Here is a 144,179-nt window from a genome sequence, read left to right as displayed (position 1 = left end):
GGAGGCTCATAAATTTTAGCTATTGGAGTCCACTTGTGACTTTTTTTTCTGGAGAAGATAAAAACGATGAGGCTAATTTCATTGTACTATGTGGTATATCCACCACCAACAAAGCCTTGTATGATGTCATGGTGAAGCATTATGATGAGGCAATAAGGTGTGCATAACAGTTAATGGTTTTTCAACAACATACTTCAAGAGGTTGAGCACAACACCATTGGTGGTGGATGACTATCAATATGATAGTGGACTTCCAAGGATATCCAGACATGGTCTTTCCCCCTGGAATGGACTTTGATAATAGAGGTAAAATATTTTTTGTTTTTGTATTTTATAATTTTTTGGATTTTTGGAATATGTGATTTTTTTGGGATGGGTACAAACTTACTAATATGTGGTAAATGTGATATGCATATGTAGCAACAATACACCTAGTAGGCTATTCTCCACTAAGGAGGAATGTTACACTAGCTAAAGCCTAAGGGGGACATTCAAGAGTAGAAGAGGACAAGGACGACGAGTTGTGGGAATTCACTTGCAATGTCAAGGGGTTAACACTAGGGGTTCCTTCAAGGAGTATTGCAAATACACCTCGACACATCTAGAGGCACATTGTTGGAGTCACTTCAGCTCGTCATTGGAGCCGCCTCTGGTGCATTCTGAATGTATTGTTATGTTATCATGAGTACCACTGAGTTGGGATAGTGGTGTACCTAGGGTTGTGTGTTTTTTATGGTAGTTCATATGTATGGTGGGATAGGCAGGGCCTCTGATGCCCAGACTTTGAATCATGTACCCAAAATTTTGGATGATATAATAAAAATAATGGATTCTATGTCTTTATGTTTATAATGATGTGTACTTTACAATGTGAATGACTTTATTCATGTGTATGGTTAAAGTATAGATGTGACAAATTACAAAATAACACATAATTAGCTAATGAATTAGCTAATGTATTTTTCTCTCAGGAAATATGAACATAAGAAATGTAATTTAACAAATATTATAAGAGATATACCTTCAAAAAATAATGTAGAATAGTAGAGTTCCTTGCAAAATAGAGAAGATTGAGATGAGACACTACAAGCTCAGAGTCAAGGTGAACAACTAAGTGGTGTATTCTAAGGAAATTAGCCTTGGTTAAGAACTCAAGGACAACACCATGTTCAATGGCATTGTTGGTAATGGGATTAAGATAGATATCCCTTGAACTCACAAGCTTGTAATTGGGAAAAAAATATGATCCAAGCCACGAAAGTCACATTTAGTGTGTAATTGCTTGCACCATATGCAAAACCTCTATAGGGAAGCAAGGTTGTTGACATTTGTTCATAAAATAATAGAAAAACAAATGACACATAAAAACCATGTAAAAAAATGAGACATGTAAATAAACCTAGCACACACACCCATCTATATACAATATGTATAGGCGCAACCTAGTCGAATAGGTCACCACAAAGTGTGTGCCCATGGTCAGGAATAGGCCAAGGGTTTCTATATGTGAAGTAATGGAGGGTAAGGGGACCATATGTACACCAATGTGGGGCCATGCCAAAGGAAGTAAAACTGCCCAATCTCGAAAGGTTGACCATGCTAGGGAAATTTTAACATAATCGTGCTCTCAAAATTAACTTGAGGACATAAGGGAGGATAAAGGGGGTACAAAACACTCCTCAATAAGTAGTAAGGAGTTGTAAATTCATTGGTAAGTTTAGTAAGAGAAGCCTAAGAATTGACTCGGTCTAGGGGTGGTACTTCCAAGGAGTTCTAAGGATGTTCTCCCTAACTTGTTCCAAGATTTATGTTTGTAATCTATAGTTGTTTTGAATCAAGGAGACTAGAGGGAGGAAAAGGAAAAATCTCCCTGGGATGATCAATAGTTCAATCCCTAAAGTACAAGATGGTTTGCCAAGTGGGGGACTTTGTCAAAGGAGTCACGTGGAATAGGTAGAGTGACAACCCATGTGGGAAAAGGTTCTAGGTCATATTTCATATTAGGATGGAGTTTTTGACCATTATTAGGAGGTATTGATGGGACTACTAGAGAGACAATATTTTCCACAATAGGTGGTGGAGGATGCTGACTAGCTTGATCAAATTGCGTAAGATCATGTGACACCTCTAAAGGATTAGGAGGTCTATGGGGTCCATAGATGTCAGAAGAGATCATATGCATAGGATATTTAGAAGAGTAGGAAGGAATTTCAGGTGGTGTAATTGAGGAAATACCCCAATAACAGATCATATTTTAAACAAGAACACTCGAATACTTTGATATTGACTAAGGTTATTCTCTACAAGTGGGACTAAGTTCCGTACACTAGAAATTTTGGTCAATGACATGCCATAACCACTTTGGTCAATGGAAACAATATTTCCTTCATGAGGAAATAAGAGGACATAAAATAAAAACGAGACAACTATAGTCATGGGATAGAACCAACTATGGCCAAGGAGTAGGTTATAATATAAAGTAGAGTTGATGAGATCAACATCGACATAAATTTTTTTACCTCCTATCCTAATGGAAAAGTTGCAAAGAACCCCCTTGGGTACAAAGTTATGTCCATAGAATGCTTGTAAAGTGGTATTAGACATAGTGAGCATTGGAGATCTAAGAGCCTTATAGAAAGATGTTGACATGATGTAAGTGGGAGAGCCTTCGTCCACCACGATGTGATGAATATTCCTGTGAAATTCACACAAAGTAATCTAGATGGCAATCTAGTGGGAAAGTCCAATGGAAGCCTTGTGAAAATTAAGTGAAATAAGGTTCAAGTATGAAGAGTCCACTCCGTTGATCATAGGCAACAAGGCTTTGCATTTTTGAGCGTAGCTTTGCAAACCCTCTAAGGTAGACATGGCACATGGAGCTTGGGCTAGATCTTCAACAATATTGTAGTGTTGGGTAGCTGAGATAGATGCATTGTTTGTTATCTTATGAATGACACCCTAAAGTGGGTGATAAATAGGTTCCATAGACTTATTTAATGTAATAGGTCGAGGGGAAGAAGATGGAGTGGTCAAGTCCTTAGAGGAACAACTAGACTTAGGCTACGATTTAATTCACATAGTCACATTGACATTCTCTTGACACATAAGGATGGAAGATTTTTTCCTAGGATTGAAATAGGCCCCCAATTTTCCCCCTTGCAAAGGTGGAGGAGGTTATGCAACCATTTGTTGTTACAATTGTGCAAGGAATGGATGAGTTAAAAAAACAAGTTATTGGGTTACTGATGGTGGGGGAAGATGCCTATGAACTTGTTGATGCCTTGAAAATCACTGCATCAACATTGAGGAAAACCATTGGGTCCGGACCTTAAAGGCAACTCCTTTTCTGTTTGGTGTGGTGGCTCCGACTGGATATAATGGGACCAGTTTCCCAATGATTTGTAAATATGATGGATAAGTGATTGATTTTCTATTATATAATGATAATGATGGATGATTTATTCTAAAATTCAAAATTATAAACAACTAATCTATCCCGGGAGATTTCCACTTTAGTGCAACTTTTGATAATTATTATTTACAAGTAGGCATATAGATGACTCCACTTATAAATAAAAACATTCATTCATATGATAATTACTTTGTTCAAGTAGTTGAACAAAGTAATAACTAAAAAATTATTAGACTATTCTTCATATACCATTGACATAAATATGATTGAAGAAGTAATATCCCTTAAACATTTAATAGTGATAAGTAAAATGATTGCTATTAAAACACATACATATATCAAATGATAGAAAAAATCAATAAAAACCGATTCATATAAAAGAATGGAGCAAAGACATAGATAATAGTACCATATGTAATTTGAATCCCTTCTGATATCAATCACATTCAAATCCCATCTTCCAACGTAGAAATACTCTCACAAAAAGCAATAGTGCATATCTCATCAAAGTATTCTTCATTAAAATTCAGAATATAGGTCTAGTATTCATAAAAAATATATATCAGAAGCACAATAGTGCAACTCCCGATCCATGTTTTTATACAAAAATTGAGGACCCTTTCCAAAACAATGAAAGGGTCTATAAATACATTCTGAACTAACTAACTATGAAATAAAAATGCTGTGAGTTGGTATAACCAAATCATGACAATATCCTTGAAATAGACATGCTTGCAATCGGTAAGGACGATTCACTGTTTTGGCTGGCTATCCTTTGGCTTGAGCTGGCATATAGCGAGCATTGGTTGCAATTCTGGAGGGTGACTCATACGTGAATGTAGTTGGGCTGAATACATAGCATTATTAATTTCAGGAATCATGTAAACCAATTTCATCGGTTAAACATTTCATTGTTGCCTTTTGACTATGTGGTTTAACCAGTAAGAACCAAAAGGTGTCCCAAGTTAAACTTTGGATGCCCACAATCAATCTCTCCTTCTTTTCCAATTCTTGTTTACATGTCTACTCCAATGCTTTCGCTGATGGCAATTTCCCTAGAGTTCATTCTGAAATCAAATTAGACAGATAAAGAGTATCATTAATTAATTCAATCAAATTACCAGTCGTCGATCTACATCTTGAGGTTGCCTTCCTTGCTTTCATCAATTGAGATTGCCATTCTAGGAACAGAATTTCCTTATGTGATTCCAAAATTTGTGGCAGATTTGCAGCTTGTCCTTCCTTTGTTTCTTGCCAAGATAGAAACTTTGTTAATGTTTCATCGGCCTACTCCAATTTCTGCTTTGCATCGACTAATTTATCAATCATTGATGAAGAAATTTCACAGAGGGGCTGAGAAAGAGAAATATTATGACATAGCAAATTCAATTGATTAATTAATGCCTTATTGATCTGGAGAGCTTCTGATTTAAACTTTGCTACTTGAGGAAAACCTTTGAACCTTTCTGTTTGTTGTGACTGTTGAGCGATTTGTTCATCTTCTGTTTCTCTCATCTATTGATTCATTGTCTTTAGTTTGGCCAATGCTAGGGATAATTCCTTTTGTTTCTGAACTGCACTTTGATCTATACTCTACTTTTCCTTGAGAAATTGCTCGTTTAGCTGGTTGTTTAATTGCTGTTGTGTTGCTAGTTGATGTTCTAACTGTTCTATCCTTTGCTATCTTTCAGATACCTCTGCCTCCAGTGAAACAATTGTCTGACCTTTTTCTTTGAGTAAATTGTTGACTTCCGATGCGTTATCCATAGTAGCTTCCGAATATGCCCCAGCATATTGAGAGAGTTTTGTAAGGTCTTCAGAAGGATTGACTTCCTCTCTCCATACCACATTAGTTATCTCCATTTGTGCAGGTAAAAGAGAAGATTGATCAAGCTTTCTCTTTTTCCTTTGTCTTTTTACTACAGCCCCATGCTTAGGGTTGTAGAAGACATCCAGAGGTGGTATTTCTTCTACATGTAGAATGACTTCATTGGATGGATTTTCTGGAATTATCTCTATATCTTTTTGAGTGATGGGTGGGCCGCTGGTTCCCTCAGTCAAAACCGTATTAGTTGTTTTCTTTTGACCAGTTGTCACTTCAGGTGTGCTAAATCCCTATAAGCTCTTAGTATTACTTACGATTGAATCAAATTGTTGCCATTCTTTAAGTAGCTTGGGATCACTCTGAGTATCTGTTTCCAAGAGTTGACTATCTTTTCCCTGTTCCTGCTCTTGTTCTGGCACCTTTTGTTTTTTGGAGACCTTTTCCATATTGGAAGTCTTACTAGTAACTATTTGTTCAGCCTGACTAGATGGCTGGACTGTAGGAGTTGTGGCTAAGAGGTCTAAAGACAGAGTTTGCAACCTCTGTTCTCTAAGCCTATTAAACATTTCTAGCCCTTCATCTTGATATTTGATTCTAGCCAATGCTTTAATTTGGAATAATGATTCAGTTGAGGCAAATAGATCATCGAAGTCATCATCTTCGTGATAAAATTTATCAAGTTTGGCTTGGCCAAAAACATTATAGGCAACCTTTCTGGGATCATACTGCCTGTTATGAATTGTGGAAAGCTTCAGCATTTGCATTTTTTCTATCTCCTTCTCTACATGCTTGTAATCATGAAGAGTGAAAATGATGCACCGTAAAGGGAATATAGGCCATACCTGTTTCTTGGAATCTCTAAGGGTTTTAGATGTCCCATCTACTATTATTTGATAAGCCAACTCCTGAGCTAACAGTATCAGGCACATATAGGGGAAGGACATGGGGTTTATTAAGGCTACCAAAAAGCCTTACATAAGTAAAATTTTCCTCCCCAAACCAACTACATACTGCTGTCAAATCTGTGTCTACTTCTGGGGATATCCTGGGAGTAGGCTTATTAAAAATAGAGTAATAAAAAGGCAAAATAAAACCATTGTAGATTTTATATAGATGATTTTTGTAATTGGCCTTCCATAACTGCTCATGATAGATATGGATTGGTTTAGGGTCTGTGGGGGTTCGTCTCCACCCGAGCAACGGAAATTTAGAGTTGAAACAAATAGTATCCATAATGAATACACTGTAATAAAATGGGGGAATGGTCCTAGTAGTTTGATATACATTTGCTCTGTACTCTAGAATTGTTGTGGCTAGTTTATCAGACAAAATATGTGCTCAATCGATCACGTAGCCATTGATTGCAGCCTCCATTAGAGGGACCATTTCTATAGTGAATTTAGCAGAATCATGTATTCCCTACATTCTACACATCATAGCTCCAACATAATAATAAGGAGAAGCCAATGAGTTGACAGAGTACTTACCCGATGACTCATGCTTGTGCTTTTCAGGGAAATGTCTCCACTACTTTATCGGGGCTGACTCTGATTCATTTTCCTTTGAAAACGCTCCTAGGAATGCTTTGTTGTACCACTTCTCATGCTCAGGTAAGTGATACATTTTCCATAGATCATTAGGCTGAAACGAGCCGCATATGCTGCCATCAGATGCGCAAAAGGTTCTGTTTGTAACTGGAATTTTCTCTACCACCCATCTCACCACATCAGTATATGGCAGGACTTTAGCTAGCACTGCTATCCTATGAAGAAAGGAGCATGCCAATTATTTAAGAGTTCCTTTAGACTTAATAGCTGAATCAGTGGTAGCCTCTTCTGATAATTCTTCAGGCTCTTCTACTTCAATTAGATTATAGATACTCTCCCAGCTAGTGTTTCCCAGTCCGAGACACGTCGTATCTGATATTAATCATTTTTTGTTTGCTCCTGGATCTTTCACTAGAGGAGCATATGTTGTAGACTTCTTTGATTTCTTCCCCATTTTCTTTAGATTTCTGGCTTCGGAGGAATTCTGCACCAGCAATTGAAAACCGTGATACAGAGAAATGCTTCTACATGTCAATATGATAATAAAAAGAGTTATATTGATTGGCAAGTGATAATGAAATATAGTTAAATATTACCACGAATAAAATATAAATAAAATATCTACCGTTAAATGCTTCATTGAATAGCCATTTAACCTGTCAATCGTGGTAAATAAGATCTTAAATGCCCATTATGTCACTCATATGTTGAGTGATTAATTCAAGCGTGCCTTAGATTTGTTTGATCAACAATCCGCGATAAATCACAAATTAGCGATCGCGAATGTTAAGGGAAAGGCTTATACACTTGCTTTAAATATATCTGATTACCGAAAGGTGATACAATGCATGTGAACCATTTTAAATGTATTTTCGAGATCCACGCATAATTAATATATCGCAGTCGGGACTTGGCTCGGGATTTATTGTTTTTTCAATGTGATTCTGCCAATTGTCGATTGCGATTTGCTTTATCGCATCAGGGGTTTTGAGCATGCCTTTATTCATGTGTTCACTTATTGTTGACATTTCTGATTTGCCAATTACGATATGACTTATCACATCGGAGGAATTAAGGGGCTCCATTTTATTATGCTTAGCATTTGGCTTCTCCGATTTCCCGATTGCGATTGCCTTTTCAGATCGGAGAGGATGGATGAGGTTTTTTGTGGCTTTGCGTATGTTTCCTTTGTTATTGCGATATGTGATCTCCAATCGTTTTATCACAATAATGAAAAGTTTTATAATATTTTTAAAGTCACACTTTTATTTTTTTTCAAAAGGCTTTTAAAATGATTCATTTACCTTAAGCCTTTTAATAAGGGTTTTTCTTTATGATGGGTTAATACCAATTTTATTTATGAACACACAAATCTTATCTAAGTTGATTTAAAGGGACCCATTTCTTATTTAAATTTTATGTAAAGATTTTTTAAGAAATGGGGGGTTGTTGTACAGCACAACAATTGGCGATTCACTGGGAGAAACAGTTATCTCTGAGAAAGTAATATAATACTTTAACTTTCTTAATCTGAAAACCTTAATTGATAGAGAAAATCTAATATAACTAGATAATCATAAATTTTGAACATAATGATAACTATTTTTGCTATTTCTTTCTCTTCTTAAAATTAAATACATTCTAAGCTTTAAATAAACCTTAATTGGTTGATAATGATAAAACAAAAGACTTATTCAACTTAGCTTTTATAATGACTCCTTTGTCATAGGTAGAGCCTCTACTGCCAGCAAACGTCTATAGTCTTAGCAGGGTTACCTTTTAACCATTTGATCATTCATTGTTCCATCCATTTTAGAGTATAATTAAAAAGAATGAATCCAAAAGATATGTTTCGACATTTTTTTGTATTGCATTTGCTTTTTTCCTTATTTTGTAAGATAAAAAGCCATTGTCCTGGTTTGGTGGCCAGCTGCCGACAATGCCATTCACTGGTTGTAATTTAACTGAACAAGTTGGCTTGTGATGAGACTCCTTGCCTTATAATTATAAGCCATTACCCTGTTTTGGTATGCAGTGTTGGTAATGTCAGTTGAACTATTCTGGTATGATCATGGTAAGCAAGCTTGTAATAAGACCCCTTATCTTTTATATCAAATATATTTTAGAATTACACTTTGAGTAATTATAAACATTGATGGATGGGATAAACAATTTTCTCCTTAAGAGATTATGGATGACAGGGTGAGAGTTGAAGATGCTAAGATTGAATCAGTCTCTGTTTTGTATTGATAGCCGTTTTTAGGTTTCTAAAACTTTTTACAATGATTTACAGTATTTCTAAGTTTTGAGAAGATTTCAAAAAAATAAAATGGTGTTTTCAGAATCCAATTATACCTAATTTTTTAGAATTTTCATTTTCCTTAAAAGCTTCCATCTATCAAAAGTAAATATTAAAACTATTTTCTTTTGGGTAACTTATTCAATATAGTAAAGACCAATGGAAGGCTTTTCACAACTTTATTTCCTAGGATTTTAAACAAACTAATTTATTCACACAAATCCTGTTGAAAAATTGAATATTTACAAAGGGAGAAGGGGTTACCTCCTCAATTGAAGAATTTTTTAAAAATAAGGCCGTTAACAATAAGAGAATCTCTCTTTCCTGATACATCTTGCAATATGAAGATAGAAGGGCCTATTTTCTCACTGATTTGGAATGGTCCAAGCCATATTTTCTGAAGCTTAGTGTGTTTTCCTTTATCTTCATGGGCTTTGTCCCACTTCAAAACTAGGTCACCAAATTTTAAATGTTTTGAGCCCATTGAAGTTGTATGAAAAGATGACTTAATAATCTGCTGATGTTTAGCATGTGTAATTCGGGCTTTCTCCCTTTCTCCTTCTAGTTTGAGGATCTGATCATGTCTCAATTGAATAGAAGATGAGGGAATTTCGTCAATAAACTACACTAAGGCTAGTGATGGACGTACTAAATTCGTTGGTATGACAGCGTCCTTTCCGTACACTAGATTAAATGGAGAAGTGCCTACTGAGGCCTTCTTTGTTATTCAGTCAGCCCATAGTGCAAATATCAAAGACTTATGCCAGCTTTTATGATTCTGCTCGATAGTTCTCTTAATGATTTTGATAAGATTTTTATTAGTAGATTCTGCTAAACCATTACCTTGAGGGTAGTAGTTTACAGAATATTTCAATTTAAATCCCCTTTTGATAGCAAACTAAAATAGAGAATTTTTAGAGAAGTAAGATACATTATCAAAAATAAGAGCATTTAGGACACCAAAGCTGGTAATGATGAACTGATCTATGAATTCAATGATGGCCTCAGAGTTTTCTGTCCTCAAAGGAATTGCTTTGACCCACTTAGTCAAGTAATTAGTGGTTGTGAGGATATACCTATGTTGTTTGGATGAATGTGGCATGATTTCTCGAATGATATCCAATCCCCATTGTTCAAAGGGTTGTTCAATGTTGACTGGCTGCAAAGGGAAAGTTGGCTTCCTTTGTATTCCACTAGTATTTTGACAACTTTGGCATTTCCTTACATATTCACGAGTATCTTTGAACAAGGTGGGCCACTAATACCCAACATGAATGATTTTGTGGGCTGTTGTATCAACTCCAAAATGTCCTCCTGCTGGTCCATCGTGTAGCTCCTACAAGACCTTTTACGCTTCAGGTTTTTCTAAGCATCTTAACAGAATTGAATCATAATTCTGTCTAAACAATACATCATCTACAATTATGAAGTTTTTTTCTTTCAGTATTATGGCACGTTTGTTTTTATAGGAAAGGTTAGAAGGAGCATATCCATTTTTTCAAATAGAAAATCAGATCTGCATATTGGCATTCAGGATTTGTGGTACTTATCTGATTGATTTCTTCAATATTTTCTATACCCTTAGGTTCCTGAATATTACCAGCTCTTGCCAACAACCTGAAAAATCCTTGGTCTTTGATAATCTTTGTTGGTTTAATTTCCAAGTCATATTCTTGTAATTTTGTGACCCAATTTGCTCTCTTTTCTCGTAATTCCCTTTGAACTAGTAACTGTCTTACTGCTAAAAAATGAAATATAACTTTTGTGTGAGCTTTTAAGAGGAAGGGTCTGTAGTGTTTAATGGCTTTGTATACAGCAAAGGCTTGTTTTTCAACATCCGAGTAATTAAGTTCAACACCTTGAAGGTTTGAACTATAAAATGAGATTGGGGCTTCCAAGTTTTGATAGTTAATTGTGTCAGTACTGCTGTGTAAGATGAATCAGATGCAAGAGTATAACATGAAATGATTTGAAAAATTAGGAGTGCTTAAAGCATGGGCATTTATGATTGATTGTTTTATGGAATCAAATGCCTCTTTTTCTATACGCCCCCATTTAAACACTGAATTTTTCTTAATCATGGTTTGTAATGGTAAAACAATCTATGAAATATTTGGTACAAATCTTTTTACAAAGTTAATTTGACCTAAAAATGATTGCATGGATTTTTTATTATGAGGGAATGGAATATCAAAATTCTCTTTGATTATATTTGGATCAATATAAATACCATCCTTTGAAACAATGAAGCCCAAGAATTTACCTTGGTCAAGAGTGAAAAAGCATTTCTTAGGATTGAGTGAAATGCCATACCTTTTGCAGCATTCAAAGATTTGTTTTAAATCATGCAAATGACTTGATCTTTTCTTAGAGAACATAGTAATATCATCTAAATAGACGACTACTGATTTATTGATTAGTCCTTTGAATGATATGTCCATCGCTCTTTGGAACGTAGCTCCAGCATTGATGAACCCGAAAGGCATTTTTTGGTAGGCATAAGTTCCCCACTTAGTTCTGAAAGTAGTTTTAAGTCTGTCATTAGGGTGTACCAAAATTTGGTTATACCCTGAAAAACCATCTAAGAAGGACATCAATTCAGAACCTGATACTGAATGGAGAGTTTGCTCCATTGTTGGTAGAGGGAAGTTATCCTTTTGACTTGCTTTATTAAGATTTCTAAAATCAATACAAATTCTGATGTCACCATTTTTCTTCCTTGCTGGGACCATATTGGACACCCAATTTGAATGTCTAATAGGAAAAATTATCTTAGCTTTCAAGAGTTTGTTCAGTTCAACTTTTATTTGACTCTCTAAGTTAGGATGGATCTTCCTTAATTTCTGTTGTACTCGTTTTTGTTTAGAAAGCATTGGAATCGTATGTTGTATGATAGATGTATCATATGTTTTCAAATCATCATATTTCCAAGCGAAGATATTTTTATATTTATGCAATAATCTAATGAATGCAATTCTTTCTTCTGAAGAAAGTCCTAATCCCAAATTGATGTTCTGTGGATTTTCCTCACTACCATGGTTTATCAATTCAAATCTCAAAGTAGAACTTTGGAGCTTTAAATTAGTAACCTATTTAAACCTGTCTTTGATGTCATAAAGATCTTAAAGCTTGACCACTGGTTTAGGTATTGATTTTTCTTCAAGTTTTTCCTTCATTTGAAGGTCATGCTCACTTTCATCAATAATTTTCTCATCATAGGACTTATCAGAAGTTAAGAAATTTAAAATGTCATCATCATGATTGAACACTTACCAGTTAGTGACATTGTCAGGAACTGCTGGTCTAAAAATTAACTCTACTGAAAATCTATCGTAACTGTAATCTTCATATGGAAGGAGCTTAGAGGCAACATTAGCTAGTAAATTTGCTGCTGCATTCTGGGATCTAGGGATCGGAGAAATATTGAATGCTAAAAATTGAGATATTAGGTCTTGTACGAAGGACTGATAGTGTTTAAGGTGACTAGAAAGACAATGAATAGTATTTCTGACTTGTCTTATAACAATTTCCGAATCACCGAACACTTTCAGATATTGAACATTAAGAACAATTGCTTTATAAAGTCCTTGAATCAAGGCTTCATATTCAGCTGTATTATTTGTACATTCAAATTCTAATATGCATGATAGCATGGTCTTTTCTCCCTCGGGACTAACTAAAATACACCCTGTTCCTACACCTTCACTAGATTTAGACCCATCAAAATATAATGACCAAAACAAAGATTTATCTACAGTTTTATTTACAGTTTCCTCAGCAATTTTAACGCATCTTGATGTATATGTTTGAGAAAAAATTTCAATTTGAGATGTGAAATTATTAACTAAGAAGGGTGATGGTTGAGCAATAAAATTGCCAAAGAATGATTCAGATGAGTAATTCCCTAAAATGTTGTTATTGAATGCTATTGGTTGATTTTCTTGTTCGAACTCAGTAACAGTATGAGTCATATGTTTTTCTCGATCGATCTTTATTTAATTTGTCTTTCCTTTATAAGGTAGCCACATATGAGACCAATCGATGGAAATATAACCATGAAGTTTCTCAGACCAGTCTCTACTCAAAATCAAACCATAAAATTAGGTATATCAGTGATTAAAATATCAATCACTAAACCACTCATGGATCAGTTGATAACTTAATAGTCACTAAGTTGATTTCTCCTAAAACCTAGACCTTAACTCTATCCAACTGGACAATATGAATTACATACTTTTGGGGTTCTATGTTCAGTTTGGAACAAACTGAAGCTAGCATTATATTCGAGGAAGCCCCCGATTCAATCAAACAGTTGTGTAGATTTCTATTATAGATCTCGTAGGTTAAGAGAAAAGGAGGAGTATGGGAATTCGATCTATCTCTGATTAAGACAACATCAATAGCTTCTACTCTACCAGGGGGTGATTTACCTATTTCATTGGCAGCTTTGGACAATACAGCATTAGGAAGAGGAGAAGATGGTACTGCAACTAACTCCTTAAGCATCAACTTTTTTTGGTTTTTGAGTTTACTAAGTTCAAACATAGTAATATTTGCCTTTGTTTTCTTCATGTCTTCCATAATGTTGTAGTCCATAGAGTCTGTAACCACTAACGTTTTAGCCGTTATAGGTGGATTTGAAGCTGATGGCTGATTTTGAGAAGGTGGGGCTAGTGATTTCTTTGTGGGAGTTTTCTCTTTTATAGTAGTAATCGTGTTCCTTTTCTTTTGATTTACTTGAATAGGTTCAGAAGTACCTTTACTCCTGGTAGTAACCGGGAAAGCTTCTTGTTCATTCTCTATATCGGAATTAGGTAAAATGAAGTCCCACATCCCATGAAATTCCGCAGTTAGCTCTTCTTCAGTTTCTTCAGATGATAAGACTGTCTCCTCTTCTTCACCTTCTTCCAGGTCTGAGTCCGCATTGGATATAGCATTGATGGCTTTGATTCAGGTTTCTTAAAGTTTCTAAATGGCCTTTTTGTTGAAGTTTCAGCTACCTGTTTTTTTATTTCTATCATTTCGTTTGACATGGTTTTGAGAACGTTTTGAAGACCCTCCATATCGTATGGATCTTTAGCCATTTTCTTCCTTGAATCATCTTTGAAAGAGACCTTTTTAGATTTTTTGTCCTCAAGATCAGATTTCTTTTCCAAAGCAGTGATACATTTTTCCATAGCAATTGCCTCTTTCATATTTTCTACTAGAGTAGGTTTTCCAGCTCTATCTACAAAGATAGCTATGTTTGAAGGTAAAGTTGTTATATACCATTCACTTCTAACTTGTTCACTAGGCTTAGAGGTAGTTGGGATCTTATTTAAGAGTTTATTAAACCTATTATTGAGTTCTTTTATAGGTTCTTTGGACTCTGTCCTAAGCTTTGAAAGATCATTGATTAATGTTGCTATAGATCTATCATCGCCGTATTTAGTCAAGAACTGTTCTTGAAAAATATTCTAACTAGTAATGGATCCTGATGGTAAAGAAAAGTACCAAGACCCATCTGATCCTTATAGGGTACAAGGGAAAAGCCTAATGACCACATCTTCCTCTGTAACTCCATTTATATTAACTAACAACATTAAGTTGTTAATGTGTTCATCTGCTAGTATGCCTGCATCTGGACTAAATTTTGGCAACCATTTTTCAGGGTGTGCTGGCAATGGATGCAAAGGTGCAGGCATAGTGACTGCACCAGGACTGCTCCATGGGTTTTGTGCCATTGCAAAAATAGTAGTAGATGATAGTGCCAATGAAGATCCAGATGGTTGGGAAGGAGTAAATATTGAGGTTCCAAAAAGTTGCGAAGATGATGTTGAAGTTCCAATTCCCTTTTGAACAACAATTTGTAATGGAGGAGTGGATGGTTGACTTTACAATGGAGATGATGAAATGGAGGATGATGATGAGATAGTATCACTATCAGATCTTTTAGTTGTTTTCCTTACCCTCTTCATTTTAGGTAAAGGTAACTCAGAAGGTTCAATATCAAGCATTTCACTCTGAAGTTTGGTGAGGGGGTGAGAAGGAATGAATTGCGAAGTCACACTACCTTGATATATCTCAGATTTCTGTGGTGATATTGAGAAGCCTTGAAGTTTATGGATGAGACATTGTACTTCAAGAGATTCGGGACTTAATTTATCTGGGATATTTTGGGTTTGAGCAGTGGTAGTTGTCTCCTCTTCTTCTCGCTTGAAACCTGGAGTTCCAACATGCAAAGGAGAAGTCAGAGGTGAGGTGGAGGGAGATTTACTCTTAAAATGGGTTATAGGTTTGTATTTTCTCGCCATTCACAGTTCAGGTCCTCCTTCTAGCGCCAAAAATGTTGATTCCTCAAAAATCGCTACATCAACATCGGGGAAAACCACCCGGTCCGGACCTTAAAGGCAGCTCCTTTTTCGTTTGGTGTGCTGGCTCTGACCGGATATAATAGGACCAATTTCCCAATGATTTGTAAATAGGATGGATAAGTGATTGATTTTTTATTATCTAATGATAATGATGGATGATTTATTCTAAAATGCAAAATTATAAACAACTAATCTATCCTGGGAAATTTCCACTTTAGTGCAACTTTTGATAATTCTTATTTACAAGTAGGCATATAGATGACTCCACTTATAAATAAAAACATTCATTCATATGATAATTACTTTGTTCAAGTAGTTGAACAAAGTAATAATTAAAACATTATTACACTATTCTTCATATACCATTGACATAAATATGATTGAAGAAGTAACATCCCTTAAACATTCAATAGTGGTAAGTAAAAGGACTACTGTTAAAACACATACATATATCAAATGATAGAAAAAATGAATACACGCTGATTCATATAAAAGAATGGAGCAAAGACATAGATAATAGTACCATATGTAATTTGAATCCCTTCCGATATCAATCGCATTCAAATCCGGTCTTCCAACTTAGAAATACTTTCACAAAAAGAAATAGTGCATATTTCATCAAAGTATTCTTCATTAAAATTCATAATATAGGTCTAGTCTTCATAAAAATATATATATCGGAAGCACAATAGTGCAACTCCCGATCCAAGTTTTTATACAAAAATTGAGGACCCTTTCCAAAACAATGAAACGGTCTATAAATAATTTCTAAACTAACTAACTATGAAATAAAAATGTTGTGAGCTGGTATAACCAAATCATGAAAATATCTTTGAAATAGAGATGCTTGCAATAGGTAAGAACGATTCACTATTTCGGCTAACTATCCTTTGGCTTGAGCTGGCATATACCGAGCATTGGTTGCAATTCTGGGGGGTGACTCATACGTGAATGTAGTTGGGCTGAATACGTAGCATCATTAATTTCAGGAATCATGTAACCAATTGCATCGCTTAAACATTTCATTGTTTCCTTTTGACTATGTGGTTTAACTGAGAAGAACCAAAAGGTGTCCCAAGTTAAACTTTAGATGCTCGTGATCAATCTCTCCTTCTTTTCCAATTCCTGTTTACATGTCTGCTCCAATGCTTTGGCTGATGGAAATTTCCCTAGAGTGCATTCTAAAATCAAATTAGATAGATAAATAGTATCATTAATTAATTCAATCAAATTACCAGTCGTCGATCTACATCTTGAAGTTGCCCTCTTTGCTTTCATCAATTTAGATTACCATTCTAGGAACATAATTTCCTTATGTGATTCCAGAATTTGTGGCAGATTTGCAGCTTATCCTTCGTTTGTTTCTTGCCAAGATAGAAACTTTGTTAATGCTTCATCAACTTACTCCAATTTCTGCCTTGCATCGACTAATTTATCAATCATTTATGAAAAAATTTCACAGAGGGGCTGAGCAAGAGAAATATTATGACATAGAAAATTCAATTGATTAATCAATGCCTTATTGATCTGGAGAGCTTCTGATTTAAACTCTGCTACTTGAGGAAAACCTTTGAACCTTTCTATTTGTTGTGACAATTGAGCGATTTGTTCATCTTTTGTTTTGCTCATCTGTTCATTCATTGTCTTCAGCTTGGCCAATGCTAGGGATAATTCTTTTTGTTTTTGAACTACACTTTGATCTATCCTCTGCTTTTCCTTCAGCAACTGCTCATTTAGCTGGTTGTTTAATTGTTGTTGTGCTGCTAATTGTTGTTCTAACAGTTCTATCCTTTGTTGTCTTTCGGATACCTTTGCCTCCAGCGAAACAATTGTGTGATCTTTTTCTTTGAGTAAATTGTTGACTTCTGATGCTTTATCCATAGTAGCTGTCGAATATGCCCCGGCATATTGAGAAATTTTTGTAAGGTCTTCGGAAGGATTGACTTCCTCTCTCCATACCACATTAGTTATCTCCATCTGTGCAGGTAAAAGAGAATATTGATCAAGCTTTCTCTTTTTCCTTTGTCTTTTTACTACAGCCCTATGCTTAGGGTTGTAGAAGACATCCAAAGGTGGTATTTATTCTACATGTAGAATGATTTCATCACATAGATTTTCTAGAATTATCTCTATATCGTTTTGAGTGATGGGTGGGCCATTTGTTCCCTCAGTCGAAACCATATTAGTTGTTGTCTTGTGACCAGTTGTCACTTCAGGTGTGCTAAATCCCTGTAAGCTCTCAATATTCCTTATGATTGAATAAAATTGTTGCCATTCTTGTGGAGAACATGAGGGTGACCTTTGGATTCCCGTGAAAACTATTAGGTGGAGGAATGGCATGTCCTAGACTCCTTTGGGTGATCATATGGAGGAAATATGGCCTTTATATTCCTGTAGTAGCAATCTATTGGAGACTTTGTTCATAATGGACTCTTCTATTGTTTGATTAGTGGAGAAACATTGTGTTCTCGATTCCCACAAGGTATTATAGTTAGAACATTGTGTGTTATGGATCCCTAAATTGTTTAGTTGGTGGAGACACTATGTGCTATAGAATTATGGTTTCGAGGTGTATACACTATATGTTCTTGATTTCCATGTGATTTTTTTAACTAGACCAGTGTGAATATCCCCTGAGCATTTAACTCAGTCTTTGAATTTGGCTCTTGGGTATTCATCTGCAAGAAATATTGTAGTGTAAGTATCATATGTTTGGGTGAATATTTGAAGTTCCTCACTCTGTTTCCATCATTCAAGCTATATAGATAAGTGTAGTTACTTATACTTATGTGCATCATAAATAAAGAACAATTGTTTTATGTTTGCGACAATGAATGTATAAGCATTGTCATTAGATGAGTAGGTTACTCTTTGTCTTTTACAATGAGATTCTTATGTGAATGTGCTCATGGTTTTGAAGGGATTATAGATCCTATGAATGCTTATATGTTCCTAAACTAGAAATTTATTTACATGATCTTGTATGAATACTAGATATGTTCAGTTAACTATTATAATGTGTGGATTTCATCATTTCGTATTCCCATGTGTGTGTGACTAATTATGATTGTTTATTGTTTTTATGCTGGAATGTATGGTTTATTAGTAGCTCTCATCGTAATGTGGAATACCCACTTTTGGGTGGAAAGTTCTATTGTTATCGCATTTGAGTCGCATAGTAGCATAGCCATGATTTTCCTTGTTTATGTACTAGTTTGTGGACACATTGATAGTTGCAATGATGTATTATGGTCAGGATTGATACTTGGAATGTTATCATGGAATGAGGGTTTCGTTCCTATGAATGTTAAAGTTTTGAGTAGCACTAGGGTTCAACAAAAGCTATGGAAAGGTTACTAAAATCCTCAAAATCCCAAGTGTCAAAAAGTATCATACTTTTATCTATTCAGGACCATTCTTTAATAGGAATTGAATTTGAGCTAGATATTCTTTTTAGGTTTTTGGATGGATCCGAGAGTCTACACATCTAGACCATTTTCACATGTGCAATTTTTTGAGTGAATCATATTTGAATTAATCTGGATGACTTGTAAGGAAGCAAGGGAAATGGTTAAATCTAGGATGGGACCCATTTTGAAGGCTTGGCACCAAACTTGCCCATAGACTTAATTTCATGTGAATTCTGAAGTGGGGCCATCTGATAAATTTTTGGCACAATGTCAGATGTCACATAAGAGATGGATGTATACAAGAATCTGGGACATCTAGGGATAAGGATGAGGTGTGAATACATAGAGCCTAAAATGTGTGCTAGTTCTCGATATGGTCAAGGAGAAGTTGTGCTCCATATGTATCCATAAATCTCAAGGGCTCAAGAGGTTTTCCAGGTAAAAATGAATTCCTTGCATTGCACTAGAAGTTAAATTTTTGTGGGACGAACATGTTAAGATGAAGTGGAGAGTGCCCCGAGTGAATGACTATAGTTACGTGAACACCTGTAGGTATTGTGGGTGATGTGGCAGGGTAACATGGGCCACAAGTGGTTTCCATGTGGTAAAGACTTACTGGTGTGGAAAGAGTCAATTGGTTAATATTTAAAACGGTTTAACTTTCAATCTCGAATTTAGATTGAGGTAAAATTTATGTCACCAAAAAATTATTTATGACTTGAATGTGATGGTGTTATCAAAAGTTGATTTCACAAACTTTGGTGAAGAAGTAATTTTGTAAAGCGATTTCCATAGTGAGACCATGGAAGTCAAGTTAGTTAAAAGTAACACCTCCCATCATCCTGGGAAGTCCAAGGCAGTGGGATGGATCATTACAAGGTGGTCTCCATGAACCCAAGTTTAGAACTATGGATGAATGGGCATAAGGGTTGGAAATTTGTTACAATGTGACCCTAGGGAACGATTTCAATATTAAACACTTATGAGGACAAAACTAATTCCCATCACAATGTAGTATGAAAGGATGGTTTTTTTCCATGTACAAATGTGTGCAAGTTGTAGCATTTTTATTAAGAATTGTTTGCTCTATGCATTGTGAACTGATAATAATGAAATATTCTAATATGTAGTTAGTTTCATAACTAGAATACTAACTTGAGGCTTGGAGTTTCAGATAGCCTCGTAAACATGCTTATTGTAGATAATCCAAGGTGATGGGTAACTGTGTCATTTGCATTTTTCTTCATAAAACTTGTGTGTGCATAACAACACATAAGAAGGAACCAAGGAATAGCAAGAGAGTAAATTGACGAGTAACATAATGTGTAGTATAACAATGATGTGTCTCAACATGGTGATGAAGGAGAGTCAATGGGAAAGAGGAGGGAAACACTCCCCTGATTGGATGGATACCCATAGAAGTTTGAAGGTTTAGATAAGAAGTTACAAGGATGACAATGAGAAGGTTATTAGAGATCAGGAAAAAGAAGGAAAAACTAAATGAAGTTATATTCTAGAGCCTATTAGTTTTACAAAGACAAAAGAAGCATGATATAATCTCCAACTACCTAGGGAAGCACAAATATAGGCAGAGTACATTACGACTTCGGAAGCATGAATTGAGTATTTATGGTGAGAAGGAAATAGATCTAAGAAAAAACATAGGAAGGTATGTCAAGATATAGTGAGAAGTGGAACTCCATTAAGTACTCTGGAAGGAAGAACGTGTAGTCATGTGCAATTGTATAGTATTGTAACTCAGATGCACTATAAGAAAAAAAGAAACAGAATGATTAAATTCCAAAATAATTTAAGAAGGAAAAACCTCCTATAATTGATGGAGAGATGAAGAAGGATGATGAAGCAGAATGATGGTTACAAGGAATGAAGACTTAATTTAGAGTACATGATTACTTTAAGAATACGAAGACAAAAATAGCCATTTTCAGCTTCAATGGTGAAGCTGATATATTGTGGGAAGACCTAAGGAATTTCAAGAACATTAAACAAAATTCAATGTTCTGGGGGAGATTTGATAGATATTTATGAGATAAGTACCTATATAGAAGGTACTATGAAACAAGGTCGAGGAGTTTTATGAGCACAAATTAGGGAAATTTACAAATAATTAATATACCAACATATTCTTCGATATTATCAGGTATGTGCCCCATACCAAGGATGAGAAGGTAAATATTCAGTGGTATCTTAGTGCTTTTCCACAAGAATTTGGGGAAAGAATAGAATTTGATGAGGTAAAAATCCTAGATGACACCATTCATAAAATGAGGTACTACTATGAATCGTCTAGGCATCATACTAGGTTCTGAACTAATTAGAAAGAAAATGGTAAACCAAAATTTACACTAGAATACTAGAGAGCAACAATACATCTTCTAGGTCGAAGGAATTTAATGTTTTCCAGTCCTATTAAGGGAGAGTGTCTGTAGAAATATTCTAATGCTGATATATATTAGTTCTCTAAGACTGCAAAACAGGAGTTTGAGGGATTCAAAGAAGAACCTATAAAGTGTTGGAATTGTAGAGAAAACCACAGATAGGAAGATTTTCCACCACAACATCAGAGTGGTTCAAGGTTGTACAACTTGCAAGAAGTAGATACGGAAAAGGATTTCCCTTAGTCATGCCACAAAACGATGCCACATGGGATAGTAGGTTGATCGATCATTAAGCTTCAGTGATTGATATGGAACATATGGTTAGTAATCAAATTACTCCAATTTTTACTTACCTAATTTGTAATTTTAGTTGCATTAGCCCAAAGGTCTCATAGAAGTGTGAACTGCAGAAGAAAGCTTGTGAATTGTCTTGGTTAGTTCAACAAGAGATGGGAATGAAGATATGATTTGAAGACATGGTGAGATCATGTATAGTAATAATAAATGGTATGCCTACATTAGTGTCTTTAAATCTGTTACCTTTAGCTTCTTATGATGTGTTTGTCGGCATAGTTTTGCTGGTGGGCCATAATACTAAGATTGATTTCTATAATAAATTGATATGGTGTCTCAACGATGAAGGAAATATAGTAACATTGGAGGGAGTAAATAATCCCATCACTCTTCAAAAAATATTAGTGTTGCAAATGAAGCGATGTAGTTGGAAATGGGTGTGAGTTGTATGTTGTGTAAGTAACTAGCAAGCCAAAGATTAGCAGAGATATGCCAGAAGAATACCCAATTTTGAAATAGTTTAGGGATGTATTTCCTTAGGAGATTCTAGGATTACCACAAAGGAGGGAAGTTGATTTCTCAATTGAGTTATTGCCACGATCGATAGAATTGTCAAAATATTTGTATGGCATGATCACACCTATTTTAAGTGGGGGAAATGTATGCATGGTTTCCAGTAGTAAGGACATCAAGAATTCACATAGCAAAGAAAATAAGTAAATTAGAAGATAAGAGACACAAGTAGTGGATAACCAACAAAAGCACACTTTATATTATATCTCTTAAAATTTAATCATAACTGATACATTGATGTATTAACATATATTTATATACCATATTGAGATAGCTACACCAGTTTAAATATCGACCATAATTAACTTAATCCAACTTAGTAATCAACCTAGTAAGCTTGTCGACTGACTCACATTTTCTTGTTCTGACTCTACTAGATTAGTTGACAAAGTCAACTAGCCCCCCCAACATCTCCACTTCCCTAAAATCCTCTGTCATCCCAAAAAAGGGGATATTTGGAGTGATACAAAAAACATATAGAATTTGGTAGAGAAAAATCATTACGACTTATACAATTCATTCGCTAGCTCTTCGAGAGCTGAAAAATTACAAAATTTTGACACAAAATAGATTACAATGAAAATAAAAATGAATTAATGCAAACATTTGGTTGTTCTTCAATAGTTCTTTTGGAGGCTTGGTTAAAACTGCATGAATTATTTCTATCGATTGATGTGCTTCTTGATCCACTTCCACTTCATGAGATTGTTTCTCTGATGTTGCAAGACATATTGAAACATTGGGTTCAAAGAATTTATGGGTGGGTCATTATTATAGGCCATTTTCTTAGCTCCGATCCATGAAACTCCTAATTAGATCAACCAACATCCTATTCCCCCTTGTCACCATCTTGCACGAATCCCTAAGAATTTTCCCTTTATCCCCCATAATTTTAACCCTAAACTACATCACCTGAGCCAGTTTTAGGACCAATGCTCTTTGTATGCCTACTGTGGAGTGATCACCTACATGTTTCTCCATTATGGCCTATATTAGTCACTAGCAAGTTTCTCCCCATTTCACCTGTGTTGGTTCTATAAATTTAGGAGAATGGTCAAGATTGTAAAATCTTCCCCTTCTAAGAGTGTCGGGAAGTTGTTTTAACTACTTACTTTTGATAAAACATTTAGATCCTATCCTACCTTAATTTAGAGCTTTCACCACTTATCCTTTGATCATATCCCTACATCAAAGGTGGATTTCAAACCCTATATTGGTAATTGGATAAGATCTCCCAACATATCCTACTTCTCTATATATTCCTAGCCTTCTATGTGGCTATGGGTCGGCTTTCGTAGAGTGATTCTTCCTTTATGTTGTTGTAGTGGGTGGTTATTATATCATGCATTTAGGATGATTAGAGGCACATATTGTGACAAGGAAATGAAAAGTCAACAACTTGGAGGAGCTCTTCTACAAGACCAATTACTACTTATGGTTGTAATCTCCTTCCATTTATATTAATGAAAATAATTCATTTTTTTCCTATATGTGATGTTTTTATTTCATATATTTCAATACCATGTTGATCTATTGAATGAAGTATTTAGATGATACTGCATAGATCTCGTAGTTTCTTGGCTTGTGTTATCTGACAGTGCAGGTTCTAATTTTGGCATTCAGAGATAGAATTGGAGCTTCCAAGCTAAAGGAGGAGTGAAGAGTGTGAAGGATTCTAGGTAGGCCTCACTCTATCATATATTTACTTTAAGGAAAAGCATTGGGTTCTTTGACTTTCTATTATTCTAGGTTAGCCATTGACCTAGGGAAGATATTTTTGTCCGCAATCGTAAATCTCATATAACAAATTGGAAAATCCACTGGGGAACGAAGTATTCCCTTGCTTGTTTCCTTGTCAATTATTTTTTATTACCTCATTGACCTTTGTTTTATCATTCAACCAAGAAACTATGGAGTAAGTGATTCCGTTGAGAATTTTTTGAAATTTTTGTGCGAGAATTCTCTTTCCCAGGCCCAATGCTCCCCCAATGCCTCTGACAGAGCATCACACCTCACTCAGGCCCATTCTATACCAGCGTTATAATGCACTTGTACCTATTCTACACCAATGTTGGTCTCTGCCTTTGGAAAAAAATTTCCTTGGCTCTTGAGCCTCTCTTTGGTCAACCCGCATGCAGCTGACCTTCCCTGAATCTTGAGTGTCTTATGGTCTCTCTAAAGCCTCAATTTTTCTTTCATTTGTGTCTTTTGCCCTCTATAGGAATTGATTTTGATTTTTCTTTGTTCTTATGATTTGATCACTTGAGAACTAATTTCATTTCATTGTTGATCTCTTAGATGAATTTTTGTTTTAGTCCTCATTTTGAAAAGTGTAATTGAATTACTAATTCAACATTTACATCTTATTTTTCTTCATTTCGAAAATTAAGTGCGGTCAAAAGAAAAATTTTGCATTTCCATTTAGGGTTTTGTATGTGTATTAGCATAGGACCAGTTACATCGGAAGGGAAATTGCATCTTGACTACTGCATATTTTTTGTTGCATCTTGATTGTTCCTTCCATCTCATATCTAGATTTTCATTAAAAGAGAAACTATTTCTATTTTCTCATGCTAGATTTGCATTTTAGGGTATTCAGGTGATATTCGTGGTGAGCCCAAAAACTAAAACATAATCAAGGATAAAGAGTAAATTTTATTGAATCAACCTAAGGAGAAATTTTAACGTTAACGCAAACATCTAGAGGTTTGGGCTGGAGACATATTCCAACATCTTTAAATGTAGGAGTTGTCATTCTTTTCTAGTGTTTCATCCTAGGGGTGAAATCGTGTTCCACATATGTGAGTGTATAGGATCATACTCCATGTACCTTCAGGTATATTGGTGGTTCTACAGACACGTAAAGTATATGGGAACACTCTCTTTGAATGGTTATGCATTAAACAGTATTACTACGGACTGCAATCCCATGTACCATTGTGTATATTTTGGGAGCCATAAATAGGTTGCTATCCATCCATAGGTAACTGAGTCTACTGCCTTGTATACCCTGGTACACGAAGCACATCATTCAAGGAGTTTGGCTGCCATATGTTAATTCCTTGGTTCATCAACGTGTATATTGTAGTTCACAGTTGCTTGGTAATCCTTTATGCCTAAATTACCCTTTTATTTATTTATTTATTTATTTTTGTGTTAATAAAATTTATTATACAATGTGGAAGAACAAAATCCCCCTCCTAGGCATTCGTGTAGAATGAAAAATAAGCCTCCTCTTCCTCTAGAGTCTACTCTTAATCATCGTCTAAAGCATAATAAAATGAAAGCTACTGAATCAGGAACATCTTGAACTAGTTCTAGCCCTCCTCTCAATATTGATTAGCCAGAATCATTTGTCCATTTGACTTCTTAACATGAGATTATGTTTATTCCTGTTGGTGACACTGACGTAGTTGAAACATAAGTCCTTGAAACTTGATTACCTGAGGTCATTGAATCTAACATGCCTCAGTCAGAAACTTTCTTTCTTGAGATTATTGAACCTAAGGAGCCTCATCTATCATCACTTGATTCTTTGGGACCTTCCTCTTCTCTTCCTTTGTCTCAGAAATAACTAATATATATTAGGCATGATGGTGATCCTCTTCCATATGAACTTGATAGAATTGAAGAGATTCCACAAGAAGAGTCTCGTCACTCTACTTTGTTCATTGGGAAGGACTTTATTTTTATCAAACTAGTCCTCTTCCATCTTTTCAACCTCCAACATAATCTCCTTTACCTGATTCTTTGGGCCTATCCATGAATGTATTATGGAAATCTTCATTGAAATTGTTAATCATGACTTTAAATGATTCAAACTCCTAGCATTTGTACACCACTATGGTTGAGACATCAAGTGTCACTTCCTCATATATGTTTGTAACATCACTAGAAAGTCATTTGTATGGTGGCCCATCCGTCTCGCCTGGCTATCCGTGTTGGGCGTGGAATCCCCCAAGGCATGTTTTGGGGCCTAAATCCCAAGTTTTGAATAAGTCCATTGTAAAGACTCCATGATTTGTGGGCGCGAAGCATAAAGTCATAATAGAGTCACAGGGTTATCTGCCCTTGTTTTTGTAATGTAATGTCAGTTTGAAAGATCTACCCATGGTCCACGGACAATGGGATTGTATAAATAGAGTGAGGCTCTATGTGTAGAAGACAGTTAAGGAAAATGAAATAATCAATCTAATAGAAGGAAAAGAGGCATTGAGTCGAAGTGTAAGTTGTGCCTTTGGGTCATAGAGTAGGAGAAGGCTCTGCAGCTGAGTGCGCAAAGGCCTAGTAGTCCGTAGCTGAGTGTGCAGAGCCCTACAGCAGAGTGCACAAGGCGGTTCGATTCTGTAACCATGGGAAGAATGAATAAAAGAGAAGTTCTACCATATTTCTGTGTATCTTTTCCTATTTTATGTATTATTGGGTATGAATTGCAAGTTTATTATTTATTCACTGTGCAAACTCATATGAATACGCTGAATAAGTAAATATAATACAATGATATGTTTACACAAAGATAACTAACTGTTATAAGAAGATAGGTAAAGATCTCGAGTGTGACTTAGGGAAATAGTTCAGATTACTGCTCCAGCAGTGCAAAAGTCCCCCAGCCCTGGTTAGGGCTGCGCAAAGGAAAATATATCAGGGCGTGAAGGCCAAGGAAGTGTGTGAAGTAACTTGTGTGAAGAGACTCTCAGTTGGACCAAATCAACCCCTCAAAAATCTCAAGGGTGCCGAAAACTAGTTCCAGCACCCCCCCATACTACTTTGGGTGAGACCTCAGTCCGCGCTCCGCAGATTGTTCCCAAAAGGGCTAGTAGTTCAAGGATTTGTTTCACTAATTAAATCTAAACCTAGGTCAAGCCCCAACAAGCCAACAAATGGTTATGTTGCTGGGACTGAGATCTGGATAGAGATGTATGATGTCGTATCAATGGAATCCAACTAAGAAAGAAATTGAAAATTGGTTGGATAGGAAGACTCATGAGTTCACAGTGCAAGAGAACAGGAATCTGCAACTATCAAAAGAAGAGTGGTTAGACTGCTACCTATACATAGGGATCCACGAAATTTTCTTCACATCTTTCCCTACTGAGTTGTATGAGTTGATCACGAAGCTAGCAGATAACCAAGGAAGGTGAAAGCTCAATAGACCTATTATGTGGACTCCAGAATTGGTGCATAGATTGGAAGCATCAGAGGATAAGATCCCGCGTGTTGTTGATCATTGGCTCAATCGAATTATAGGAGGATTTATCACTAAGTTCATGGTAGATACTTCAGTTAGCTATAGCGAGGTAGAATGGCGATTCCTAAAAGGACTGCGAGGTAAGTATGTTAAGTCTTTGAACACTTGGATTAAAATTCTACTATGTGAAAAGTGGGTTATACGAATACATTGATGTTTGGGGCTACGCGAAGTGGGAAAATTTATAGAAATGAAGGTAGTGCAGAACCAGAAACTAGCCCCTTGATTTCACCTTTGCGAGGGGACAAGGAAGAGCTCGCGAAGGTCTCAACAAGAAGTGTGATAAATTTGATAAGGTAGAGGATTCTGCACATACCACCTCCACCCACACCGTTGCCAGTGTCACCATCTACACTCCCATTCTCACCCATACCACCTCCACCACCACCGCGAATCAATATGCAAGCGCGATAAAATTGCCAGTGTTCAAGGGAGTAGGAAATGAAGATCCGGACCAGTTTTCGTTAGTGATAAAAGTTGTATGGGAAGTGCAAGGAGTTATGGATGACAATATAAGGAAAGCAATGTTGGTCAGTGCTCTGCAGGATCGTGCACTAACCTAGTACATTAAGCATTCCAATGACAATCCGAATGTAGGGATCGCGTATATCCAAACTACGTTGAACAGAGAGTTTAGGAGGCCGAAGTCAGAGGCACAGTCGATCATTGGGTTCAAGAAGATCACAATGCAACTAGGCGAGACTCCTTGGGAGTTGGATCAGAGACTGAAGTGTACAATTCGTGAAGCTAACATGACTTTGATGGATGGACAACACTGTGAATGGTTTGTAGCATCGCTACCGCCACATTCAAGGAATGCATTGTCACAACAGAGGCTAACAACTCAGGCCGAGGCCTTGGAGATCGCGATGAGACTGCATGAGACCCTGATACAACATCCTATCCTCCGAGTTTAGTAGATCCATGCGCAGTTGTAAAACTTCTACCTTGAGATGCGAAGTCTGAAACAGGACAGGACAGCTCGCCCAGAAGTGCGCGACGAGGTGTGGTGCATTAAATGTAAGGGTTAGGGTCATGACAAGGACCACTACCTAGTGTTCGCAGATTACCTCATCAGGACCAATGCCGTTAAGACTAGATGTACAAGCAGGACCTAGTGTGGTGCCTGCATTGTTGTGTGCGATTTGTCAAATAGGAGGAAAGCATGCTATAGACAACTTCCGTTTGTTGTAGAAGTACACGCAGAATTCACAACAGTTGTTCTGTAATTTCTATAGATCAATGGGACATGATGAACGCACCTATAGAAGCTATGAGTTGATGATGGATAGGACTCCCACCTATAGAGTTCAAGCTGAAATGAGTCCCCTTGACCAAAATGTAGGGATGGCGCAAACTAGATTTCAGGGGTGCAGACAAGGCCGAGGTGGAGGAGGACCTGGAAGAGGTCGCGGATAGCTGATATGTTACAATTGCGAAGGGCCAGAACATTATGCTTGTGATTGTAAGAATCCAATGTGTCCATCGTGCTTATATTGTACATTGTTTGATCATGAGACAGAGGATTGTCCTACACTGATAGCACAACTACGCGAGAAGGGAGTGCTCCAACCTCGCCCAACTCAGAACCTACAAATGATGAGTTTTGAGCCACGTGAGGAAGACCCTAATGTGAACATTATGATCTGAAGTGGAATTACAATAGGGGATGACAAAGGCAGGCAGCCTGAAGATAGTACTTGGGTTCGCAAGGCTCCGACGAAAGAACCAGGGTTTGATTTGGAGCATGTTAAGGAAACCTTCATGGAATCTAGGAAGAGCTTCACTGATGCCTCCACTTCAGGAAGCAAAGATAGATCGAAGCTGGAAATGGACCCATCGATGCTCACAATGTTCCTGGAAACATGCATGAAGCTCTTGTCTGACAACAAGGCTATAAAGGGATTGCATGAACTCATAAATAGATGTGCTAGGACCACGCCAGGTGAACCGCGCATACTCCAGAAGATTGGAAAGCACACGACGAGGATGAGAAGAGAGCTGAGATTGATAGCACACATTGGAGAATATGAGATGGACCAAGTGATTCTGGACCTAGGATCAGATGTGAATGTTCTATCGAAGCAGACACAGGAACTCATGGGGAGGCCTATGCTATGATGGTCTCCTATCGAATTGCGAATGGCAAAATAGCAAAAGATCCCACCTATGGGAAGATTGCAGGGAATCACTGTAGATATTGAAGGAGTAAGCATGCTAGCATATTTTGAAGTGATAGATATTGTTGATGACAGCAATCCCTACCCTACGCTATTAGGGACAGATTGGGCCACTGATATGAATGGTGTGATAAATCTATAGAAGCACAACGTGATTTTTGAGAAAAAGTCTTTGTGCATAGTCGCACCTTTAGACCCTGTAGAAGGATCGCACTACACGGAGCTAGTGTGTGACTATGAAAGCGACGACAACTTGGACTGCACCTACAAGATAAGCATGTGAGAGAAAGATTGGGTGAATCCCTCCGCGGGTGGACAAATCTCATGGGAGCGTGAAAGCTCCTATACATCAGATTCTGACAAGGAGATAGAGCGATGGCAGAACTGGTTGCAGGAGGTAACCACGATGAATTGTATCATGATGATGACATCGTTACACTATGTCTCGATAGAGATAAGGGATCTGCCTACGTATTATGGGTTGAGCGTGGTAGATGCCTTCTTAAACACACTCAAAATGTACGTGCCGAAATAGCAACGTTTCGAGGCTTTGAAATGGGTACTGCGCACTACGCCCGTGAGGTGGTGGGGTACGCACCAAGGAAGCTTTGAGGACTGGCATGAATGGAGGAGGATGATGCACATGTGGTTTGGGAAGCCTCAGATGTGATTAAAAAACAAGATTGCTGGAAAAAACGGTCTCCGCGTGCACCTATCTTGATGGATACAGGCATATCTTAAAAAACTTGCATGGATGCACACAAATTTCGCGTTAGGAGACAAGGTCAGTAAGCATGTGAAAGCGAGGTAATTGTGCGAATGACCACATAGTTGGAACAACGAAGTATGGGAATAACGAGTGTGCGGAAGGTTATCCACGCAGAAGCTTTTAACAAAGTACGCGAAGCACTAAACAAGGTCTATGATGTGTAGTGGACTGATTGGGACCTGTGCATACCAACTATTCTATGGGCCTATAGGACAACATGCAAGAAACTAACTGAGCAAATGCCTCCACAGTTGGAATATGGAGTGAACGCTGTAATCCCCATAGGGTATAAAATGCCTAGTCGGTGCATAATAGCACCAGTAGACATGACGGCTCGCGTAGCTGAACGAAGCAGAATGCTTGGGACCTGAGGAAGAAATCTGACAGGGTGATCTTAGGCTCCAAGAACTTATGAAAGAAAGGGTGCAATTAAGGGAGAAAAGAGATTTTCTAGAAGCGGAAGTCAAGAAGCTTGAGGACGAAGTAAAGAAATATTTTCTCAATAAGAAAACCAGGGTGATAAAATAGGGTGCACACAATCATGTTGACGAATTTGGGGACTACCGCTGAGAGTTGATTGGCCTGATGCCTTTGCTTGGACCACATATTACTAAATGGATCACCCATGGTGGTGTGCTACAGATGATGAAGTGCACCCAATAGCCAGTAACAATAAAAGGTGGATGTTTTCCTGGGAAAGTGTTGGATGACCAGTTGACACCCTATATAGATGGTGCGGCCACCTGACTAACTGAAAAACAGAGGGAATGCAGGGAAGTAGTCCCAACATCACGGTATCGGAACAATGTGTACAGGAGATTCAATAGGCAGCCACTCAGTGCTCTATTAACCTTGCAGCCGTTCAAGCAGAGTTGGACGGTATCCGTGCAAAGATATCTGCACCGACAAAGTGACTCGATGGTGAGTCACAATGTTTTTGTTGGGGGCCTGTTGGGCATGGAATCCCCCGAAGGCATGTTTTTGGCCTTAAAGCCCAAGTTTTGGCTATGTCCATTGTAGAGACTCTACAATTTTTTGGTGCAGAGCGCAAGGTCATAATAGAGTCACAGGGTTGTCTGCCCTTGTTTTTTTAATGTAATGTTGGTTTGAAAGATCTACCCATGGTCCGCAGACCATATGATTGTATAAATAGAGCGAGGCTCTAAGTGTAGAAGACAGTTAAGGAAAATGTATGAATCAAACTAATAGAAGGAAAAGAAGCATTGAGTCGAAGTGTAAGTTGTGCCTTTGGGTTGTAGAGTGGGAGAAGGCTCTGTAGCTGAGTGGACAGAGGCCTAGTAGTTCGCAGCTGAGTGTGTAGGGCAGGTCGAGTCTGTAACTGTGGGAAGAATTAATAAAAGAGAAGCTTTACCATATTTCTGTGTATCTTTTCCTATTTTATGTATTATCGGGTATGAATTGAAAGTTTAATGTTTATTCACTGTGCGAAATCATATGAATGTGCTGAATAAGTAAATATAATACAAGGCATCTGTTTACGTGAAAATAACTAACTATTATAAGAAGATAGGTAAAGATCTCGGGTGTGACTTAGGGAAATAGTTTAGATTGCTGCTCCAGTAGCGCGAAAGCCCCTAACCCTGGTTAGGGCTGTGCAAAGGTGAATATGTCAGGGCACAAAGGCCAAGGAAGTGCGCGAAGTAACCTATGTGAAGAGACTCTTATTTGGACCAAATCAACCCCTCAGACATCTCAAGGGTGCGGAAACCTAGTTCCATCACCCCCCAATACTACTTCGGGTGAGGCCTCAGTCCACACTCTGCGGACTGTTGCCGAAAGGGCTAGTAGTACACGGATTTGTTTAGCTAATTAACTTCAAACCTGGGTCAAGCCCCAACAAGACAACAATCAGTCATTATCTCATACCTTTCCTAGTGTGGCTTCCAGTCCTTGGACGTCTCCCATGTCATCCAATTCAGGAATAATGTCTGGTACTTCTCTTATGAATTCCACAACATCTGCTCCTCTTCCCCCACCTACACCAATAATAGAGCAGCAGGTTGGCCCTTATGTTAGTGGGAAAAGCTACCTTCAACAACCTAACCCTCCTTACATTGGGTACCCTCCATCTGGATCACAGTTTTCTCCATCATTCCCTCTTCCTATAGTAGGGGGGGTAACCTGTTGTTGGTATACCTAAATATGTTAACCCACCTAGTTATAGTCCTCCTTAACTTGGAATGGCTGCCATTGTTTGGAAACCTACTTTACCTATTCAACCTGGTTATTTTTGGGATCGATTGTTGAATCCTCAAACTGTACCTTCGTCATCACAAATTCCCACCTATCCATCAGCCCCTCAACAAGCTCAAATACATGTGAGCCAACCTTTACTTCCTCTACCAATGGTGTTTTCTTCTACCCAGATCCTAGTTAGTCAACTTGTATAAGGTCCCTCACCTTCTCAATCACTTGCACAAGGTACTCCTTAAGTTTCGGTAGGTCAAATTCTTCAAAATTTGGCACAATCTCAATCGAACCCATACCAGGGGGAAATGAAAACCCCTATTGGGAACCAATATGGATCACATCATCTGCCTTTTCAAGGCCATAAAATCCAAACAAAACAATTCTAGTAGCTTTATCACCATCCTGGGGCTGGGAAACAAACTCACTTGTATGTTGGTTATCATAACACTCCATATTCTAGTAAACAGGTTCCTTAATATCAGAACCCTCCTTACACGAGGAGGAAAGTGCTTGGTTCCTAAGTTATCCCTTCCTATCCAGGCCATCTACCTCCACACTTTAATCGATAGCATCCTTTTATGGCTACTCTAGAATTACAGGATTTAACTCAACTTACTAATGACCCCATTACTTATTCGCCATGGTGGCCGATTATTCCCACTAATTTGCCTTCTGATATACCAAAATTCAATGGGAATCTTGGAGAATACTCATCGACACATGTTTATGATGTATCATCTATGGTGTTCATCCAACTGCCTTAATGATGATTCCATTCAAATTCATTTTTTCCAACGAACGCTTACAGGTACCATAGCTAAATTCTATATTGAATTACCTAGGGCTTCATTTCATGACTTCAACACTTTAGCCACTACCTTCATCACACATTTCTACTTACCCATCAAATACGAAACTAGAATGAGACTATTGACTAACTTCAAACAATCAGAATTTGTTCACATTTCGAATCACATTCATGAGTGGAGGCGTTCTCACCAGTTGGTTAAGATTTATGTTACCAATCAATTATTAAAGGAACAGTTTCTCAAATATCTGTTAGCCCCCAGAGCAGAATATGTGGCCAAAGGTGGAGTTATAACTGAAGAGCAAGTTATTTCTCGTGCTAAATGTTTAGATTTAGTTTACACCCAATCGGGTGCACTCTATGATAATATACCAAACACTGTGAAACCTTTGAATATTTTTCCTCCTCCACCTATTAAGGAATCTCATGCTACTAGTGGCATATTGGTTATGCCAATTCATAGTTGGTGAGTAAACCATCTAGTATTTCTCTCACGTCTCCTACACAAAACCCTTAATGCCATCCTCCTACAGCTTTTTCGTTTGAGATACATGTCATTTCATCTAATAAAGGAGAGTATCAATAACAACATAGAAGCAAGAAGAAAGGTAAAGGTAAGAAAAATAAATATTCCTTACTGCAGGATAAACAAACAAATTTGTCCTCCAATGAAAAATGAAAGCCTTGATACACATGCTTAACTTGAAGCAAGGATCACTTTACATGTGATTGTCCACACTGGGTTGAAGTGAATCAGTTTCTTAAATCATCTCCTTCTCTTACTGTGTTGACGAACCTGTTTCCCAATCATGAGACTCATAAAGTTCTTAGGATGCTTCTTCCTCTAACAAGGTTTTGATGCTTTCCTCCTCAAAGTTGAAATCCAATGTCATGGTGGCCACTCGGAATAGGGACTATGGTAATATGAATCCACTGAATGGTTAGGTTTCTAATCAACCTCCCAATTCGACACCACCTTCCTTTGATGTTTTTCAACCTCCAGTTCCTACGAAATTGACTATCAAGCCTCTAAAGGGTGTTATCCATAAGTCTTCTTTTAACCCTCGTTTGACAGCTGCCCAAAAGAAGGCCTTGTTGTTGTCTATCAGATGTGTGGATTCATTATATTTCAACCTAGTGGTTTTATCTCATGAAAACTATACCCCTCGAAATCTGTCTCAGTTGGATTTTCTGATTCAATTCATTGTCCTTTGTAAGTCCATTCATCATTATATTGTGGATGAGGGAGCCTCGACATGCATCATGTATTTATCTTGATGGAAAGCGATTGGCTCACCCCAACTAAGTCAATCGAAATTTAAACCTTCTGGGATTCTGAATTCCCTCCAAGTGGAACTGGCAGGAAAAACCGTCTCTGTTAAATTAGAAGTCATTGACGGACCTCTTGACTATAATCTTCTACTAGGGCATACATGGGTTTATGCTATGGCTACTGTTTTTTTGAATTACTTCTGAATGATCACCTTTCCTAAGGTGGGATTGTTGTCATATATCAAGTCACCTTTCTCACCTATGATTCCAATGTTACTGGAAGTGTCCCTCTTGTAGGGCAAGGCCCACATTTGTATCAACATATGAGAGTTGGATTGTTGAATAATTCATCGCTTATGGGAACCTTTTTGCTCCCTCTTCCTCTCCTTCCTAGGTCCTCCCCTTCAGTTGCTTATATCAATATGATATCATCTTCTATGATCCTGGACGATCCATGGATTGTACCTGATGAAACTAACATCCAAAGTTTTGGAGACCAAACATTGCTCAACCTCGTTGAGAAATATTACAAAGCCATCTATTCTACTTGTGCAGCCCATACTTTTTGTTAGTCAATTGGGTAGATCAATCACTAGATTATGGCGCACCCTCTTATCCTTTCTTACATAGATTCTCTACTGATGAAAGCATTTCCTGGAGATCATGATGTCAGATGACGCACTATGATATAAACATCATCATCATTCCTCCTTACAATATATCATTGAATATAATCTCAGTGGTATGTACGTACCTAATTTTTTCAAACCCTTTATGAATTTCATCTCCATTCATGCGATTGAATCTAAAAATAACCTTTCAAATATTGAAGAAACGATTCCTCTCGATATTTTGATTAAACCAGGAATAGTAAAAAATATATACATCAAAGCATCTTGTTCTTCTTCTAAAATTGAGATTTATCGGGCTCTTTTTTGTGAGTTTAGAGATGTCTTTTCCTGGACATATGAAGAAATTCCAGGTATCGACCCAAACATAGTGGTACATGAAATTAAGACGTATCCTCATGCCAAACCCATACGACAGTGACTTCATCTGATTCATCCCAAGAAGGTTGCTGGGATAAAATATGAAATTGAAAAGCTTCTTTTCGCTAGTTTCATATACCTCGTTCCTTTAACTGATTCAACATCGAACTTTTTCCGTGTCATGAAGAAATAGCGCACAATCTGAGTACGTGTTGATTATCAAGACGCAAATCGTGCTTGTCAAAAGGATAACTACCCGACCTTGTCTATTCACCAGATTGTTGATGACTGAGTTGGCTACGAGATTAATTCATTCATGGATGGAATCTTCAGCTATAATCAAATCAACATTCTCCAAGAAGACCAACCTAAAACTAAATTAATTTGTCCCTCAGTTACTTTTGCTTATAGAAAGCTCCCTTTCAATTTGAAGAACACAGGGGCCACATTTCAACGTGGATGGATTATGCTTTCCATGATATCAAGCATATCATGCATCCCTTTATGGACGATCTCCCTACTCACACCAAGCATCAAGTTGATCACCCCATGCATTTATGGGCCATTTTTCTCCATTGTAGACATGAAACATTTGTTTTAACTTGTACAAATGTGTGTTCTATGCTGGTTCTGGTCAAGTCCTTAGTTTTGTTGTTTCAAAACAAGGAATTCATGTTGACCGTTTGAAAGTCTAGCCAATCATTGACTTGCTTGTGCCTTCTTCCCTCATTCAATTACAAAGACAACAATGGAAAGCTAACTTCTTGAGGAGGTCTACCCTTAACTACGCCGAACTGACCAAAGGAACTCACTTGCTAAAGAGATCAGTCCCCTTCCATTGGGATGATGTTGCACAAAAGGTGTATGATGCCTTGAAAGATGTACTGGTTTAGGCATCTCTCTCATATCCCCCCTGATTATTAGCACAACTATTTCATGTATCTTTTTTTCACCATCTATACTATGGCTATGTTTTTGGTACAAGAAGATGATATGGGGAATGAATATCCCATTTATTATCTAATTCAGAACCTCAATGATACTTAGATACAGTATAATCATGTAGAAAAGTAGGCTTTCATGACTGTTCAAGTCATCGAGAGATTTCACCATTACATCTTGCTTTGGAAAACTATGATTGTTTCATATTGCAACCATATGACATACATATTGTCGCATCAATTGTTGGGGGTAAAATAATCTTAGTGGATTGTTATTCTCCAATAGTTTGACCTAGAATTCATCAAATCCAAGTCGAAGAAATCTGTAATTTTCGCCAAGCTAATGTGTGAGCTTTCTTCCCTTGATGTTGAATCTACATTTGAATATTCCATCCCTGATGAGTCATCGTTTATGATTTCATGATCTGACCCATGCTATGGAGATTTTCTGATATATCTTGAGACCCAGAGTTTCTGTCCTAATACATCTCACTCCGAGCAGCGACGTATCAGTTACCAATATCAAAATTATGACATTATCAAAAACACCCTTTACCATCGTGGTATCGATATGATTTTAACGAGATTCCTCACTCTTGAGGAGGCCGATAAAGTCCTAAATGAATGCCAGTTAGGGGCATGTGACGAACATTTATCTAGTTACGCTACAACAAAAAAAATCTTACGCACTGCTTACTTTTGGCCCACCATTTTTTGTGACTCTATTCTTGTAGTCCAGAAGTATCATGCATGCTAGATCTATGATCGTAAAATCCATGCTTTACCTACTCCATTACATCTTTTTGTCACTGTTGGTACCTTTGTGAAATTTGGTATTGACTTTATGACATGTAACCCTCACTCAGATGAGGGGCATCATTATACCATTGTCACTATTGACTACTTTACTAAGTGGGCTAAAGCGATGCCTACATTTAATAACACTCGTGAAACAGTTGCATACCTTTTCTTCAACCATGTCATTGCTAGGTTTGGTGTTCCGTAAACAATAGTTATTGATCACGAGAAGTATTTTCGGAATCATATGATGACAAAATTAGCTTCCAAATTGGTACTTTCACATGAAAATTCCACTCCTTATTATCCTCAAGCTAACAAACAAGTTGAGGCTATCAATAAGATCTTAAGACTATGATTCAACGTATGATAGGAGTCCATAAATCAGACTAGAACTTGCTTCTCTTTGTTGTGTTGTGGACATAACGAGCCTGAGTTAGGACTACTATTAGATTCAGACCCTTCCAATTGGTTTATGGTCTAGAAGTGATCCTTCCCATTGAATGAAAAATTCCATCATTGAAACTAGCTATCAAACTTCTTCTTGCTACTTCCACAAAGGAGGAGTGTCTTTTACATATAACGGATTTGTATGAAACCCTACGTGATGCTGCTTCAGCCAATGAAGCTCATAAAAGAGCCATCGAAGTGAAATATGACAATAGTGTCAAGCCTAGCATCTTCTCGAAATGATATATGGTTCTCTTATATGATGAATAGACTGATAAGTTTGGTCTAGGAAAGTTAGGTCCAGCAAGGTTCAAAAAATACTATGCTTCATCCCATGCGTAGTACACTATGTAAATACTATCTATAGGTGTGTTGAGTGTGTTTGCAGTGTGTCTTTTAGAATTTTCTAGGGTTTCTATTGATTCTTTTTACCTTTGGATTGTAGATGTCAACCTCTTTTTAACCGTATATTAGTTATGTTGATGGTGCTAGCTGTAGTACTTGGAACCTATCCTCCACAAAATGGGCTATATTTGCTCCAAATAGCGAGGTAGTGAGCATGCAAGGGATTTTCATGGTTCTCTCTACTAAGAATATTGCTTAGTATAGCACAGTGGTTGAGCTACTATCTGATTCTATTTCATATGGTATCTGTTGTATCGTCATCATGCTTGACTCACAGTTCCTAGTACTACAACTTGCTAATATCTATTTAGTGAGAAATCAGGCCATCGTGCACATCGTTTTGAGAGTGCATATTCCGGAAAGACATTTCGATTTCATATGACATGAACATATTTCTAGAAAGTTGAACACATTAGCGGATTCCCTAGCTAATTTTCTTTTAGATAGACATTTGCAACAAATGTAAATAACTGTCAATTCATATCACATCATATTGAAAGTAGAAAAAGGAACTAGAAAACACTGAATCTATCTATCTATATATATATATCTATATCTATATATATATATATATATATATATATATATATATATATATATATATAGATATAGATATTAATTTTGGTTTTACAAAATGTGTTCCCCAAGACATATATGGCTACATCGCCCATATAAAAACAACATGCAAATATCTAAGTGGATAAATAAATTGTGCTCATGATAAAATGACACTACACAAGCTATCTTGCAAATTAATCCACCAATATAGTTAGGAACTCTAATAGTATGTCGCTAAAGTCGTAATGGAATATGATCAACCTCGGTCTCATCAATCATGTGTGTCAGCCCATCCATGTGGCACTCCACCTCTGATAGGATCTTAGATACCTCAAGATCCCGTAGTGTATACCGTCCTACCAAAGTGACATGTATTGGTTCCACTACGTCCTCTTGTGGTTGTATCTTTATGCGACGGATATATCTAGCACCTATTTGTCGAGCAAGTTTTATATCTGCATGAAAACATAAAATAGTTTAGTCTCAGAAACATCAACAAACACAAAAATTCATAAAACTTTAAAAAAAAATTAATGGTCAAAGTATCTTACCTAAAGCATCGCATTGCTCTCCCTCAAGCAACTCAAGCTCAGGATCATCGTGAAAATCCATCCCTACGTAAGGATAATCGTCAATAATGATGAACTATCTACAAAGCCATCGAAATAAGGTTAGTGAAAAGTTTATTTCTGCTAGACCTACATGTTTGCACATGTGGCCTATCCACCTCCTCATTCGTGGGATTCGTGGGATCAGTGGGCTTGAGCACAATCTACTAAGGTTGTAGTAATGCTACCCACTCTAGAGAAAAAGAGACTAAGATCACGCCATAGCTAAAGTTCTTGAACTTCCCCTCCTTTGCTTTAGTAAGTTGTTATTTAAAATTTACTAAGACACCCTCGGTCCAGTTGAATACTGTAAGCTCTAGACGCTCGATCCCATACTGCATGTATCATTTTCTCGCTACATGTAGTGTTGAGATTCTTTCTAATATTACAATAATGAACAAGATCATTCTCAAAGGTAATTAGGTCACATCCTGTATATTTATATTTCCATCCCTAGTAGGGAGCAATCGAGGTCTGCAATAGGTAGAGATATAGTCTTTCACCATCTCACCGCCACTTCTTCCACCTAGAATAGATATGGGGGCACCTTCCTTTGAAAAACCTGTCAAAAAGTAAATATCCTCTACTTGTATCTTGAGTATATTTTCCCCAAACCTGAACACTTGTGTCTGAATATCCCATGAATGGAAAATATATTTCAACAATTCTATCTGTTTCCTCATACTAGGAAGCTAGAATAATTTCAATAACCCACAATTTTTCACCACCTAGATGGTAGCAGGGTCGGTTTCTACACTCTAATATTGTTGCACATGTTCTCTTTCTCTCGAAATGAATGCCATTTTGTGATAATGAGTACTTGATACATCAAAAAGGAATTCATTAGGCTCTTTCTGATGCAAAAAAAATTGAAATAATTTGAGGCAAAACTGAAATAAAACTGGGGATTATGCACTGAACGCACTCGATGAGTGTTTGATAGTGTGTTACACCTTTGTCTGTAGTGTTTCTCTGCCTAGGTGGAATGCCTTTCTCGACATAAGGGGGGTACGTTGATCCTAGACCATTTTTTGTGAACCCTTGGGGGACTTAAAACCTTAAAATTTTTGCATGGAAACAAAAAAATGAACCGTGGAAGGATAGAGAAAGGTTTTAGTTCGTACTTGGAAGTGACGACACTTGAAATGGTTCCCCAGATTGGTCGCAATAAGTTGCAGAAGACTAAGGGAAAAAGGGCTCCCAATAGTCATTATTCAAGGTAAAATATGAAATAGTGAAAATCAAAAGTCATTTTGAATATTTATGGTCATTCTCTCTTTATTTTTATTCATTTTTAGTATTTTGACCAGATAGGCTTCGTCTTTAATATGAAATATGTATGTTTAATCCTTGTTGTGGTGTTTTGAGTAGGTCAAAAAAATTTAGCAGCTTTTTTATTATGTTTTAAATAGGTTACTTTAACCAAACAATATTATTTTATCTCTTTTTTGGCTTTGTAAAACTATGAAAAAGGAACCCCCCTGGAGTCCTCTTTCTGCACTCTTCAGACTCCCAAAATATGAAAAGATTGTCGATCACCTGTCTTTTTGAACTCATAAAAGGAAATGAAAAGATGTTTACTCAATATATGCTTAAACCTTTTCCAAGCTTAGATAGATTAAATACAAAAAATGAATACCTCAACCGAACATGGCTAATAGTTTCTCTTGGGTATTTTTTCTACCTTTTCAGACCTAGGGGACTGCCTACGAAAAGGGACATTTCGGGTTTTCTTTTTCACCTCTTTTTGAAACTCTCTAAACATGAAAACGATGTCAACTTTTACTTTCACATGACCCATAAAAACATCAAATGGCAGTGGACTTGTCAATCATGATGGGGTTGAACCACTCCTTCTCATGGTTCATTAAATACACTCAGAGGGATCAATCTGCAGGATGAACTTACATATCAAGCATATGTTATCCTCCTCAAGCTTGTTAAAAAATAAAGAGGTATTGAGCAATATGGATGGGGAAATTGGAAAAACAAGGGATTCCATTTTGCTAATGGTAGAGAGATTCTCTTGAGCACGACACTCTTCCACTTGATCTCTATGGTTGTTGAGTTGGGTAATCTACTTGTCTCTTGGTTATCATACCATTTTTAGCGCCTTTGTTTCAGTTTTGGTTCAATGATTTAAACTCCATTTAGTTTCATTAGTGTGTTGAAGAGAAGTCGTTCAGTTGATCTCTACGACAATACTCTTAAGCCTTCATTTCGAGTCCACCTTTCCTGATCTAGTTCCATGTCAGCATCATTCTGATCATTCTGTCTCAATCACGATACCTATTTCGTATCATTTATGGGGATACATCAACATCATCACATCATCCAAGAAGTTGACCCAGAAACACACCTTTCATACCTTAGTGCTTGCATACATCAATGTAAAGTTTCCTCGCTCTCGGTGACAGGTTTACAAAAATGGCCTTCTACCAAAATATTTTGTGTGGTGTTCAGCATCAACTCATTTACTTGCACCATAGGGATTATGCTATAGTACCTTGAGAGACATTAACATTATCAGTGGTTTCTCTCGCATTTGTTAATGGCTTACGTCATTGGCCAGTAATGAAATGGTGTCTACCATGTTTGACTCCAGCTCATTGATTCACACGATTAGACTCATACATTGGTTGGTCATATGAATGAGAGAGAAGACCCCATATCTAGTTTCATCCATCAGGGCTATGGTGGTAGAAGTTATACAAAGATCACAATGTATGATGGTCGTGATTATATAGATGGTGATCCAATCATGGGTCCACTAGTTACATTTGTGGATGGGTCATTTGATCATTATACATTTTATGTTAGCTTATGAGCTAAGTATGGGTATGCCTCCCTCAGAAAATAAATATGTCATGTTATAAATGTATTGTAATAGATGAAGATCATCAATTGTCTTGATCCTAACTTGTCACAAGGTAAATCACTTCAGTCATCATTCATCATCTCTAACGTTTCACTTTAGGGGGAATTCTATTATAGGCCATTTTGTGACATCCTATCAGCCAACCTCCTAATGGTACAAATCAACATCTTATCCCCCCTTATCACCATCTTGCAAAAATCCCTAAGCATGTTCCCTTCATCCCCTAGAATTTCATCCCTAAACTGCATCATCTCGGCCAAGTTTAGGACCAACGCTATTTATATTCCTACTGGACTATGATCATGTAAAGGTTACTCCATTGTGGCCTGCATTGGTCACCAGTAGGTTTCTCCCCTTTGCACTAGCGTTGGCTCTAGAAATCCATGAGAATGATCGAGATTCTGGAAGCTTCCCCTTCTAGGAGTTTGCAGAAGTTTTTTTAACCACTTACCTTTGATAAAATATTTCGATCCTATCCCATCCTACTTTGGAGTTCTCACCACTTATCCTTTGATCATATCCTTCCATCAAAGGTGGATATCAAACCCTAGATTGGCAATTGGATAAGAAATCCCAACCTACCCTACTTCTTTATATATTCCCAACCTTATATATGGCTAGGGTTAGCTTTTGGAGAGTGATTATACCCTTATGTTGTTGTAGTGAGTTGTTATTATCTCATACATTTAGGGTGATTGGAGGTGCATATTGTGACAGGGAAAGGACAAGTCAACAACTTGGAGGATCTATTCTACAAGATCAACTACTACTTATGGTTATAATCTCATTCCATTTATATTAATGCAAAGAATTCATTATTTTCCTATATGTGATGTTGTTATTTCATATATTTCAATACCATGTTTATCTATTGAATGAAGTATTTAGATGATACTGCATAGATATCGTAGTTTCTTAGCTTCTATTATCTGATTTTGTAGGTTCTAATTTTGGCATTTGGAGCTAGAATTTGAGCTTCCAAACTAAACAGGAGTGAAGTGTGCGAAGGATTCTAGGTAGGCCTCAATATGTCATTTATTTACTTTAAGGAAAATAATTGGGTTCCTTGTCTCTCTGTTTTTCTAGGTTAGCCACTGACCTAGGGGGGATACTTTTGTACACAATCGTAAATCCCATATAATAGTCATGGTGGTTGTGGAGGTGACATATGAACTGGCAGAAATGGAAATATGTTTGGAAAAATAGTCTAATAGATAAATGGTGTGAGTATTTGAAGATCCTAATCAAATATGGACCACTTATACGCTGTTAGCCTTTCTTGAGCACTTGATTCCTTAAGATTTGCAAGAAATTGAACTCTTTCTTTAAGTGGATTATCTTATTAAATCCTTTGGTTGAAAGTATTTTCTTGTTTAAGTTGTTCCAACTGATCAAGTATTCCTTGTAAAAAATATAAGGCGTTACCTACTTCCATATGCACTTTTTTCCATTCTATAATCCATTGATGCTCATTTTGCATCAACTGTGCATAAATTTTTCTTTCATAGTCCAAGTTTTTATTGAATTCCCACTTTTCTCTTGAATCTGCAACTTCCATCAAAGACAGTTAGTGAATATGCATTTATTGTCTTCTGATGCGACCAAGGGTTGATGCCAAATAGGTAGTCCAATTTTTCAACGTGGTACTTAAAGTAACTCCTCTATTTAGTGTCTCCTCTAATGTTTGCTTTGGTGCTAGGAATTCGTGATGGACCTTTTGAATTATTTCTATCAATTCTTTTCTTCCCACTATTGTTGTCTTTTCCTGACATAGTTACCTATGTATTAAGCTACACATTTCTTTTAATTAACTGATGCACCAATTATTGAAATAAGATAATACGATCATCAACTTCAGTTGGAATGTTGACGTTATATTTTTTTGTTTCCCAACGTCGATGTTGATGTTGAGCTAGTAGAACTGAATCTTTAGTTAAAGGAAATGATTGACAAGGGATACATGACACCCAACATATCACCCCTGGGATCTCCAGTATTATTTTTTAATGAAAAGGATCCCACATTGAGGTTATGCCTTGACTAAAGGAAACTAACTAAACCCACAATCAAGAACAAGTATCATTTCACTAAAATTCGCAACTTATTCAATCAGCTAAGAGGAGTTGTTGTTGTATTTTCAAAGATAGAAATCATGTCTATCATTAGGTGTGAATTAAGGATGAAGATATTCATAAAATAGTTTTCATAACTAGGTATGGGCATTATGAATTTGTGGTGGTTCCATTTCGATGAACAAATTCTCTAGCAATGTTTATGCATTTAATGAGTAATGTCCTCAGTCCATATTTGGACAAGTTTGTATTGGCTTTCATAGATGACATTTTAGTTTATTCTAAGCCCAAGGAGGAACATGAATAACATTTAACAACCATTTTTAAAATGCCTAGAGAACACAATATTTATGTCAAACTGAGAAAATGTGATTTATTTCAATTACAAGTTCATTTACTTGGGACACATTGTTCCAAGGAAGGAGTAGGACTAGACCTTGAGAAGATTAAAACCATCATGGAGTGTCCTAGTCCTCAAAATTTGGCAGAAATCAGATACTTTACAGGATTTCTTGTGTATTACTGAAGGTTAATTTGGATTTTTTCAAAGATTGGACATCAAATCATAGTACTGCAGAGAAAAATAATTAAATTTCAAGAAACACCAAAGTGTGCAATAAGTTTTGAGAAATTAAAACATATTCTCACACATGCTATTAGAGTCAGTATTTTCATCCCTCTGTCAGAGATCAAGTCCTCTTGTTGCATTTCATGTTAGGTGTCCCACCCAGTCATTTGCATTCCATTAGGCGCATGAATCATCTAATGGTAGTATCTTTCCTACAATTTCCCTCATGTTATCTACCTGCTGGTTCATGTCTGTTCATTAAAAAGAATATACAGTCTTCTTTTTATCCTAAAGATTGCAAAGGTTGCTTTAGGGTTTCATTGTCAATTAGGTCGAGGATTTCATTAGGGTTTCGTCAAAAAATGTTTCAAAGTGTCTAATAACAACCAGCAGGCCATGAGGAGGTTTCAGCATCAATAAATTTCATCACCAAGTGTTCGAAAATGTGATTTCCCTCAAAACTCTGTTTTGAGGGAAAAATAGATTATTTTTCTTTTATTGTACAAAAATCATGAAATTTTGTTTTCTTCATTGTATATCACTCCATCTGCAACCCTGGTTTCTTTCCTTAGCCCCAGGAGTTCCAACACTTGCAAAACAAGCAAAGCTCGGGTCATTTAATTCATCACAAAGCTCAAATGAAGTGAAAAGGTGCAAAAAACAGAGTTTGAAAATAAAGTCATTTCAAAACATTGTAAAATGGGTTTCATGAGCTAAAAAATTAAAAGCTCCTTGTTTATAAGCCATTTCTTCATTTCAAGAGTTCATTTGCAAAATAGAAGCAAGGAAAAGTTGTTGTGGTGAGCAAGTGAGAAATTTCAGTGAAAATCGCTCCAAGTCACTGGCGCGGCACACTGGGAAGGAGGCGTGGTGCACTGGGACTCAAACTCTAGTTCTATCTTGCACGGGCGTGGCGCATATGCTGGGCATGACGCATTGGGTTGGATGCGTGGCGCACACAGCCAAAAAACCCGAAAACTGCCAAAGTTTGCTCCAAATCACCCAAGACGTGTGGATTTGTCTTGGTACAAGTAGGTTGAGCTTCCATCTATGTTTTTTATCCAAGTTTTGTGCTTATGTCATGATGGTTGATGAATGGTGAATGTTTAAAGAAATCAAACCCTACTTCTTCAAAAATTTCCAAACCAAACAGTGCTATGGTTTTGATTGATTGTTTTGCTACCAAGTCCATCCTTTAAATTCCTCCATCACTCCCTTACCCGATTTTGTCATTAACTTCCTTATTCCCTAAGTTCCCCTATCCCCTAAATTCGCTAATCCGCTATCCAAAGTTCCCTTTACCAAAATCCCAAATGCAAATTCCCAAACCCTAGTCTCATACTTAAAACTCCAAAACTACACTCTAATTCCCCATTCCCTTAACTAAAACCAACTCCAACAGTCCCTAAATCCCTCACTATTTTTCTCCCCTCCATAGGCCCCCATTTCACTGTTTTCCCTTGGTGGCAGAGGTCAAACACATCATCAAAGATAGTTTAAGATAGTTTAACACATCAACACCTACTTCTCCAAGGCAGTTTATCTACTAGCAGACATGGCATCTGATCCTTCATATGATTATGAAGAGGAAACCCACAGTGACTCACGAACAGAGGGACATGCACCCAAGAGGCCTCGTAGAGGTGGCAAACATATCAGAGAAGAACCAACCACTCTTGCTGAATTACAGGCTTGCCCTCTTGCCATCTCTTGTTTCCAACATCAGTCATGTTATGAATTTTGTGAGAAGGTTGTTAGCATTCAGTTTGACCATGAGTTGGCCCGCTTATTTGTATTACATTTTTACATGGTGATCAAAACACTCTAGCTGGTGTCACTTTCACATTAACACCAAAATCCATTTCACTAGCAACCAGTGTTCCCAACATTGGAGAGCAATGGAACAAGAGGCAGAAAATTGACCGATAGCATTGTGAACCGTACATTAAGCCCGGATTTTTTGAGATAGCTCAAGAGAGTGTTTCCTTTTCGGTACCTCAAGTATGAATATGCTCCTTTAATGAAACTGATCATGAATTATTTTAGCTGTGAAGGCCATTTCTCCCATTTATATGCTTATCATATTAGGCTGCTGATGCATTTTACCCGAGTACGGATGATGAACATCACTTACTTCATGTGTCGAAACATAGAGAAGATGACCACCCTAGTGCAGCACAAGACTCCTCAGTAGCAGTTCAACAGTATTTAACATTTTTCTCTCATCAAAATTGTGGTCGTTCATCAACTTGGCTTACAGGGCATCACTTGGGAGGATTTCATCTCTCGTGAGTTTTTCAGAGCTCAACAGGGACCGTCAGAGGCTTGGCATGAGACAGTTGGACCTTCTTATTAGCATGAGTGCCATGAGACATAGACCGCTAGTGTGCTGGTGTTCATCACCTATCAGAAGGGCACTAGATGGTTGTTTGCAGCAACAAAGAGAGTGTTATCTCCACCTAGAGTGGAAGGGGCCTCACTTTCGTCATCTGCACAGTAGGTTTAGGACTAAGGCAGGAGGCCACTACAGGAGGAAGGACCATCAGGTGAGTGGGAGACTGATTTCATTCTCATTGAGGGTGATGATACTGATATGGGCCCACAAAGCACAAATCTTAGAGAAATCATTCAGGAGCAACAGGCGGACATTGATGCCTTTTCTACCAACTTGGATAGAGCCCAATGGACAATACAATACCTAGAGCAAAGGAATAAGTATCCTGAGGACCAGCAGGTGATTATGGAGTTGCAAAACATTCGGGAGAATCGCCAAGCTGCCCAAAGGAGGAGAGTGGAGTTCACTTCACTTGATCAGGAGATTAATGCCAATAGGGAGTCATGGCTTGAGAGATCCAATATCCACTTGGTGGTGGGCCCCAGTATTGTAGCAATAATGCTACAACTCCCGGAACTCCCTTCTTTAATTTTATCAACCTGGTCGTTCGTAACAAACTTGGAAACGACGGTGTTGTATGCACAAGTACTAGCTCTTGCCGCAGCTGTCACTTGGTCAGCTGGCACAAGTCTGCTAGGGCCTTCAGCCAACCTCTATGAGCTCTTAGAAGAAGCTTTTTAACTGATGGATGAAAGCTAACTCAAAGGAAGCTAATCTACTTGCGGAAAGAAACTGAAAGCCAAAAAGAAACGCAAACCCTAGCAAACCCTAATTCCACCAGCTAATCCTACTGACGCAAAGGAGAGCATGCAAACTACTGAAAGAGATGCCATTACTTCTATGAAGGTAAAATACATGTGTCTAGACTACCTCTATCTGAAGAAAACATCTTTTTGTATTTTTGACTAAGTTATTAGAATTATCATGCATGTGATTTTAACTGGCTTTTCACTGTGTAGGGGTGGATCAAGGAGGAGAAATGCTTGGAAAAGGTTGGGATGGTACAAAGAGGGCCTAAGGGGTCCCTAACACCCTTCCGGAGAGTTTCACAAAGTTTGGCTATCAAGAAACCTCATTTGTGAGCTTCTACAGGAAGTCTGTAGGGGTTCTACAGGATGTTTAGGATTTCTACAGGATGTTCTGTAATTTTTCTACAGGATGTTTAAAAATTGGATTTTGGAGGATGGGTGAGTGAGGTAAGGTGCATGAATGGATAGGGAGGTAGGGTAGGGGCCTGAAATGACCCAAGGACTGATGGATAGAGTTGAGGAGAAGGTGTAGATGGCTGGACTTGTTCCAAGAAGACTGAAGTAATGCTGCACGAAAGGTAGGGTTATGAGGGCAGTATGGCAACGTGAGGCAAGAAACCAAGTTAGGAGATGGAGAAGATGGGTTTGATGGAGTCTGGGTAGACAGAGAAGTGGTACAGGTGCTCTGCAATTTGTGTTTCCAACTGAACCAACAAAGACATGCAAGAAAACAAAGATCTAGTTATGCTACCCTAATATGATCTAGCTAACAATAACAAGAATGGACAGCAACTTTATTTGCAAGGAAACCATGTATATTAACTATGCAATGAAGCATTCAAAGATCTGAACATGTAACCAACTTCTGCAAATGAAAACCAAACACTAATGATTGCATGGCAAAGCAAAGTTAGTGTTTTTGTGGGCAGCAAAGTCATCCTAGTCACAGCTCCTGATCCCACTGAGGGAGAGGTGAAACCACAGATGTTTGTTGGCCCTTTTCTTAAAGCTTTTTCTGTTAAAAACCTATCAACTAAATCTGAGCATGAAAATCTATTTTACACATAAAAAACAAACTAAATAACAAAACAAGATTTAGATCTAAATAGCAGACTTTATTCTAAGAATGCAGCAAAAACACATAAAGATAATCAAAGGAGGTATTGGGCGCTTGAGATGGGCCCAACCCCAAGAGCTATAGCCTCCTAAGAGAGATTTAGAGCTGGTGCAAAGCTGGATTCATCTTTATTGAGCAAGAAAAGAAGTGTTACATCAATACTATCCACAAGGAGAACTTGAAAATGAGCTGTAAGCAAAGCTAATCTATTGCGTAAAAATCGAAATACAAACTAGCTAACTTTTGCCTACAAAATGACTAACCACTAGCTAACCCCAAATGAGGCCCTAAGCCTTCTTATTTATACAAATTGAGGACCCCAACAGTCCTCCTAAACTTTAGGGACTCGGTTGCCCAAGACTTGTAGTTAACAGCAGTCCTACTTGACTTGCTTGGCTGCCCTTGTGCTGATTGATTTGGTGGCCCTTGAACTCCGAGCTGATGGTGGAGAATTTGAGGTAAGGGCCCATAAATGAGGGGAACACCTTCCTAAAAATACTCTCCACAAATTTGGCTGCCAATTGCTTATTTCAACCATTGATTTTGTCTCCAAATTGACCAAAAAGGCTACACAAAGCACACATTAGACTTGTTGGCATAATGACTAACCCAATTCACTCTATTAGCATAAATATAATCAAAAACATGCAATAAACTAATGAGAATGGTGGATTAAGTTGAATTAGGAGGTTGAATGAGCCCAAATAATTATCCATTTTTGGGGCTCATCATCACCCCCCTACTGAAAGTGTTGCTCATCCTCTGAGCAACCAATCTATCTCCTCATCTTTGATGGCCCTGGTGGCCTCCTTGTCATGCCAAGCTTCTGAAGTGATGTCCTCTTCTCTGTCATGAAACCATGCTTTTCTCTTTGCTTCTTCCCACTACTTGCTCCTTTTTCTAGAGAATTCTCAGCTTTGGTATGATTGTGCAAGTATATTCAATCTGATGGTGGCAATGGTGGTGAAAGGAGATGAAACTAGTGGAGGATGGAAGAAAAGAGTGGTTTCATGCCTCCTCAATAGACTTCAAGCTTCAAATCCCTCTCCATAATTGATTCTGGCCTGCCCAAAGGCTTCTACAGGATGTTTCTGGTAAAAAGACAGAACTTCCTGTAGAAAGTCCTGTAGCTTCCTGTAGAAGGTTGAACCATGACTAAATTGTGTCTGAACCCTGAAAAAAATGAGTGTTCATGGAGGGGATGGATGTGCTTAGGGTGGCCAGCACAGGTGCTGCCTCCCTAGCTAAAATCTCGGCCAATTTCTCCTTCTGCTGCCCTTTCCCCAAACTTCCTGTAGAAAGTCCTGTAGTGGCCGTTTTCTGGCTTCCTGTAGAAATTGTTTCGGTCTACTGTCATTGATATCTCATGGTGTGTCTCTTCCTCCTTTTTTTCTCTTCTTTGGTCTTTTCTGCCTCTGTTAGCTTGCTTCCTCATGCTTTGTTTTGGCTTTCTTCTTGTCTTGTTTAGTCTCTGCCCTCTCTGCTTTAGTCTTTTTCTTTTCTGTTCTGGATCTTCCTTCTCATCTTCTGTTTTGATTCCCTCCTTTGTTTCAAGTTCTTCTTTCTCCATTTTGGTCTTTTCATCTTTTTCTATTTCTTCCTCATCTTCCCTTGCCATATTTCTAAAAATCTCCCTATCATGCTGTGTGGTGACTGTTAGAAATTTTTAGGTGAGGAGGGAGGAAACAAACTTTCAAAACTAGAAATAGAGAAATGGTTGAAGTTTGTCTTTCTGGAGTCAGGAATTTCTCATGTTCTTCTTTTTCACAACATCAATTTGCCATTTTTTCTTCGAACTGTTTCCAACTTGAATTTGCTTCTCGATTTTTGAGAAAAATCAATACCTTTGACAAAACAGAGAATATTTATAACACAAGGTTTCGCTTCAGAGAGTGGACAGTCTTGCAAATTTGTTTCCTTTTTCACACAGGTTGGTTTCTATGGTTGCATGTATTTTCTTTACAGTGGAATTTGAGAAAGAAGGAGACAAACTTTGAGTGCAGAGAAGGAAACAGAGAACTGTGTAGAACTCAAGGAAAATATGCATGCAGAACTTTAAACTTGACTCTTTTTTCAATCCACTGCTGTGTTTTTAATCATTCAAATAAGTCATATGCAGATAGATTTCCCCAAGACTACCTCATTTCAAGCTTGAATTTTGACAAAAAACTCAGGTTTTCCTTCTGCAGAGCTGTTTTCTGCGTTTCCTGTAGACGACTTCCTATAGAAATGCCTGTAGAGCGCACCTGCACTTCTGATCGAGTCTGATATGCAGCAGAATCTCGAAGATAGGTAGAGAAACTGGTGGAGGATGACTAGTTAATCATTTTGTGCAAACTTCAGTTGACGATGTGGCAAGTGCAGATGAACAACAATTCGTGAGATTCAGCCGAGCCTACTTTAGTTGCTGCGTGATTTGTGGGAGAGAGTGAAGTGGCCAAGTGTACGTGGCCACATGAAACTGGAAGTGTTGTTTATGAACTATGTGTTTTCCCCCCTATAATCATTGCCGTAAATTGAACTGAAGTTTAACCGGCTAACACTCCTGGTTGCTTTATTTTTCATGTAAGTCAGCTGTCCACGTGTACTGCGTGACTTCCAGCTGAGTGCTAGAGAAGGAAATCGGATTAACCTTGCTATATTTGTGGCTCAATTTCACCATTCCATTCGTTCATGCATTTCTTTAATTAGATTCATGCAATAGAGGAACAGGTTTTAGTCATGTACCTGAAGTCAAATGGCTGCTGTGAAGTGCTTTTTGCTACTGCATGCTCATATTCTGCTGCTGCATGCCTGGATCCTTTGGTTGCATGAGGGCTTGGCTGATGATTTTTGGTTGTTTTTCCTTGTGCAAGTGTCCTCTGGCTGGATGCATGCTACAGGAGTTCATTTCCACGCTCAGATCTGCACCCTCAAGCTGCTGCGGCTGAATTTTCACCGGACAAAAACATTTTTCGCCATTGCTCCCAAACGGTAAACCAGATCGATCTGAAACTTGCTGAGCACGTTCCTATCATCATTATGCATCTCCCATAGCAAAATTGCGATCAATGGATGCACAGATTTCGAGAAAAATGGAAAATGGCTGAATATTTCAGAGATCAATTTCTCGGAAACCGTCCATCGGAATCGGCTGAAACTGCTTGGGTAGGCTACTATCATCCATGTAGATCTCCCCATGAAACAGGTTTTGAAACGGATGCACGGATATGGAGAAAATGCAAAAATGGCTGAAGGAGATGGCGGCTGATTTCTCAGAAACCGTGCACCGGAATTGGCTGAAACTGCTCAGGCATGTTGCCATCACCCTTATACAATACCCCATAAAATGGTTTTTGAAATGGATCCATGGTTTTCAAGTTATGTCAAAAACAAATTTTGTTCTATGTATTTTTTTCTTTAAAGCATTTTGCAAGTTTTTGCATGGTGAAAAAGAATGAGCTTGGGTTGTGATGCAGGCATGGAGATGATGGAGGAGGAGTTTGAAGATTGCGGGATGACTTCTGAACCCTTGAGGAAGCTACCATGTTCGCCAAACCACCTTTTTGAAATCCATTTCTACCTTCCTACAATTTCTACAGGAACTTCCTGTAGAAGCACAATGAAGAAGCACAACGAGGTGGAAAAGATGATGGAAAAGGGTGAGGAATGGGAACATGGATGCTTGCAGGCATAACCAATGGATTCCAAGCTTTAGATCCCCTTCCAAAATCGAATCTGGCTCGCTTGAAGGTTCTACAGGATGTTTCCTGTAGAAATATAGAACTTCCTCTAGAAGGCACAAAAACTCCTTTGTCTTTGTTTTGAGTGATCCTCCTGACCTGCAATGTCATTGCTGCAACCTGAAATTATTCAATGGAAATTAGATTTATTTTTCTTTTCCTTTTTCTCTTTTTTTTTTGAAAAACAACTAGGGTGCCTCATGGAGGTTTTCACCCTAATTGTCTGCCCTGGGCGCCTCCAAGGGAGGTTTTCACCCAGAGATCTTATTCACTTTTCTCTTTTTTCCCAACCCATTGACCGCCTCATGGAGGTTTACAATCAATGAGCCAATCTAAGGCGCCTCCAAGGAGATTTTCACCTTAGATTTTTATTCTCTTCTTATTTTAATTTTTTTCTCTTTTTTTTTCTTTTTTTTTTTCTCTTTTTTTTTTTTCTCTCTACCCTACCCTACTTGAAAAACAAAATCATTTTCAAGTGTAAGAATACTTCCAATGGAGCCATGTGCACATCGAGATTAGAGACAAAATGATGTGGAGGCTCGAAATGCATGCTTGGACAGCTATCCGGATTTTAGAGACCAAATGATCTAACTTTGAAGGGATCAAACATAACTGAGGAAGAGAGTACCGCTGCAACTTAGTGACCTTCTGAAACCATATCTCAATATAGCTTTGATATCCTTGGTCCTTTTGCTGATATGGGTCATGTTTCATGTCACTTTCTACTATGACTTCCTCATCTTCCTCTTTTTGCTGATCTTTCTCTTGAATGCATGGAAGATTTGATGGTAACCATGAGGGAACTCTCTCGATCTCTGATTCTGATCTCTTCTCTTCATCAAGTGTAGCCCATGGTTCTTTGATCTTTTCTTTTGAATCTTCTTTTGTTGGATGTGGTCCTTCAATGCTTGCAATATAGTCTCTTTTTTGCAATACTCTTCCTAAGCTATGGTGAAGATCATTGAGCTCAAGAGGAGTTGTTCGGACATGTTGTGCCTCAGCTTTGCAATTAGGTTGAGCTATTCCAATGTGCGGGTTTGGAAATGGTGGTATGGGTAGCTGAGTGGGGGTGTATATTTGAGATGGATGTGGATGGGGTTGTGGTTGGGCAGGCATTTGGGGTTGCCTTGGTGGAGTAGGAGGCGATGGTTGTGGATGAGCAGGTCGTGGAGGAAAATAAGCGGGAGGAGTGTTGTATTGGGGCCTCCACCCCTGATGAGGTGCATTCCACTGAGGCTATGGCTGAGCATAAGAGTGAAATGAATGAGCAGCTGGTTGGGCATAATATGGATCTATGAAGGAACAAGGAGGAGGTGTGAACCAGGAAGGATGAGCAGGGGGACCCCAAGAAGGCATGAAAGTGGTTTGATAGGGGTCATAATAGGTTTCGAGTGTCCCTTGCAGTTCCTGCTGATAAGATCTAGGTTCATGCAGACTCCTTTGGTTCATATAATAGAGTGGTTCAATGGCTCCTTTGGCTCTCTGATATGCAGCTTTGATTCTGGGTAAGGAAGGGCACTGATCTATAGGATGGTATTCTTCACATACAAAACACACTTCTATGGAGTACAATGGACATTCGTTCCTAGGATGCTTTCTAGTGCACCTAGGACAAAAAATGGCCAAAGCCCTCTTGGCTTCTTCTTGCTTCTTTTGGATCCGCAACGTATCCAGTTGCATGGCAAGAAACCGCCTCATATCACTCTTGAAATCTTCGATCTGATTTTCAAATTCGTCTTTGGACAAGGTGCTGCTCCCAACATTTCTGCTTGTAGCCATTTGCTCCAGAGGAATGGTTTCTTCTTCTTCTTCCCTTGAGGTTCTTCAAATATGTCTTGCTGTCCACCTAAGGGTTCTTTAATCACATCCATCGAAGAAGAGAGAATGTTGGCTGTGTGAAGTAGTGGGGGTGTTGTGAAATAATTTTTCTAACTTATCTCTACTCCTACAAGGCATGAAATGAAATCTTTTTGGTTGATTTTTGCTTTTTTCTGCTTGTACCTACAAAAACTAAAATAGATTGAACTGCAACTAACTATCTTGCTGAAATGAAAATGCGGAATTGAAAAGAAAGTAGGAAAGGACTAATCTATTTTGCTCAAATGAAATTGCAGGAATGAAATGCTAGTCTACGCTTGCGGAATTGAAATGCTAATCTACGCTTGCAGAAATGAAATTGCGGAATTGAAATGCTAATCTATGAAAGCGGGAAATGCTAATCTACTTTTGCATAAATTAAATTGCATAATGGAAATGAAATAAACTACTTAGCAGAAGATTGTAGTGGGAAATAGAAGAAAAGCAGTAATCACCAATACTCTGACGCTTCCCCAGCAACGGCGCCAAAAAGATGGTGGGCCCCAGTATTGTAGCAATAATGCTACAACTCCTGGAACTCCCTTCTTTAATTTTATCAACACGGTAGTTCGTAACAAACTTGGAAGCGACGGTGCAGTATGCACAAGTACTAGCTCTTGCCGCAGCTGTCACTTGGTCAGCTGGCACAAGTCTGCTAGGGCCTTAAGCCAACCTCTATGAGCTCTTAGAAGAAGCTTCTTAACTAATGGATGAAAGCTAACTCAAAGGAAGCTAATCTACTCGCGGAAAGAAACTGAAAGCCAAAAAGAAACACAAACCCTAGCAAACCCTAATTCCACCAGCTAATCCTACTGACGCAAAGGAGAGCATGCAAACTACTGAAAGAGATGCCATTACTTCTATGAAGGTAAAATACATGTGTCTAGACTACCTCTATCTGAAGAAAACATCTTTTTGTATTTTTGACTAAGTTATTAGAATTATCGTGCATGTGATTTTAACCGGCTTTTCACTGTGCAGGGGTGGATCAAGGAGGAGAAATGCTTGGAAAAGGTTGGGATGGTACAAAGAGGGCCTAAGGGGTCCCTAACACCCTTCCGGAGAGTTTCACAAAGTTTGGCTATCAAGAAACCTCATTTGTGAGCTTCTACAGGAAGTCTGCAGGGGTTCTACAGGATGTTTAGGATTTCTACAGGATGTTCTGTAATTTTTCTATAGGATGTTTAAAAATTGGATTTTGGAGGATGGGTGAGTGAGGTAAGGTGCATGAATGGATAGGGAGGCAGGGTAGGGGCCTGAAATGACCCAAGGACTTATGGATAGAGTTGAGGAGAAGGTGTAGATGGTTGGACTTGTTCCAAGAAGACTGAAGTAATGCTGCATGAAAAGTAGGGTTATGAGGGTAGTATGGCAACGTGAGGCAAGAAACCAAGTTAGGAGATGGAGAAGATGGGTTTGAGGGAGTTTGGGTAGACAGAGAAGTGGTACAGGTGCTCTGCAATTTGTGTTTCCAACTGAACCAACAAAGACATGCAAGAAAACAAAGATCTAGTTATGCTACCCTAATATGATCTAGCTAACAGTAACAAGAATGGACAGCAGCTTTATTTGCAAGGAAACCATGTATATTAACTATGCAATGAAGAATTCAAAGATCTGAACATGTAACCAACTTCTGCAAATGAAAACCAAACACTAATGATTGCATGGCAAAGCAAAGTTAGTTTTTTTGTGGGCAGCAAAGTCATCCTAGTCACAGCTCCTGATCCCACTGAGGGAGAGGTGAAACCACAGATGTTTGTTGGCCCTTTTCTTGAAGCTTTTTCTGTTAAAAACCTATCGACTAAATCTGAGCATGAAAATCTATTTTACTCATCAAAAACAAACTAAATAACAAAACAAGATTTAGATCTAAATAGCAGATTTTATTCTAAGAATGCAGCAAAAACACATAAAGATAATCAAAGGAGATATTGGGCGCTTGAGATGGGCCCAACCCCAAGAGCTATAGCCTCCTAAGAGAGATGTAGAGCTGGTGCAAAGCTAGATTCATCTTTATTGAGCAAGAAAAGAAGAGTTACATCAATACTGTCCACAAGGAGAACTTGAAAATGAGTTGTAAGCAAAGCTAATCTATTGCCTAAAAATCGAAATACAAACTAGCTAACTTCTGCCTACAAAATGACTAACCACTAGCTAACCCCAAATGAGGCCCTAAGCCTTCTTATTTATACAAATTGAGGACCCCAACAGTCCTCCTAAACTTTAGGGACTCGGCTGCCCAAGACTTGTAGTGAACAACAATCCTACTTGACTTGCTTGGCTGCCCTTGTGCTGATTGATTTGGTGGCCCTTGAACTCTGAGCTGATGGTGGAGAATTTGAGGTAAGGGCCCATAAATGAGGGGAACACCTTCCTAAAAATACTCTCAACGAATTTGGCTACCAAGTGCTTATTTCAACCATTGATTTTGTCTCCAAATTGACCAAAAAGGCTACACAAAGCACACATTAGACTTGTTGGCATAATGACTAACCCAATTCACTCTATTAGCATAAATATAATAAAAAACATGCAATAAACTAATGAGAATGGTGGATTAAGTCGAATTAGGAGGTTGAATGAGCCCAAATAATTATCCATTTTTGGGGCTCATCACTTGGAGAGGAAACTAGAAAAGGCCAACAAGGAGAAAAACTTGTTGAGACACATGGTGAGGAACGAAGTTTGCAAGGCGAGAATCAAGAATTTGAAAGCAAAATATCAAAGAGGCAAAAGGAGCATGATCGACTTCAAATATTGGCCGAGGCTTCCTTGGCTCAACATAGCTCTTGATAGAGAAGACTCAGCCCAGATTTCAAAAAATTTGGAGCAATTTTTGCATTTTGGAAATTTTTTGGCACAAAAATAGGATTTTCTGCCCTATGCGCCGCACCAGGTGGCGCTCGCTTTTCCTAGGAGCCTTGAAATCACAAAAACTCAGCATTTTTGGATTTGGCATGAAAAATTATGCTTGTCTACTTATGGCCAAGAAATTTGGGCAGGTTTTGAGCCCTCAAAAATGTCAAAAACACTCAAAAAATGACCTCACTGCCCCTATTTTGACACACAAGAAGCAGTGTTGGGAGAATGAACCTTTGGAGGGGAAAATGGAGGCAAAATTGAAAAATTCTACCTGGGTTTGAAAGCAGACAGGCGGTCCTTTCCAACAAGCACACCTAGAGCTCATTTGGACATTGAGAAGGCCTTCAAAAGTGGGTCCAAATAGGTGGGACACACAAAGAATCAGGCGCGGCACATAGAGGAAAAATTGTTAGTTTGACCAAGTTTTGCTCTATTTTTCGCCTAGCTTTGTCTAGTTTGACTTTTTCACTTTCCTAATGGAAAATTTGTGATGTAATTTGATGAAAATTGATGGATCATGATGTAAATATGTTAAATTTTCACTTGTAGAAGTAGATTCATCAATTTAGAGGTTGTTTGAAACTGAATGAATCAGTTCCCTTATTTCTAGAGGCATGCTATTATGTTGCCTAGTTTCTAGTTCTCAGTTTAGAATCAGTTGGATCAGCTCCTAAACATGTGTGCTCGACCCCTAGAGGTAAGGATGAGCTATGTTTGTATATATTATGTTGTTTTTCAGTCATTAGCATGGTTGGACTCTTGAAAAAGAACAGAACTTCATTGTACACTCATATTTTCATTTTGGCTAAGGAATTGAGACCAGGATTTGCAGCACTCTTTGGGATTCATGTGGTAATTTGTCATGGTACATTGCTATCTTTTGTAATTGTGAATTTACTTATGCGTTAGGTATTCCATTCTCTATCTTCTTTCTTCTGAACTAAACAAACAAGAGTGTAAGTAGAATCCATTGAAATTGCAGTGCTCTACTTGAAGTTTGCTTTAGTTATTTGATGTTTTCAGCTGTTTGGGGAGGATCCATGATTTCTATTGCCCTCTTCAACACCTCACTTATCTATTCCTTCCATCTCATTTAAATTTAAGTGCCAAAATGATTGCCTACCTTGCCCCATTGAGATCTCTGTAGGACTAAGCCTCAATCCCCGCACCCAAAATCTATCTTTCCATCTAAGCCAACAAAATCATCATTTTATTCAATCAAACTCTCTTGCACATATACCTAGCCTAAGATCAGAAGATATTTCAGTCATCTCAAGCCCTCATAGATCATAATTTGCTGAGATTGACCCAGAGAGAGCCCTCTCCTGACCTGGTAGGGCTAGCTACCAGGCTGAGCATGGTTTGATGTTGGCCCTGGATCCTACCTTTTCAGCCTGAGCTAAATCTAGGCACTAACATAGTGGGGACCATACTGGGGAAATAAATTGTTTGTTTTTTAGTGTTCTTTGTTTTATAAACTACAGACGGAGCCTGAAGATTAGCCAGGTAGCCTTCGAAACGCTTTTGCTTTGCATTAGCGCAAGTAGATAAACGCTACTTCAGTCAATCTTCGGTATAGTCTTATAAATGGAATATCTAACTTGCAGATCACCCCAATACATCTGATAATTCTAAGCTTTTGGATGATAAGTTTAGGATTCGATAGGCTGAACAAGTTGTTAATGTCCATTTGATTTCTTGAAAATAATAGCACACTGGCTTCCAAAAGACATACTAGAGCAAATTTGGATCCTGATCCCCCTCCTATCTATGAAAATCCAAATATTATTCCAAGAATCCTTCGCCAAGGAAGTTCTATCATTCCCGTGTTCAAAGCTCAATTGTGTCCTGTAGGTTTTGAGTATCTTGAAGATCTTGAGTTTGATGAGCAGTTTGAGTTTTATTTGTTTGAAACCAAATCTGAAAGCATTGTTGCTTCAACTGCCTTAAATCCTAAGTTTGTTAGAAATCTTGAAACTGAAAGGGCCAATAAATCTATTGATGATTATATCTTGAATCATCTCCTAAGTAGTGTCGCCTCCGCATACACCTCCTCATATCCCCCATACATCACCTGCACCCACTCCCCCAACATCCCCAAGACCGATTGAAAATCCACCAAGAGCAATGGCTGCTCATTTTGCACCTGTTGTGCTGCCTCAAAATTTGGATGATATGCCCGCCGATTATCAAAGGAAAATTCCTTTGTTTGATGACACTCCTCATAGTGTTACAGCTCAGCAACATGTGGATAGAATGACAAATTTCTTCGATCTCCATGAGATTGATGTAGAAAATGTAACCATGAGACTCTTTGTACAAACATTTGGTGGTGAAGTAAGGAAATGGTTCAGGGCCTTGTTGGTTGCAAGCATCAATACATTGGCCAATTTACAGAGACAATTATTAGACCGCTAGGAAGTGGAGAAAAAACCTCTTCAGATCCTTTCCAAATATGAGCACATCAAGCGGAACGCTGGTGAGTTTGTTCAAGATTACTGTATTAGATTCAATTCAGTTTACAATGCAATCCCTGAACATATAAAGCCACCCATGGGGCTAGCCTTGATTAAGTTTCCAGATGGTTTTGATACTGATATGGCTTATCAATTTAGAGAGAGAGATCCAGCTACCTTGGAAGACATGCAGAAGATTACGGTCAACATAGAAGCAAATCTGCTGGCCAAGACAGCTAGAGCAAGAGCTGAGAAGAATGTCACAATAAAGGAAGAGTCTTCCTCATCAGATCAAGTGCTTTGAAAGGTGGAGCAAATGCTTGATACGATGAAGCTTGACAAGTCTGAACCTCAAATTAGAAATCCTAACTTCCAGGGCCAGCAGCAGCCCCAATATAGGATCAAACAAAGAGAGCAGTGAGCCCAAGACCATTCAGCGTAGCAGCAAGTGCAGACACCTCTACAACAGAATTTTGTACATGGTCCGAAATCAGAAGAGGAGGAGAATGTGATTGGAGAAGAAAATCATTTCTTCACGCCCGATGACATGCCAATTTTCGTCACTGAAGATGAGGAGTACTCCAAGAATCCAGCTGAACAAAGGGATGAAAATTTCATTTTGGCAAATGAGACAGTTATTAAGGAAGAGTCCGATGAATACCAAAGAGGATATATGAATGCTTTGTCAGCTCAGCAGTGGCAATATTCACTTCAAAATAAAGATGTGCCTGTGAATCCAATTTAGAAAAGGAAGGAAGCAACAATGTCAAGGAATGATCCTCCCAATGTGTAAAAAAAGGGAAAAGAGACAGCTGATCCTAACACGAGCAAAATGATGTCAGCAAGTGAAAGACCAAATCAGCCAAATGTGTCAAAGGAGAAAACGAAAAAGAAGGATGTTCCAGCGAAAGAGGTACAAAAAGTTTTAGTTTTTAACTTAGAAAATGAAATTACTAAGTTGAAAATATCCATTCCTTTGACTGAGTTGATGAAGAACAACAATTATAAAAGTCAGGTATCTAAAATTTTGAGTTTAGATCCATCATCTGACATGGTAAACATGGAGGATGATGGTCCCGAGCTGATCTTTGGGTGAGCATTGGAAGGTCAGTCCCAAGGTAGTGATGTCGCTCCTTTCTATATTAGTCTTAGGTTGCATGACTTTGTTTTACATAATGCTATGTTTGATTCCGGAGCCTCTCATAATCTCATGCCGAAAGCCATCATGGAGAAATTGGGATTGGATATCACCAGAAAATACCATGAACTTTACTCTTTCGATTTCAGTAGAGTAAGGTTCATTGGGCTTATCAAGGATTTGGTGGTTAGTTTGGATCAAATTCCGGCTAAAAATGTTTTGATGGATGTGGTGGTGGTGGATATACCTCCTAGATTTGGCATGCTTCTTTCTAGATCTTGGGGAGCAAAGATTAAAGGGACAATGCAACTTGATTTCTCCTATGCTACCATTCTCGTGTTCGGTTAGATGAGGAAACTATACTGGGAACAGAAAATGAAGTACATGATCACTAGCAAGGAGAAACCGGTAAATCATCCAATCAACTATGTACATACTGATCTAGAATCATTTGTTTTGTATTCAGATAGTTTTAATGATGTAAATAGCCAAATAGTGGAAGTAGAAGACATTCCTGAGATCACTGAAAATTTTAGAGAAGTCTTAAAGCAAGAACGGCAAAGACTTGATGGCTCCGTTGAGTAATCAGCCATCCAACAATAGCAACATATTGATGGACAACAAGGAAAAGGAAAAGAATTTCAGAATTCGGAAGAAGATGAAACAGGTCTATGGAGCATGGACTTTGATGGCATGGTAGGAAGGGAAGGTGCTGGAATTGGTATTTGGATACGCAGCCTTGTTTTCGCCCCAAACAAAGTGCCAAGCAATATAAGGTTCTGCTCTTATAAACTAGCTTTTGACTGTTCAAATAATGAGGCTAAATATGAAGCTTTGATTTCCGGTTTGAAAGTTCTTACAAAATTGAATGCTAAAAGGATTTCAGTGTATGGCGACTCCGAGTTAGTTATCAAGCAGGTGAAAGGTGAATACCAAGCTAAGCATCCTCGGATGCTGGCCTATCACAATTCGGTGTTGGATATCTTGAATTTTTTTTTTGATTTTACTATAGCTTGTGTTCCCCGTGCTTAGAATGTCATTGCAGATTCACTTGCAACAGCAGCAAGCAATTTGAAAATTCCAATGAATTCATACAACCAGTTTGAGATTCATGTGAAGCATCGCCCAGCTGTCCCCAACAATCAAAGGTATTGGAAAGTATTTCAAGATGATGATGAGATCGATGAATTTCTGCAAAATAAAGGTAAATTCAAGGACACTTCTATTGATGTGGAGTATGATGATGGTGATGAGGATATGGAAGTCAATCTGATGGAAGTTTTTTAGCTCAAAGACAACATCATTCCTAAAGGTCTAATACCTTTAGAGGAGCTCTTCGATCAGGACGATGTGGCTAGAAAAATGAGCTTGCTGCCAACCAAAAAATGAGTTGAGGATGTGAACATTGGATCATTAAAAAATCCCAAGATGGTAAAATTATCAAAGGCATTGCCCCCACAGGTAAAAGAAAAGTATATCAGTTTGTTATACTCTTTTACTGATGTATTCGCTTGGGATTATTCAGACTTGAAGGCATATGACACGAGCATCATTCAGAATGTGATCTCGATCAAGCCAAATTAAAAGCCTTTTCATCAAAAGCTAAGAAGAATAAATCCAAAGCTACTGCCCTCAATCGAGAAGGAAGTGAATAGGCTGTATAAAGCTGGTATCATAGTCCCCATAAGATTTTTAGATTGGATTTCAAACTTGGTGCCCATCCGCAAGAAAGCAGGTGAGATCCGGTTATGCATTGATTTTAGAAATCTGAACAAAGTTTCCTTGAAAGACAATTATCCATTGCCCAAGATGGATCACATACTTCAAAGAGTAGTTGGAACATCACGGATGTCACTACTCGATGTTTATTCAGGTTATAACCAAATTCTGGTCCATGAAGATGATCGTGACCAAACAACGTTCACCACTCTGAGGGGAACTTTCCATTATGCAAAGATGCCGTTTGGATTGAAAAATGCTGGTGCAACCTTTCAACGAGCGATGGATATAGCATTTGCTAATGAAAAATATGTTTCTCTAGTTGTTTATCTTGATGACTTAACAATTTTCTCTAATACAGATGAAGAGCACCTCTATCATTTGAAGATTTTTTTTCAGCGGTTTAGGAAATATGGCATCTCGCTCAATCCAAAGAAAAGCTTGTTTTCCATGGATGAAGGTAAGCTTCTCGGGCATATTATCTCAAAGGAGGGCATCCGCATCGATCCAGCTCGGGTGGAGGTCATTCAAAAGATTGATTTCCCACGAAGTAAGAAAGAAATCCAATCCTTCAATGGTAAGATAAATTTCTTACGTCGCTTTGTGTCCAATCTTGCAGAACACTTAAGAGAAATCACAAACATGCTGAAAAAGGATTGTGAAGTAAGGTGGACTGAGGAAGTAGTTAAGTCTTTTAATTTGGTGAAATTAGCTCTTTCTTCAGCTCCAGTTTTGATCAGCCCAGACTATACTCAGGATTTTATTTTGTTTTCATTTGCCTCGAATCATACTATGGCAGTGGTCTTGAAGCAGAAGAGAGACCAGCTCGAGAAGCCAATTGCATTCTTCAGCCGAACCATAAGGGATGTGGCATTGAAGTATAATATTATTGAAAAACAAGCCCTTGCATTGGTAAAAGCATTGAAATATTTTCGGGTTTATATTTTGCATTCTCATATCCTTGCTTATGTCCCTAATGTTGCTGTTAAGGATGTCCTAGTGCAAACAGATCCGAAGGGAAGGAGAGGAAAATGGATTGCTGCCTTGTTGGAGTATGACGTGGAAATCAAACCGACAAAGCTCATTAAAGGACAGGGGCTAGCTAAACTAATGGCTGAGTCAAATCTGCACGCCTTGGACATTAATTTAATTGCTACTATGTCCGAGGAAGATGAAGAAAATCTTCCCACTCAGGTATCAGAAATTTTCCTCCTTTCTCCTTGGTATTCGGACATTATTTATGTACTCCAAAATCTGTCATCACCTCCGGGAATGGGTAAAAACAAAAGTAGGACACTGAAATTGAAGGCTGCAAAATTTTGTATCATGAATGGTGTACTTTATTGGAAAGATCTTGGTGGTGTCCTGCTAAATTTTTTAGTAGAAGAAGAGGCAAAGCAAGTTATGGAAGATTTTCACAAGGGAGACTGCGGAGGCCATCTTTTCTGGAAAACAACAGCCAATAAAATCTTGAGAGTGAGGTATTATTGGCCAAGTCTATTTGCTGATGTGTACAAAACAGTGTCCAACTGTCATGAATGTCAAATTTTCAAGGTAAGCGGAAGTTGCAGCCTTTACCACTCAAGCCCATTGAAGTAAGCGCTCCATTTCAGTAGTGGGGTTTGGATTTTATTGGTGAGATTCATCCTTCTTCTTTAGCACAGCATAAGTGGATTCTCACAACAATGGATTATTTCACCAAATGGATTGAGGCAATTCCTACAAGGCAGGCCACCGATTCGGTAACTATCCCATTTCTTGAAAACAACATTTTGTCTCGTTTTGGTTGTCCAAATAAGTTGATCACTGACAATGCAACAGCCTTTAAATCGAAAAGAATGATTGACTTTTGTCATAAGTATCAAATAACTTTGGGGCATTTGACTGCCTATTACCCATAAGGCAATGGATTGGTAGAATCCTCAAACAAATCTCTTGTCAACATTATCAAAAAGGTGTTGGAAACTAACAAGAAGAGTTGGCATAAAAAGCTAGTCAATGCACTTTGGGCAGAGAGGGTAAGTCAAAAGAAATCTATCGGCATGTCTCCTTTTGAGCTTGTGTATGGTGTGGACACAGTCTTTCCGACCTCTTTGGCAGTCCCGATGGTAAAATTGTTACAAGAAGCTGGCATCGAAGATGATAGTTTGCAGCGGAGGATCAATCAAATGATACATTTGTAGCAAACTAAAGAGGAGGTATTTCAGAACACTTCCATGCTGCAGGAAAGAATTAAGAGGATATATGACCGAAAAGTAAAGGCAGACAGGTTTGAAATCGGAGACATAGTGTTGAAATGGGATGCAAGGAATGGAGAGAAAGGTAAGCATGACAAATTTGAAAATCTTTGGAAAGGACCGTACAAGATTGATGCACATCGGGGCTAGAATGCTTTCCTTTTGCAAGAGCTGAATGGTGAAGACTATCCTGACAGGCCAGTCAACGATCGGCTCCTCAAACAGTCTATTGTGTGAACTGTTTTCCATTGTCCTATTCATCATTGTATATACTGGTTTGTTTAAATTCCATTGCAAGAGTGTGTTGTTTTCATTCTTCAGTTTGGGGCCTGACGTGAAGGCTATAAAGCTGAGGTTTGATTTTAGTTTTGGTTTGGTTTGTTAGAGTTAGGTCTTTCAGTCAATTTCAGTCTTGAAAATGAGTCAATTTGAGTCACGTTCAGTCCTAAAATTGAGTCTTTAAGTCAAGAGTTCAGTTTTGTTTTGTCGAAGTTATTGACTCCATAGCCCAATGGACGAAGGCACTGCCTACTTTCCCAGAGATCTGTAGTTCTTAGCACCTCCAAGGAGCTACCATCCCCATTGGAGCCAATGTTAGAGTCAGTATTTTCATCCCTCCGTCAGAGATCAAATCCTCTTGTTGCATTTCATGTTAGGTGTCCCGCCCAGTCATTTGCATTCCATTAGGTGCATGGATCATCTGACGGTAGTGGCTTTCCTACAGTTTCCCTCATGTTATCTACCTGTTGGTTCATGTCTGTTCATTAAAAAGCATATACAGTCTTCTTTTTATCTTAAAGATTGCAAAGGTTGTCTTTAGGGTTTCATTGTCAATTAGGTCTAGGGTTTCATTAGGGTTTCATCAAAAAATGTTTCAAAGTGTCTAATAACAACCAGCAGGCCATGAGGAGGTTTCAGCATCAATAAATTTCATCACCAAGTGTTCGAAAATGTGTTTTTCCTCAAAACTCTGTTTTGAGGAAAAAACAGAGTATTTTGCTTTTATTGTACAAAAATCATGAAATTTTGTTTTCTTCATTGTATATCACTCCATCTACAACCCTGGTTTCTTTCCTTAGCCCCAGTAGTTCCAACACTTGCAAAACAAGCAAAGCTCAGGTCATTTAATTCATCACAAAGCTCAAATGAAGTCAAAAAGTCCAAAAAATAGAGTTTGAAAATAAAGTCATTTCAAAACATTGTAAAATGGGTTTTATGAGCTAAAAATTTAAAAGATCCTTGTTTATAAGCCATTTCTTCATTTCAAGAGTTCATTTGCAAAATAGAAGCAAGGCAAAGTTGTTGTGGTGAGCAAGTGAGAAATTTCAGTGAAAATTGCTCCAAGTCACCGGCGCAGCGCACTGGGCAGGAGACACGGTGCACATATCAGGCGCAACGCACTGGGCCTCAGACTCCAGTTCTATTTTACACGAGCGCGGCACATACACTGGGCATGATGCATTGGGTTGGATGGGCGGTGCACACAGCCAGCAAACCCAAAAACTGCCAAAGTTTACTCCAAATCACCCGAAACGCGTGGATTTGTCTTGGTACAAGTAGGTTGAGCCTCCATCTATGTTTTTTATCCAAGTTTGGTGCTTATGTCATGATGGTTAATGAATGGTGAATGTTTAAAGAAATCAAACCCTACTTCTTCAAAAATTTCCAAAGCAAATATTGCTAGGGTTTTGATTGACTGTTTTACTACCAAGTCCATCCTTTAAATTCCTCCATCACTCCCTTACCCCATTTTGTCATTAATTTCCTTATTCCCCAAGTTCCCCTACCCCCTAAATTCACTAATCCCCTATCCCAAGTTCCCTTTCCCAAAATCCCAAATGCAAATTCCCAAACCCTAGTCTCATACTTAAAACTCCCAAACTACACTCTAATTCCCTGTTCCCTTAACTAAACCATACCCAAACAGTCCCTAAATCCCTCACTATTTTTCTCCCCTCCATAGTCCCTCATTTCACTGTTTTCTGTTAGTGGCAGAGGTCGAACACATCATCAAAGATAGTTTAACACATCAGCACCTACTTGTCCAAGGCAGTTTATCTACTAGCAGACATGGCATCTGATCCTTCATATGATTATGAAGAGGAAACCTGTCAGGCGGAAAGAGTCAATAGTGCGGACACAACCAACCTCCCTAGGAGCCTAAGACTCTCTAGTGACAAACAAGACAAACAAGAGCAATCCTTCTCTAAACATGCATTTACTATATGGGAAATCAAGTGTTTAGATCCTACCTGTAATCCAACGCTATTGTAGCAGTCCAGCTCTGCTGATCCGGATGAGCTCCTCCTTCACTTTGAAACCTGCATACACTAACAATCAAACGATTAAATAGCACTTGATAATCTCATAGAATAAAACATATTTAACACATAGACCAAGGAGTACATGAAACAACTCATAAATAACAAGTTATTGAGAAGAATGGACTCATTTGCATTAATAGGTAACAAAAGGAACAAATACAACCTGAGCCTTGGTGTTGTGAAAGTCCCTCCCAGGGTCCATCAAGAGTTCTCCTTTACTTTGACAAAGCTCACCCACTTCCAAATAGAACAAGCAAAGATGGCAATCTCTCCTCACAAGCTTCTAAATGGGAGTCCTAATTCCTGCAGCATTTACCCTTAGAAATGTATAGCTTCCAACCTCTCCTCCTTCTGGCCCAATGCCTGTATTTATAGTGCTCAAGAGGAGGTTAATCAGGTCCACCATCAATGGGATAATCCCCTCTTTGGATGGGATAGCTCCCTTATTGATGGGATAAGTTCCTCTTTGGTAGGGGTACATGAACCATCTGGAGGCGCTCAATACACGTCGAACAACCTTCTAGAATGCTCTAGAAATGACCACAAGTAACTTTTTAAAGATGAAACTTGCGCATTTTAACCTTTACAGGGGGACGCACCTGCCCCTTTACATACAGAGTGTCCAAAGACGCAGCTTTTGTGAACATTGGGTGCGTCCCCGCAGGTAAGGTTGAGAGAACCTGCGTACCCAGAGATAAATACATTTATAAAGACTTTCTCTCTTTTTGGAGTTTGACATGGAGAGCAGAGGCTTAAGACTTGCCCAGGAGGATAGCATGACTGTTGATAGAGCCATACTAACTGTAAATAGCCATGGTGACATTTTTTAGTGTAACAGATTGCCCCCTAAAGTGCGAAGCCTGTAATAGATTAGGGTTTTGTATTATCTAGGAAGGGTGAAGCACTTTATCATTTCAAGGATTATCTCGTGGAGAGCCTGGTCAGAACCTGCAATTTTCAACACAAAATACATGTATAAGATTATATCATCACTGAGGTAGGCATTCCCATACTCAGATTAAAACTTTAACTAACAGACTAACTACTCTGATACAGGAATGATCTTGCAGTACATCATAATCATAGACTTTTGTAGACACAGTATGGGCGCAGCCATCTGTTTATGATTAGTCTACTTAGATAATGAATACAAAACTCCTCGCAGCCTGGATGGTGGAAACTAGATCCAGGGTCTTCATTTCTACTTCCCGAATTGGTACGATTCTAGCCATGCGAATAAATGAGTTGATGTCGAACATGGTAGAAACCACTTGATTACCAGTCGATGATGTAAACTGTTAACAAGCGTGAGAGAGACCACCAGTAATGTCAATGGTTCTCAAAGTACCCAGTACAATCCATGAGATGTGAATGAATGAGTTGATGTCGAACATTTCACGGAATCCTTCGATCGAAAGTCAATGATGTAAACTGACGTCAAAGGCGAGAAACCTGCCATTGATGCATGCAGACTTCAAGGTACTGACGATTTCTAAGTCATCTCTCTAGATAATGTGCTGATGTCGATAGAAAGCGACCCGTTGCAGGCAAGCCCGCAACACGAAATCATTGTTCAAGTTGAAGAAATGTTGCTGTAAGGACTGACTCAGGGATGGTCAAATGGATGACAAGTATTTTGCAGATGAAAGTTTTGCTTGCAGACCTCTTGAACACATAACGACACGACAGATGGCTTGGTGATGAATAACTCAAAGTTAATCCCCGGAACCCGACTGAAGACTTTCAAAGTGGTTTGATCAACTGTGAGGTAAAGGATTTCCCAACCCAGGTGAATGAAAAGTGTCGTGTTCAAGAGTGGTAATAAAGTTTCTTCTGAGACAAAAGGTAACAAACAGGCTCATTCTTCTCTCTTTTCCCCCACCATTTCTGGCAAGTACCTCTTTATTTTTAACAAGCTTGAGGAGGATAACATATGCTTGATTATAAGCTCATCCTTCGGATGAGTCCAACCTAGTTTTGATTCGAACCCTAGGAAGGAGTGGTTCGTTCCTGTTTGTAATTGAACAGGTCCTTTACTGTGAAATGTTTAACGAGCCCAGTATAGGAGAAACTCGGCGTTTTTCAATTTTAGAGAGTCTGAAAAACTTAAGAAGACTCCAAGTTGAACTTTTTCGTAAATTTGTGTCCCTCAAGCCCGAAAAAGTATAAAATAATACCTGGGGGAACCGCTTGATCTTGCGACCAAGGAGTACTTTCATAATTAGTGCCACTGACCTGAAAAGTAAAAAGCGATCAAGGACACGTCGTTTTATTTCCAGTATCGAGTTTGAAACGACAAAAACCCGGCAATCTTTTCCTGTTTTTACGGTCAGAAAAGGGCTATAAGGGGACCGTCTTTTAATTCCGTTTTAACGAGTGTAAAAGAAACGCTCGGCAATCTTTTCATATTTTAGGAGTCAGAAAAGGGCTTAAAAGATGACTCTGATATTTTGGTTCGTGAAAAATGACAATTTTCCCTCTAAATCCCTTTGTCCTGCACAAAAACGACACATTACTCATACCTGTTTAAGATAGGCAAAAATACATCGAAAAACATCCTTCCATGGTGAAAAATGAACAAATTCATCCAAAAAACCTATAAAAAGACTTTTTACCATGTCATTTTTACCATTTTACTGTTGAGGTTGAAAAAAGGGCTTTTGGCAAGAAACTTCCCGTGGTTGCTGCAGAAAATCCGACCGTCAGAATCGAACGCCGTCTCTTCCAGGTATTTTACAACATCCTCCTCTTCAATTTCATCTGATTAAAATTGTGTTTTAGGTTTTAGTTTTGATTTTTGGGGGGTTTTGGGTTTCAAAGCGCTCTCTGCGGGGGACGCAGGTGCCCTTCGGGTGACCTGCGTCCCCCGACTTTTTCCTGTACAGGAAAAAAGTCGGGGGACGCAGCCCACCTTCAGGCCAGCTGCGTCCCAACGCCCTGTGTTCTAAACGCGGGGTGCGTCCCCCGCGAAAGGCGGAATTTGAAACCCCAAACTCCACAATCAACCATTTAAAATTTCCCAAATCAATTCTAATCTCTGTTTCTTGGTGTGTAGGGCACTCACCATGTTGGATTGGAGAGAAAGAGAGCACGAGGACGTTGATTTAGCCGCAATTGAACATCAACCTTCCATTGATGCCCTAAAAGCATGCGGGCTATATAAATACTGGGCCATACCTGGCATGAGGGCTCAGGTGAGATTCTTGGAATGGCTGGTTGAGAGATGGAACGTTCAAGAGCAATGCTTTTACATAGGAGGGCACCAGCTCGAGATAGAGCCCTCTGACGTATACTTTCTCACTGGCTTGCCAAATAGAGGTGAGCAACTCAATCTAGCCGGGACTAGGCCGGGTGGCCAATCCCTTGCTAGTCTCCGGGAAGATTGGTGCACACCCAATGCACACCATGCGAAAGGCGTGGAAATCAAACACATCTCTCTGTGTGAACTCAAAGTTATAGCTTTCACGGTTACCAGAATTTGCGGCGCAGCCGCTTTACATATTGCCTCCGGGTCCCAAATGCGGATGGCGATTGACTGTTACCAAGGCACCATTTTCAACTGGTGTGATGCTGTGTCGGCTAATATGAAGAGCCAACTGACTAGGGAAAAGAACGGACGACTGAAGACCTTTGGATATGGGCCTCTAGTTGTGAGCTTTGCCTTAGAGAGAGTTCCGATGCTGATCCCTCAGCAACTCACTGTTGATATCTTGGGTCCTCGGGAGCCAAAGCTGATACGATGGGTTACGGTGATGGCCCGGCATCCTGACGAGGGCACAGTGATTGTTCGATTCTCTGATAGTTATTTTCACTGGTTAGAGGACCAGGTTTTTTCGATCCAGGACTTTCCGTATGCCGGAGTAGATTTTCGAGGTGATCCGGACATGGTTCTTCCACAGGGAGAACAATGGGATGACAGAGGTACTTTATTTTTCACAAGTTTTCAAATTATGTATTTTTTGTTTTTTATATATATCGTCTCAAAACTGACAGTAAAAATTTTCAAAATGCAGATGTTGGTCCACAGCGCCCAGCCAACCTCCGGCCTTTTGAGAGGAGACATCCAGTTGCACCGGTACCGGCCCCACAGGACGCAGCTGCAGAGTCACTAGCTGAGTTGGAGCAGGATCTAGAGCGTCTGACGGTGGATATACCTGAGACTACCATAGATGATATTCCTATCAGACTTCAGCGCTATGTAGTCGCAGTCCCTGGACCGTTTAGGAGATTTTTGTGTAAGGTAGCCCGTGCAGTGGTGTCGTATAGGGAGCACCACCAGTGATTGGCTAGTCACTTTGTAGACACATGTGACATTTTTGACTTTTTGTACTTTATCATTTTTGCCGATCATAAGGTGTTTTTCAACCTATGATCGAAGACGATGTATATTTTTTGACACACTCCTATCTATATATATATCACTATTACCGGCTTATCTTGTTTAACATATGTGATGAAATGTTTTTAAATTTACTTGCATGATTATCGTAAATGTCTGTCCAACATTCGAGAAGCAATTGCATCTGCTAATGTATTTAAAGACCTTGGAATATGCTGATATTCAATGTAATCAAATTCACGTTCCAAGAGACGCACTCTCAAAAACAACCTTAATAACACAGGATTTCTAATGGCATAAACTCTATTAAGCTGTAATACAACAAGTTCAGAATCTAACCTCACTATCAAACGTCGAATTCCAAATGAAATAGATTCGGATAATAATTCAACCACTGCACTGTATTCTGCAATGTTGTTCGTTGTTTGACCGAGGCTTACCCCATGCATAGAAACTAACTCGTCAGAGGGTGAATAGATAACCCAAGCTGCGGAAGAGATATTCCGTGTACTACGACAAGCACCATCAGCAAATCCAATGTATGTTTGGAGAGGCGTCGACATCTGCAATATCAAGAGTAAAACCAAGATAAGCCAGAATAACGACGAAAAACACACTCTCTAAGCTAAGCACACTGACTAACTAACAAACATACTAGCTAGAAAGAAAACCTAACCTAACTAAAAATTCTCCATACCCACCATTTAAGCATAATACCTCTTTAGGTAAAGTCCATTTCTGGGTTTACCCAAAGAGTCCCCATCAAAATCTACCAGCTCATAAGCCCCTTTTGCTAGCTTTCGCTTTACAATGTAGGGTCCATGCCACATAGGAACGAATTTTCCAGCACCTAGCTTATCGTTAGCTTGATCATATAATAGCACTAGGTCTCCCTCCGAAAAACTTCGAGGGGTCACATTTCTATCATACTGAGCTTTCATTCGCTTCGCGTGAGTCTCGATTGCCAATGCAGCGTCACGTCGAGTCTCATCTAATTTAGCTAAGTATAATAAACGTTTCTCCTCTTCGGAAGTAGCTGAAGTAATTCGACAACCATTTGAAGTGATGGGATTTCGCATTCAATGGGTAACACAGCTTCCAAGCCATAAACTAGCTGGAAAGGAGTGAACCCTGTTGAAGTTTTCACTGAGGTTCGGTATGCCCATAGCGCTGAAAATAACATGTTGTGCCAATTCGACCGATGAATACCAATGGTTCGTCGGATCATGATAACCAGAACTTTGTTGATAGACTCAACCAAACCGTTGGCTTGCGGATAATAAGGAGTAGAGCTATCGTGGCGCAAACCAAGCTGGCTTGTAAGCTCAGTCATCATGATGTTTCGAAAATGGCTCCCATGGTCAGTAATGATTGCTTGTGGGACACCAAACCTAGTTATAATATGATTGAATACGAAAACTGCAGCTGTTTTGCCGCTTGCGTCGAATGTAGGCATCGCCTCGGCCCATTTAGTGAAATAATCAACCGCGAGGATGATATACGCATGCCCCCCGGCCGAGTGAGGGTTACAAGTAATAAAGTCGATACCCCATTTGGCGAATGGACCAACGGCAATTATAGGGTGGAGAGGAGCAGGTGGTGCGCGCATCTTGCGATCAAACACTTGACAGTTGTGGCACTTCCGGACTGCAATGATACAATCTTTAAACATAGACGGCCAGAAATAGCCAGCGCGCAACACCTTCTGAGCTGTGGCATACCCAGACATATGACCGCCACATGCTCCAGAGTGACAATCATTCAAAACCCTCTCAGCCTCTTCGTGAGTTAAACAACGTCGAAAAACTAAGTCTGCCCCCCGGCGATAAAGTGTATCTCCAATAATTTTGTATTGCTGGGATTGAAACCGAATTTTTCGACGTTCCGCCTTTGAAGCTTCAGGCCGAAAGGTTTGGGTTTGGAGATAGATGATTATATCCCCGTACCACGGATCTAAAGTACTGATAAGAAACAAAGATTCGTCCGCAATGGACTCCTCTGCCACAGTCTCTGTGTCAGCATGAGGGAAATCACACATCAATTCCGCAAAAACCAAGGATTTCTTAGACTTGGACTTCTCAAATTCCAAGTCGAACTCTTGCAGGATAACGATCCATTTAGAGTACTTGCCCCCTAGCAGTTGTTTTGTCAAAATATAAATCATAGGGTTGCAATCCGAAATAACTGTAGTTTTACGGAGAAGAATGTAGTGACGAAAACGCTGGACAGCTTGAACGGCTGCCAGGGCCAATTTCTCCACATGCGAATATTTTAGCTCAGTGGGATTTAAGGTCCTACTAAGATAATATATCACATGTTCCGCTCCGAATTCATCTTCTTGAACTAACACCATTCCAATGGTGGAATGCGAAGCTGCGAGGTATAAGAAGTAGTCCTGGTTGTAGTTGGGAGGATGCAACAACGGTGCATGGGTCAACGCGTGTTTAAGTGCATCAAAAGATTGTTGGGCAATCTCGTCCCAAAAGAATTGAGCGTTCTGTTTCAACAACCGTGTAAAACCTTTAGTGACCTCGGCGTAGTTTGGGATGAATCGGCGTAAAAAGTTTGCTTTCCCTTGCAAACTTTGGAGTTGGCGCAAACTCGAAGGAGGAGGCAATTTGATGATAGCTTCGACCTTTGAGGGATCGACGCGAATGCCGGCTTTTGAAACAACAAATCCCAGCAATCGACCTGTTTCTATACAGAAAACACACTTGTGGGGATTCAACCGAATTCGATAATGCCTACACCTCATAAAGATTGCTCGTAAGTGGACAAGGTGATCAGCTCGATGTAAAGAATGAGCAGGCAAATCATCGAGATACGGTTGCACAATGTGCTTGATGTCATGAAATGCGTAAGACATCGCCCGTTGAAAAGTGGCCCCGGCATTCTTAAGCCCAAAAGGTAATTTGCAATAAGCAAATGTCCCCCATGGACAAATGAATGCCGTTTTTGGTTGGTCGGCAGGTAGAATATTGATTTGATTATAGCCCGAAAAACCATCCATAAAGGAAAACATTTCACTTCCGGCACAATCATCAATAATTTGATCGATATAAGGCGTAGGATAGTTGTCTTTTGGACAAGCTCGATTTATATCCCTATAGTCGATACAGATTCTTATTGTTCCTTGTTTCTTGTTGACCGGAACAATATTCGATACCCAATCCGTTAACGGGATCGGATAAATGAAACCTGCTTTCAACAGCTTTTCGACTTCTGCTTTAATCGCAGCCGCTTTCCGAGGGTGAATCTGACGCAACCGTTGCCGGACGGGTTTAGCATCCGGGTAGGTCTTTATTTCATGAACAACAATGGCAGGATCGATTCCCGGCATTTCCTCGTAAGACCAGGCAAACACATCGCGGAATTCTTGGAATAGGGCCTTGTAAGTTTGGATTTCATCTTCTGTACATGCGGCACCTATATGAATGTTCTCCTCAATTCCGAGCTTCACTGAAATATCAATGGGAATAGTACGAGAAATATTACCCAAATTCAACTCTGAATCAGGATGTTTCGTTGGATTCTGAGCGTCGTTGACATATTCAGCGGTAAAAATAGATGAAAAATCATTTTCAAATGCATCATCCTTAGGTAAAAACGAAGATCTGTGATGGAGATCTTCCCATGGTAGATCGTCTACACTTAGGATTTCGCGAAGTTGTTCGTCAGATGACACGACTTCGGGAAACGCTATCCGTTCTAAGGTTGAGGTGAAAAGTGATTCTTCACTGACCACATTCATTTGGTCGATCTCGGTTGAACGCGAGTCGGTAAAAGACATGACAGCTTCATAAGCAATTTCATATGGACTCAAAGGCATAGCATCACCGAATGAGTCTATCTCAGATTCAGATGGGACAATCCAAGGATCATCATAAATAATGTTGTCTGATGTAATCATATGAATTGATGCAAATGAAGGGTCTGCGTTGATTGGAGGGAAAGGAAAAGTTCCCAGTAAACCGGAATCTTTAACTAAACCTACGCCAACGTCCCTATAAGGGATTGTCGTCTTACCGACATGCTGGATACTCTCTGAAGAGGCTGGGTCGGATGAAAAGTATGTCAGCTGATCAATAGTCACGATCTTACCGTTATGTGGAAACTTAATTACTCTGAAGACCGATGAAACGACCGCTGTCATAGCATATGACCAACTTCGACCCAAAAGAAGGTTGTAGTCTAGAGGGGCATCAACCACTTCCACATCCAGACTAACGGTTTTACCTTCTACCCCTATAGGCAATTCCTGTAGAATACCAAACGGACGGAACCCACGGCCATCAAAGGCCTTAAGGATGGTCGGGGATTGGTTCAACGAAGGAGAACCAAGCGATCTCCAACATTGAATCGACATAATACACGTAGAAGCTCCCTCATCAATCACAGTCCGATGAATAGGCCTGTTTTTGACTATCACTGGGATTTGGAAAGCCATTTGATGGGGTAGACGCGGTGTACTATTTTCTAGATCGAAGATTATCAGGTTCGGGTCCTGAACATCAACAGCTCCGATAGCCGACAAAAGTAATTTTCGTTGTGCTGGGCATGATTGCAGCACTTCTAACGCCGACATTGCTGAGGGTGAAACAGCTAAGTCCTCAACAATGTTGTAATTCTGGGCTGCTCTCGCATGTGGATTGAAAGCAGACCTTCGAAGTACACCCTTGGCGGGCGGTTTAATTACTAAGTCCGGGTTAGGTTTTTCGATCTGTAGTGGATCGGAACCAGGAGCTGAGGTTGATGGATTAGAATGAGAAGTTGCTTCCTTACCATCAACAGGATTCTTACTATCATAATCTTGCGATCGAGTCACAATCCTCACATGAGACATCATCAAAATGGGTTCTTCACTGGCAGTCGAGGAAGAACCTATCATCTTACTCTCCTGCTTTGGAAATGGATCTTTCAACACAGCAGGAGTGGGAGAACCTTTGACTATTTTCACAACCTCGGCCCGATGAGGGCAATCTCTTGTAAAATGATCCTCTTCACAAATAAGACAAGGATATCGAGGTTTGCGTTTTTCGTCATTGGTTTCCGACTTTTCCGTTTTCTCCTTCGGAGCCTTGTCTGCTTTAGCCTTCTTCTTTCCTTTCTTCTTTCCACCGTTTTTTGATTTGGCCGTAGATGACTCTACAGCGTGAATATCGGCGGAAAGTTCAGGAGAAGACTCTCCTGTCGGGGAATCAGGCAAAGTGATTATAGGAGTAGTAGAACCTTGGAAGACTTCTTCTTGCTCTTTGTGTTCACGTACCAATCATACCATCAGCGGCATGAGATCCCGAAGGAGCAGCAGCGATTTGATTCGATTTTGGAAGATCTGGAATCTTCTCGTGTAACGTACCCGACTGAGTATAAACTAAGTCAAGGTACTGCGCCTGAGCAATGACTTGCTCCTCAGTAACTACTCCGGCCTTAGCTACATCTTCAGTAATCTTCGGTAATAATGATTTAACAAACCATTCAGCTAAGATTTGGTCCGGAATAAAAACTTTCACTAACCTTCTTCGACGTCTCCACTCATGAATGTGATCGAAATATACGTGGACGTCGATTGTTTTAGTGAAGTTAATAACTCCGTGCCGTTATCGTATCTGACCGGCAACTGAAAGTGAGTTAAGAACGAGGTAGCTAACTGGCTAAAATTGTAAAAAGAGGCCCGTGGTAACTCAATGTACCACTTGGCCGCGAGACCAATGAGTGTACGCTGAAAAAGACGTAAGCGGATCGAATCATCCGAGATAGAATTTGAAGCACACCAGAGGTGGTAAGTCATCACATGATTGGACGGATCCTCTCCAGGCTTACCTTCGAACTTGGGTATATCACTGGGCAACTTATTTGGCATTGGCGGCCAGAACTGAAGATATTGAATTGGATCATTCGTTAGGCGCGTCAAATCTGGTAAATCCAAAGTTGCGATAAACGGTAATTGCCGATTAGGATCTCTAAAACTCTGAGTCATGACACCAGCCCCAGGAGGAGGATATCCAGGATAACTAGGAACAGGAACCGCATTAGGGATATTATATCCTCCTGGAAAACCAGGATTAACCGGACCGTACTGGGGTTGTTGAGGTTGTTGATAAGTGTACCCAGGATACGGTTGATACTGGTAAACCGGCTGCTGGACAGCTTGCCTTTGTTGGTACTGTCCCTGGTACGGTTGTTGAAAAAATTGAGGTTGAGAAGTGACAACCGTACTTATACCAGGCTGACCCATAGGCATCTGGACCGTGGTTTGAATCGTAGGTCCAGACAACGGTAAAGATGCCTGAGGAGTGGTTGCAGAGACAGTAGAAACCGGAGTTGTCGATACTCCAGAAGTAAGTGCGGTAGATGCAGCGGTAGTTGCAGCAGCCGTTTGAGATGGAGTACTAGGTGCAATTGGCGGCTGAGTAACTACCGAAGTTACAGAAGTTTGAACATTTGACTGGACAGGTTGCGGTTGCTGGGGTGAACCAGAAACTACGGGTTGTCCAGCTTGAGGTACCAACTGTATACTTGGCTGCAACACTTGTTGACCCTGTGATGGATCCCACACTAACATTCCGGGGTATTGACCCGTAACAGGTTGAGAATACTGAGGTCCATAACCGGATTGAGGATAGGATTGATAATTGAAAGGTGCAGTTCCCATACCTTGACCATATGACTGACCTTGAGGTGGTTGATAACCTTGACTCGAGTATTGACCTTGAGGTTGATAACCTTGAGGTAAATACGGATACTGGGGTTGACCTTGACCTTGAGGTTGGTACGCTTGAGGTTGGTACCCTTGGGGTTGATACCCTTGGGGTTGCCATCCTTGAGGTTGCCATCCTTGAGGTTGCCATCCTTGAGGTTGATATTGGTACTGAGGTTGACCCTGGGGTACATATTGAGGCTAGGGTTGACCTTGAGGCATGTATTGTACCATAGGCACATACTGACCTTGAGGTTGCCCCCCAGACACGATTTGTGTACCTTGAGGTTGCCCCCCAGGCGTTAACTGAGGCTGCCCCCAGGCGGTAATTGGCCACCTTGAGGTTGGGAAACGGGAACTGAACCTGACATCATGTAAATGTCTCCTACACCCAATGGTATATTACCACTGTTTCCAGCTAATAACCCATGATCAACGGGTTGAGGAGATGCCCCCGCAAAGGTACCAGAAAGTGATTGATACCCAGTGGGAACAGAAGGACCGCCGTGTAAGAAAGATTCAGGACTTTGAGTAAACACGGACGACTGACCAGACATATTTACAGGAGTATGAATACCTCCAGGTGGAAAAGGAGTACGAGGTGTAGAAAAACCTACCCCAAAGTTGTCTAAATAATTGGTTAACGAAAGGTACCAAGTAGTACTTCTAGGAGGACTGTAAAAGATAGATTCACGCTCCCTTAGATCAATAGTAAGTTGATCTTCAAGGTTAGAGACGCCTATTTCTTCCTCTGGAGCAAGTTCTTCGATAGCAATCAAACCAGTAGGAAGATTTTCGGTGATAATTCTTTCTATTCTCGGTGAATCTGGAACACTAGAAGTTGGAGTAACAGGTTCAGATATTTCAGGTTCTTCGCCTGTATCACTAGCAGACAAAAAACTACCAACAAGCTCAGAAACTGTAACAGCTTCGGGATTATAACCTGTCTCTAAGCCTTGGTAATCTGAATGGACTACCAAGGAAGATTCTCCTTCTTCAGGTGAACCTACTCTACTGCCACTAGGAGGAGTTACAAGGACCTTTAAACCTTCTAGATTACCCGGGTCGTCTCGAGGAGGTGATCCCCTAAGTCTACGGGACCTTCTCAACAATTCAGCCACAGAAACAACTTCAGGAGACTGGCCTCGAAGTCTACGGGACTGTCTCGGTAATTCCGCCACAGCTAAAAACTTTTAACTACTACACACGAAAACAAAATAAAATTTCAAATCAAACCACCTAAAGTCTCTAAAGAACCAAACAAATTTGAATCACACGCCTAAAGAATCTAGGGCGTCAAACCAAGCACAAACAGTAGCCTTCCAGACCGAAAGCGCTAGTTGGTGATGAAGCCCAACATCGCTGGATTCAGTACAGAAGTGGCGGGTGGAACAGTTACCCCGGCAACCTGCTTAATGAATAGACTGGACCAAGTTCCTCCACTTTAACCGTCTCGAGTGAAGTGAACCCCCCAGAAAATCCAAGTGAGTCTAGCCGACGTCTGCTCCAGGTACAGTGGGATCTTCCCTCCACCGTCACCTCGGTAGAATCCTAAAGATAATGGTCACTAAGGTTACCAACCGCAACAAATGCACCTGGGGGAACAGTCTAAACTCCGACAGCACGCAAGGGCAGAGTAGCAAGCTCAATCCCCTTGCCGGCTCCTTGACAATAATCCAAGGTTTACCGACAAGTGACCCCTGGCTCCTCGACAATGGTTAATCCGAGGTTTACCATTTGTAATACGTGCGTGTCTGGCGTCGTTCCCAACGAGGGGGGATTGATCCCCTCACTGGTTCGGACACGAGCTCGTGCTTCTCCTTTAAGAGGAGCTTTCCCAGAGTACAAATGAGACAATTGGATTTATTCTATCACAAGATAAGCTACTTGTTTGGTTTTGTTGTCTTGGAGAGTTAATTACTCACCTACTCCAAGACACTAGCCTGATCTAAATTGGTGTTTCAGAGCCCTAGTAAATAAAAGTTACTACGTCGATTTTACTTTAAGCGTTAATTTTATGGTTTTTCTTAAAGACAAAAGGTAGCGGAAGTGAAACCAATGGTGTGTAGACTCGACTCAAACCACTACAAAGATGCACCTAAGATGATTTACGCTACTTTCCTCTTTCAATGAAATTCCTAACTAAGAGAGTTGAGAGATGCAAATTTTATAGAAAACAACTTTCTTAGTAAAGACAATCAAAGAAACAATTCTCTTTATCTTTTCAAGCATACAAACATGACCACTCCTTACGTGCACGGAAAAACTCTTTTTCTTTCAAAACTTTTCAAAGCTACTTGAAACAAAACTTTTCAAAGGAGATGTTTTTTTTTTCTTTTATCTAATAAAGCATATAAATCTATTTTAACGAAAATCAATCTCAAAAGCTATAAAATCTATGAAAACTTGACTCACAAGCAAATCAAACGGGAAATTACTCTAAGCAAACCTAACAAGGCAAAAGCTCACAAAGATGATTCTAGGTTGTTTTACTTGACCACGATCAAGCCAAGGACCAGCTAATGCAGAATCAAAAGACCAGTCAAAACAAAACTCAAATCTTTTTGTTCTTTTTGTAAAATGGAATTCAACACTCAATCAACAAGCACTTCGAAATTTGCCAAAAGAAACAACTCAATGGTAAGTTGCTCTCACAGGTAGACTTTATGACAGGTCTGACTTCTAAGAATGCTGACAAAACCAGAGATATCTAAGGCTTGACAACTTCTACCGCCAAAGTCACTACAAGACCTACTCAAAAATCAAACCCTAGGGCTTAAATTTCTATGAAATCCACTAAAACACTCAATGCTATCGAAACAAGTTCAGGTGAAGATCTTTGACAAGGGACTAATGAATCTGGGCAGTAAAAACTGAGAAAAAGTAAAATCTAAGAGAAAAAATGCAAAAAATGGAATTTTTTCAAATTTTAGCAGGGGACGCAGGCGACCCGTTAAGACAGGTGCGGGCCCGCTCTGTGCACACAGTGACAGTGCGTCCAGGGACGCACTGTGCAATACTCAGAGGGTGCGTCCTACTGGAAAATTCAAGAAAAACCAAAATGAATCTAACCCTAAGCTAACCCACCCAAAGACAAAGTCACAGAGCCAAAAACCAGAAAAATAAACCAATTTTCTCAGAGCAAAGTTCATACAAAGGAAAAGACTTTCACATCAATGAATTCCCCAGTGGAGTCGCCAATTTGTCAGGCGGAAAGAGTCGATAGTGCGGACACAACCAACCTCCCTAGGAGCCTAAGACTCTCTAGTGACAAACAAGACAAACAAGAGCAATCCTTCTCTAAACATGCATTTACTATATGGGAAATCAAGTGTTTAGATCCTACCTGTAATCCAACACTGTTGTAGCAGTCCAGCTCTGCTGATCCGGATGAGCTCCTCCTTCACTTTGAAACCTGCATACACTAACAATCAAACGATTAAATAGCACTTGATAATCTCATAGAATAAAACATATTTAACACATAGACCAAGGAGTACATGAAACAACTCATAAATAACAAGTTATTGAGAAGAATGGACTCATTTGCATTAATAGGTAACAAAAGGAACAAATACAACCTGAGCCTTGGTGTTGTGCAAGTCCCTCCCAGGGTCCATCAAGAGTTCTCCTTTACTTTGACAAAGCTCACCCACTTCCAAATAGAACAAGCAAAGATGGCAATCTCTCCTCACAAGCTTCTAAATGGGAGTCCTAATTCCTGCAGCATTTACCCTTAGAAATGTATAGCTTCCAACCTCTCCTCCTTCTGGCCCAATGCCTGTATTTATAGTGCTCAAGAGGAGGTTAATCAGGTTCACCATCAATGGGATAATCCCCTCTTTGGATGGGATAGCTCCCTTATTGATGGGATAAGTTCCTCTTTGGTAGGGGTACATGAACCATCTGGAGGCGCTCAATACACGTCGAACAACCTTCTAGAATGCTCTAGAAATGACCACAAGTAACATTTTAAAGATGAAACTTGTGCATTTTAACCTTTACAGGGGGACACACCTGCCCCTTTACATACAGAGCGTCCAAAGACGCAGCTTTTGTGAACATTGGGTGCGTCCCCGCAGGTAAGGTTGAGAGAACCTGCGTACCCAGAGATAAATACATTTATAAAGACTTTCTCTCTTTTTGGAGTTTGACATGGAGAGCAGAGACTTAAGACTTGCCCAGGAGGATAGCATGACTGTTGATAGAGCCATACTAACTGTAAATAGCCATGGTGACATTTTTTAGTGTAACAAAACCCATAGTGACTCACCAACAGAGGGACATGCACCTAGGAGGCCTCATAGAGGTGGCAAACATATCAGAGAAGAACCAACCACTCTTGCTGAATTACAGGCCTGCCCTCTTGCCATCTCTTGTTTCTAACATCAATCATGTTATGAATTTTGTGAGAAGGTTGCTAGCATTTAGTTTGACCATGAGTTGGCCCGCTTATTTGTATTACATTTACATGGTGATCAAGCCACTATAGCTCGTGTCACTTTCAAATTAACACCAGAATCCATTTCACTAGCAACCGGTATTCCCAACACTGGAGACCAATGGAACAAGAGGTAGAAAATTGACCGGCAACATTATGAGCCATACATTAAGCCTGGCTTTTTGAGACAGCTCAAGAGAGTGTTTCCTTTTCGGTATCTCAAGGATGAGTATGCTCCTTTAATGAATATAATCATGAAGTATTTCAGTTGTGAGGGTCGGTTCTCCCGTTTATATGCTTATCATATTAGGCTGCTAATGCATTTTACCCAGGTATGGATGATGAACATCCCTTACTTCATGTGTCGAAACATAGATAAGATGACCACCCTAGTGCAGCACAAGACTCCTCAGCAGCAGTTCAACAGTATTTACCATTTTGCTCTCATCAAAATTGTGGTCGTTCATCAGCTTGGCTTAGAGAGCATCACTTGGGAGGATTTCATCTCTCGTGAGTTTTTCAAAGCTCAACAGGGACCGTCAGAGGCTTGGCATGAGATAGGTGGACCTTCTTATGAACATGAGGGCCATGAGACATAGATCGCTAGTGTGCCGGTGTTCATCACCTATCAGAAGGGTACTAGACGGTTGTTTGCAGCAGCAAAGCAAGTGTTATCTCCACCTGGGGTGGAAGGGGCCTCGCTTCTGTCATCAGCACAGCAGGTTTGGGACCAAGGCAAGAGGCCACTACAGGAGGAAGGACCATCAGGTGAGTGGGAGACTGATTTCATTCTTATTGAGGGTGATGATACTGATATGGGCCCGCAAAGCACAAATCTTAGAGAAATCATTCAGGAGCAACAGGTGGACATTGATGCCTTTTCTACCAACTTGGATAGAGCCCAATGGACAATACAGTACTTGGATCAAAGGAATAAGCAGCTTGAGGACCAGCAGGGGATTATGGAGTTGCAAAACGTTTGGGAGAATCGCCAAGCTGCCCAAAGGAGGAGAGTGGAGTTCACTTCACTTGAGCAGGAGATTAATGTTGATAGGGAGTCATGGATTGAAAGAGCCAATATCCACTTGGAGAGGAAGCTAGAAAAGGCTAACAAGGAGAAAAACTTGTTGAGACGCATGGTTTTTCATTACATGGTGAGGAAAAAAGTTTGCAAGGCAAGAATCAAGAATTTGAAGGCAAAATTGAAGAAGGCATCAAAGAGGCAAAAGGAGCATGATCAACTTCAGATATTGGATGAGGCTTCCTTGGCACAATATAGCTCTTGATAGAGAAGACTCAGCCCAAATTTCAAAAAAATTAGAGAAATTTTTGCATTTTGGAAATTTTTTGGCACAAAAACAGGATTTTCTGCCCTATGCACCGCGCCACGTGGCACTCACTTTTTCTAGGAGCCTCCAAATCACAAAAACTCAGCATTGTTGGATTTGGCATGAAAAACTGTGCTTGCCTACTTATGGCCAAGAAATTTGGGTAGGTTTTGAGCCCTCAAAAAGTCAAAAACACTCAAAAAATGACCTCACTGCCGCTATTTTGACACACAGGAAGTAGTGTTGGGAGAATGAACTTTTGGAGGGGAAAATGGAGGCCAAATTGAAAAATTCCACTTGGGTTGGAAAGTAGATAGGTAGACCTTTCCAACAAGCATACCTTGAGCTCATTTGGACACGGGAAAGACATTAAAAAGTGGGTCCAAACAGGTGCAACTCATAGAGAATCAGGCGCGGCGCATAGAGGAAAAATTGCCAGTTTGACCAAGCTTTGCTCTATTTTTCACCCAACTTTGTCTAGTTTGACTTTTTCACTTTCCTAGTGGAAATTTTGTGATGTAATTTGATGAAAATTGATGGATCATGATGTAAATATGTTAAATTTTCACCTATAGAGGTAGATTCATCTGTTTAGAGGTTGTCTAAAACTGAATGAATCAGTTCCCTTGTTTCTAGAGGCATGCTATTATGTTGCCTAGTTTCTAGTTCTCAATTTGGAATCAGTTGGATTAGCTCCTAAACATGTGTAATCAACCCCTAGAGGCAATGATGAGCTATGTTTGTCTATATTATGTTGGTTTTCAGTCATTAGCATGGTTGGACTCTTGTGAAAGAAAAGAACTTCATTGTACACTCATATTTTCGTTTTGGCTAAGGAATTGAGCCCAGGATTTGCAGCACTCTTTGGGATTCATTTGGCAATTTGTCTTGGTACAGTGCTATCTTTTGTAATTGTGAATTTTCTTATGTGTTAGGTATTCCATTCTCTATCTTATTTCTTCTGAACTAAACAAACAAGTGTGTAAGTAGAATCCATTGAAATTGCAGTGCTCTACTTGAAGTTTGCTTTAGTTATTTGATGCTTTCAGCTGTTTGGAGAGGATCCATGATTGTTCTTGACCTCTTCAACACATCACCTATTTATTCCTTCCATCTCATTCAAATTTAAGTGCCAAAACAATTTCCTACCTTGCCCCATTGAGATCTCTGCAAGACTGAGCCTCAACCCTCGCACCCAAAATCTATATTTCCATCTGAGCCAACAAAATCATCATTTTATTCAATCAAACTCTCTTGCACATATACCTATCCTAATATCAGAAGATATTTTAGTCATCTCAAGCCCTCATAGATCATAATTTGCTGAGATTGACCCAAAGAGAGCCCTCTCCTGACCTGGTAGGGCTAGCTACCAGGCTGAGCGTGGTTTGATGTTGGCCCTGGATCCTACCTTTTCACCTAAGGTAAATCTAGGCACTAACACATGCATCGTTGTTAATAATAATAGACATGAAAAAATATTTTGTAGTTTTAATAGATTCCTATGAGGGGCTCAATAGAGTCTGAATGCAAGAAATGCATGTGTTCTGTTACGAATAAATGATGTTGAATACACATGAGTGAAATGATGTCACTCACGATTTAGAGATAACAATGATAGTGCATGCATTAAAAATGTCACGAAACTATTTGTTAAGAAGGAAATTTGTTTTAATGTCAAACCATGCAGGGTTGAGATATTTTTTTAACCAAGTCTATTTGAATGCAGGATAAGAAAGGTGGTTAGACTTGATTAGTGAATTTTAATTTTAATTAAAATACATAAATGAAAATGAAAGAAAAGTAGTATATGAACTTAGCAGGAGGCTACAAGTGGCTCATGTGGTAACCACCAATACTTGTGAGGTTCATATTAAGCAAATGGTCAAAGAGGAAATGCAGTAGGATGAGAATTACTGGCAACTGAGGGAACAATTTCACCAAGAACTAGGAGAAACACTGACTAAGAATCACTCCCTCACAGATGATGCTTTGTTGAATTTTAGAGTCAAGTGGTATATACAATGAATGGGTGACTTGAATTAGTTCATCTTTGACATCTTTCATAAAAGACCTTATTTAGGTCATCTTGGTTCTTGGAAAATGACAATGGATATGAAAAATATATTCTCTTTTCTGGGAATGAAAAATGAATTTTCCACGTATAATGTCAAATGCTTAGATTGGGAGAAGGTGGAAGTATAATGTATAAGTTTTGCATGGTTGTTACAAAAAATCCCCATTCATGAATGGAAGTGTGAATTTATTTCTATGGAAATCACCACAAGACTACAGTGGACATCTATACAACATGATGTTATAATGGTAGTCGTGGACAACCTGAGTAAGGTAGCTCATTTTATAGATGAAAAATCCACATACCAAGAAAGTGATATTATCGATATTTTTATAAGATAAATATTTAGATTACATGGTGTTACAAGGAATGTCATCTCAATTATGGATTTCAAGTTGACCTCAAAATTTTTAAAAGCATTGTTTATTTGTTTTGGAACAGAGTTAACATTTAGTATGGCATATCATCCTCGAATGGATGGGCATTCTAAAAGAGTAAATAACATCCTAGAATACATTTTAAGGATGTATTTCATGAATCATCCAAAGATAAGGGAAGAATTTCTATGCTTGGTAGAGTTTATGTATAATAATGGCTACTAGGAATCATTGAAGATGAGTACATTTGAGGTTCTATATGGAAAATAATGTAATACACCCATCAATTTGAATTACCTAGTGAACCTAATGCTTCTTTGAACTAATAAGCCAAAGGAAATTGAAGAAGAAGAAATTTATATTAGGTATAAATTGTAAATAGCTCAGCTCAGGAAAAAGAGGTATGTAGATCAATATAGAATCAACAAGGAATTCCAGGTAGAGGAACATGTTTACCTCTGCATCAGACAAAGGAGGAGTTCACTAAAAATGGTATCTTATGCTAATTTAGCACCAAATTTTTTTGGACCATTTAAGATATTAGAAAGAGTGGGGCTAATGGATTACAAGCTAGCCTTTCCAGCCATAGTGAAGGCACACAATGTTTTCCATATTTCTTTGCTTAAAATGCATGTGTGTTGGCTTGTTGGGGCCTGACCTAGGTTTAGAGTTAATTAGGAAAACAAATCCCTATACTACTGGCCCTTTTGGAAATAGCCCGTAGAGCGTAGACTGAGTTCTCACCCAAAGAAGTATTGGGCGATGCTGGAACCAAGTTTCCACACCCTTGAGATATCTGATGGGGTTGATTTAGTCGAACTGTAAAAACCTTCGTGAAGGTCACTTTGTGCACTATCCTGACCTGCGAGGCCTTCGCGATCTATTATAATCACCTTCGCACAGCCCTCACCAGGGGTTGAGGTGATTTTGCATTACCCTAGCAGTGATCTATGCTACTTCCTCAAGTTACATCGCGTAGCTTACTTATCATATTATAACAGTTAGTTATCTTCGTGTAAATAGATACTTTATCTTATATTCACTTTATCAACACATTCATTTAAGTTCGTGCATCATATGAACAATAGAAATGCAATTTATATCTGATACATCCACTGCACAAAACAGGAAAAAGATACACAGAAATGACGTAAAACTTCTCTTTACTCCTTTCCCAAAGGTTACAGACTCGACCCACCCTGCGCACTCAGTTGTAGGGGTTCGTACACTCAGCTACGGACTACTAGGCCTCTGCGCACTCAGCTGTAGAGCCTTCTCCTACTCTACAACCCAAAGACTCAACTCAACACTTAGATAAGACTCAATTCATCATCATTAGATCTTACTAACTTACTTCGGTTAACTTATTTACAACTTAGAGCCTCCTTCTATTTATACAATCCCATGGTCCGCGAACCATGGGTAGATCTCTAAAGCCAACATTAAATTACAAAAATGAGGGTAGTCAACCCTATGACTTATTTACAATATTCCCGCTCCATTCCCACAAAACGCGGAGTCTTTACATCGGATTTGGTCAAAATCTGGGCTTTAAGCCCCAAAACTTGCCTTGGGGGACCCTGCGCCCAACATGTCCCCAACATAAACATCATGAATCACCCTCGAGTCACTCTATCGGTATGAAAATATTCGCGTGGAAACCTCCCAACTCTGTCCAAACTGCTGCAAGATCAACAGCTCACTGAGTTGCTGCCTGTTGTATCTCCTGGATGCGTTGTTTAGAGACTGCTAAATTTCTCCCCTGTATCTACTCCTGCATTCCCTACATCTCCATGAGCTTGGCTTCGATCGAGGCTGTAATGAAGAATTCCTCCTCAATCCAAGGCTGGGCATGCACCTTCAAAATTTCTTCTTTATGTCGCATTGTGTCTACCTGCTCCTTAAGCGCTTTGGCCTGTTGCATCTGCGCGAGCCTCTGTGTAAGCGCCACCATTTGCACAGTCCCTTTTATATCATCATATCTTTGTTGGAGCTCACGCATCTCTGTTTCTAAGTGTCGTATGTTTTTGTCCTCCTACAAAGTGGTGAGGACCTCAAACGACTCTTCCATCATTTTGGTGCAGTCCCGACAACTGAACCATTTTTTTGGCTTGATGGGGCCTGACCCAGGTTCAACATTAATTAGCCAAACAAATCCCTATACTACTGGCCCTTTTGACAACAGCCTACGAAGCATAGACTAAGGTCTCACCCGAAGCAATATGGGGGGATGCTGGAACCAAGTTTCCGCACCCTTGAGATGTCTGATGGGTTTGGTTTAGTCCAACTGTAAATACCTTTGCGCAAGTCACTTCGCTCACTATCCTGACCTGCGACGCCTTCGCAATCTGTTATAATTGCCTTCGCACAACCCTCACCAGGGGCTAATGTGATTTTGCGTTGCCCTAACAACGATCTGTGCTACTTCCCCAAGTTACACCACGTAGCTTACTTATATTCTTATAACATTTATTTATCTTCACATAAACATACACTTTGTCTTATATTCACTTTATCAACACATTCATATAAGTTCGCACATCATATAAACAATAGAAATGAAATTTATATCCGATACATTCAATGCATAAAACAGGAAAATGATACATAGAAATGATGTAAGACTTCTCTTTATTACTTCTCCAAAGGTTACAAACTCGACCCGCCCTGCGCACTCAGCTGCGGGGGTATGCACATTGAGCTGCGGACTACTAGGCCTCTGCGCACTCAGCGGCAGAGCCTTCTCCTACTCTATGACCCAAAGACTCGATTCAACACTTAGATAAGACTCAATTCTTCATCATTATATCTTATTGACTTAATTCAGTTAACTTATTTACAACTTAGAGCCTTGCTCTATTTACGCAATCCCATGGTCCACAAACCATGAGTAGATATCTAAAGTTGATATTACATTATAAAAATGAGGGCGGTCAACCCTATGACTTATTTACAATCTTTGTGCTCCGCACCCATAATACGTGGAGTCTTTACATCGGATTTGGTCAAAATCTGGGCTTTAAGCCCCAAAACTTTCCTTGGGGGACCTCATGCCCAATAATGTGCATGATGTTAATCATGTTATTAATTTGTCTGTGATATACGTGGGATATGGGGAATAGTTCTAACTTCAATCAATGTTCATTTTGGATCAAAAGTAGATCAAGATTCGTAATTAAGTAATCGAGTAGGTTAAGGTGAAGTGGAGTCACTTTGGACCACACAAAGCCACTTGAGAAATGGTTGATCATATGAGGATATTATACTCATTTTTTTATACTGTCTAAATAAATGTAAAATATATGTGTGAATAAATATCACTTTTGAATGTGCATTTGGTATTAGAACACTTTTGTTCTTCTTTTTTTGGGTGTAGAACACTAAGGTTGGTGTTTCTCTACAGAGTTGGGGTTTGTGACAACCATTTTCTCTAACCATCTTATAAATTTTCTCATGAAATGCAATTCATGTAAATAATGTGGAAATGTAAACAATGACTTCCTAGAGGAGTGCACAGGGATTAAGAGGTTTGAGGAGGAAGACTTGCTTGCAAACTCAAGCCACTACACTTATTTCATCAACTATTTCCCTAGTAAATTAACAGAATTTTTAGTGCAAGCATTGAAGAGAAGTGTGGGGATATATGAAGGGAAGGAAAAGAAACCCATATAATCTCTAACTTGTAGGACATTTTGTGGAAGTCAAAATGAAAGGGAAGAGAGAGACGGAATTAGTGGTGGCATGTAGAATAGTATGCTCAGATACACACATACATTGACCATGGTTGCGCAATGCACGTGAGAGAGAATATAAAGAGAAGAACACTCTCAAAAGCATAGAATTACCCATGATATTAGAGTAAGGGAACTCATGGAGAAAGAGCATGAAATATCAATTTATCCCCAAGGCTTCAAAGCATGATGAGGATTGTGGTGTAAAGAGAATCATATTATGTCGAGAAAGTGGAGTTATGGAAAAATATGTACTCCTTATTAGTAGGTTGAGTTCTTGTTTACTTCAGGACTTCATGTGGTGTTTTCACAAGTGGAGAAATTGAGGGGTGACTCTAGATTCCCAAGAGAACTGATAGGTGGAGGCATGATGTTCTATGGATTGCTATTGTTGGAAACAATACTAAGAGTGGGGGTGAATCAATATTTACAATTCAATAATTTTTCATTTCACAATCAAATTTATATACGTTGGCTTGAGTGAAGTGAACACGTGTGTGCACACAACTGTAATTAAGGAAACTGACGTATACCCAGAAAACTTATTATTCAGTTAATTCATCATGTGTTGATATTTATTCAGTGCATCAGTACTTTATTAAACAACAACTATGAGCAATAATAACATAAGAAACCATCACACATATGAAACACACATGAACACCAAGATTTAAGGTGGAAACCCATTACGGGAGAAAAAACACCTGTTGTTTTTGTCTCTATCTTCTTTTAATATAAAGAAAATCTGTTTACAATCTTGTACTGGTGTAGACTCATACCAGTACGTAGGCACCCACCTACAGAAGGCTACAACCTTCTCTCATTCTCTAGCTTTTAATGGAAGGGAGCTACAACCCACTAGCTCTTGTACTAGTTGATATGTTTACCAGTATATAGGCACTAGCCTACAGAAGGCTACGACCTTCTTTCTTCCCCCAGAGACCATGTGTCAAAAGTTTTCAGACTAGATACTCCTGGTACATAAGCACACAATTAATCACCATTGCAATAACTGCATCTACCAACAATCAGTCAATCTAAACACTCAGATCATTGCTACCAGAACACTGTGCTGAATCGAGAAACCTGTATCATCAACAGAACTAGATGCAACCTCAAAAATCATATGTTAGCATGCATGTACTACTTCAGTGAAGCCAACCTACGTGTATACGCTACTTCCTTTAACCAAACATCCGTATACCTCAAAAATTACTGAAACATAAAATCCTCTGAATCAAAACTATACCAATTAGTAACTTCTGAGGATCTACTGTCAAATTAAGAAGATATAAACAAATGGCATCAAGGATCACCCTTCTCACTTAATCAATCAATCAATCAGACTCAATATCCTTATGCATGCACTTCTACTTTTAGACCTAAGAAGACATCATTGAGAGACAATAGTAAAATAGTAGCACTAATTAGATAGATCAGTCATTTTTGAGGAAAAAGATTTTCTTTTGCATACACTACTTGGAAGTGTCAAGACTACGTGCATACGTGCCTTTACCAAGGTGAACCAATGTATAGATATGAAAATATTAACTTACAACTTCGTTGTTATTCTAGACCTCAGGCATACCCAGATCATGACCTTTAAAGAGTAAAACATGAGTAAGAAATCATATCTAGCCCAAACAATATCACATCATACAATGACAAGTCATTTTAGGTCTCATGGTCCTGATCCAACATTGTATCTGAGGTTCACAAAATATTTCAGATCATATCATAATCATAGGCCCTGCAACATAAATATACTTAAGATACAAGTATTCCTGAGAAACTTTTCACTTGGACCCTTGGCCCTTTGACCTTCTGCTCCTTATAGAGTTTTGGACTTTCTCAATACCTCGGACCAAAAAAACACTTGGTACATGTGGTATTCTTGGACAGGATCAAATAATCGTTACTCCACTCAATATTGTGGGCTAATACCATGGTATTAACCCTTGCTATTCTTTAATCTTAAATTTCCTTAATTTCCTTAAGTGTGTACATATGTATACACTCTTTTTGTTCTATGAACCTGTGTGTATATGTGTCTTGGATGAGGTGAACATGCGTATATAGATTAAACTAACTTAAATCATCATTTTTCTTAAACTTCTTTATTCTGATCTATAGTCCTATGTTCCAACTTCCTGTTTTTTTGTACCATTGCCCTGTTACCTCTAAGTTGAACTATGACAATACGAGTTTCCCTTTATCAAATATGGACTAACTTGTGACTCAGTTGCCATCAAGAACAGCACCTATATCATAATCTAAACAATCTCCCCCTTTGGACTTGATGGCAACCATATTGGTGTTGATTACTTCAAGCTATAGAAACTGTAGAATATCAGAGTATATTAAGCAACACCAAAATACTCTCCCCCTTTGACATCAAGGGAAAAGGGTGGACCAAGATATTCTCCCCCTTTGAAATACACTATGATGTCCATGCTCCCCTAGAGTACATGCAGAATCTGCAAAGAAACTTCTTTTAAAAAGAATAACATGGCTCTATAACTCAACTAACTGAGTATGATCTCCCTATCACCAATGACTCATACATACATCAATCACCCAACCAAATGTTCATACATGATTGAACAATTAAAATTATTATGTCATCCTTCCCATGCATAATAGGAGTACAAATTACATCATATGTCCAAAAGGACTCGTTTATAGACTATGACAGAAATGGACATACTATTTCATCATGAGCATTTACATGACCTTTACAACAAATTATATGAATATCTAAAACCATAGTTTAATTCAGCAACCATGATGCCAATAGTGCATAATTTTTTTTGAAGGCTAATGCTCTCCCTGAACCTATGCTACCTTTTCATTGTCAACAAATCATACATCAAGGCATCTTCATCAGTCAAATAAACAATGATGAACAAAGAATATCAACAAACTATAATCATCAATATTAGACTAAACACCCATGTCAGAAATGGATTTTGAATCTGACCCAATGTTTTCTATCAGAAAAACACATACGCTCCTGTAGCCACAGAAAATAATGCGTATACACGATTCTTCTTCATGAAACCTATGTATAGGAACCATTCTTTTGAAAACTGGATTTAACAGTAGGATGATGAAGAAACTACTCCCAACTTTTGTCTGAGATATTCAAATTTTTCTCTGGGAAGTGGTTTGGTAAATATATCAATCACCTATTCTTTGGACTCGGGAACATACTCAAATTTAACCTTTTGTTCAAGCACTTGTTCTCGTAGAAAATGGTACTTAATGGGTATGTGCTTGGTCTTGGAGTGTGTGAAAGTATTTTTAGAAATACTAATGGCACTTTTATTATCACATAGAATGGAGATGGGAGGAGAACATGTGATTTGAATGTCTTGCAATGCTTGCATCATCCAAAGTAGTTGTGTGCAGGAAGATGGAGCAACCACATATTCTGCTTTAGCTGTAGATAAGGCAACCAAACTTTGCTCCTTGCTGAACCAAGACACTAACCATGATCCAATATAGAATGCACTTCCACTAGTGCTTTTTTGATCATCAACATTTCCTTCCCAATCCACATCTTTATATGCATGAAGAGTGAGACTATTATATACCTAGGGGGGATAACATGGGGTACAAAGGAAGGTATCCAAGGGAATAATGTAATAATGGGATGGGCCATAGTAATAAATAAGGTGGTTAACACATATCATGTAAGGGACCACAAGTAGTTATTAATAATGTAATGGGCCCATGGTATTAGATAGATGGTATTGAGGGAACCATGGTAATGACCCATGGTATTGTATGTATAAGGCCTATAAAGAGGCTAGAGACTCCACATTGAGGGATGTGAAGGATTATTGTATGAATAGGCATATGGCTTGTGGAGTGTTCTCCTTCCTTAAGGAGTGAATATATGGTGTTGCCCTACCTTAAGGGTTTGATCAATAAAGTGAATCATTTCTATCTATATTCAGATCTCGTTATTTCTTGGGTTTATTTTCATTGTCTTATATTTTCATATCAGATCTATAACAGAGACATGTATCCTTAGGATACCATCGACCAAAGTCTTGAGTTCCTTGGATATATTTGAATATTCTTTTTACAGCCTGAAGATGTGATTCCATTAGATTTGCTTGGAACCTTCCAACAAGTCCTATGGCATGCATCATATCAGGTCTGGTACCTATTAGATAAAGTAGAATTCCAATCATAGATAATCCTAGTTGATTTACTGTAGGTGATTCATCGTTAGAACTGAGACTACATCCTATTACCATTGGAGTACATACTGGTTTAGAATCTACAATTTCGTACTTCTTAAGAATCTTCTTGAGATATTTAGTTTGAGAAAGAAAAATACCACCTTTTGTTTGTTGTACTTGTAGTCCAATAAAAAAAGTTAGTTCACCAAGTAAGGACATTTCAAATTCTTGCTGCATAACAAACGCAAAGTTCTGACTCATAGATTCTTCATTTCTACCAAAGATGACATCATCAACATAAAAAACAATAATTAGCAGTTTATCCTTCTCAATCTTTGTGTATAAGTTGTTGTCTGCATATCCTTTTGTGAAACCTTGTTGTTGTAGATATTTATCAAGACAATAATACCAGGCCCTTGGAGCTTGTTTTAGTCCATATAGAGCCTTTTTGAGCTTGCATAAAAGTTTTGAATCATTTCCTAGAATGAATTTTTCTAGTTGTTCAATATAAACTTCTTCTTCTAAATCTCCATTAAGAAATGCAGATTTTACATCCATTTGATACACTTTGAATTTTTGAAAACTTGAAAGAGTGAGAAACATTCTTATTGCTTCAAGTCTGGCAACAGGTGCAAAGGTTTCTTTAAATTCTACACCTTCTTGTTGAGCATACCCTTTACAAACAAGTCATGCTTGGTTTTTAATCATATCTCCATTTTCATTCAACTTATTCTTGAGTATCCATTTTGTTCCTATGACATTTTTATCATGTGGTCTAGGAAGTAATTCCCATTTATCATTCTTTTCAACTTGGTCAAGTTTTTCATCCATGGCCTTATCCCAACATTCATATTTTCTAACTTCATTAACATTTTGTGGTTCTATGGAGGATAATAATGCTAGATAACTCGAAGTTCATAGAAGAGATCCTCTTGTCTGTACTCCAGAGCCTTTTTCTTCTAGAATTTGAGATTCTGGATGATTCTTTGGAATATACCTGGATGGAGTCTTTTCCTTGTCAGTTGTATCTTCTTCTGATGCTTCATTGGTTTCTTCTTCTATATCATTTTGATTTGATACAAGAAAGAATTCATTGTCTTCCTCATTGTCATCTTCCTTTGTTGATTTCATCTATTCTGGATTTCTGCATGCTTCATCAATTACTACATCAATGCATTCAAAAATTTTGTGAAGTCCCTTATTATAACATTTGTGTCATTTACTTATAGATGAATAACTAAGAAGAATTCCTTCATCTTCTCTGGGTTGAAACTTACCAACTTTTTCATCAGTCCTTTTGATGAAACATTTGCTACCAAAAACTTTAAAGTTTTTTACAGTAGCAGACTTACCATAGCAAAGTTCATATGGAGTTTGATCACTATTTACCTAAATATTAGCTTTGGTTAGAATATTCACGGTAGTCTATGCAGCTTCACCCCAGAAGTTGGCAGGAGCTCCAGATTCATCAAGCATAGCTCCAGCCATTTGTTGAAATGTTATGTTCATTCTTTCCACCACACCATTTTGTTGAGTAGTTCTGGCAACAAAGAACTATCTTTTTATTCCATGTTGTTCACAAAATTCAAAGAATTCATCTTATATTAATTCTCCTCCTCAATCAAATCTAAGAAATTTGATTTCTTGATTTGATTCATTTTCAAATAAAGCTTTTAATGCTTTAAGCTTTTCAAATGCTTCATATTTATGCTTTAGTAAACCAATCCAACACATTCTAGAAAAATCATCAATGAATAAAATGAAGTATTCTTCTCCACGAGGTGAATTTTTCCTTGTTTTCCCACACAGATCAGTATGAATGAGTTCAAGAGGCTTACTTGTTGATCCTTCTTTCTCATTGAAATGACCTCTTGTTTTCTTACCGAATTGACATGGTTTGCAGATGGTATTTTCTAGGATGTTGATATCTGGAAGATCACATACTTCCTTGAGTCTGCATGCTTTTCTTATTTGAGAAAATGTTAGATGCCCCAACCTTCTGTGGCTTAACAAATTCTCTTATGTTTTTCTTAGATATCATTGGTCTTTTCCTCCTTTTAGTATATATAGTTTGCTAGGAGTTCTTGTACCTTTGATTATTGTCTTTCATGTATCAATCTCATGAACCACACATCCATTTGATCAAAGCACAACTTCATTTCCTTGATCACACATTTGATTGACATTCAACAAGTTATGCTTTAAACCATGAACATACATAAAATTTCCATATTTACCCCTTTCTTTCAAATAAACAGAACCTTTACCCTTAATGACAGCTGGCGTGTCATTTCCAAAAGAGACAATCTTTTCCTTTTCTAGAAATTTTTTCACATGTCATGTGTTTACAGCATCCACTACCAATGTATAACTAATTTTCTTGTCTTTCTACAAACAGAGCTATGCCACATCTTTTTGATTAAAAATCCTTCTTTCTCCATACCTTGGAATTTGATGATGTTTTCTCCTCTTTAATTTTATCTAGGTGGATATTGGTGACCACCACCAATTCAACTTGGACCCCCACCATTGTTTCTTTTAGTTTTTCAGTTTCCTTAATTGTAGCACAATTTACTATTTTTAGCAGTTTTTCGGGTCCTAAACTTTTGGAGCTGTTTTGAGGCCCTAAACAATGTTTTTTGGGAAACCTGGGAGCAACATAGGTCCATGGACCAATGCTTCTCATCCCAAAGTTGTAGTCCTCAAATATATCTTTCTAACAAGGTATTGTGCGCGTCAAATGAAGATCGTATGCGAAAGTTACGACCTCAGGAAGTTGATGTAACAATTTACCCAAAACGGGGCCCATAGTTTCGCACTTCATCTCCTAGGGTTAGGATTTGGATGTTTAGGGTTCTCCATTGTTTCTCAACAATAAATAGGCCTTCAAGCCTCATTGTAAGACAGTTCAGAGGCATGTAGCCACCACATCGCTTCTCAGAGATAAGCTACCATTGCCCTAGCTAGTTTATTTTTATTTTTGTTTATTTCCATTTCTGTTTGTAAGCATATTTCTGCTGCATCTCCGTATGTATGGTTATATCTGTAATTTTTTGTGTTCCTACTTAAATCCAGATCAATGGTATCAGAGGCAGTCTACTCTTTCTTTGTCTTTCTTTGCATGTCCCCAACAAGGTCAGGATATAAGGAGTTAGGGCTTGAACTGGTCAAACCTTTGCAAGACCAGCCAAGAAAATCCCGATGTCCTCCCATGGCGGATGAAAATAAATATGATGCGGTAGGAGATCCTATTGAAATCTTGCTCGAAGAGGCCCTCGAGCAACAAAGGAACGTGCTGACGGACATCTTTTCCCAGATCCTTCAGCGGTTACCCAGGGGTGACAAATTTACTTCTAGCAGCTACTCTGGAAGTGCCACACCCTTTAAGGTACAATTTAACTTTGATATTCCCATATTTAAGGGTTAGATAGATGAAGACGTCGTAGATAAATGGTTAAATTTGCTAGAAGGGTATTTTTCTGTTCATGACTTTTTCGGCCAAGAAATGATTACTTTCGCTGTTCTCAAAGCCGCCCCCCATGTCAAGGAATAATGGGAAACCTACTATGAGCAGAAGGATGAATGTACGAACTCATTGTTTACAGCCACCCCACTTAGAATTCATTTTGGTCTTCCATCAAGGAGCAGTACTACCCTATCGGAAGCTATGAGGATCAATACATAAAATGGACCACACTGCAGTAGGGAAGGGACCAAGACATGCCGGAGTTTACCAATATTCTCCATACCCTTCGAAGAAATTGTGGTATCAAGGATTTGAAGTAGCATTTGGTACTCAAATACCATGACTGCCTGCACAGGTACATCCAGGAAGAAATAAAATTCTTTAACATCTCCTTGCTCAGCAAGACATACTCATATGCCGTCAAGATTGAGTAAGAGTTTAAACAGAAGAAGCAAGACTTTGGATTTACGAATCCAAAGCAAGGGAAAGGTGCCCCCAAACTAGAGAATAAAGGACAAAGCCAATGCAGGGTGGCCCAAGACAACCCGCCAAATCCGCAAGCAAAGAACAGCGTCGCGAAGCTGAAAAAGGACATGGGAAAGTGGTGTGAGTTCCATAAGAGCTCCACTCACAATATAAGTGAGTGTCAGGCCAAGCAGTCACTCGTGGCTGAGCTAAAGATTTCAGAATCAGATTCATGTTCCGACTCTGAGTCAGAACCCAACAAGGGGAATAAAAAAGGGAAGAAAATTATTGATGCAGAGCCTAATGCCACCATTTCCACCATGAAGATCCAGAAGGAGGAACCTGAAGATCCAGAGGAGGAAGAGCGCCTCTTCCACTCCCAGATGTGCGTAAAGGGGGCTCCCCACTACAGTTTGTTGTCGACAGTGGGAGCCAAAAGAACCTCATTTCAGTAGAGGTCGCAAAGCAGCTAGGCTTACTGACCACAACACATCCACAACCCTACACCATTAGGTGGCTTCACCAAGGACAAGATGTTTGCGTGAGCTAGCAGTGTCACCTTCCATACAACATCAAGCCCTTCACGGATGAGGCATTGTGTGACATTGCTCCCCTTGATATTTTTGATGTATTATTAGGCCGAACATACTTGTGGAAGTGACATGTTGTGTATGAATCAAGGCCTCGTGCTGTTATTGTTACTTTGGGAAATAAGTTGTACATGATACCGGAGGTAGCACCGCCTATTTCCATGTTGTTGGTTACTACAAAACAATGCAAAAAGCTCATTTCCAAAACCAAGAAATTTGTTTTCCTAATGATACGCCCTCAAGGAAAGAAGAAGACAGTGGACACAACCTCCAGATAGGGCCCCTCCACACGAAAAGTATAGATGGACAAGGTCGTGGAGGAGTACGAGGACATCTTCACCTCCCCTGTAGGGGTTCCTCTACACTTTTAAGTTAAGCACTCCATCGATTTGACCCCAGGTGCACCGCTACCCAATGGACCAATCTATCGGCGCTCTGTTCTGGAGAACGATGAAATCAAGAGGCATATTCAGGAGCTGCTAAAGAAAGGTCACATCCATCTGAACTCATCACAATGTGGGAGCCCTATCATGTTTGCACAAAAGAAGGATGGGACTTGAAGACTCTGTATTGACTACCGGGTGCTGAACAAGATCACTGTCTGAAATAGTTACCCAATCCCACCAATTGATGACCTCCTGGACCAACTGAAGGGCAAAAAATATTTCAGCACGATCTATTTGAATTTAGGATATAACCAGGTACCAATCGAACCCTGTAATGTGTGGAAGACTAGCTTCAAAGCTAAGGAGGGCATTTTCTAATGGTTTCTTATGCCTTTTGGGTTGGCGAATGCTCCTGCAACCTTCATGAGGCTAATGGTGGCATCTTGCGGCCATTCACCAACTCATTTGTAGAGGTATACTTGGATGACATCCTGACCTTCAACCAGAGTTGGGAAGAGCACCTCCAACACATCTAAGAGGTTCTCCAAACACTATAGCAACATAAGTTATGTGCCAATTTGGAGAAATGCACTTTTGGAATGACCTGGGTTCAGTATCTTGGATACATTATTGATGAACGGGGGGATGCATGTGCATCAAGAAAAGATCCAAGTCATTCGGGACTGGCCATCTCCAACCACTCTAACAAATCTCCGTAGCTTTTTGGGTCTTGCTAACTTCTACCGTAGGTTCATGTTGGGATATTCTCATATCATTTGGCCCTTAAGTCAAGTCACCAAGGGAGGAGTGAAAGAAAAATTCTTTTGGTCTTAATCTCAACAGAAGGCATTCACAGAGTTGAAACATCACTTCTTCTCAGCACCAGTGCTCACATTACCAGACTTGCATTAACCATTTGAGATCGAGACAAATGCCTCTGACTATGTTATTGGGGCAGTCCTTACTCAACACAAGCATCCAGTGGCATATCATAGTGAGACACTTTCAGACACAGTCTGAAAGTATCCCATTTATGACAAAGATATGTATTCCATTGTGCAGCCTTGTTGAAAATGGAAGCATTACATTTTGGGGAAGGAAACAGTCATCCACACAGACCACTAGCCCCTATAGTTCATACAGACCCAAGGGTAATTGCAAAATGATCGCCATTAGAAGTGGCCCACATACCTATAACAGTTCCATTTGAATATCAAGTATAAGAAGGGAAGCACAAATAATGTTGCAGATTGCCTCAGTTGACCACCAATCATAGCATTAACCACCATGCTCAACTCTTGTGGGCACAAGACTTCTGATTGGACACTTCTTTACAAAAGCGACCCAGAATTCAACCACACATACCAAACACTCTTGGCGGGTTAGCATGTTCCATATTTTCACCTCGAGGATGCCCTATTATGCAACCTAGGTCACCTTTGCGTTCCTTCAACCGAGTGTGGCAAGATGATTTGGGAAGCACACTACAGTCAGGCTACTAAGAATTTTGGGGTTGAGAAAATGGTGGCAATACTACAAAAGTATTTCTATTGGCCGAATCTTTGATAGGATGTCAGGAAGTACATCAGATCCTGCACAGCCTACCTCATTGCCAAACTAACCATCAAGAAGCAAGGCCTCTATACCCCATTGCCTACCCCTAGTCGACCTTGGAAATCCATCTTCATGGACTACATGTCAGGCCTTCCTTCTACTAAGAATATAAATGACTATGTTTTTGTGGTTGTCGACAGTTTCTCAAAGATGGCCATTATGGCAGCCTGCAAGAAGAATATCACAGCAGAAGCCACTATTAAACTCTTCTTTGAACGAGTGTGGATACACTTCGAGATCTCATAGTCCATCATCTCAGATCGGGAAAATAGGTTTTTCAATACATTTTGGTCCAGTTTCTGGTCAATGCTAGACACCAAACTCATTAAGTCCATAGCCTTCCATTCCCAAACTGATGGCCAGACAGAGGTTGTAAACAGGATGATCGTACACATATTACGCATGTAGAACTCAAGCATTCACACACATGGGATGAGATCCTCCCTTATGTTCATCACAACTATAATCAAACTCTCCACAAGTTGACTAGCCATAACCCTTTTCAGGTGGGCCTGGGATTCCAACCACTATATCCCATTGATGTGGCCATGCCATTTGTAGCTACTCAGAAAGATTTGGCTCATGTACAGTCTGAAATAGATAAGGCAAACAACTTCATTGAGCACATCCAACATATCCGCCAGTAGGTCCATGACATTATGGAGAAATCAAATGCCAAGTATAAGCAACGACATGGTCAACATCGGGTGCCACACAGGTTTCTGGTGGGCGACAAAGTCTGGTTGCATTTGCAAAAGGAACGTCTAATCAGAGCCAATCAGAAACTCATACCACTCTAATATGGTCCCTACACCATTACCAAGGTTGTGGGAGACAATGCATTTGAGCTCAGCATCCCGCCATTCCTTGGCCTACACCCAGTGTTCAATGTGGACCACCTTCAGCCATACTTTCCACCATTACTAGACACATACAACATTGCAAGTTAGCTCACACCAGCAGAGTTAAATCTAGATTGCATGGAACAAGCTGCAACTGATCAAATCATGGACACACAAATCAAGCACACTCGCCAACAGAAGATCCAACTGTATCGAGTTGTCAAAGTAGGCCAACTCCTTCACCAGGGAATGTGGTTCACCAGGGACCAAGTTCAGTAGAATTTTCTTCATCTGATGGAGGAACTCAATGCAACGGGGACCATTTCTTCCTAAGGGGGGAGGAATGATCCAGGTGGATATTGGTGCCCACCTGCAAATTCCACTTGGACCCCCACCACTGTTTCTTTCAGTTTTTGAGTTTCCTTAACTGTAGCACATTTTACTATTTTTAGCAGTTTTTCGGGTCTCAAACTTCCAGAGCCGTTTTGCGGCACTAAACGTTGTTTTTGTGGGAAAAATGGGAGCAACATGGTGGAAATGACCATGTTTCTCATCCCAAAGTTGTAGTCGTCGGATATATCTTTCTAACGAGATATTGTGCGCATCAAACAGAGATCATATGCCAAAGTTACGATCCCGGGAAGTTGATGTACCAATTTATCCAAAACAGGGCCCATAGTTTGGCGCTTCATCTCCTAGGGTTAGGTTTTTGGATTTTTAGGGTTTTCCATTGTTTCTCAACAATAAATAGGCCTTTGAACCTCATTGTAAGACAATTCAGAGACATGTAGCCACCACATTCCTTCTTAGAGATAAGCTAGCATCGCCCTAGCTAGTTTATTTCCATTTTTGTTTGTAAGCATATTTCACTATTTTATAGTAATGAAATGAAGTATTATTTCTATTGCATCTCTATATGTATGGCTATATCTATAATTTGTTGTGTTCCTGCTTAAATCCTGATCAAAATTGTTGGCCGAAATTTGCTGCTGCATTCACATTCTTCATGACCAAAATTATTGAAAAATGAACATTCAATTTCATCTTCAAGAGAAGAAAAGTTATTATAAGAACTTTTCCTAATTCCTGTCATGCTCCTTTGTTTTCGTGATTCTCTGATCATGATAGTCTTGTAAGAAAAACATTGAGCACCCTTATGACGAAAGTCATGGCATGAAAAACATTGTCCATTAAAGTGTTGGCATTATGAGACAAGTGTTGTCCTTGATGGAAAATCACACTGATGACAAATCATAGTGCAGAAGGATAGCAGCAAGGAATTGATGATCAGACTACAAGTGTGAAGAGAAAATATATACACGCTGGTTCACTATATACCAAGTCGCGTATACAAGCAGGTTCACTATATACCAAGTCGCGTATACGCAGGTTCGCTATATACCAAGTCGAGTGTACACGCAGGTTTGCTTCAGTAAAAGAGCGTGTATGTGGAAAACTTATCTTTGGTCCGTGGCGGTTATTCCTTGGAAGTTGTGCCTATGGTTTTGGACCATGGTGTCTCGACGGACGTGTTGATCCCTAGTTTTGAAGTTGATGGTATTGTGTTACTATGGTTTTGGACCGTGGTATTGAGCAAGGCCTAAGGCTATATAAGGAGAAGAAGATCATTAGGCAAGTGTATCTGAAAAGTCTTGAATATCTGATGAAGTATTAGATCCAGTATGAAGGTTATGGGTTGATGATGCATTGCTTGATCTGAGCTAAGGAGAGATCTCACCGGTTGATGGAGAACAAGATCTAAGGAGAGATCGGGATCAAATGGTTTGAAATGAACTATCTTTATATGGTTGATTATGCTTATTCTAGATCTGCATACTGACGCAAATAATGTTCTATAAGTGTTTGATGTCTGGTACAGTTGCAAAGTTATAAGGAATTATTTTTAGATCTGTACGCGGGTTGACCTTGGAAAAAGAGCGTATACACGTAGGTTGGGTTCATCCAAGTAGCGTGTACATTGTAAAGCTTGATATTTGAAGTTGCAGATGAGTCTGATGGTTATTGTAGAGTTCTGTGTCTGCTCTTTGTTCTGGTGACTATGTTGTTGACAGTGTTTCAGTGTTTTAGTGATTAATGATGAATATTGTACTACAATGGTGATTGTCTTATGGATCCAGTATGAAAATGTATGAAATGTGGTCCCGGGTAGATCGTAGGCCGGCACCTACGTACTGGTAATCATATCAGCCAGTACAAGAGCAAGGGGAGTAAAGATTGGAGCATTCTGTAGGTAGGCACCTACGTATTAGTAAATGGATCGGCTAGTACAAGAGCTAAGAGGGTTGTAGCCCTCTGCAGGTTGTAGCCTGCGTGCTGGTAAAGGACTGCACCAGTACATTGTAAAAGAAGTTTCTTATTAAAGAAGAAAGAGACGAATTGCAGCAGGTGGTTTTCACCCACATTGGGTTTCCACCTTATATCATGGTGTTCATGTGTGTGGCTCTTGTGTGTTGATCTGTTCTGTTATACTGCACATGTTTACTGTTAATATGGTTAATAATGTTCTGATGCATTACTGAAGATAAGCTAACTGAATCATAAGATCTCTTGATATACGCTAGTTGCAATAAACACAGTAGCGTGTACACGCGGGTTCACTTAACTGAAGTAGCATATATGTTTCTAAGTATGAAATTGAAAAGTTTTATTTGATCTGATAATACTGATTCACCCCCCCCCCCCCCCCCCCTCTCAGTATTATTTCCAACAATTGGTATCAGAGCAGGTCCTTTGGTAGAAGCTTGATCGCTTGAAGGAGATCCGTGGAACAATGGGAAAGAAGCTTAAGAAGAAAGCTCATAAGAAGAAGAAGACATCTCAGAAGATCTATGACAGTGGGAGAGTCGATTAGGGATTAGGTATAAGAAGTTCTTCAGATTCAGAATCATTATCAGGTATGAATGTGTTATCCTCTGATGTTCCTGCTATATTTCCTTGTGAAAGTGATGGAAGTGATAGTGAAACTACTGAACATGCTTTTATGGGTGAGCAAGAAAAGTATCAAATAGAGGCAGTATTTAGAAGGCTTATAGACAAAGTTAAAGATCAACAAGATCTATTGAACAAAAGGGAATGTGCTTTCAAAGAAGAAGTTACCAAACTAAAAGCTCAATCAGAGGAAGGAAACAAGGTAAGAAAGTTACTCAAGGACAAGGAAAATCAATGTCAAAAGTTGCAGGGTGAAGTGACATCATTAAGAGATGAAGTCAATGAAAGAAGCACAACCGTCAAGAAACTCAGAGATAGATCCAGTTACTATGAAAGTCTTGAAGCCACGATCCGCTCACTAAAGAAAGATCTTGAAGAATCAAAGAAGCAGAATAAATATCTACTCCAAGCTATTGAAAAACAGGTAAGCGAAGATATCAGCTTAAAATCTCAACTGGAATGTGCTCTCAGAATTCGTCAAATGTAGCAGGATCTGAATGAAGAACAAGAAAAGGAGATTCTCAAACTAAGGCATCAGTTGGAAGAAGGAAGGAAAGATGGAGAAGACATGAAGAAGCAATGTCTAGAAAAGGAGGAACAACTTCAAGTTGAGGTAAATATCTTGAAAGGTAAATTAGAAGAAAAGGATAAACTTTTGAGATTTCAAGATAGTACTAAAGCCTTGGATGATATTCTTAGTAGTCAAAGGTCTCCTGCTATCAAGACTGGTCTTGGTTTTCATGAATCTGTTGAAGGTGAATCTAGCTCACAAGGTGAGGCAAGGAACTCTAAAGAGAAAACTAAAATGATCAACAAGGAGATGAAAGGTCAACCCCATCAACATTCAAGGAAAAAGACTCCTCAAAGAAAATCTTTTACTCCTCCTATGAATAATGTTGAATGTTATGTATGTCATAATCTTGGACATGTTGCAGCTAGATGTGGAAGAAGAAGGGTTCAAGACCATCATGTAGAAAGATCATCACACTCAAGGTACTTTAATGGATATTGTTTTGCTTGCAATATGTTTGGTCACAAAGCTGCTGATTGCTACAGGAGAAATGTGAAACATATAAGATGTTATGCATGTAACAAGCTTGGACATATAGCAAAGGAATGCAGGAACAAAGCACGGATATCACACCAAAAGGAGAAAACCTCATCACACTTGAAGATATGGAGGAAGAAGGAAGTACAGTCAGCACAATGTACTGAGACACAGCACAGCACAGACATATCAGACTCTGGGGGAGCTGAAAGTGTAAAACTTCAGTGTTCTGAATCTCATACGCAAGTTCCTTAAAGGGAAGTCGCGTATATACGCAAGTTAGACACTGCAAAGTTGCGTATATGTCAGTCTGAGGAAAAGCAGTGGGGACAGGATCAGAAAAAGGATCTGATATGATTCAGTCTATTATTTGCTCTATTGGTTACAGTCTGCTGAGGATGTGTGGAAATGTTTTTTTACTTGTATGATGTCTAGAAGTGTTTTGATCCTAACTTGAGGATGATGATGTTTTGATGCTTATTGCTGATATATGCATGATCAGATCTAACAGATGGCACTGGTTGAGGGGGAGCATATGCCTTTAATAATTCATTGTTGGCATTATGGTTAATAGCCTTGGTGATGATGTTTATATGGCTAAGTGATATATCTTGCAATGATGTGGTTATGAGTTGTCCATGATAAAATCTCATATGATTCTTGGGGTTACATAGTTAATGATCAGATCAGATTTATGATTGATTCTTTGATGATGCATATATGGTGCTTACATGGTGATCTTCATAAGGATAAGAAGAAATGTTCCCAAGTAATGATACTTGGATCATGAAGAGCTTGATGTTGATGAAATGGCTATGGTGGTTTCACATATGATATAATGTGAATGATTTCATGATGATGTGACATCTATGTTCAGACATATCTTGTTACAGGTTGTTGAAATTGGTGTACGCGAGTTGGATAAGGAGTATCCGCGTATATACGCAAGTTTCTGTGGATACAGTCGCGTATATGATGGTTTGAATAAAATCAGTGGGCTAAACTCAGAATGAGAAGACTCTGATATGGGTCTGACAGAGATCATCTGGCATAGGTTCAGGGGGAGCAGATAATTTTCCAATGATGCATTGTTGGCATTATCTTAGAAGCTTTTGGTTCTAGTTCAAAGTTGTTGTTGAAACAAAGGCAGAGGGAGAACAAAAGGATCTCTTGGTTGCTGATCTGAATGGTGATTGACAAGATGCTGGCAATATCAGTTATTGGTGACTTTCATAAAGTCTTGCTCTAGATATTTTGGTCATATATCTCCTTTGTGATATCTCTTTCATAATGTCAAGGTCATGTAACAGCCTATATTGGTTCCCCACTATGCCTGGGATGAAAATGTAATGCTCTTGCCTTATCATGTGTAAACTTTTGATGTATCCCCACTTGGTTGGGTGGATGAGTCAATTCTAGTATATCCCCACGTGATTGGGAGATGGATGTATGTATGAGTCTTTGGTGCTACGAAGGTGACTTATGATGTATAGAGTCATGTTCTTTCTTGTCGAACATTTTTTTTGTAGACCTTGCTTACAGTCAGGGAGAGCATGATCAGCACACTTCAGCAAGAATAGAGATTCAGCATGTACTCAGAGGGAGCATGGACAGATTGGTACACCTTGGCATATACAAAGGGGGAGATTATTCAGAGATTTCAACAGGTACTCAGGGGGAGTATGGACAGTGGAATGATTCAGCAAAGGAAGAGAATATCTTGGTCCACCCTTTGCCCTTGATGTCAAAGGGGGAGAGTGATTTGGTGTTGTTGCCATCAAGTCCAAAGGGGGAGATTGTTGGCATTATGATGCATATGTTGTACTTGATGGCAACCCACTCATAGAAGAACATCTCACTTACATACAACTAGATCAAACTACAGATGTGACTAAATGCATGGGATGTAGGACAGCTCAAAGGAACAAGAAGACCAAGTTCTAAGTGTGACAAGTTAGCTTTGCCATCAAGTCCAAAGGGGGAGATTGTTGGCATTATGATGCATGTGTTGTACTTGATGGCAACCCTCTCATAGAAGAATATCTCACTTATGTATAACTGGATGAATCTTCAGAAGAGATGTCAAATGTGACTGATGGAGGACAGCTCAAAGGACTCAGATGATAGTTCTAAGTGTAACAAGTTAGCTTTGCCATCAAGTCCAAAGGGGGAGATTGTTGGCATTATGAGACAAGTGTTGTCCTTGATGGCAAATCACACTGATGACAAATCATAGTGCAGAAGGATAGCAGCAAGGAATTGATGATCAGACTACAAGTATGAAGAGAAAATATATACACGCTGGTTCACTATATACCAAGTCACGTATACAAGCAGGTTCACTATATACCAAGTCACGTATACACAGGTTCGCTATATACCAAGTCGAGTGTACACGCAGGTTTGCTTCAGTAAAAGAGTGTGTATGTGGAAAACTTATCTTTGGTCCGTGGCGGTTATTCCTTGGAAGTTGTGCCTATGGTTTTGGACCATGGTGTCTCGATGGACGTGTTGATCCCTAGTTTTGAAGTTGATGGTATTGTGTTACTATGGTTTTGGACCGTGGTATTGAGCAAGGCCTAAGGCTATATAAGGAGAAGAAGATCATTAGGCAAGTGTATCTGAAAAGTCTTGAATATCTGATGAAGTATTAGATCCAGTATGAAGGTTATGGGTTGATGATGCATTGCTTGATCTGAGCTAAGGAGAGATCTCACCGGTTGATGGAGAACAAGATCTAAGGAGAGATCGGGATCAAATGGTTTGAAATGAACTATCTTTATATGGTTGATTATGCTTATTCTAGATCTGCATACTGACGCAAATAATGTTCTATAAGTGTTTGATGTCTGGTACAGCTGCAAAGTTATAAGGAATTATTTTTAGATCTGTACGCGGGTTGACCTTGGAAAAAGAGCGTATACACGCAGGTTGGGTTCATCCAAGTAGCGTGTACATTGTAAAGCTTGATATTTGAAGTTGCAGATGAGTCTGATGGTTATTGTAGAGTTCTGTGTCTGCTCTGTGTTCTGGTGACTGTGTTGTTGACAGTGTTTCAGTGTTTCAGTGATTAATGATGAAGGTTGTACTACAATGGTGATTGTCTTATGGATCCAATATGAAAATGTATGAAACGTGGTCCCGGGTAGATCGTAGGCCAGCACCTACGTACTGGTAATCATATCAGCCAGTACAAGAGCAAGGGGAGTAAAGATTGGAGCATTCTGTAGGTAGGCACCTACGTATTAGTAAATGGATCGGCTAGTACAAGAGCTAAGAGGGTTGTAGCCCTCTGCAGGTTGTAGCCTGCGTGCTGGTAAAGGATTGCACCAGTACATTGTAAAAGAAGTTTCTTATTAAAGAAGAAAGAGACGAATTGCAACAGGTGGTTTTCACCCACATTGGGTTTCCACCTTATATCATGGTGTTCATGTGTGTGGCTCTTGTGTGATGATCTGTTCTGTTATACTGCATCTGTTTACTGTTAATATGGTTAATAATGTTCTGATGCATTTACTGAAGATAAGCTAACTGAATCATAATATCTCTTGATATACGCTAGTTGCAATAAACACAGTAGCGTGTACACGCGGGTTCACTTAACTGAAGTAGCGTATATGTTTCTAAGTATGAAATTGAAAAGTTTTATCTGCTCTGATAATACTGATTCACCCCCCCCCCCCCCCCCCCCCCCCCCTTAGTATTATTTCCAACATAAAGAAGTCTTGTGATCATAAACTCTTTTGGTATTGTTTAGCTTTTGGTTGATGCTTCTATTGATGTTCACGCTTGGAGTAAAATCAGCATGATTTACCTGAGGAGTAATTTTAGGCTTTTGTTGAAGATTGATGCATTTTTCACTGGTCTTTGCTGGATCAAGATATATTTTGTTGATGGTTGACGACTTTTTTGATTGGGATGTTTCTCCAATATATCCAAGACCAGTCCTTATAAGCAGAGAATGTTGAATCTTGATGATCTAAGGTTTTTGATCCTTTAGCAAATCTGAGATTAAGAGATTTTGTCTTCTCAATTTCTTTTCTTAGACCCACTACTTCACATTCTAATTTTTCATTATTCTTTTCTCTTTCAGCGAGTTGATGTGTCAATGTGTCTACGAACATATTATTTTCTTCCAAACTGATTTTAAGTTGAGAGATTTCTTCAATAAAATATTTCTCTTCTAAGGCATCCATAAAATCATCATTATCATAAGCCATGAGTAGTTTAAAAATCTTGTTGAGTTTCATCTTCATCACTATTAGGTAATCCATCACTCTCTTCATGAGTATAGTAACTTCTTCTATTGAAAAAATATTTTCTATTGCCTTTTGCAGACTCCTTTCCTTCTTCATGATTATCTTTATGGGGACATTTTGCAACATAATGGCCGACTCTACCACAAGCAAAGCATTTGAATGGAAGCTTACCTCTAAATCTTCCAGAACCCTGTTGAAGCTTCTCGACAAAGTTTACCTCATCTTCTTTTGAAATATATGTCGATTCATTGAGATATTCCTTTTCTTTTCCCTTTACTGAAGCTTTGAAACTGGCTTCTCTAATATTTGCTAGACCTCCTTTCCTCATTTCAAAGGCAATTAAAATTCCATGAAGTTGAAAAAAGTAATAGATTGAAGATCCTGCTTTTCTTCTATGGTAGATACTTTTGACTCAAATTTAGAAGGCAAAGATCTCAAAATATTCTCTACTAAAGTAGCCTCCTTTATTTCTTCACCCAGATTCTTCATACAATTTACAATCTCATCTACTCGTAAAAGATAACTAGCAATACTTTCATCACTATGAATTTTGAGAGTTTCATGCTATATTCTGAGAGTTTGTAGCTTAGAACGTTTTACCTGGGAGCCTCCTTCATACCTCTGAATGATTTTATCACATATTTCTTTATCTATCTTGAGTTGCATCACTTTGAGGAATTCTAATTCTAACAAACATCCCAATAAAGTATTCACTGCTTTGGCATTGGTTTCGTATAACTTCTTAATTGTTGTATATGTAAGTATTGCTGCTGAAAATTGGTATCCTCCTTCCACAATTTCCTAAACATTAGCTCCAAGTGACTGAAGATAAGCTCTGGTTCTTATCTTCCAATATACTAAGTTGTTTCCATTGAATATTGGTCGTCTGATAGATCCCATGCCTTTGTGATTGTTCATCTTGAGAGATTACCCTTCAAGCGATCAAGCTTCTTCTGAATGACCTGCTCTGATACCAATTGTTTCAAATAATACTAAGAGGGGGGAGTGAATCAATATGTACAATTCAATAATTTTTCATTTCAAAATATAATTTATATACACTACTTTAGTGAAGTGAATTCGCATGTGCACCCAACTGTTATTAAGGAAACCAGCGTATACCGAGAGAACTTACGATCTAGTTAACTCATCATGTGTTGATATTTAATCAGTGCATCAATACTTTATTAAATAGTAACTATGAGTAGTAATAACATAAGAAACCATCACACATAAGCAACACACATGAACACCAATATTTAAGGTGGAAAGCCAGTGAGGGAGAAAAATGTCTTGTTGTTGTCGTGTCTGTCTTCTTTTAATATAAATAAAATCTATTTACAATCTTGTACTCGTGTAGACTCATACCAATACGTAGGCACCCACCTTCGAAAGGCTACAACCTTCTCTAGTTCTCCAACTTCTACTGGAAGGGAGCTACAACCCCTTAGCTCTTGTACTAGCCGATATGTTTACCAATACATAGGCACCAACCTACAAAACACTACGACCTTCTTTCTTCCTTCAAGGACCACATTTCATAAATATTCAAACTCAATACTCCTGGTACATAAGCACACAATTAATCGCCACTGCAGTAACTACATCTACCAATAATCAGTCAATCTGAACACTAAGATCACTATCACCAGAACACTGTGCTGAACCCAGAAAGCTGTATCATCAACCAAAACTAGCTGCAACCTCAAAAATCATATGTTAGCATGTATACACTACTTCAATGAATCCAACCTGCGTGTATACGCTACTTCCTTTATCCAAACCTGCATATACCTCCAAATTTACTCAAACATAAAAACCTTTGAATCAAAACTATACCAACAGTAACTTCTAAGGATCTACTATCAAATTACAGAGATATAAACAGACAACAGCAAGGATCACACTTATCAATTAATCAATCAATCAATCAGACTCAATCTTCTTATGCATTCAATTCTACTTTTAGATCTACGAAGACATCATTAACAAACAACAATGAAAAAGAAACACTGATAAAATAGATCATTCATTTCTCAACAACAGGCTTTTCTTTTGCATACGCTACTTGGAAGAGTCGAGACTGAGTGTATACGCGCCTTTACCAAGGAAAACCAACATATAGATCTGCAAATATTAACTTACACCTTCGTTGTTATTCCAGACTTCAGATATACCCAGATCATGACATTTAAAGAATAAAACATTGTTAAGAAATCAGATCTAGCCCAACCAATATCAGATCATACAATGATAAGTCATTTTAGGTCTCATGATCTTGATCCAACATTGTATCCAAGGTGCATAAAATATTTCAGATCATATCATAATCATAGCCCCTGCAACATAACATATACTTCAGATAGAAGTATTCTTGAGAAACTTTTCACTTGCACCCTTGAACCTTTGATCTTCTCCTCCTTGTATAGTTTTGGCCTTTCTCAATACCTCAGACCAAAAAAACACTTAATACCTGTGGTATTCTTGGACAGGATCAAATAACCATTACTCCACTCAATATTATGGGCTAATACTATCATATTGACCCTTGGTATTCTTTAATCTTAAATTTCCTTGATTTTCCAACCCATACGTGATTTTCCTCTCGTGAAAGTGCATGCATACATATACACTTCTTTTTTCTGTGAACGTACATGTATACACTTCTTGGATAAGGTGAACCTGTGTATACAACTTAAAATGATTTAAAACATCTTTTTTCTTCAACTTCTTGATTTCAATTTGTAGTCCTTTGTTCCGGCTTCCCGTTCTTCTATAACATTGCCCTTTACCTCTGAGTTGAGCTATTACAAAGTGAGTTTCCCTTTATCAAATCTGGACTGACCTTTGAGTGAGTTTCCATCAAGGAAAACACTTGTATCATAATGCCAACACCTATATCTAAGCAGGAGGAGGCAGTGTGGGATCTAGATTCTTGTATTGTAAATTGGACAGAGACAACATAGGTTCTCAACTCCTACAGGGCTTCATTGGTGGAGTCATTATGTGTTCTAGATTCTTGTACAGTGTTGCAAGTGAAACATTACATGTTATGGATCCCTTAAGTGTTTAGTCGGTGGAGACATTGTGTTCCCTTGAATCCTAGTTTCCAAGTGGAGATGCTATGTGCTCTGTATTCCCATGTGATTTGGTTAGTGTAAATATCCCATGAGCACTTAACTGCTCAAAATCTGAATCAGGATAAGGGGTGATCACCTGAAAGAAATATTGCAGTGTAGCTAGCTGATGTTTGGGTGGAGAGTTGAAATTCTTTGATTCATTTAGGCATTCAAGCTATACAAATAGGTGTTGTTACTTATACTTATGTGCATTGTTAATAACAAATTATGTTAAATTTATTTTTATGACAATGATTATATCAGAATTTTCATTGGAGGAATAAGATACTTTTGGTTATTTACAGTCAAATTATTTTTTGAATGTTTTGAAGGGCTTACAGAGCATGTGTTTGCTGAAATGAAAACCTATTTACATGGTCTTGTATGAATACTATATATTCTCAGTTTGTTGTTATATTTTATGGATTTCATTATTGTCCATGGCCGTGTATGTATAAATGGATATGGTTATTGATTATTTTAGGTTTAAATGTATGATTTATCAGTAACTTTGATGGTAATGTGAAATAACCACTTTGGTGTGGGAAATGTTGTTGTTGTTGCATTTAGTTGCACAACACCATAGCCATGATTTGGTTTATTTCTGTGCCATTTAGTGGGCACGTCGATATTTACAATGATATAATATGGTCAGGATTAATACATGGAATGTTGGCATGGAACGACAATTTCATTCTTATGAGCATTAGTGTCTTGAGTAACACTAGGCTTCATGGAAAGATGAATCAAAATCCATATAATCCTCAAAGTTTTCCACCCAAGTGTTGGAAAGTGTTGGACTTGTATCTATGACAGGAAAGTATACAATAGGAATTGTATCGATGTGAGATATTCTTTTCAGGTTGATGGGTGGATCTAGGAGTCAGCCATTTAGATTATTTGCACTTGTGCACTTTTGTGAATGCACCAAATCTGAATTAATCCAAATGAATTTGAAGGAAACAAGGGAAAAGGTTAAATCAAAGGTGGGGCCCATTTTTGAGTTCAAGGCTTGGAGCTAGATTTACATGTAGGCCAAATTTTATGTGAATTCTGGAGTGGATTTTTTCGTTAAATGTTTGGTGCAAAGTTGAATGTCAGCACTAGAGATATATGTATCTAGGAGTCTTGGACATCCATGAATAAGAACAAGGCATGAATGCGTAGATCCCTATATCTGGGCCAGGTCTAAATATGTTGTAAGAGATGTAGTGATCTAGATGTCTCGAGGAATCTAGGGGAATAGCGAGGGTTTCCATGTGCAAACTTTGTGCATAATTATATATCACTTTGGCTCAGATAAAAAGGAATTCCTTACATTGCACAAGTGGTCTAGGTTCTATGGCACCTTGATGTTAAGATGAAGTGGAAAGTTCCATGAGTGAATGAATATAGCTACATAGATGACACATATGTGTTCTCGGTAACATGGTAGTGTCACATCAGGAACACACAGTTTCCATGTGGGAGAGAGACATGCTAGTGTGGCATGAGCCAATTGGTCAATATTTAAAATGGAATAAATTTCAATATGAGAGTCAAATTAAGGTAAAATTTATATATATGGAGATATCTTGATGAGTTGAATGTGACAATTCTGTCCAATGTTGATTCCAAAAAATTATGAAAGAAATAATTTTGTAGCCCCATTTCCATAGTGAGGCCGTGGACGTTAGGCTAATTGAATGTAACACCTCTAATTAACCTAGGAAGTCCAAGGGGCGGGAGGGAACATTATGCATAATGATAAACCATTCACATAAATAATTGAACATAGGATGCTCATATGGAAACCCATACGAGATAAAACCATAATTCTTCTTTTAATTATAATGTAAATGAAAGCACCGACTTCAATTTACATCAACATTTGTAGGAACCAACCTCCTCATATTTGCAGGCAACAATTTGATGTACGCACAAATATCCACTTGTTTACAGGCACTATCTTATTGAATAAACCATCTTCATCATATTTAAAAGAACCAAATTTTTGGGGGCAACAACCTCCTTTGGATCTCATGATCCAATTAGTTTTTCATCTAAGATCATTGTTTCATCACATTTTCATTATGGTTCCATAGCCCTTTAATTAAAATATCACACTAACACAATCTTAATTCTCATATTTTCTTATCTTTCATATGTTCTCATTTAATTCCTAAATAATTCAGCTGTGCTTCCTTTATTTTTCATAGCAGTTCTTTAGTTCTCATCCAATATTCCATCTTTTCCTTTGCTCAACATTTGTCTTTCAACTAGATAAACTTTAATTGTTTTGTACCTTGACCAAATTTTCACACTTTGTAACCTAGAAAGGAACACCCCATTTCATGTCATTTGGGTTTCTATTTATACAAACTGAAATTAGACTCTTTTGGCCTAATTCGGATTTCTTTATGACAAATTTGGTGCTCTATATCACAAATTTGTTATGCCTTAACACTCTGGCTTTATTTATCATTTGCACATGATAAATGCTAGAATCTCAGGATTATCCATTTTTGGCATCATCACATTAAGAGATTAGAAAAATATAATACTTTAGCACCAATGTTCGAAGCTAGGGTTTGAGTGGCCAATAGTCCCTTAGGAACTTATCTACCAAATTCTATGTGACTAGGAGTTGTGGCCTTAGGATGGTGCTCTATTAAATCACTACCTATTAGAGAATTTAGTTGAGTGTTTACACCACCTTGCAACTAGGGGGTCTAATAAACAATCATGTCACTTGTTATTGACCCTATCCTGTCAATATACATAGATTTGTTTCTAATCTACTTCCTACCACCCATTGGCCACATTCCACAAATGTTAACATCTCCCTCCAATCAAGTGGTATTATAAACTAACTTTTCAATAAACAATGATCTTCCTATAAATTACTATGATTTTTTTTCCTATCTACCAACTTCCACTCATTGGCAACATTCCACAAATGCTCGCAAAATCCACCATTCACTAGACAAAATCTTCACTAAGTAATGAAATTCCCATTTTATGCACCTAATGGTAATGTCTTTGTCTATCACATACCTTTCATCAAGAAAAATTGTTATCTACAAGTATAAAACCCTTTACCCTATCGATTTGATGAGGTACTGATGAGCCACCTCATCTTCCACATCCTGCAGGGACATCATATGTTGCATCCAATAAGAAATCTCCATGTGTCTTGCTAGTAATGTGTGCTTTCAATGTTTTGCTTGCCAAATGTCCACTTTACCCAACACACAATGCTAAATCTACCTTTCATGTGTCACTCTAACAATATTCCATGTTAGCTTCTTCGGCCATGTCTTCTACTACCTAGGTGCCATTTCAACAATAGTTCCCCTACACTATTTCATCAAGGAAATAATAGGTATTGAAGGGGGGGAGACCCTTCCATGTTTTGGTGTACAAGAAGGGGGTGGGTTCACAACCAATTGTAGGATACCACATAACAGATGATAAACCATGATCATTTCCACTATGGGAGGTACATCCTTACTAACATTTAGACGTGCATAGCTCCCCTTTTGTTGTAGACCTTCTTGAACTTCATAATCCAATAGCACAACATTTTTCTTCTTCTCCATCCTACTTGGCCCACTAACCATGTGTACCACATATCCCTATTATCTTCTACCACATCATCACTTGAAACCCATTGAATTTACACTTTTCGATCCATGTGGTGTCCTCATTATTTAACCACTGGGTTTCCTCATCATCTAAGGTCTACCTCACTTCCACATCACCACTTTGATGTTCAAAATGATGATAGGCCATTTGTTATAGACATATTTGGGCACTGCAACCCCAATCTTATATCTCGATAAACCAAGGGCTCTTTAATCCCTAAAAGTGTTGTTTCCTACCCTAAAGGATCATGGTCAACTGATTACATCATTCCCTAGAAGTTCCGCCTAAAAAACCACTCAGAACTAGCCAAAACTGGACCATACTGACTGCCCCACTGTCAAGGTGTGATGCATATTGACTTCTACACTAGCCAGGTGCAATGCATACTGAAGAGGATTTTTGTAGGGTGCGATGAATGAGGATAGACAAATGTCCAAGACAGTTTGCTAAGTAGATGCTCATAGAATCTTCCAGAAACTTCTCCTATGACACTTGCCTCTCTGAATTCGCCCAGGGATGAGTAAGAGATATAAGAAATCTCCAAGTGTAACCAAGAACAACAAGTGGAATGACACTAATGAAAAACCCAGAGATGACTCACACCCTTGCAGATATCTCTAAATGGATCCCTCATCTAAGAGATCTGGGGACTAGAATTTTGTAATTTGTAAGAAAGGGTTGATAGTTTGTCTTGGAGAAAGAGCATTGTATTGTTGGGTGATCTTGCTTTTCATGAGGTGAAGAGGGCTTTGATGCTGGGAGGATGATGCTGGATCAGATAGCTAGGTTGTAATTCTCCCTTCTATTATTAATAAAGTTCTTTGAGTTTTCCTCCATACAATCGTGTACTTGTGAATGTTGTTATTTGTGAATACCATTGTATGATCAATGTATTTCTGATTCTGCATTGTTTATGATATAATAGATCAAGATGCTTTGATAGTGTTTTGTTACTTTGTCTCTATAGGTATTCATTGAGTGGGATAAGTAGGAGAAGAGGTGCAAGCTCTATCAAGGGAGACAGAAATCGAGCAAGGAGTCAAGCAGAAGATCCAGGTTGGTCCCTTTGCTCCTCCCTTGTCTATCATACATAAAGGAAATCACAAATTGCTTTGATTGTTTGTTTCTAGGATAGCTGCCAATCCTAGTGAGACTAGTAGATCAAAAAGACACTAGTTTTCCCAGAAACAAAATGGAAACTCCGCTAGGGATCGAATAGTGTGTTTGTTTGCTGTTGATTTTTTGTCTTATAAACTATAGACAGAGCTTGAAGTTAGCCAGATAGCCTTCGAATTGCTCTTGCTCTGCAATTGCAAAGTAGATGAATGCTGCTTCAGTCTATCTCCAGTTTAGTTTATGAACTGAACATCTGACTTACAAGCATTCTAAACACCCTTGTGGTAGCTCAATAACCTCCTAAGATCATAACCCTGTACTTTGTTCTTTATTGTTCATAATAGCTCAGCCTAAATCACTGAACTCAGCTGCAAATTTGAGCAAAAACCTGCCTCAATTTCGCTCCCTGGCCCATCACACTGTCTATCACTGAAAGCCAGTATGCATTGCACCTTCCATGTGTAGTGGGTGAGATGCATCCCTATTTCTATGAACCACAGGTGCGATGACTAAGTAATACTATTTCTCTCTTTAGAATTTGGGTTTTTTCTCCTTGTTTTCAACTCTATTCAGTTGTTTTGTTGCTTATGATCAATATCTCATTGCTAAAGCCTCCTTTCTTTACATAATTCATCCTCCATTGATTAGGATTAGTAAATGTTTTTATGTATTTGTCCATAATTTACTATCCTTTGTCAAAAGTAGCTTAATCGAACTGTCGTTTTGATACAAAAAGTGTCATAACTGTCATTTTGAGTCAAAAAGAAGAGTGTCGTAAAGTCTTCCTCCTCTAGATAGTCGATTGTAATTTTGTCATTGTATTTGATTTGAATTGTTAATATTTGAAGTGTCGAAAGAAATTTTCTATTCGAAATCGAAAAGTGTCATTTAGCCTTCCTTTAATTTTCAAAAGAAATTGTCGAAATATCGCTTTGAAGAAAATATTTCAGATCTATACTTAGTTTTCCTTTTCAGACATTACTCACATTAAAGGGAATGAAAAACAAATACATGCATTTGCATTTTCATTTAGACTGTGTGTGAAAAATGATTTAGGAAAATTGCATTTAGTGTGTGCTCTTTGCTCTCTATTTGAAAGAATTGTAATCTTCTTTCCTTAGTAGCTAGGATTCTCATTGCTAAAAATAAACAATGATTGTTTATCATTTTAGATTGCATATTTAGGAATTTTACATATACATCACGCGGTGAACCTTTAAAGACAAACTTGTAAGAAAGATCAACACTAAAATAAATTTCAATGAACTTAACAATGCTTTGGAACCTAACGCAACACATCTAGAGGTCTATGCTAGAGACGTATTCTGACATCGTAAAACCTAGTAACTATGATTTTCATCGAAGGTTGGGTGATTCCTCCTCTTTGATACGACAAGTGCTAGTACAGACTTATTCTCCCCATATCGTCGAGTATATATAGGGAGACCACAATAGGCTGATATCCTTTATCTATAGGAAGCCATGTCTGCCGCCCTATTGATTGCAATGCACTTAACATGGCGTTCGGGAAGATTAACTATCGTACATAAGTCCTTGGTAATTTATCTCTAATTTATCACCAAGTTGTATTTTACAGTTTTGCGATTGGTTTGGTAATCCCCCTGTCTAGATCTCCAGAGTAGTCACTTTCGTACCTTTTCGACACCTTAAAAGAAAAAGTCCATCTAAGAACTTGTCACTTCAGGATCATTAAAAATCAAAGGGGACTAGAGTCATCTTTAGCATTTTCTCAACTCCTAAAAATTGAAAAAGAAAATTTGTGTCAAAGCATCATTAAAATTTATTTAAATTCGGAATAATATCCTTGTTCCTTCATTGATCTTAGGTTGAGTTAATGCAGTCTAACAATCATGGAATCCATCTTGAGGGGATTCATATCCCTTTTACATCTTGGGAAAATATTGGTGCACATCATATAGCCACATTTTCTCTGCCAGGTCTGACTATTGGCCTGCCAGTGTGGCTATTCTCAACCTCTGTGGTTCAAAATAATGTGATTCCTCAGCAATCGAATCAGCATCCAGTTGATAATGAAGTTGACTCTTCACCTTCCTCTTCATTTGTTCCTCCCTCCCCTTCTTCATCTTTGCTTGGTGAAAATAGTGATGCTAGTAACCAAGTGACTGAGAAGAAGAAGAAAGGAAAGGAGAAGAAAAAGAAGAAGTCAGTTAAGCAAGGGGGAAACCATGAATCATCTGGTGAAAATCTGCAAACTAAATCGCTAAAATATCCTTGTATAATTTGCGAAGGAAACCATTTTCATCGAGATTGTCCTTGCATTCTGTGGATCTTGAAAGAATAGTCTCCCTGTTCACACCGTCCGGTGTCATCAACCTTTGGTGATCATGTTGACAACACACCATCAACTAGTGAAAATGAAATTCCCAGACAGAAAGGAAAGGTCAGAACTCCATGTGGAATATGTGAAGGGGACTATCGTCTTCCCTGTTGTCCTTTTATGGATGAGGCTAAAAGAGTCTTACATAACCGTCCTGCTTCACCACAGTGACTTCCGCCTTGATACAAGAGACTTTCCCCTAGTCCTTTACTAGTTGAAAATCCGACTAACTTAATTGAACCGTTGGTCGAAACACCTATCATTGAAAGTAAATCTTCTGAGTCCATACTGGACCAAAGTCAACAGGTTGAGATGGCAGTTGACCCAGTCTTTCCTTTAGAAGATCCACCATCAGATGATATCATTCCCAAAAAGAATGAGAACGATACTGTTCAAATTATTTTTGTCACCTCAGAGTCCGATGAACTAGGGGCAATCCACCCATTTCTTCACAACAGGAAGACAATCCTCCAATTCCCACTACTCAAGGGGTTATTTCACCCGTTTACTCAATACCCCCTCCAAGTAGTCTAATCACTTCCTTTGATTGGAATTGACTAGCAAGATACCGCCTTCCTTATAATTTAGCATTCCAAATCATAGTACAAGTTTATAAAATGATCATGTCTGGCACCATCATAGATGAAGGGGCTTCAGTGAGTATCCTTTCCTCAACTACTTAGAAAGCACTTGGTTTGCCATCGCTTACACCTGGTAAACAAAATTTGTCAGGCTTTAACAAAGGAACCAGTCGACCGTTAGGGATCCTTCCTAACTTGCCGATAACTTTGAGAAGGAAAATTGTTCACTTGAACATGATGGTAGTCTAAGGGCTGTTAGATTACAATATACTCCTTGGACGTGACTATGTTTATAACATGGAAGTTATTGTTTCCACACTCTTTTGAGTGATGTGTTTCCTACATGAAGGAAAAATTGTCCAGCTTATTGACCAACTTTCATTTCCCGGTTCAAACACAGTGCCAAGTCAATCATCGTCCCTAAATGGTCTCTTTGAGATGAGAATAACTCTTCAACCTTCATTCCATCCACTTAATTACAATGAGTAATCTGGTGAATGTAACGAAGCTTGGGGTCATGCACCCTGGTCTGCTTAGGCAAACGAACCCAGCTGAAAAGATAGATTCCCCTATAGGTTATGTGATTGGAAGTGTCATCCCACACCATTCACCTTTGTCCATTTGATGGAAAAAGCCAAGGAAATGTTTTGTCAGTGCTGCTGGCAAAAAGAATACTACCTAACCGCAATGATTTCCACATGGCTACCTGGAGACTCTCCTTTTCTCGATGCCTGGGGGCATGCAAACCTTTTTATGCAAGAAACAAACTACCAATTTCATTTTTTAGCTTTTTAGCTTTTAGCTTTTATTTTTAACTCCTGAGGTTAGGTGATTGGTCTGACACACCATTCACCTTCGTCTATTCTACGGGTGAAGCAAAGGAAGGGTTTTGTCTAAACAAGTTGATGAAACCATCCTACCTAACCTCATCAATTCTTTAGCTTTAATAGTTTTTTTATCTTTTTAGTTTGGTCATTGCTAGCCTACATAAAGAGGCTACCGAGCATAGTTTCCACAAGGTTCAAGCTCGTCACTAAAAAACGAACCCACACTCAAATGAGCAGTGTTTCCACAAGGTTCAAGCTTGCTAAAAAATGAACCCGCCTTCAATGAGCAATGTTATCATATGGTTCAAGCTCATTAAAAAATAAACCTACCAATGAGCATATGTTGCCCCAGAGTTCAAGATCGTTAAAAAATGAACCCACCTTTGGTAAATAACCTTTGTGATCGCAACTATATCAGCCTTTTTAACCTTCATTGTGTTCCTGCCATCACCTCCATTATTTTGGACGATCATACGCTTCCACTTGATTGTTTACCATTTTGACGAACAGCTGCGATGAGTGGTCTTGTTAGCCACCCTCTTCACATCACCATCTTTTGAGAAGTTCAAAGCTCACCCGGAACCAGTTGCTACCCTGAAACACCACTCGTTCCTCAAAAAATGAGTCCACTTTAAACCCTTTTCAGACTTGCTAAATATGAAAAGACTGTCGAGCAATTGGCCTCTCCAACTCGCTAATGTGATTGGAAGCACCATCCCTCCTGTGTATTTTAAACTTTTCAGACCCGAGGGATTATCTCATAAAAAAGTTCGAGCGCTTGTCTTTCTCGGCTCGCTAAAGTGATCGAAAAGTCATCCCTTTTGTATTATTTTAATCTTTTTTAGACTTAAGGGATTATGCTACGAAAAAGAACTACTGGAGTCCTCCTTTTTTCCCTTTTCTAACTCTCTAAAAATGAAAGGACTGAGTTGTCTTTTTCGTTAAACTCGTTAAAATAATAGCGACAAACTTGTCCACCAAGACAAGAACGAGTTTCACTATCACTAGGCTCGCTGAAACATAGCGACAGGTTTGCCCGAAGGGAAAATTATAGAACAAGCATATGTTATCTTCCTCAAGGTTGACAAAAATAAAGAGGTACTGGTTAGCCATGATTAGGGAAAAGGGGAAGAAAAATTCAAGAATTTTATGGTAGCAGGTCGCTCTTGAACATGCACTTTCACCCCATCGCCATGATTGAGTCAGGTTGGGTTATTCCGTTCACCATTCATATCACCATTGGTCCTCCACACCATCCATTTTTGGGGTTAACACTACCAATCCATCTCAGTGTCACTGATATGTTCAAGAGAAGTCATTCAAAGAATTCACCATCTAGTTAATGTCTTATCCACTATAATACCTTCACCCTCCATTTTTCATGATCGTCATTCCTGAACCTTGTATCGTCAGATCGTTTTTCATCTCTAGAAAATCATTTTCTTCGTTTCGTGTTGTAGATGTGGGATTCATTAAGGCCCTCCTACGATGGGTCACTTCCTATCGACATTAGCTCATTATCCAAGAAGTTGACTTAGAAACAACCCTTTCAGTACTTTGAAGCTTACATGCCTCAATGGCAAGTTTCTCACTTCCGGCGATAGGTTTACATTAATGGCCTTCGACTGAAAGATTTTGCATGGTGTTCGACATCGGATCATATATTCACACCACGTAAATTGTATTGTAGTACCTTGAGGGTCATTATCGTTATCGGTGATTCCTCTCGCACCTATTAACAGCTTACATTATTGGCTGGTAATTAGGTGATGTCTTTCCATGTTGGACCTCAGGACATCTTTCCACATGGATCGACTTGTACATCGAGCAAATATTGAACGAGTTTGAAGACCCCGAATCTAGTTTCATCCATCCGGGCTATGATATATTCAAGAATACAAAGAGATCAAATGTACACAAAAACTACACAGATAGTCATCTAAGCCAGGGAAGATGACTCTTCATATGAAGAATCACCATTTTGTAACTGTAGACAATTATCTGTCCTATGTACATGAAAGTGAATTTATAAAGCTAAGCATGGGAATGCCAGCCTCAGCTAGATCATGAAAATAATATGATGATAATGTATTGTATTGTATCTTATATAGGTCACATTCCAGTTCGAATACCTCGGATCCTCATGATAAAGCATTTCACCCGACATCAAAAGATTTACAACTTCATGCTTTAGGGGGCAACTATTATAGACATATTTGGGCACTGCAACCCCAATCTTATATGTTCATAAACCAAAGTCTCTTTAATCCCTAAAATTTTTGTTTCATACCGTAAAGGATCATGGTCAACTGATTACATCATTCTCCAGATGTTCCACCTAAAAAATGACTCAGAACTAGCCAAAACTGGACCATACTAACTGCCCCACTGTTAAGGTACGATGCATACTGAATTCTACACTAGCCAAGTGTGATGCATACTAAAGAGGCCTTCCGAGACAGTTTGCTAAGTGGATACTCATGGAATCTCCCAAAAACTTCTCCTATGACACTTGCCTCTCTGAGTTCGCCCAAGGATGAGTAAGAGATCTAAGAAATCTCCAAGTGTAACCAAGAACAACAAGTGGAAAGACACTAATAAAAAACCTAGATATGACTCACACCCTTGCAAACATCTATAAATGGATCCCTCATCTGAGAGATATAGGTGCTGGAATTTTGTAATTTGTAAAGAAGTGTTGATAGTTTGTCTTGGGGAAAGAGCATTGTATTGTTGGGTGATCTTGCTTTTCTTGAGGTGAAGACGGCTTTGATGTTGGGAGGATGATGTTGGATCAGACAGCTAGGTTGTAATTCTCCCTTCTATTATTAATAAAGTTCTTTGAGTTTTCCTCCATATAATCGTGTACTTGTGAATGTTTTTATTTGTGAATACCATTGTATGATCAATGTATTTCTGATTCTGCATTGTTTATGATATAATAGATCAAGATGCTTTGATGGTGTTTTGTTACTTTGTCTCTACAAGTATTCATTGAGCGGGATAAGTAGGAGAAGAGGTGCAAGCTCTATCAAGGGAGAGAGAAATCAAGCAAGGAGTCAAGCAGAAGATCCAGGTTGGTCCCTTTGCTCCTCTCTTATCTATCATACATAAAGGAAATCACAAATTGCTTTGATTGTTTGTTTCTAGGATAGCTGCCAATCCTAGTGGGACTAGCAGATTGAAAAGACACTAGTTTTCCCAGAAACACCATTAAGCATGTATCTCCATACACTCCTGAATGGGATATCTAATCCAGATCCTATCTTTCCACCAATTGTCTCTACTTCTGGAGATTTTGCTATAGGATTCAGTCTAGAGTGACTAGTGCATATCTAGTGAGAGGGGCCCATGCATCACACTAAGTCGTATTTGGAATAGAGTGCCATTTTTCATTGGAAGGTACCTTAAAGTGCAATCTAATTAATCATATTTCAATGAGTTACCCCCAACATAAATGACAACACAAGACATCAAATACAATACATAATCAACAATCTATCAACACACTCAACAATCTCTCCATTTGGAATTGAGGGAAACAACAACAAACATTGTTGGTCACTAATGTATTTGTGTCTAACACCTCTAAGGCCACAAGACCTAATACTAGTCTTTCCCAATGTCTATTCACTCATCATTACTAATGTCTTCTCACATTCCCCATTTTACATCGATGGAAAATGGGTGTGGTTCAAGTTATACATTTTATCTCTCCCCTTATCACATACCAATCACACATCTCAGAATACCTTTTGTGCAAGAGTGCTTAGAAGACAACTCCCCCTAGTTTGATGATTCTTCCCGAGCGCACTCTCCAAAAAATCCTTGACATATGTTGAAGGGTTGTTATGACCCATAGTTATAGGACAAGTAAGAGGAGAAATATATCACTCGCATCCATTGTCTTAGATACTCAAATGGATCTCTAGGAATAGATTTGTTGAATATGTATGTATTTTTTCATTACTAGAATTGTATTGAATCCTAAAAACTTAATCATCTACCCTTTCTCTCAAGAAATGATATTTAATAGGAATATAATTTATTTTTCAATGCATTACTAGATTCTTGGAAATATCGATAGCACTACTAGTATCACACATAATTAGAATGGGGTGAGTGTTTTCAATCATGATGTGCTTGGGATTTTGTTTCATTCATAGCATATAAGTACAACATGCAACCATGTTTATGTACTCAGCTTCAATTATAGACAATGAAATAGAGTTCTACTTTTTACTTAGCCATCACATCTAACAATTACCCAAAAACAAGGTTACACCACTTGTGCTCTTCCTATCATAAATACTTCCTACCCAATATGCATTTAGAGTGAAGTCCTTACTCCTTGAATACCATAGGCCATAATAAATAGTACCCTTTAGATATTTGAACATTCTTTGCATTGCATTCACATGTCTCTTCTTAGGGTTAGAATGAAATCTAGCAACAAATCCTATAACTTGCATTATGTCAAGCCTTGAGGATGTTATATATAAGAATAATGCAATCATCGACCTATATATAGTCTAATTTGAATTATGGGATTCCTCATCCTTACTCAATTTTCATCATGTGACCATGGATCTGCTAATAGGTGCACAACCTTCCATGCAAAATTTCTTCAAAAATTATTTTTAGTATTTGGTTTGAGAGATGAAGATACATTTTTTTATTGAGAAACTTATATGACAAGGAAGAATGAAAATTATCTCATCATGGACATCTTGAATTCCATCTGCATGTCTTTTGGAAACTATTGACATATTTTATCCACATCTCTTCCAAATATGATATGATCCACATACACAACAATGATGAGTAGATTCTCATTGTCAATTTTTTAATATAAAGATCATTTTTCTTGTGCCCCTTCACAATCCTTGCTATAGCGCATATATGTAAAACATTTCATACCAAGATCTTAGATATTGCTTTACCTCATAGAGTTGTTTCTTTAATATACATACTTGATTTGATTCTTCGAATAGCTGAAATCCCTTTGGCTACTTAATGTACAGTTGTTCCAAATCAGCATTGAGGAAGGATAACTGGACATGTATATGATATACTTTGAATTTCTAGTGATGATCCAGGTGGATATTGGTGGTGACCCACATATTCCACCTAGAGCCCCTAGTCAGTTTCATCTATTTCTTTAATTGTAACACAATTTACTATTTTTGGCATTTTTTCGAGTCCTGAACTTCTGGAGCCATTTTGAGGCCCTAAACAACATTTTTTTTGGAAAAATTGCTGGAGCAATTTTTATGGAAATGGCATCAATAATTGTACTCCTCGGAGAGATCTTTCCAACAAGGTATCATATGTGTCAAACAGAGATAATATGACCAAGTTACGATCATGGAAAGTTAGCTTCCCAACTAACCCCAATGGGGACCATAAACTCTTGGTGTTACATCTTCTTGGGCTAGGGTTTTGGTTGTTTAGGGTTTTAATTTTTTGTTCAATAATAAAAAGGCCCTTGAGCCTCATTGTAACTCAATTTAGAGGCATGTAGCCACACCATCTCTTCTCAAAGATAAGCTACCATCACCCGAGCTATCTTATTTCCATTCTGTTTGTAAACATAGTCGAATATTTTCCTATTAATGCAATGAAGTATTTTTCTACTGCATCTCTATTTTTATATTAGATATGTAAGTTTTTGCATTTCTGTTTCAGTCTAGATTAGTGGTAACAGAGCGGTTTTCTATTTCTCTATTTTTCTTTTCATGTCCCCAATGAGGTCAGGGTATAAGGAGTTAGGGCTCGATCTGGTTGAACCATTGCAGGATCAGCGTCGCAAAACCAAATGACCTCCCATGGCGAAAGAAAAGAAATATGAGGGGGTAGGAGATCCTTTCAAAATTTTGCTCGAAGAAGACATCGAGTGACATAGGGATGTGATGATGGATAACTTTGCCTAGATCCTTCGACAGTTACCCACAGGTGATGCATATTCATCTATCAACAACTCTGGACGCAACACTCATTTTAAGGTACAAGTTAACTTCAATATTCCCATATTCAAAGGCCTGATAGATGTAGATGTTGTAGATAAATGGTTAAATCTATTGGAAGGATATTTCTTAGTTCGTGACTTTTCCAATCAGGAAAAGATTAAGTTTTCACTTCTTAAAGTTGCCCCACACATCAAGGACTGGTGGGAAACCTACTATGAACAAAAGGACGATAGTGAACCCTCAATGTTTTCAGCTTCACCCACATGGAATTATTTTTGAGACACCATTAGGGAACAGTATTACCCTATCGGGAGATATGAAGATAAATATATAAAGTTTACCATGCTACGACAGGGAAGGGACCAAGAAGTGGAGGAGTTTAGAAATACTTTCCACACACTTCACACGAAACTGGGCATCAAGGGCACTGAGCAGAACTTGGTGCTCAAGTATCGCTGTTGTCTACACAAGTATATCCAGGAAAAGATGGAGTTCTTGGACATTTCCTCGCTCGGCATGGCATATCAGTATGCTATAAAGATTGAGCAAAAGTTTAAAGAGAAGAAGTGGGACTTTGGATCCATGAATCCAATGAAAAGAAAAGGCGCCCCCAAACCACAAAACAAGGGACCAAGCCAAGGCGTGGCTACCAAGGACAACCCACTGAAGCCGTAAGAAAAGAAAAACACCACAAAGATGAACAAGGAAATGGGAAAATGGTGTGAGTTCCATTAGAGCTCCACTCAAAATACAAGTGAGTGTTGAGCCAAGCAGTCCCTGGTGGCTAAGCTGAAGGCCCTCCAAATCAGACACAGGTTCTGACTCTCAATCAAAACCTGATAAGGGGACTAACAAAGGGAAGCATATGATTGATGTGGAGCCCAAAGCCACCGTGGTCACCATAAAGATATAGAAAATTGAACCTGAAGATCTAGAGGAGGGGGAATGCCTATTCCACTCACAAATGTGGGTGAAGTGTTCTCTGCTGCAATTCATTGTCAATAGTGGGAGCAAAAAGAACCTCATTTCAGTAGAATTCATGAAGTGGATGGGACTAAAGCCTACATCACATCCACAGTCCTACACCATCAGGTGGCTTCAACAAGGATGAGATCTTCACGTCAGACAGTATTGTCACCTTCCCTATAGCATCAAGCCCTTCATAGTTGAGGTATTTTGTGACATTGCTCCTCTTGAAGTTTCTAATGTATTATTAGGATAACCATACTTGTGGAAGTGACATGCTGTATATGAGTCTAGACCTCGCTTTTTTGATTATTTCTTTGGCTAATAAGTTGTACAGGATATCATGGGTAGCCTCGCTTACCACCATCTCTTTGAACACTGCAAAGCAATGCAGTAAGATCATTTTCCAGACCAGGAAATTCGTTTTCCTTATGATTCACCCCCAAGGAAAGAATAAGGTTGTGTCCATAGCTTCCAAGTAGGGCTCCTCTGCGTAGCAGCAACAAATGGACAAGATCGTGAAGGAGTACAATGACATTTTCCCCTCACCCATAGGGGTACCTATGCACTGTTAGGTCAAGAACTCCATTGATATGAGCCGGGGTGTGTTGTTGTCCAATGGATCAATCTATAGACGCTATGTTCTAGAGAATGATGAGATCAAGAGGAAGATTTAGGAACTACTGTAGAGAGGGCACATCAGGCCATGGTCATCACCCTATGGGATCTCAATTGTATTGGTACAGAAGAAGGATGGGACCACGAGGCTCTATATTGACTATCGGGTGTTGAACAAGATCACTGTCTAGAATAGGTACCCAATCCCGTGGATTGATGACCTTTTGGACCGGCTCAAGGGAGCCAAATATTTTAGCAAGATTAACTTTAAGTCAAGTTATCACTAGGTGCCTATTGAACACTACGATGTGTGGAATACTGCCTTCAACTCCAAGGAGGGCCTTTTCGAATGGCTAGCCATGTTGTTCGGATTGATGAATGCCCCTACAACCTTCATGAGACTGATAGACGACATCTTGCAGCCCTTCACCAATGCATTCATGGTGCTGTATTTAGATGACATGTTGATCTTCATCTAGAGTTACGAAGAACACCTCCACCATATTAGATAGGTCCTTGAAATCCTTCGAAAACACAAGTTGTGTGCTAACCTGGAGAAATGCACCTTTGGCTTGACCGAGGCTCAATATATGGGGTACATAATTGATGACCAGGGTGTACATGTGGACCCACCCAAGATACAAGTCATTTGGGATTGGCCAGTCCAAACCACTCTAGCAGAGCTCCGTAGCTTTTTTATTCTTTCCAATTTCTACTATAGGTTCATGTTGGGGTTCTCTCATATCACTTGGCCTTTAAGTCAAGTGACCAAGGGCAAAGTTAAAGAAAATTTATTTTGGTCGGAAACCTAATACCAAGCCTTCTCCAAGTTGAAGAATCACCTCTTTTCTCCACGAGTGCTCACATTACCAAACCTGCAACAACCATTTCAGATTGAGACAAATGCCTCCAACTATGCTATTGCTGTAGTTCTTACTCAACATGGGAATCCAACAGCTTACCACAGTGATATAATCTCAAACACATTCCTAAAGTACCCCACTTACGACAAAGAAATGTATTCCATTGTGTAGGCCTACTATGAATGGAAGAATTAAATTCTAGGGAAGGAAACAGTCATCAACACAGACCACCGGCCTCTACAGTTCATACAGACACAAGGGAAATGGCGGAATGATCGCCATAAAAAGTGGTCCACCTATCTACAACAGTTCCATTTGAAAATTAAGTATAGGAATGGTGGCACCAATAATTTCGTTGATTACCTCAGCTAACCACTGGTCATGGTGCTAATCACTCTGCTCGACTACTGTGGGAATGAGACTTTGGGGTGGCCGCATCTTTACAAGAGCGATTGAGAATTCGGTAGCATATACAAGGCACTCCTCGAAGGGAAGAAAATTTCAAATTTTCACCTTTAGGATGCACTATTATGCCACTTGTGAGACATATGTGTTCCTTCAAGTGAGCATGCTAAGATCATTTGGGAGGCACACTACAGACATGTAGCTAGACATTTCAAAGTAGAGAATATAATGATAGTATTGGAGAAGTATTTTTATTGGCCGAAAATTCTTCGAGATGTTGGGAAGTACATTATATCATTCACCATTTGTGCCATTGCCAAACCAACATTCAAGAAGAAAGGCATGTATACTTTTCTAGCTACTTCTAGTCAGCCTTGGGAATCTGTCTCCATGAATTATATATCGGGCCTTCCTTTTACTAAGCATAGCAACGACTGTGTTTTCATGTTCTTCAATAGATTCTCTAAGATAGCCATCATGGCAGCTTGCAAGAAGAGTATCACAGTAGAGGTCACTGCTAAGCTCTTCTTTGAGTGAGTGTGGGTACACATTTGGATCCCATAGTGCATTATCTTAGATCGAGATAGTAGATTCTTGAGTGCATTTTGTTCAAGTATCTGGTCAATGTTGGATACAAAACTCACTAAGTCCACGGCTTTCCATCCCCAAACTAATGGCCAAATAGAGGTTATCAACAGGATGATCATACACGTTTTTCACATTTACAAATTTAAGCATCCATGTACATGGGATGAAAGTATCCCCTATGTCCAACATAACTACAACAGAGCTCTTCACAACTCAACAGGATATATCCCCTTTCAAGTAGGGATATGATTTCAGCCATTATGCTCCATTAATGTGGTGATCCTATTTGCAGCCACTCAGGTAGATTCGGCTCAAGTGCAGTCCAAAGCTGAAAGGGCTAACAACTTCATTGAGCACATTTGACACATCCACCAACAGGTCCATGATATATTGGACAGATCCAATGCTAAGTACAAGCAGTGTCATGATAAACATCGAGTGCCTCACAAGTTCTAGGTGGGCGACAAAGTTTGGCTTCATTTGTAGAAAGAGCGCCTTGTTGGACACCACTGCAAGCTTCACTCACTCTAATATTGGCCATACACCATCATGAAGGCCATCAGTGACAATTCCTTCGAGCTCAGCATCCCACCTTCCCCTTATTTGCACCTAGTGTTCAATGTATATCACCTTTGGCTATACTTCCCACCATTGTTGGACACATCTGACATTGCTTAACAACTCACACCAATAGAGCTCAACTCAGACTACATGGAATAGGCCACAACTAATCAGATCATGGATGCACAGATCAAGAACACTCGGTAAGAGAGGATACAACTATATCCATTTCTCAAAGTAGGCCAACTTCATCACCAGGGAAAGTGGGTCACGAGGGACCAAGTTCAATAGAAATTTCCTCACCTAATGGAGGCTCTACACACAATGGGGACCATTGCATCCCAAGGGGGGAGGAATGATCTAAGTGTATATTGGTGGCCACCCACCTATTCCACCTAGACTCCCCAGTCAGTTTCATTTGTTTCCTTAATTGTAGCACTGTTTACTATTTTTGGCAGTTTTTCGGGTCCTGATCTTTTAGAACCATATTGAGGTCCTAAGCAAAAAAAAAATTTGGTAAAATTCTTTTAGCGATTGTTATGGCAATCATATAAGTAATTGTAGTACTTGAATATATGTTTCCAACGAGGTATCATACCCATCAAACATAGATAATAAGACCAAGTTACGACCCCGAGAAGTTGGCTGCCCAACTAACCCCAACGGGGCCCATAAACTCTTGGTGTTACATCTCCTCAGGTTAGGGTTTTGGTTGTTCAGGGTTTTCCCTTATTGTTCAATAATAAAAATTCCCTTGAGCCCCATTGTAACACGGTTGAGAGGCATGTAGCTGCAACATCTCTTCTCAGAGATAAGCTACCATCGCCCGAGTTATATTATTTCCATTCTGTTTGTAAGAATAGTTCAATATTTTCCTATTAATGAAATGGACTGTTTTTTTGCTGCATCTCTGTGTTTATGATTATATCTATAAGTTGTTGCGTTCCTGTTTAAGTTCAGATCAGTGGTATCAGAGCGGTCTTCTCTTTCTCTATTTTTCTTTGCTTGTCCCTAACAAGATCAGGGTATAAGGAGTTAGGGCTTGATCTGGTTGAACCATTGTAGGATCAGCCTCGCAAAACTTGACGATCTCCCATGGTGGAAGAAAAGGAACATGAGGGGGTAGTAGATCATTTCAAAATGTTGCTTGAAGAAGCCCTCGAGTGACAGAGGGATGTGGTGATGGATAACTTTGCCTAGATTCTTCGACAGCTATCCATAGACAATGCATATTGATCCAACAGCCACTCTGGAGGTGCCACTCCTTTTAAGGTACAAGTTAACTTCAATATTCCCATATTCGAAGGCATGATAGATGCAAACATCATATATAAATGGATAAATCTATTGGAAGGATATTTTTTAGTTCATGATTTTTCCAATCGAGAAAAGATTATGTTTTCACTTCTCAAAGCCACACCACACATCAAGAACTCATGGGAAACCTTTTGTAAACAAAAGGATGAGAGTGCACCCTCGTTTCTTTTAGCTCCACCCACTTGGAATTCTTTCTGAGACACCATCACAGAAGAATATTACCCTGTGGGGAGCTATGAAGATAAATACATAAAGTGGACCATGCTACAACAAGGAAGGGACCAAGATGTCTCAAAGTCCAAAAGTACTTTCCATAACCTTCACATGAAGCTGGGTATCAAGGATACTTAGCAGAATTTGGTCCTCAAGTACCACAGCTGTTTACACAAGTACATCCAAGATGTAATGTAGTTCTTGGAAATTTCCTCACTCGACACGACATATCGGTACAAATGTGGGTTAAGGGTTCTCTGCTGCAGTTCATTGTCTATAGCGGGAGCCAAAATAACTTCATTTGAATAGAAGTCGTGAAGCATCTAGGCCTAAAGACTACATCGCATCCACAGTCATACACCATAGGGTGGCTTCAGCAAGCATGAGATCTTCGCGTCAGCTAGTAGTTCTACCTTCCCTATAACATCAAGCCCTCCATGAATGAGGTATTGTGTGACGTTGCTCCTCTTGAAGTTTCTAATGTATTATTAGGACAACCATACTTGTGGAAGCGACATGACATATATGAGTCTAGACCTCCCCTTAGGATTATTACTTTGGCTAATAAGTTGTATAGGATACCAAAGGTAGCCCCACCTAGCACTATCTCCTTGATCACTACAAAGAAATGTAGTAAGATCATTTCCCATACTAGGAAATTCGTTTTCCTTATGATTCGCCCTGAAGGCAAGAAGAAGGTTGTGTCCACGAGTTCTAGGTAGGACTCTTCTACAACACAATAGCATATGGAAAAGTTTGTGGAGGAGTACCGTGACATTTTCAGCTCACCCATAGGGGTACCTTTTCACTATCATGTCAAGCACTCCATCGATATGACCTCGAGTATGCCACTGCCCAATGGACTGACCTATTGACGCTCGATTATGGGGAACGATGAGTTCAAGAGGCAGATTCAAGAACTACTCCAGAGAGGGCACATCAAGCCAAGCTCATCACCGTCTGGGAGCCCAATTGGATTGGTACAGAAGAAGGATGTGACCTAGTGGCTCTGTATTGACTATCGAGCATTAAACAAGATCACTGTCAAGACTAGGTACTCAAACCTGTGGAATGATGACCTTTTTGACTAGCTCAAGGTGGCCAAATATTTCACCAAGATTGACTTGATGTCAAGTTACCACTAGGTGCCTATCAAACCATCTGATGTGTGGAAGACTGCCTTCAAATCCAAGGAGGGCATTTTCGAATGGCTAGTCATGTCGTTAGGATTAGCGAACGCTCCTCCAACCTTCATGAGACTAACGGATAACATCCTCTGGCCCTTCACCAATGCATTCATCGTGGTGTATTTAGATGAGATATTTATCTACATCCATAGTTGGGAAGAGCACCTCAACCATATTCGAGAGGTCCTACAAACCCTTCGAAAACAAAAGTTGTGTGCTAACTTGGAGAAATTCACCTTTGGTCTGACCCGAGTTCAATATCTAGGGTACATCATTGATGAGTAGGGTGTACATGTGGACCCATCGAAGATACAATTCATTTGGGATTGGCTAGCCCAAACAACTCTAACAGATCTCTACAGATCTTTGGGTCTTGTCAATTTCTACTGTAGGTTCGTGTTGGGGTTCTCTCATATCACTTGGTCTTTAAGTCAAGTGACTAAGGGCGGCATGGAAGAAAAGTTCTTTTGGTGGGAAACCCAACATCGAGCATTCTCTGAGTTGAAGAATCACCTATGTTCTTCACCAGCTCTCACATTACCAGATCAACGACAACCATATGAGATTTAGACAGATGCCTCCAACTATGTTATTGGTGTGGTTCTTACTCAACATTTTCATCCAGTGGCTTAACACAGTGAGACACCTTCAGACAGTCTGAAAGTACCCCACTTATGACAAAGAAATGTACTTCATTGTGCACACCTACCATCATTGGAAGCATTACGTTCTGGGGAAGGAAATGGTCATCCACACAGACCACTGGCCTCTATAGTTCCTACAAACACAAGGGAAGTTGCAGAATGATCGCCATCAGAAAAGGTCCACCTATTTCCAACAGTCCATTTGAACATTAAGTATAACAAGGGTAGCATATAATGTCATTGATTACATCAGCCAACCACTAGTCACGACGCTAATCATTGTGCTAAACTCTTGTGGGCACGAGACATCGGGGTGGTTTCATCTTGATAAGAGCGATCCAAAATTCGGCAGGATATACCAGATGCTCTTGGAAGGGAAGAAAGTTCCAAATTTTCACCTTTAGGATGCACTGTTATGCCACTTGGGACACATATGTGTTCCTTCAAGTGAGCGTGCCAAGATTCTTTGGGAGGCACACTACAGTTGCGTCGCTGGACATTTCGGATTAGAGAAAATAGTGGCGGTATTGCAAAAGTATTTTTATTGGCTGAAACTTCATTGGGATGTTGGGAAGTACATTAGATCCTGCACTGCCAACGTCATTGCCAAACCAACCATCAAGAAGCAAGGCTTGTATACTCCTCTACCTACTTCTAGTCTGCCTTGGGAATTTGTCTCCATGGATTATATGTTGGGCCTTCCTTCTACTAAGCACAACAACGACTGTGTTTTCATGGTCATCGACAGATTCTCTAAGATGGCTATCATGGAGGCATGCAGGAAGAGTATCATGGCAGAGGCCACTGCTAAGCTCTTCTTTGAGCGAGTGTGGGAACACTTTTTGATCCCATAGTCCATTATCTCTTATCGAGACAACAGATTCCTGAGTGCATTTTGTTCAAGTATCTAGTTGATGCTGGATACAAAACTCACTAAGTCCATGACTTTCCATCCCCAAACTGATGGCCAAACAAAGGTTGTCAATAGGACGATCGTACACATTCTGTGCATGTACCACTCGAAGCATCCACACACATGGGAAGAAAGTCTCACCTATGTCTAACACAACTACAAAATATCTCTCCACAACTCAATAGGCCATAGCCCCTTTCAAGTAGGGCCGGGATTTGAGCCATTATGCCCCATTGATGTGGCCATACCATTTGCAGCCACTTAGGTAGATTCGGCTCATGTGCAGTCTGAAACTGAAAGGGCTAACAACGTCATTGAGCACATTCAGCACATCCACTAATAATTCCATGATATATTGGATGAATCCAATGCTAAGTATAAGCAATGCCATGATCAACATCGAGTGGCACATAAGTTCCATGTGGGAAACAAAGTTTGGCTTCATTTGCAGAAAGAGAGCCTTGCTCGACCCCACCACAAGCTTCACTCGCTCTGATATGGACCATACATCATCACCAAGGTCATTGATGACAATGCCTTGGAGCTCAACATGCCACCTTTCCTTGGTCTACATCTACTGTTCAATGTAGACCGCCTTTAGTCATACTTCCCACCATTATTGGACACATCTAACATTGTAGAACAGCTCACACCAACAAAGTTCAACCCAGACTGCATGGAATAGGCCACAACTAATTAGATCATGGATGCATAGATCAAGAACACTCGACAATAGAGGATACAACTATATCAATTTGTCAAAGTAGGCCAAATCCATCACCAGGGCAAGTGATTCACCAGGGACCGGGTTCAACAAAAATTTCCTCACCTCATGGAGGCTCTACAACAATGGGGACCATTGCATCGTAAGGGGGGAGGAATGGTCCAAGTGGATAATAGTGGCCACTGACCTATTCCACCTAGACCCCCTAGTTAGTTTCATTTGTTTCCTTAATTGTAGCTCGGGTTACTATTTTTGGCAGTTTTTCGGTTCCTCAAATTCTGGAGCCGTTTTGAGGCTCTAAACAACGTTTTTTTTTAGCAAACTTCCTTTGGTGATAGCTATGGTAATCGCATTTTTAGTTGTAGTTCTCAGCTAGATCTTTCCAATGAGGTATCATACGCGTCAAATAGAGATAATATGACCAAGTTACAACCCTGAGAAGTTGGTTGCCCTACTATCCGCAATGGGGCCCATAAACTCTTAGTTTTACAGGTCCTCGTGTTAGGGATTTGGTTGTTTAGGGTTTTTCCTTATTGTTCAATAATTTAAAGGCCCTTGAGCCTCATTGTAACTCACTTTAGAGGCATGTAGCCGCCACATCTCTTCTCAGACATAAGATACCATCGCCCGAGCTATCTTATTTCCATTCTATTTGTAAGCATAGTTCAATATTTTCCTATTAATGCAACGAAGTTGTTTTCTGCTACATCTCTGTGTTTATGATAATATCTGTAAGTTGTTGTGTTCCTATTTAAGTTTGGATCAAGTGACATGCAATTGGTAAAAACATTCTTATTTCTTCTAGTCTAGCCAGAAGAGCATAGGTTCCTTCAAAATTAAGGCCTTCTATATGTGCATACCTTTTGTAGAATAATCTAGCTTTCTTTCCCACTACTTGTCCATCTTCGTTCATCCTATTTTTAAAGAAACACTCAATTCCAATGAAATATTTTCCTTTTGGTCTAGGTACCATTTCCCAAGTGTCATTTTTCTCTGTTTGATCTAATTCCTCATTCATTTCTTTGACCTAATGCTTATCTTCACTAACATGGTCAAAGCATTTGTATTCTACTTTCGACAATAGTGTCATATTTGCATATGTCGGGGTGTTCAATAATTTACTTCTACTTTAAATCATAATTCTCTATTTCCATGTATTTGACTTTCAAAATGAAATATTTTCACATGCTTTGATGTATTTTTGTGCTACTGAGGTACCATCCCTTCTTCTTCTCCATCTACCTCTTCCTGTTCTTCATTTTCGAGATCTACACTTGTTGTCTCATCTGATTTTTCATTGTTTTGTTGCCTAGTCTCTTGTGGAAGTGCTTCATCTACCCTTACAATAATACATCCCATTATTCCTTCATCTTTATTTCTAATACTTATAGCCTTTTCTTTTCAACCAATAACTAAGAAAGATTCCTTCACTAGCTACCAAGTCAAACTTTCCGATATTTCACTCATTCCTTTTTATATAGCACTTGCTTCCAAATACTTTTAGATGCTTGAGTGAAGCTATTATGCCTTTCTACCACTCATAGGGTGTGTTCTCATTATTTTCTCTAAGTTGAACTCTATTTGATGAGTAGAAATTTGTTTCAGTTGCTTCTCCCGAAAAGCTGTTTGGAACCTTTGCTTCATCCATCATAACTCTTTCCATCTATTGTGTTGATATATTCTTTCTTTTAACCACTCCATTGTGTTTATGCATTATGGCTACTGAGTATTTTCTTCTAATTCCATGCTCCTCATAAAATTTCTCAAACTCATTTGAGGTAAATTCTCCTCCTCTATCATATCGCAAACATTTGATCTCAAGTCCATTTCGTTTTCAACCGCAACTTTGAAAACCTTGAACTTACTAAGAGGTTCTGATTTTCTTTTAAGTAGCATGATCCATGTTTCCCTTGTATATTCATCAATAAAAATGATCAAATACATATTCCCTCTTGAGTTTTGTGTTCTTTTAGGGCCACATATATCTATATGAAATAGCTCCAATGGTCTAGATGATGAATGTTCTTTTGTATTGAGGTCGACCCTTGAATGCTTGCCAAACTGACATGATTTGCATATGGAATCATTTCTTTTTGTTATCTTTACTTCTATCTTGTTGATTTTTATCAAGATGTTAAAATTTATATGTCCCATTCTTCTATGCCATAACGAACTTTCATCCACATTGCTTATATAGTATTTTTCTTTGACTCTATGAGAGACATACATTGTTGGGAGTTCTAATTTCTTTAGCCTTCACCTTACCAACCATGGCTTTCCTTATTTCACATCATTTAGAGTGGAGCTAGAGTTTGTAATCTCCATCACATAGTTGACATACACTCAATAAATTGTGCTTCATATCATTAACACATAAATGTTTTAATCCTTAGTATTTTCATTTAGGGCAATGGTTTTAGAATATCAATCCATATAACTAAGCATAAAGATAATAACAAACTTGTTCATAATTTCTTTATACTTATTTTTCCATAAGCACTAATTATAGACATGAATATGATTTCTAAATATACTCTAATTCAAATTGAGTCATGTAAAAGAGTTTCATGCATAAATAATATCAAACAAATAATAAAACATTCTAAATTTTGAGAAATATGTAAGTAGCTAGATTCCTATCTCTCGATATGTCTCTTTACATTGTATGTAATAAAATTAAATCTCAATTTAATACAAATCCATTTATGATTATAGCATTAAAAACTAATACAAAAGCATTCATGGTTATAATATAAACAACTAATACAAAGCGATTTATAGTTACAACATGAACAACTAATACAAAGCCATTTATAGTTACACCATGAACAACTAGAAACCAACATTCTTAAAGTTTATACAATTTGCTTATGCATATAACCTATTCACCAAAGTCATGGCTTAGATATAAATATATTTTATATGGTGTAAAATCCATTATTCTTAATAACTTACAGTGACACCATGCACAACTAGAAACTAACATTCTTAAAGTTTATACAATTTGCTTATGCATATAACCTATTCACCAAATTCATGGCTTAGATATAAGGATATTTTATATATTTTTATTGTGTACAATCCATTATTCTTAATAAAGAATCTCTTATCACATTCTTTTGTCAGAACAAAAATCTCTTATGGGCATGGTAGATGGGCCATAAATGAATATTTATCGCTATAAAAGGGTTGGATGAATGTTTTTATTATGTCCATAGAAAAGATATGGAAGGCGTTAACGTTTAAATTTATATAAAGTAGTGTTAGTTGACCCTGTGTTATTCAGAAACGTCTTCTATGAATATGAGAGTAGGATTTGATGACCATTATCCAAAGGAAGATCAATAGTAATTGTTGAGTTATGAAATTTCTCCTTTTGTTGGTGCCATTACTACTTTGTCATCTTATATAGTAGGAATCAACTAATAATAATTAGTAAGACTATTTTCCAACTTGAGTGGTTATGAGGAAAACTAATAATATTAAAAATTAACTAATAATAAATAACTTGCTTGAGTGGTGGTAAGGAAAACTAATAATATTAAGAATCAACTAATAATAATTAGTAAAACAAATTTCTAATTTGAATGGTCGTGAGGAAATTCGTTATCTTTTTCACTTAATTTCAAATTCCATTTTATGGCATGTTTTATTTTAGTTAACAAATTATCAGTAAATCATAAATAAACTATTCATAAGTTGTTCATATAAAATTATTCCTATTTTTTTTATACAAAATTATAATAAAATAACCGTATAATATATTTTCTTATTTTTAAAAAATATATCAAAAAATAAAATGAATGATATCAACACATAACATCTTTATTTCTTGTTATAAAATTAATATATAATATATTTTATATATTTTCCAAAAAAATATTTAAAAAAAAACTAAAATCAAATCAACGATTTTAACATGACATCGACATCTATAATGGCATCCACAATATCGACTTTTAACGGGATAATACACAGATATTTATATAAACTTATAGATTATGTATTTCCCAATGGATATTTATAAAATTAACAGATAAATTACAGATTTTACAATCTAAATATAACCCTTACCCACCTGGAAACATCATTGGCAAATGCTAAGGTTATCTTGCGATCATATGTCCTAGTATGTAATTAGCAATCTCTTAATATATTTTTAAATATTTTATATAATTATAAAAAACAATTTTCTAATAAATATTTATATTTTTATAAATTTTATTAATAAACCATATATTTTTATATTTAAAACGAAAATAATCATAAACACAAGCGCCTTAACCAAAAACTTCTCACATCCGAGGAACTTTTTAAAATATGCTATCCAACTAGCATGGTTGGATAAAGTTATTTCTAAAATATATCCTAACATTAATTTTAAACCAAAAATAATTGTAATTGCCATTAGAGTCATATAAATTTGTGCATTGTGCCTAAAGTGATGTACAAGATCACATATAGATCCGCTTTGTCCAAGGAACTCTTTATATTTTATAAATCGAATATTTTTTAACATACTTCTTTTACTAAGTATAATATCTTATTAGCTTTGGAAAATATTTAAAAGTAGATGAAAGAAGATAAAATGAATATTAAATAGGTATTGTATATGTATGTGTGTATTAATTAGGTTTATTTTGAAGGGTGGAAAAAAAAAATTATTATAATTTTTATCTAAATTTAATTTCAACTAATCCAAAAATTTATTATAATAATTTTTCTTTTCTTTTAAAAAATATAAGAGAATATAATATAATTTAAAAATCACTTTAAAAGTAAATATTATAAATATCATAGCTCACGGGGCTTTGGATTGACGGTGAATGGGTGCGTTGTTAAGGCATTCCTTGCGATAGGTCACCGGTTCAAATCCCCGTGGATACTTAGGTTAGTCTTAACTAAAAAAAAAAATATTATAAATATCAAATAAAAAGAAATTATGTAAAATCCACACGCAATAATATATTTACGCTGAAGGTGTTTTCTATTGTGAGATTTATCCTCATAACACTTTTTGGATATTATCACTTTGTCATCATATTTTGAAAATAGTAATTATATATATATTTAATAAAAACCTATATTTATATAATTGATTAATTTTCCTATTGAGCTTATCATTCTTGAATATGACTATTAATCCATCAATTAACATGATTATCACTTTGTCATCATGTTTTGATGTCGGGAGTGTGCCAATTTCTCTTCCATTATTTTTGACATTAGTGACGAACATGCTTAGTTGGCATACTTATTATTATTGTGACTGACATTAGTGACGAACATGCTTAGTTGGCATACTTATTATTATTGTGACTTCCCATGCTTGTGAGTATGGTCGTTAATGATTATAGTGCCTTGTGTTGAATGAGAATATGCATCATCTTATCTAGAGTTACTATCCTAGCGTGTCTCTAGGTACCCATGCCATTGTATTGGGGAACAAGGAGATCATTAGTGGTCCCCATAGCATCTTACGATTCTTTGTGCTTCATGAGTAATTCGATTCAATCCTGTTAACTCACAATCAGTGCGTATGTGCTTTTTCCTTTCCCTTTTATTTTCTCATGGGGATTACTTGCAAAACTGTATTATATTTCTACATATTAGTGTTTTCTGTTATTTAATTTTATTCACTTTGTGATTTAGTTATGAGATATAAACCACAGATGTCTTAAATCCAGAATTTATTCATTTTGTTAACTTATATTTGTATGTGAGAGTTGTTCACGTCATGGGGATGCATTTATTATCAATCTCAAGTATTTGGGATCCTAGATTGTTGTGTCGAAGAGTTGGGATTTTTGAGTTATTCTGTGTTTTACTTGTGGTGTCACATTTATAGTTTTTGTTTTTTAGGTTTTTTTTAAGATTGGAAATAAAAATAGAATTTGATGGGAAAATTATTCGTTACGAGATGATTTGTTTATCAAATGTAGAGAAAAATTTGCAAAATGCAAAATTATTATAATTTTTTTTTTTTTAATTACAAAAACAGATCGAAAAAGCGAAAAAGTAGTAAATGAGTGAGTTTCTTTTGAAATTCCAACCTTGGTTAAAAGGTTTCGTTTGGTTCTTAAATTTCGTTTGGTTCTTTATTTAAGTTAACTTTATTTGAAATTTTTTAAAATCTTTATAAGATAGAGCTAATCCTAATAAGTTCAGATATAGAAATTTATTAAACAAAAAATCAATCTCTGAAAAATCATAATGGATTTGTTTATTATTGAAAGTTAACGAAAGGGATTTTTCATGGGAGCAAAAGTCATGTAATATGAAGAAGATGGATTGGGATAACATGACCGATAAAGCGATTTCCTTTAATATTCTTATCTTGCATAATTTGAGATCAAATATTCTTATCTGGAATGATTTGACATCAATGAATGTGTAAGGGAGAAGTCAGTTGGAAGAACAAGGGTAGGATTTATAAGGTGTATGGATAAGATTCACTCAATATTTTCAGGAAATATGTTTGTGGCACCAAGGCTAAAGGTGAAAATAGGATGACTAATCAATTAGATGTTTTCAATATACTTGTAAAATATTGGAAGGATATTGGAGATGAGGTGAAGGATTCTAGAATATTTATTTTTGAGATACTTTTATTTCTTTACTAGTAAAAGAATTAAGAAATAAGATTTTAAGATAAATGATAGTGATAGTAATCTTAATAGAAACGGTGGGTTTGAAGGGTTATTTTAATTGGTTTAGTTTTTATTGTTAAACAATATTGTCAATTAGAGGTCATTGGTTAATTATTGTTGATGTTTTTTGGGTTAGGCTCTGTTAATGAACCGTCACGAAGTGATCCCTTTAGGTGGCTCTTGCTAGATAGTTTTTGTAGATGTAGCTTTCATCGATCTTTGGTGTCCGTGAACCACACATAAAAATCCAGACATAAAAAGTAAGGTATATCTCTCAACAAGAAAGGATGTGTTTAAGCATAAATAAAAGAAAAATATGATAGGAGAAGAGAGGAATGGAAGGTGATATTTTCAAGGAATGAGAAAAATTAATGGTGATTGTATAGTTAACATTTTTAAGAGAATAACTTTTTAGTTGAATTTTTAAACACAAATGAAAGCATGCATCTTGCTACATGATTAACATTCAATGTCTAAGATAAAGCATAAATAGTAGATTTTGGAGCTCATTTTCATATGATTCTATATAAAGCATGATTCAAGGAATATAATAATATTTTTGAAGGGAAATGTTTCTCAAATAATTATTTTATTCATTAAAATTATGCTAAAAGTAGTGTGATGATCATGATTAGACAGAGGGTACAATTGATTCTTGATGCGAGGAAAGTGTCAAATTTAACA

The sequence above is a fragment of the Pinus tabuliformis genome, chromosome 3_2 (genome assembly GCF_031772625.1).
Source record: "Pinus tabuliformis cultivar Carrire ecotype Pingquan chromosome 3_2, CPIR1, whole genome shotgun sequence".
Classification (NCBI taxonomy): domain Eukaryota; kingdom Viridiplantae; phylum Streptophyta; class Pinopsida; order Pinales; family Pinaceae; genus Pinus; species Pinus tabuliformis.
This window is presented reverse-complemented; position numbering follows the sequence as displayed.